The 144,179-nt window shown below is 37.3% G+C and overlaps 4 protein-coding genes and 6 long non-coding RNA genes across 21 annotated transcripts; 3 read left to right on the forward strand and 7 right to left on the reverse strand.

Moving 5' to 3' along the window:
* Positions 1-17,015: 17,015 nt before the first annotated feature.
* On the reverse strand, positions 17,016-18,749 carry LOC113336109. The gene is made up of 3 exons (XR_003353622.1): positions 18,438-18,749; positions 18,287-18,337; positions 17,016-17,409 (listed from the first exon to the last, which is right to left on the reverse strand). It is a non-coding gene; the product is annotated as an uncharacterized LOC113336109 (long non-coding RNA).
* Positions 18,750-27,966: 9,217 nt separating this feature from the next.
* LOC113359358 (zinc finger BED domain-containing protein DAYSLEEPER-like) lies at positions 27,967-39,371 on the forward strand. The gene is made up of 6 exons (XM_026603007.1): positions 27,967-28,004; positions 28,217-28,270; positions 37,045-37,101; positions 38,211-38,355; positions 38,452-38,793; positions 39,027-39,371. Exons 1-6 carry the CDS (start codon positions 27,967-27,969, stop codon positions 39,369-39,371), a joined length of 981 nt encoding a protein of 326 aa, XP_026458792.1.
* Positions 39,372-57,521: 18,150 nt separating this feature from the next.
* On the reverse strand, positions 57,522-60,143 carry LOC113314582 (putative indole-3-acetic acid-amido synthetase GH3.9). Its single transcript, XM_026563263.1, has 4 exons — positions 59,751-60,143; positions 59,519-59,620; positions 58,447-59,255; positions 57,522-58,347 (listed from the first exon to the last, which is right to left on the reverse strand). The coding sequence occupies exons 1-4, from the start codon at positions 60,062-60,064 to the stop codon at positions 57,752-57,754; spliced, it is 1,821 nt and encodes a 606-aa protein (XP_026419048.1). The 5' UTR covers positions 60,065-60,143; the 3' UTR covers positions 57,522-57,751.
* A 10,271-nt stretch (positions 60,144-70,414) lies between these two features.
* On the reverse strand, positions 70,415-74,163 carry LOC113314598. The gene is made up of 3 exons (XR_003342485.1): positions 73,856-74,163; positions 71,650-73,740; positions 70,415-71,544 (listed from the first exon to the last, which is right to left on the reverse strand). It is a non-coding gene; the product is annotated as an uncharacterized LOC113314598 (long non-coding RNA).
* Positions 74,164-74,206: 43 nt separating this feature from the next.
* Positions 74,207-82,056, reverse strand: LOC113314609. 8 transcript variants are annotated; one of them, XR_003342531.1, is made up of 10 exons: positions 81,598-82,056; positions 81,005-81,142; positions 80,445-80,639; positions 79,988-80,095; positions 78,846-79,899; positions 78,703-78,739; positions 77,138-77,329; positions 76,535-76,578; positions 75,117-76,384; positions 74,207-74,423 (listed from the first exon to the last, which is right to left on the reverse strand). It is a non-coding gene; the product is annotated as an uncharacterized LOC113314609 (long non-coding RNA). The 8 variants fall into 8 exon arrangements; XR_003342520.1 differs by adding an exon at positions 76,674-76,960 and having other exon boundaries at positions 75,117-76,578; XR_003342508.1 differs by adding an exon at positions 76,674-77,018 and having other exon boundaries at positions 75,117-76,578.
* Positions 82,057-95,795: 13,739 nt separating this feature from the next.
* Positions 95,796-96,728, forward strand: LOC113359365. The gene is made up of 2 exons (XM_026603014.1): positions 95,796-96,068; positions 96,216-96,728. Exons 1-2 carry the CDS (start codon positions 95,796-95,798, stop codon positions 96,726-96,728), a joined length of 786 nt encoding a protein of 261 aa, XP_026458799.1.
* Positions 96,729-97,906: 1,178 nt separating this feature from the next.
* LOC113314655 lies at positions 97,907-99,390 on the reverse strand. The gene is made up of 3 exons (XR_003342541.1): positions 99,016-99,390; positions 98,872-98,925; positions 97,907-98,302 (listed from the first exon to the last, which is right to left on the reverse strand). It is a non-coding gene; the product is annotated as an uncharacterized LOC113314655 (long non-coding RNA).
* Positions 99,391-99,800: 410 nt separating this feature from the next.
* LOC113314666 lies at positions 99,801-102,467 on the reverse strand. 5 transcript variants are annotated; one of them, XR_003342554.1, is made up of 7 exons: positions 102,202-102,467; positions 102,038-102,111; positions 101,491-101,668; positions 101,265-101,387; positions 101,010-101,187; positions 100,319-100,924; positions 99,801-100,060 (listed from the first exon to the last, which is right to left on the reverse strand). It is a non-coding gene; the product is annotated as an uncharacterized LOC113314666 (long non-coding RNA). The 5 variants fall into 5 exon arrangements; XR_003342566.1 differs by having other exon boundaries at positions 100,319-100,449; positions 100,530-100,924; positions 101,010-101,387; XR_003342572.1 differs by having other exon boundaries at positions 100,319-100,456; positions 100,530-100,924; positions 101,010-101,387.
* A 383-nt stretch (positions 102,468-102,850) lies between these two features.
* On the reverse strand, positions 102,851-105,301 carry LOC113314698. Its single transcript, XR_003342581.1, has 6 exons — positions 104,981-105,301; positions 104,633-104,894; positions 104,437-104,527; positions 103,918-104,160; positions 103,460-103,757; positions 102,851-103,209 (listed from the first exon to the last, which is right to left on the reverse strand). It is a non-coding gene; the product is annotated as an uncharacterized LOC113314698 (long non-coding RNA).
* A 10,423-nt stretch (positions 105,302-115,724) lies between these two features.
* LOC113359384 (protein MAINTENANCE OF MERISTEMS-like) lies at positions 115,725-116,999 on the forward strand. Its single transcript, XM_026603028.1, has 2 exons — positions 115,725-115,741; positions 116,358-116,999. Exon 2 carries the CDS (start codon positions 116,358-116,360, stop codon positions 116,997-116,999), a length of 642 nt encoding a protein of 213 aa, XP_026458813.1. The 5' UTR covers positions 115,725-115,741.
* The last annotated feature ends 27,180 nt before the right edge of the window (positions 117,000-144,179 follow it).

Consider the following 144,179-nt stretch of genomic DNA (forward strand, 5'->3'; position numbering starts at 1 on the left):
CTCGCCCCATCCCGAAGCATTTTTGAATTGGTGTTGCGCGGCTTCTTCTTGCCCAGTGGTGATGCATTTTTGATTTGGAGCGGCTCGGTTTCGCCTCGCCCCCGTTCCTTCAAGACTCTAAGTTATACTTTCCTTTATACGCTTCTTCTCCTCCTTTTTATTTTTTTCTCTCTCAATGAAAATGCGTGGTTAATTGAAGCTCAGAAGGATGGGGCAAATGCTTATTTGTTGTATATTGAAGTTGTAGGTACACAAAATAGACTCACAACGTGTCAACATGAGAAGGCCTCTCGGTCAAAGATCTCAGTCAGTGACTTGTCAAATCAAGTCAGAGAAAGTCTTAATTAATGAACCAGCGAAGATAGTGCACGAGATAATAGTGCAAACCGCGAGAAAGCTGTGGGAGTATTCGGCAAGATATCACACGAAAAAAGTATACAGGCGAAGGAAGATTGCTAGGCCCAAAAGTCATTCGGCGAAGATAATACTTATTGACAAGAAATAAGACAACTGTCCCGAAAGGATCACATGGGTATCAGCGAAAGAAGGGGAAAAACTTTATGAAAAATGGGTCGGGCGAAGGATAAAGCAAGACCACGAAGCTCCCACGAAGAAAAATGAGCTGTCCAGCACTAAGGGTGATATGCCTATAAATAGAGGTCCTTGGGCAACGAATGAAGGATGAAATTTTTGGTAGGGTAGGAACCTTAGTTTAGAGAGTAAGATTAGGGTTTTCCTTTGTGTGTAACCTTGAAATCGAGAGCTCTCATTTTATAAATAAATAAAAGTTCTTTATTCAAATTGGTATCTCATGTCTTAGATTTCGTTTACTTACTATTTGGGTGTACTACTGATTTTCGGTAGTTACATTTTGGCGTCCAGAAACAGGGAACTTAGATTGGGGATTTATCCTCATCTAAGAGTTAGAAAAGGAAAGAAGTTGTCTTAGAGATTGTAGAGATTATAGATCTAGCGAGTTGTTTGAAGTTAGGGTTGTAGATCTTGAGTTTTTACATTCGTAGACAAGGTTAGGAACATAGAATAGGAAGAGATCTTGGAATTTCGCGTGGAGAGCAGAGAAAGATCGTGGAAGTTGAAGATTGTTAGATGGACAGGGCATCAGATCGAGCAAGGCATGTGATAGCAACAAGAAGAAGCAAACATATAGAGGTGAGGATAGGAAGAATGGAAAAGGAATGAACGTCAGCTGCAGGGGAAAGGCAAGGTGAAAACCGGTGACAGAATGATCCGGACGGAGAGGACAATTACAGAGAAGGTTCGGTATACACCTCCGACACGGAGACTGCTGCAGAGGAGGAGATGACTCATGAAGGGTTAGAGGATAACATTGAAGACATATCACGTTGGAGAAGTTAAGAGAGACGCTTCGTCTTGAGAAAGAACGAGACAGGAACTTGGAGGACCAACATGCTAGGCTGACGAGACAAAACGCTAGGATAATGATGCAAAACGACAGTCTCAACGAAGAGTTAGCAGAAAACAATGTGGACTCGGGAGAAAATGAAATAATATCAGAAGATGAAGAGCCACGACGGAAAAGATTTACTCGCGAAGATGATGGAGGAGAACGGCGAAGAAGACGACAACGGGAAAATAGTGAAGAATAAGATTTGAGAAGAACGCTAGAGGCAACAAGATGGGAAGATCAAAGACAGAGATATGAGGAAGAAAGGAGAAGGGCGGATGAACTGAGGCGAGAGGAAGAGGACCGACTTGACGAAATGGAGAGATATCAGGGGGGAAATCAGGCGAGGTGAGGGAAGACTTAGCTTGCTGAGGAGTGGTCATAATGAAGGAAATGGGGGGAACCCAAATCAGGATATCATGAACGAGCTGCGAGAGATGAGATCCTTGATAAGCAACTCGAAGAAAGGAGGAAGATCTCAATTGGCAGAAGTAATAGAAGAGGCGGGCAAGTCTCCGTTCACCTATGATATAATGTATGCGGATATTCCAGAAAAATGTGTGTTACCCACGTTTACAAGCAAATTCAGCGGAACGGAAAGTGTTGTACAACACTTGAGACAATATACTCTATCATTAATGCAATGGGGAATAAACGAGGTTGTACTATGAAAGTACTTCCCGGCAAGCCTGACCGGTGAAGCATTGGCATGGTTTGACGGATTACCAGAAAGGTCGATTTCATCTTTCAAGGATCTACAAAGGATATTCTTAACAACGTATATCAGCAACAGCATGCTGAGTCCAGGAATTGAAACCTTGTTCAACTTAAGGCGAAGACTAGGAGAGAGATTGCGAGCATTAGTGACGAGATGGAGAACGGTGTGCAACAAGCTAGCAGGAAGGATGGACGAGAGGAATTTTATCTTAGCCTTCGTCAACGCCTTGTTCCCGACCGATTTACTCTACACTCAAATATTCATAATCCGGAACTCTATGACGATGAATGAATTAAGGGAGTATCAGGAGGAATATATAGCATTGGAAGAAAAGCAAAGGCAAGCTGACGAAGTAACACCCGTTACTGTGAAGGAGGGAAATTCGAGGTTGTTCCCAAGGACGGTACATGTGGTAGAAGACGGTAAAAGCTGCGAGAATAGGGAGCCATCGGCCCCCATCCCGGCGAAGCTCGTAGATGTGTCAAGTGGAGATCAAGAGTGGATTGATCAATAAAGACACGAGGAATCGAGGCGAAGGAGCTATGAACCACGAAGTTATAATCCAGGATATCATCATAGGAATAACCAGGCGCCTAGATTCAGAGAACGAAGAGCGAATGCACCACACTTTGAGGATGTAAAGCTCCCACGGCTCAATACCACTGTTGAGAAGATGTGGGAAAGCGATAGTGCTGACGGAAGAAATACCACCTCCACCAAACGTGGGAAAAGAGCCTCCTCCGGGCGCGAGGAGAAACAAATTTTGCAGATACCACAAGTTCCATGGGCACCATACAAACGACTGCAGAAACATTAGAAAGATCATACTTCGTTTGCTGGATCAAGGAAAGCTCGCTCATTTTCTGGAAGGATATGTTCAACCATTACCGCCACCACCACGAGAAAACCAGCCTGTGTACCGAATTGAAATAAATCGAGGAGCCAGCAAACTAAGTTGCAATTCGATAATACACTCAGTGAAAAGCATTCAAAACTTCCATGAAAATGTTCTCAAAAGAGTATACAAGAGGTACTTCGGAGGAAATGAAATATTCAGCGTAGCGAAAAAGGAGTCGTTAGAAGAATGACAAAAAAGAGAAATAACATTCTCGACTAAGGATGCACCCGGAGGAGGAGCTTCACATGCCGAACCACTGGTCATAACTTTGAACTTCGAGAAATATTCAAGATGGGAAAGTGCTGAAGGGCAGAAGGAAAAAATCTGGGCGATAGATGGAATCTTGGTTGATACTGGAAGTTCAGTCGACATATTGTTTTATCATGCATTCATAACTATGAGTTACAAAGATTCCGACCTTTTTCCCTCTACATATAATATATATGGGTTCAACGGCGTTGCATCAATACCAAAAGGAGAGTTGACCGTGAAGATCTTCGCAAGAGAGTTGGAAACAAAAGTTACTGTTTGTGTAATAAACATAGATTCTCCCTATAATGCTCTTATTGGAAGACCATGGATACACGGGATAAAATGAATTGCGTCGACGTATCATCAAGCAATACAGTTCCCAATGCCCAACGGAATAGGCGAAATTAAAGGGGATATAAAGGATGCGCGAGATTGTATTGAAAAAGATGTCAACAAATATGACGAAAAAATGAGGAAAATGATAGAGTGAAAGAAGGAGGCATGTGAAGCCAAAAAAGCTGAACGGATGATGGTGTTTACAATTGGAATAAGCGAAGAGCATGCCAAAATACAGACAAGTGCAGAATATACAGACAAGGCAAGAGGCGACAATGAGGTTCGCTGCGAAATGAATCCAGAATCCGAAATCCAAATGGAGGTAAAGCAAAGCGAAAAGATAAAGAAAACAAAGGCAAGCATAGGGAGTGAAAAGGAAGCTCCCATAGTCAAGGAGAAACTAACTCCACGCGGAGGAGCCAAAATGAGCACTTCTAAACAGAAGAAGGCATTCACACAAGAAACAGATGAAAGTCAAGAACCAAGTGAGCCTATTCAGAAGGGAAAAGAAGTATGTGATGAAGAAAAAGAAATGGAGCAATTAAAAGAGCAATTATATCGAGAACGGCGAAAGAAAGAGGATTGGTAAGAGAAAGGATCAGGCTTGAGAGACAAAACAAGAAGCTATTAATCAAGAACAGCCACCTAAAATGAATGCAAGCATAATATAGGGTACATAAAGGAGAAAGGACACCTGGGAAAAGGGTAATGGAGGAAGATAATCAGGATCCACTGCGAGGTACAAAGGGGCGAGGAGAAAAAAGAGAGCGGGAAAATTTGAGGAAAGTCATAGAAGAAAGCAGAAGAGAATCAAAGGACAAAGAGTATTTGTTGCAACACGCAAGAATAGCGGAAAGAAGAAGAACGACTAGCAATAGCCGGTCGGCGAGAAGGGAACCTGATGCACGAGGAAGGCAAGAAATGACAAACAAGTGCGCGAGAAGTGAGCCATGCAAGACCGAAATATCAGCTTTATTTTCATTGAAGCAAGGAGAAAACGAGAGCTCGTGAAGCATTGTGGAAAGGTGGGACACGATTTGTAAAGGACTACAAGGGAGATTATCGGAGAAAGACCTGGTGTGGTCCTTTGTCTACGCCCTGTCAACAAAGCACCCATTGTTCTCGGCGCTATTTAAGGTCGGGAACGAAGTGAAGATGAAGGACTTGAAGCGGTATCAATCTGAGCACATTCGTCTCGAAGAAGGGCATTGATTCTGAGAGAGAATCGCAAGGAAAAATATACTGATTTGGCGTTGTACCAAAATTTAAGAAATAATAACAATGATATTTTGAAATAAGAAAAAGATATTCATAAGAAAGTGTAAGGAAATTGTTAGGATTAATGCCTTAGGATTAACCTCACAAGACACTAATAGTTCTTTGGATCAACGTAGAACTAAAGAAAACATAAATAAGATGCACTAAACGAAACAAAGAAAGACACAAGATTTAACGTGGTTCGAAAATATTCCTACGTCCACAAACGGCTACGATCAACTCTTATTATAGAACGAATTACAGAGAATAAACCACAACTATGACCAGCAGGATGCTGTTCACAAACCCTAAACAATTCTCTATGAACCAAACGTTCTAAACCCTAAAATTCTCTAGTTATGAGAACTCTTCTCTGAATTGTGTTGTGTATTTTCCCTTAAGACTTGTACACCTATTTATATAGGTTACAAACTTTTCTTCCAAGTATATGAGTTATACTAGGAAACCTAAACATAGCTACAAAAGGAAACCTTGAGTTTAACTAAATTAGGAAACCTCTAGCTATACTAAATTAAGGAAACACCTAGACGATTCTAGAACACTCTAGAATCTTCCTAAAACATCGAAAACATAACAATTCTCCACCAAACCGATGTTTCAACAACGAGCAGTATTGATCAAGCCGAGACACCTCTCAAACTTGACCTTCGGAACAACTTTCATCAACATGTCTGCTGGATTATCTTCAGTATCAACCTTCAATAGTTGTACTAATCCTTTATCAACAACTTCTCGTACCTTATGATAACGAACATCAATATGCTTGGTGCGTGCATGATAAACTTGGTTCTTAGCTAAATGAATAGTACTCTGACTATCACAGTTTACAACAACCCTCCATTGTATAATCCCCAAGTCTTTAACTAAACCACGAAGCCATAATGCTTCCTTAACATTCTCCGCCACATCAATATACTCTTCCTCCGTAGTAGACAAAGCTACGATTTGTTGTAAAATAGACCTCCAACTGATAGGTCCTCTACTCAATGTAAAATAATACCCTGAAGTCGAACGACACTTATCCCTATCACCCGCATAATCAGAATCAACAAATCCACAGACCTTCAAATTCTGCTCCTTCTCAAACACTAAACCAATATCCAAGGTCCCTTGAAGATATCTCAAAATTCCCTTCACCGCATACCAATGTGCTCTTCCAGGGTTAGCCATATAACGACTAACTAAACCAACTGCCTGTGAAATATCCGGACGAGTACAAACCATAGCATATATCAAAGAACCTACCTCATTAGCATAGGGAACCTTTGACATAAACTCTTTCTCCTCAGTTGTAGTAGGACACGACGGTTTTGATAACTTAACTGTAGGAGGAATTGTAACACTAATAGCTTTGGAGTTATGCATTCCAAAGCGACGAAGAACCTTCTCAAGATAGGATTTCTGAGTAAGACATAACTTTCCCTTAGATCTGTCTCGAGTAATCTCCATACCAAAAATCTTCTTAGATGGACCCAAGTCCTTCATCTCAAAATCTAAAATCAATTGTTTCTTTAAAACATCAATTTCTGACTTGCTCTTTGCAGCTTTGAGCATGTCATCCACATAGAGTAAAATATAAACAAAACTTCCATCTGGAAACTTCTTAAAGTACACGCACTGATCGTATTTACTACGAGTATACTTTTGCTGCAACATAAATGTATCAAACCTCTTGTACCATTGTCTTGGCGATTGCTTCAAACCATACAATGATTTCTCAAGTCGACACACATAATCTTCCTTACCAGCAACTTCATAACCAATGGGTTGTGACATATAAATGTCTTCCTCCAAATTTCCGTGCAAGAATGTTGTTTTGACATCTAATTGCTCGAGCTATAAGTCAAACTGCGCCACAAATGCTAAAAGGACTCGGATAGAAGTGTGTTTAACAACCGGAGAGAAAACTTCATTATAGTCCATACCTTCCCTTTGTGCATATCCCTTAGCTACTAACCTTTCTTTGTATCGTACACCACTAACGACACCCTTGGAATCTGGAATTCCATCCTTTACCATATAGACCCACTTGCACCCAATCTTCTTTCGACCCTTAGGCAACTTAACAAGCTCCCAAGTGCGATTCTTGTGAAGTGACTTCATCTCCTCATCCATGACTGTTTTCCACTCCACGACATGAGTATTACTCATTGCCTCCTCAAAGGTAAACGGCTCACCCTCAAAAATAGAGAATGCATAAGATGCAAACTCATCAAAACCATAACGGACTGGTGCATGTCTCTCACGTTGAGACGTCAAAGACGGAATATTCTCAACTTGTTGCTGTGTAGATTCCTCACTATGAACCTCAAACTCAACTTCATCTTCTACAAGAGTTTCTTTTTCTTATTCTATAGTAAATGAACTAGGAACCCTTTGCTCCACCTGCATCGAATCATCTTCAACACCGCTACTACTCTCACTTTCAATTTGAGAGTCCCAATCAATGAACTTCTTTGAATCAAGCATCGCTTTCTCATTAAAGGTCACATCACGACTGATAATAAACTTATTCAGTTCTGGGCACCATAGCCGATACCCCTTAACACCTAATGGATAACCTAAGAAAATTGGTTTCTTAGCCCTAACACCCAACGTATCTTCTTTCACATGAAAATAGGCTGGACAACCAAACACCTTCAAATTAGTATAATTGATGGGATTACCGGTCCATACCTCCATAGGTGACTTACACTTAATAGTTGTTGATGGTGATCGATTCACTAAATAGCATGCCGTATTAACTGCTTCATCCCACCAAATCTTGTTTAAAATTGTGTTTGACAACATGCATCATGCTCTCTCAAGTAACGTTCGATTCATTCTTCCTCTACTCCATTTTGTTGTGGTGTACCCTTGACTGTGAAGTGTCTAACGATACCTTGTTCCTTAGAAAACTCCTTCAATGTGTCTTAGATGTATTCACCGCCATTATCAGAACGTATCTTCTTAATCACACGACCAAGTTGTTTCTCTACCATGGTCTTCCACTTCTTAAACACCTCGGTGACTTCATTCTTATGCTTCATGGTGTAAAGCCAAACTCTCCTCGAAAAGTCATCAATAAAGGTCACAAACCACCTAGCACCTCCCTTTGAAACTGTACGAGAGGGACCCCAAACATCCGAATGGATGTAATCTAACATACCCTGCGTTTGATGTACAGCGGTACAAAAACTGCTCCTACTTTGCTTCCCGAAGATACAATGCTCACAGAAATCAAGTTTGCAAGTCTTTTCACCTCCAAGCAAACCTTTACTACTCAACACCGACATACCTTTCTCACTCATATGCCCAAAACGCATATGCCATAAACGTGTTGAATCCACCTGTTTCTCATCAATTGATTGAGAAACCATAGTTCCACCACAAACTATATCTCCTTGTAAGAAATATAAATTACCATATCTTTCACCGGTCATCTTCAAACTACCGTCGTAGTATACCTTCAAGAATCCATATTCAGCAACATACTTGTATCCAAGTGATTCAAATACTCCTAACGAAATCAAACTCTTCCTCAAATCTAGAACATGTCTAACCTCTGAAAGTGTTGTGATAACATCATGCGAACGAACCTGTACCGTACCAACTCCAACTATTTTGCAGGCATTAGAATTTCCCATCATAAAAGTACCACCATTTACCTCTCTATAAGTAGTGAAACAATCCTTTAAAGGACACATATGATACGAAGCACCGGAATCAAGAATCCAACCATCATTGAGATAACTCTTTGATGTAACGGTTAACACTTCCTCATCAAAACCACACATTGGGTCTTCTAAAACTTCACTTCCTTCCGCAACCTAAGCAACAACATTCTTCGAATCTGATTTCTCACGTTTCTCATCTCTTGCCTTAAGCTTGAGACAATCATCCCTAATATGACCAGTTTTATGACAATAATAACACTCAATATCGTTCTTCTTGAAACGATTCTTCGACTTCTGCTTCTTATTACTATTCTTTCCTCTATCAACAAACAAACCCTCGGCTTGTGCTTCATCACTTAACTCTTGTTTCCTTAATGCCTTAGCTTGTAAAGCAGCGACCACATCATCAAAAACCAACTTATTGTCTCTTTCGGTTTTCATACTCAGCAAGTAGTCAACGAAAGCATCATACGATGGAGGCAAAGAACATAATAATATCATAGATTTGTCCGTATCAGAAATAGTCACACTGATGTTAGATAAATCAGAACAGATCTTATTAAACTTGTTAATATGATCAACCATAGGCTTACCTGAAGCCATCTGAAAGGCATGAAGCATGCGCTTCAAGTAAAGCTCCGAAGTCGGATCCTTTTGCAAGTAGAGCTTCTCTAACTTATCCAACAACACCTTTGTAGAGGTTTCACTCGAAAAATTATGAGTGATCTCCCTTGACAAACATAACCGAATAGTTGAACACGCCTCCAAAACAAGGTCATCCCAGTTCTCATCGCTCCATTCCTTTGGTAACGCTGCTGGTTTGTCCTTGATCGCTTTGATTTGTTTCACACTAACAAGAATATCCTTAACATTATTTTTCCATGATGTAAAATTATTCTTCCCGTTGAATTTGATAATATCAAATCCATGCACCTTCGAAAAACTTCCACTTGATGTAGAACTAGACATCTTCACTTCCAACTATGATCCTCTCCACGCTCACCGCACCATTTGTTAGGATTAATGCCTTAGGATTAACCTCACAAGACACTAATAGTTCTTTGGATCAACGTAGAACTAAAGAAAACATAAATAAGATGCATTAAACGAAACAAAGAAAGACACAAGATGTAACGTGGTTCGGAAATATGCCTACGTGCACAAACGACTACGAGCAACTCTTATTATAGAACGAATTACAGAGAATAAACCACAACTATGACCAGTAGGATGCTGTTCACAAACCCTAAACAATTATTTATGAACCAAACGTTCTAAACCCTAAAATTCTCTAGTTATGAGAACTCTTCTCTGAATTGTGTTGTGTATTTTCCCTTAAGACTTGTACACCTATTTATATAGGTTACAAACTTGTCTTCCAAGTATATGAGTTATACTAGGAAACCTAAACATATCTACAAAAGGAAACCTTGAGTTTAACTAAATTAGGAAACCTCTATCTATACTAAATTAAGGAAACACCTAGACGATTCTAGAATACTCTAGATTCTTCCTAAAACATCGACAACATAACAGAAATTTCAATAAGATCTCAATAATAGGAGGCAGATAAGACCCACGAAAGAAATGGTTTCTAGGGAAACTTAAAACCTTCGCCTAGGAAGGCTGGGAATCCACGAAATGCACCTTAGTTCGCACGAAAGTGTAAGAGGCAAATCCTAACGCATGTAGTGAACAACTCCCAGACAGAAATTTAGGGGAAATGATAAGACCTATCCACTGAGGGTCTCTTTTATGATGGCCTTCGGGAATGGATAAGCCTATTACATCGTCGCGAGAAAGGAATCCAATAAAATGATAAGGCGAGGTAGATGGATTACTACTTGAAAGAGTAGTAAGCGCCTGATACTTCGTCGAATTAAGATCCTTCATAAAGGATGAGGCAAAATAAGACCTTAATTAGGAGGCATACTAAGACCTTTTAAAGAAACCATGCACACAATCAAACGAATGACAAATAGTATCATGTAAACACATGGATAAATGGCACCAAGACGACGAAACAAAGGCAACATAAGACGACGAAAATAAGCCAAAGACGAAGCAAGAAACAAAGAAAAGGATACTATGAAAATAAGCGAGATGACAGCCGATGTTGCAACCTTGGAAACACTCAAAAGAACAAGAGGCAAGTATATACTTTTAAAGGTTATTATTCTTTTTCCCCGCGGTAAGTATATACTTGATAGAGACTCATCAAAGAAGGAGTAGCACTTCACAATGGGAACTATGTATTAAATAAAAGGATCACCAAAAATATTGAGTAAATATTTTCCCCCCCAAGATTGGGAGCACCCAAATGAAAAGAAAATGTACAAAGCATCCAAAGTTAGAAATTGGAGCACAACCAGAATTTAACGACTAGGATTCAAGATGAAAGCCATTATTGAAGCGGAGAACCATCAGTACCAGTACCAGCATCGCCAGAGGCACCGCCATGAGGTTGACCCTCCTCATCCAGATGATCTTCTTCCTCTGGAGGCTGCTTTTCGTCGTCAGAAAACACCTCTAAAGGAAGAGAAGGGTAAGGAATATCGCGCTCATCACATTAGTCGTTGAAGAGTGGGACTAAATAATCCTGGATATTCTTACGAGCTAGCTTCTCCACCTTTTTGGAATCTTTGATCATATCCTCAATATCATCATTGAGCCCCTTGACTTCTCCTTGAAGGTTGAAAACCTATTTGCGAGACTCATCTCTCTCGCGGGAGATCTAGATGACCTAATTCTTGTAACGGCCCTCGGAATCTGCAAAACAAAATAGAGCATTGTCAAGAACATGAAATATGACTTAGTTAATGATGTTTCTCGCTACGCCTAAAGCTATCTTCCGCCTGATGAAGGGTAATATCCAAAGTTTTTTGGACGTCATTGTACAAATGGTCCAGCTTAGAAATATTAAGATCTGACTCCTCCAATCGAACGCACAGCTCTTGATAGGCATTTTCCCAACCTTCACCATGAGGATATTTTGAGCTAACTTGGTTGGATTGGACAACGAGAGCGCCTTTGTCTTCGTGAAGAGTAGCGGACTTAACTCGTGAGGAAGATCTGGTGGAACGGGGAGGCTTATTTGGTTGAGCTTGTAGGAATTCCACTTTCCTCTTCAGACAATCTACTTCTTCGTTCAGACCATCCGCTTTGTTGCGAGACTTGCGAAGATCGACCATAAGTTGGTATTTCTTCTTTACCACCCATTTATAATCCTCCTCCAGCCGGCTGTAAGCTGACATCGCCGAAGCATGAAGGCCCCTTGATGTGGTAAGGGAATTACTAAGACGCTTCAAGTCAAGCTTGAGGCGTTCATTCTCTTCGTGAAGATGAAGGTTTAGCTCCTCATTACGAGCAGAATTAGCAGATGAATTGTCCAGTTGTAGATGAAGAGTTTCGATCTTGTCGTTCAGGATCATATTTTCAGAAATATAGCTATCATTTTGAGTCAAGAGGTTCAAGTTCTCGGCACGGATATCCTCAAGAGATGCAGACGCTTCGGAGGATCTATGTGACGTTTCATGCACTGCACTTGATAAAGCACATAAAAAGAAAATAAAGGACTGTAGAAGAAAGGCAGAAAAGGAATTTATCAGGAAAATAACTTACTCTAAAGTTCTCCACTTTTTTCTCTTGTTTATTAGAGTGTTCCTTATCTTCTTTGAGCTCCTTCGCCAACGACGCGACCTTCTCTCGCAGCAACTTAGTTTCAATCAAACTGGCCATATGGCGGTTGACCTCCTGAGAATCGACGAAGTAAGAAGCCAACCACGAATAAAATACGAAATAATACATGAAGGGATGGCGTGAGAAGCTCACCAACATCATTAAGGCAGAATGCTGTTGAAGAGACAGGCCCATGGATGCATCCAAAATGATGGAGGTATCCAGATAAAGAAAATCATCATCACTAAAAGTCTCCAAAGACTTAAGTGTGACAAACTGTAAAGCCGAGTCCTCGTTGGATTTGTGATAAATATCGTGAATAAACTTCATGTCAGGGTTGAAGAGAGGGTTGTCCATCATCGAGGAAGTTGTCCGCTTTCCTTTATCACCAGCAGGAGTCTTGGCTGGGGGTTTCTCGACACGAGGATAAGGAACAGGATGATCATTGGTTTTCACAGGAGTGGTTGCAGGAATCTGGAGGATGGGGTATGAGAAGAAGAAGGAAGAACAGAAGTAGCCGCAGTAACCTTAAAAGCAGCTAAGATTTCCAGATCTAAAACCCTACGACGCCTTTTGGGATCGCCTGAAGAAGGAGCAGCAAGAAAATCATCCTGCAAAGTAAGTAGATTCCAAACGGTCAATGGAAGATAAAGGTACAAGATATAAGAAGGTAACTCGATGAAATACCTTAGGAAGAGGGTGATCTCGTTTCTTTGATCCCTTGGCTGAATCAGAGGGGGTAATACTTTCTGAGAAGCCATGATAATAAAGAAAGATTAAGGAGGTCGAAGAAAGTTGAGGCAAAGAGGAGAGCTGTAAGGGTTTGTGCAGAAGGGAAGAGAAAAGAAAAACTTGAATAGAAGATGGGAAGAGATATTTAAAGTAAAAGGGAATGACCGGAAGAACTAGTTGGGCGGCACGATCGAAGTAGTATAACCGGTAACAGCCGGTTACTAAAAAAAACATAGGAGAGTAAAAACCGGAGAGTGGAGAACGTGGCGGTTGAAGAATTTCTAGACGTTTCTTATTACGTTCTCGCGAAATTCGAACGAAATAAGAAAAGGCAAAATGTAGGTACACAAAATAGACTCACAACGTATCAACACGAGAAGGCCTCTCGGTCAAAGATCCCAGTCAGTGACTTGTCAAATCAAGTCAGAGAAAGTCATAATTAATGAACCGACGAAGATACGTGCACGAGATAATAGTATACAGGCGAAGGAAGATTGCTTGGCCCAAAAGTCATTCGGCGAAGATAATACTTATTGAGCAAGAAATGTGACATCTGTCCCGACAGGATCACATGGGTATCAGCGAAAGAAGGGGAAAAAATTTATGAAAAATGGGCCGGGCGAAGGATAAAGCAAGACCACGAAGCTCTCACGAAGAAAAATGAGTTGTCCAGCACTAAGGGTGATATGCCTATAAATAGAGGTCCTTGGGCAACGAATGAAGGATGGAATTTTTGGTAGGGTAGGAACCTTAGCTTAGAGAGTAAGATTATGGTTTTTCTTTGAAACTAGGAATTACCAATAGGTACTAATATAGTAGTCTTAGTTAGTGGCAGGTCCACCCACTAAAGCCCAGTAACCAGAGGTCCATAATTAAAACAAAAAAAGAAAATGGACCCAATTTTTTAAGACTAGGTCCTGTACACGTGCGGAACACATGAAACGTATTATTATAATTCCCAAAACACCCTCGAGTATATAAAACACAATAATGTGATTCATCTTCATTTTTCTTTAAACCTTTTCTTTCAGAAACATCTCCTCCTCTTTTCATTTTCCTTTAAACCTTTTCTTTCAGAAACATCTCCTCCTCCTTCTCGAGGGTTTTCCTTCCCAGTTCTCAGATTTTCTCTTTAATGGCGGCCGGTTTAAACATTGTGATTCCAGATATAAGCTGTTTCTACGCTAAACAAGTCTCTCGATCTTCACTGCTGCTTTCTCTCTACTAGTGCTTCCAATTAATCGCTCTGTCTTGGTAAGTCAACACTTCAGTTTAGTAATCTTTGCTTGAATGTACAATTTTACATAATCACTTGAATTATCTTGATTTTGCATTGTTTGGTGATTTTTTAGATCTGTACATATATATGGTCCTTTTTGATGTTTTGATTTTTTGATCTCCATGCTTGATTAGTTTATTTTCGTGAAAATAGGTCAGATCTAGATGGATCCTCACATTTTTTGTTTATTTCGTTATGAGATTTGCCTATACTAGTTTCTTTTTGTTAGTTTTATATTTTTTTCACTTTGTTTTTCTTTATGAACCATCAATACATATATGATGTACTGGTAGTTTTTGATGAAAATAGTTCAGATCATGCTTGTTTGTTGTTACAAATTGTTTGGATCAGCAGTACATATATGGAATACTGATAAAAATTGCTTTAATTTTGTTGTATTTATAGTTTTTTAATTTTTTTTTGCTTGATCTAGAAGTACATATATGCAATACTGAGATTTAACTGTTTTGATTTTGTTGTATTTGTAGATTTATAAGTTTTTTTTGACATGCAGTTGATTTTTACTTATGAATCATAGGTACATATATGGAATACTGAAAAGAACTTCCTTAATTTGATTATCTTTTTGTTTTTCGCTTCAAAACCACGCTTGTTTGTAGATTCAGATGTTATTATCCACAAGTACATATGTCAGATACTGATATGAAGTGCTCTTTGTTGTGTTTGATTCATAGTTTTGTCACCTTTTTAGTCTTATCCTTCAGTAAGTATTTTAAATACGGTAATATGTCTTTCGATTCTCTTATTTTTCATATATCTGTCACCTATTCTTGTCATGCAGTTGATTTGTAATTCAAGAATCTTTAGTACATATGTCACATAGTGATAGTAGGTGCTCTTTGTTGTGTTTGATTCAGTACGTGTGTGAAATACTGAAATAGATTCTAGTTTTGTTGATGTGTTTTACGCGGTACGTATTCATATACAGGTTTGTACTCGCCATTTTCACTACTGTCGGGAGTGGTCTAGTCTAGATTATTGGTCTTGGTCAATATTTTAGGTGACAATAGTACCCTCAAACAAGATACTTATACCTTCTCAATTACTAACTAGAGTTTGCTGGAAGTACATACCAACACTTCTCATGATAATAAAATGGAAGGTTAATCATCACTAGTCGCATATAGTTTCTTATATTGTTGTTTCTGATTTCATCTTCATTGGAAATCACCCATTATAGAACAAGTAACGCATCTGTTTGAAAATTGATGGTAAACACATACCCTGCACACCCCTGAAATTTGACCACAGGTCATGATGTTAAATGTTCCCAATGTTATTACGTGGGCATAATGGAGCAGGGTATGAGGATCAAATTCAGTCTTGTACTCTGGTTAATGGTTTTATATCTTGTAGTTTGAGCTCTTCCATCATATTTGTAGGCTTGTGATACCCCATGCCTAAACTAGTAAGGTACACATTGGAATATTCCTTAGTGGATATGTTGAGCCCCTGGTAGGCTGGTACCAAATTAAGGACCGTCTTTCTGTGAGAATGTTCTGCGCATAACAATGATTATCCTTGGGGAGAATCAGCTCATTATATAATTTGTATTTCCAACATCTAATCATTGGATGATTTGGTGACTGAATATCATCTGATCATTGGAAGGGTTATTGACTTTGGAATGTGTAGAATATCTACGTGTAGAATATCTTCACCAGATAGTGGATCTTGAAATGGTTCAAGTTAAACCCACATGTTTATCAGTAAAACATCAGTAGCATGTGGCCCTTAGGTATGCAGTGGATACTACGACTTATTTGAGTTGTTGATTAAGCTGCTGACAGGGCATGAAAATTGCTTTTTCTCTGACCTTGGGATATGTTATGTCAATGGAAAAGGTGGTATAATACTTCCAAATTTTGAACTATGCAAATTTGAACTTACTCATTTTCACTATTTGTTTCAGAGAAAGATCATCAATTGCTCTGAGGGATGAGAAGATATTGGATCTGGAAGAACAGGTAATTGTTATCATTTGTAGCTTCATTCATGATTTGTCTTTCAGTTGTCATTACACTCGTAGTTGAAGTAATGTTTTTCATTGGTATTTCCAGATAAGAGATCTTACGGTGTATGTTGAAGCTCAGAAAAACTTTGGAATGATTCTTACAGATTTGTACTCTACCTGGAAGCAGTGCAACAAATATGTACTCGAATTTGTAAGCATTCAGATATATAATCGGATTTGTAAGCAGTACGACAGATATGTACTCAGATTTCTAAGCAGTGCGACAGATATGTACTCAAATTTTTAAGCAGTGTACCAGATATGTACTCAAATTTGTAAGCAGTGTAGACACACACGTTTGGTAGTAATGGGCATTATGGACATTTCCATGTTTTAATTAATTTCGGACCTCCGGATAAAAAAAAAATCCGGTTGGACCCTACTATAAATAACTATATGGGCCTAGGACCAAACAAGAAATTTTCCTTTTCCTTTGTGTAATCTTGAAATCGAGAGTTCTCATTCTATAAATCAATAAAAATTCTTTAATCAAATTGGTATCTCATGTCTTAGATTTCGTTTACTTACTATTTGGGTGTATTACTGATTTTCGGTAGTTACAGAAGTATGCGTGCATTCAGAAGAGACGTGCAGTCAGAAGAGATGGATTTGCATTTTTGGGACCTATATATACCGTTGAAAATTCATCTTCTATCTCCTGCATCAAAGCTATAACCCTGCTTAATTATTTAGATCCAAAAAACATAGAACTTCTGAAGTGCAGCAATAAGAGAATACACACAAAAAGCTTATGTTGCTCCCCAAACATAAAAATTAACAGTAAGAGTAAGCCCACATGCAACGCACCAGGTGAGGTGCAAGGATGGAGAGAATGCCGAATAAATTTTTTACACCTGTAAGTTTTATTTAAATAGTATACATAAATCTATTAAAGGTTGGTACGCTGCAAATTTCTTTTTGAAAGTAGATAAAACTTCAAGACTTGGTACACTGCAAGACTTGGGATTCACCAACTTCATGAATCTGAGTCATTCTCTTGCATAAAGTTGCAACCATTAAACACCCTTAACAAAGATGGCAACAATTTAATTCGCTTCAAAATGTAAGCATCATGTACAGAATTACTGCTTTCATCCAGTCCTTTCTAAACTGACACCCAACTGTCACATCAACAATATAAAAGTCAAATGTAGGAAAACAGGGGTAACAGGTGAATGACTATAAGTGGAAGAGAAAATAGATGGGCGTCCAGTAGCAAATGTAGGAAAACAGTTAAACAGTGAACTGGCAAGCAGCTATTAAATGAGCGGTGAACTGGTGATCGACTTGTAAAGAACCAAGATTGTCAGTTCAAATAGGAAAACCAAATTAGTAAGTAAGAATAAGGCCATAAACAATCGGAATAAAGAGACCCTCCGTATTTTTGCCACTTTTCCCATCTTTTTTTACCTTGGATATCTCGCCCATGGTCATTGAGCTTCAATCCATGTTGCTCTATGATCCCATGTATCCGTTATAAGCTTGACTTTTTTCCCATCCATAATCAGGACTGGGTCTACTTTTGCGACGCACCTGACTTCTACTTCTAGAACAATCATCACTCGTTTCTTAGGACTATCATGCGTATCACCTCGCTCACTGTTACCAAACCCTTAATTCAATTTCAGTACTTCGATTCACAGCAATAAACATATGGGAAACTATGTAGCATGTTTCAAAAGGAACCCCTATTAGCTTTGATTTACACTAAGACCCATTGAAGCAAAAGATCAAACAGATAGATACACAGTTCCACATACAACTTGAGTAGAACATAGAGAACACCAAAAACAAAATTATCATGTAGAACATAGAAGACCAAGTACACAGTTTAATCAAGATTATAAAAGCAGAATCAAACCCCCAAAGTTTCATGAAAATCTATAAAAACAAACAAAAGCATAAACTAAACTCATACATATTTATATTCAAAAAATAACAAAAAAAAACTTAGGTTGAACAAAAGATTCCTGCACTAATAAAAAGAACCCAACTTACCACAGAGTTGTAGTTCCATAAAATGAGCCGAAGAAGAAGAACTCAACTTACCTGAAAAGAAACAATCACAGACCATTAGACAGAGAAATTGTAACAACAACAACAAAGAAAAAAACCCAGAAATTATTTAGAGAAACTGATCAAAACCCACCACTGAGAAGAAGATAATGGAATTAGGGTATGGAGAAAAGAGACCGCGGAAGTGGTTTTAGGTTTTCAGCATCTCAATCCCTCTTAGCCATAACTTCAAATTAAACCTAAATGACAGACCCATAACACCATCAACAATCTTCTTTCCTTTTTGTATTCTCAGTCGAGTAAACCCTAAATCCTTTTTAGTTCATACTTCAATTCAGAAACTCCCAAATCAAACCTAACGCCAAATCAGTTCGAGCCATTATACTCAAAATTTGATCAAATGGAAAACCAGAATATGGCTCAACTGATAGAGAGAAGAACCATATTTTTGGCTCGATGATTTCTGTTGCAGAAGAAAAAGTCAAGAGAAAGAAAACAGAGAGAGGAAGAGGTGCGGCAGACGATTAGGGTTGTAAAAGAGATGACAGTGTTAGTTTGTTTCCTAAGTATTGTGCATCTACTTAACGTCCAGTTAAGTATTTGGTGTTAACTATGTGTAAGTTATTAGTTAGGTGTAAATCCACACATAAGTGTTGTATATCCACGTTTTTGCTAACGGTGTTACTAACGGGTAATTAAATATATGGTATAAACAGGGTATTAATCATGATGCTCCAACCAATAGAATCTCGCCACTTGTCTTCTCCGGAATTGCTCTAATTCAAAGCTTTTATCTCATTTAATTTGAGGAAGGTGTCACACTCACCGTGCGACGTGGGAGCTTATATGACTTAGTGTTTTAAAGGAGGGGAGATGCCGATCCTACATACCCCTCTACATTTTTCTTAAAATAGTTCGATTGGCATTATGACCTAATTTTCATCCACTCTGGTCTTATTTGGACTTTGATTATTCATTTTATGATAGTCCTATATAGAATTCTTGATCACTGAATAGATAATCATAATGTTAGTAGTTCTCTTTTGAACAATGATCCATTTTTATGATATTTGGTGGATATTCTGACATATTTGTGAGTGTTGACGGGATATTTTGATGTACCATTAATGAATTGAGTGGATTTTTTTGAGTTGAGAAGATATTTGGTTCTTGAGTGAGTTGTTTCAAGTTCTCTGGCAAATGAATGTATTGTTCGTCTAGAGCCAAGCAGTAGGAGGAGGATTTTTGGATCCATGAAGATATTGTTTCATTTATCTGATTTTTAAATGTGCAGTTAAATGAGTTTCTCTTGACCATTTGCTCTGTGGTTTCTGTTTAAGTTACTGGCTTCTGATTGGGAAAAATATGGTTTGGTCCCCTTTTTAGGTGGTCCCATGTCTATTAGGTCCTTTCAAAAATCACCTTTTTCATTTGGTTCATATTAAAATATCTAAAGTACCCTTTCTCTCTCTTATTTTCTTTCCTCCTCATGTGAATCATTTTTCTGGTTTTATCTCTCTTCTTTATTTTCTCTACTAATTTCTCTCCTCTTAACCTTAATAGATAAAAATTTAAAAATTAAATATCTCTCAAAATATAAGTCAAAAATTAATAAATTTTATATATTCGGAAAGCCGTCGACGATAGCTTTCCAACGAGTACCATTGTCGCTATGTTTCAGAGCTTTTAAAAAAAAATCGGTATAATAGTAGTTCATATTCGAGAATGAACACTATTTTATAACATGGTAATTCATTCTAGTTCTAGCAGTTCATTTCGTAGAATGAACTCGTATACACTAGCAATTTATTTTGTAGAATAAACTCATAGTAATTGTTCAATTTGAAGAATGAAGTCGCAATGATAGTTCATTATTATACTTCATATTGAAGAATGAACTCGTGATAGATGTTCTTAATTTCGAATGAACTCATAATAGTTGTCCATATTGTAGGATTGATAATTCATGTTGTAAAATGAACTCGTAATAGTAATTAAGAATGGTAGTTCATATTGTAGAATGAACTCGTAATAGTTGTTCATTATGGTAGTTCATTTTATAAAATGAACTCGTAAACGGTAGTTCATATTGTAGAATGAACCCGTGATAGGTGTTCATATTGTATAATGAACTCGTAATAATAGTTCATTATACCAGTTCATTTTGTAGAATGAAGTCGTAAGGTAGTTCATTTTGTAGAATGAAGTCGTAAGGTAGTTCATTTTGTAGAATGAACTCATATGTTATTTAATCCAAAAAGTTCACTTTTTGGAATGATCTAACTAGCATGATAGTTCATTAAAGTAGTTGATTTTGTAGAATGTACTCGTATAATAGTTCATTAAAGTAGTTCATTTTGTAAAATGAACTCGTATAATAATTCATTTTATAGCTAAAAAATAAGGCAAAAATTAAAAGCTCTGAAACATAGCGACAATAGTACTCGTTGGAAAGCTATCGTCGAGGGATTTCCGAATATATAAAATTTATCATTTTTGGACATATGGTTCAAAAGATATTTAAGTTTTAAGTTTTTATTTATTTATTTTTATTAAGAGAGAGAAAAGAGAAAAAAGAGTATTTTTGCCACTATCAAAGGACGGTGACATCATTGATGTCATCCCGCGTGGGTATTGTCCATCCTAAGACCAAACAATAATTTTTTGGACAAAATAACAATTAATATTTTTAAAAAGGACCAAACAGACAGTTGACTGGGTCAACTGGACCAAACTAACTCTAATATATTATTCTTAGGACCAATTGGTATTTCCTACCTTCTGATTTTGTTCAATTCAGTATTACCAAGATGTCCCTCAGCCAGACAGTGAGCCTGCAAATTATAAGAAAAGTATAGAATTTCCTTTTTACACGGAGTGTTTTTACGATGAGTACCTGATATGTTTCATTTCTTCGGCATTACAGGTATAAGACAAGGGGGAAGAAATTCAGGTATGTTTAATTCTGATTTCTTTTTCAGTTCATTCATTTCACAGTACATATTTTCTTGTAGTGATTTTGCAGTACATATTTTGCCTATTGTGATTTCACAGTACATATTTTCCTATATTGATTTCGTATTAAATATTTTGCTTGAAGTGGATATTTTGGTTCCTGAAAGAGTTTTTATACAAATAATTAAAAAAAACTAATTGCCGATACTAGGAATGTATGCATTTTGGTTCCTGAAGCGTTGTTCTTATTAGTTCTTGTCAATACTAGGAGTAACGTAGAAGTTGAATGAAGTTCAACTCCAATTTGATAATATTACCTTGTACTGCACAACTGTTATTTGGAAAACATTTTTACTCGATACTTATCAATATTTGCTAGATTTGACACAATGCATATCAATATCTACTAATTTTTTCCAGTATATTTTGTGTATGTACTGTGATTTCATTTTGGGTCTCAAATTTTTTTTTTGCGGTTTATGTAGTGTAGATTAAGACTTTGTCAATTAGTGTTTCCCTAATCTGTACAAGTAAAATGTCTAGTGCTTTTCTTTACAAGAATGGTGTCTTTACTTATTTATTTTCAAATGATGAGTATGACTGATGTGAGCTTTTGAACTTATACAAGAAAAGTCTGTAGCTTTTCACTCAGTACATATCGATAAGTACTGGTGTCAATGCAAAGGTATGTTTCTTTTGTGTCCTCTAAATTGTGTTGTCTGAGCTGTTATAAGTATCCATTTTGCTAAGATAAATGCACACATTCTCGATGTGACACCTTATACATCCTTCCAAGTGCTACTATGAGTATTTAGACCATTAACCTCTCAAGCTTTAAGGGTATTTTAGCATTAAGCTTGCACACCACTTGATAGTTTTGATTCCAGCACTATATGTAGTTTCTACCTTTTGCTTGGTCACCATTTGGAAACTATCTTTTGTCAGTTTTAGAATACATGTGTATATGTGCTGTTTTTCCATAGTTGAACGACATTTTGTATTTGTCGTGACTGAAGTGTGTTGATCTTCTTTTGCATTGAATTTCACTAAATACATATCAATTTCTACTATGGTTTGACTCAGTACATATCAATATGTACCATGGCTTCACTCAGTGCATGTGTATATGTACCGTGATTTTAATTTTAACCTAGGGATTGAACTTGAGGAAGGTAAGTTTCGAGTTTATTAAACTGATAAGCACTTGGACATGGGGAAGTGATAATTTTGGAAATAAGTAATGATTCTGAGCAGTTCATTGTTTGTTTATTCTGCGTTTTTTTTCCTCTTCAGATGCTGCTGAGGAAAAGTTTAAAGAGGGGACTTCATCATATGAGGAAATGAATTATAAAGGAAGAATGGGCAGTGCTAATGAAAGAATTTTTCGATAGAAATCTGAAACAATTTTGGTTATAGAAAAGTCATGCCCAGAAAAAGTGATATCAAAGATGGATCCATTCAAGATTTTTTACTGTTAGGTGCACAACTAGTTGCTGCGATATTTTGTAGTTTGATTGGAATGTTATATGCTGTACTTGTGTTGCCGAATGGGATTAAATAAAATATGTTTCTTTTATCTATTGCTATGTGTCAATCTTTTTTTCCCCCAGTACATACCAATATGTACTGTTGGACATTAATGTCAAAATCAATTTGGACGATTCTGTGCAACCAATATGTACTCCCTTTGGTACTGTCAAAATTGGTCTAGTTTTTTTTTTCTTCAATACAACACAATATGTACTGGTGGATCACTTTAATACAGGACAATATGTACTGCAAATGACACACTGACAATTAGTCTTCATACTAACTAGTATGTTCCAAAACTATAAATATAAACAAACAATATTGAACACTGCAAATAAAAGACTGAATAAAGACATTGCATTTTATTAGTGATGGGTATTCGAGCACCAAATTATTAACTAGTTTTACAGTACAGGTAAATATCCACTCTTGTCTTGTAGTATTGAAAACATGCTGGAGATATCTACTCCATGTACCAAAACATTAAGAATAAGTTCTCGTAAGACGCTTCACTTATCATTTGCAATTCTGCGCAAGTCAATTTAGGTTTTCATTCTTAATCATTCTCACAAGAATATACATCCCTTTAAAACCAAATATGTATATTCTCCTAGGGATTTTTGCAGGTGCTTCCTTATTCTTATTCGTATTATTTACGTTACCTGCACAATCAACAAGGTCATTTCTTCAGTACAAATAGATACGTACTGTAACATAAGAGTAGATATCAACTGTTAAAAACATATTGTTGGTATTCAAGCATCACAAAAACGAATTTTTCATCAGTACATATAAATATGTACTATTGGATATGTAATGTCAAAAACATATTCATCAATACTAAGTTATAACAAAGCACAAGAACATTTTCATTTTTTCCTTTTGCAAGGTAGTACATGATGATATGTCGCAGCATTTCCTTTCAGAGTAGATATCAGGGAACTGTATCCCAACAAAAAAATATGTACTGACAAGTATGTAAGAAATAAACTAGGTTTTCATGCAATACATATTGATATGTACTGTTTATTTTAACCCAGTATATACTCCTGTTTTGATACATTTTCAAGCATAACAAAATCAATATTCAACCACATTGTTGACACTCAAGCATCACAACCTACAAAAATTGTATCAAGATGTACGTATTGATATGTACTTGGGTATTAGTTTCAAACTCAAAAATATCTACTAGAAAATATGTATTGCAAGTTACATCATATTCAGAAGAGTCAATGACCTTGGGAACTTAGTACGTATCTCTTTACATATGTAATGCTAGGAAAATATGTATTGTCAGTTGATACTTTCAAAAACGAGATCAACAAAGAAACCTAACTCATACACTAGAAAATATGTATTGCATATTACATCATATTCAGAAGAGTCAATGACCTTGACGAACTTAGTACATATCTCTTTACATATGTAATGCCAGGAAAATATGTACTAGGGTTTTACAAAGTGCATATTAATACCTATTGTAGGATTATATGGTAAAAAGGGTTTTAGTAGCACATATTTTATTAGAAAGTAGAAAATTTGAAAAATAAAATGTATAATGTGGTAGGAAATTTGTGTACCTCAAAGGAAGGGAGTCCACGGAACAAAAGGGATTTTCCATTGTTTTTCTGTGACTTTGACATTGTTGAAGTATGCAGAATTCTTTCCAATCTCTTCTGTTCTTGACATCATTATCTTTTCTTCCCTGCAAATACATAACTATTCTTGCCCTTTTTTCCCCAAAGAAACCAATGTAACAAGAACATAATGATATGTACCTAATATATATATATATATATATATATATATGCAACCTATATGCATAAGTACATGTTATGTACTGGTGAATATGTGTTGTCAACAGTACGTAAGTATGCAACAGTACATATAGATATGTTTAGATGCTTATTCAAGCATAATTTAGGTTTTCACCTAGCACATATTGACATGTACTGATGGATCAAAGACACAAAAGAAATTCAAGTATCCAACAGTTCATATCAATATGTACTGTCAAAAGTGAAATTGACGTTGTTCCTTTTTGGTGTATGATTTCTAATTTGTTACCAATGTAATATAAGACCATATTTAAGCATAAACTAGGAGTTTATACAATACATATTCATCAAGTAAATGCATCAACGGATCACTTTTTCTCTAAGTATATAGATATGTATTATAGGTTTATACAATACATGTTGATATCTACCGCATCAATGAACCATTTTTTTCCTAGTATGCACTGCTTGATCATTTTCCCCTATATACATATCAATACGTATTGGAAAATTATGTTGAAGCATAAACTATGGGTTTGTGCAGTGATATGTATGTACTGCATCATTTTTTTTCTCATTTTTTTTCCTGTAATTACATGTTGATATGTATTATAGGATCATAGAAAATAAGGTAATAGTATCAAAGAAAATGGTGAAATTAAAAGTAAAATAAACATATTTGCAGTACCTTTTTTTAGTACTACTTGACGAGTAACAAAAATTTCCTCCATTTTTTTTGTTTCTCCAAGAATACTTTTTCTTCGAAGGATCCGTAGAGATGTTGGATAAAAGAAAGAGAGTCTTCTTTTTCTCACTTTTTGTTATTTTTCTTCTTCTTGACGAAATTCAAGAACCCTAAAACCTAAATTCACTAGTCACACTTGAATCAATCATGGTTTCTTCTGTATTTATTTTTCTAATCAGTGACAATATCAAACAGAAAATCAGTAAAAACCTCGACGAATACCATAATAACTCATATTAATCCATCTTCTAATCTTCGTACTTCTCTTCCCAATCATTCAGCGAATCACACAACGATAACAACGAGGACAATCGAAAATCTTCATCTCATTGTTTTTTTCAGATGTGTTTTTGTTTCTCTTAATATGGTTAACACGTGATTGTTTGAGGGCAGCGAAGTAATTTTAGCTTTTCAAAACAATTTTGGACCTCGGATTAATTGTATTTTGTCGTTGGACTAAAGGATAAGTCGGGTTGGGTTTTTTGGACAAACTAGCAAATTTCTCTAGTTTTAGTTTGGGAAGAATGACCCGATAGGATATTAGGACCATAAAATTGAAATTTTGGTTATTAGAATAGTGTCTAACTTTTACTCGTCTTTTACGCCCAAGAATTTGAATCTAAGGGCTAATAAACCAAAAAATTGATTCCTTAATTGTCTGTTTGCATCTTTCACAGGCTTTTGAAGTAGATGGATATGCTAAACAACCCCAATTGGTTCGCTTTACCTTTAAAAAATCATCTCGGAGACGATTCCAGAGCATTTCTGGGACCAACAGATGCCGATCAATCCGAATCCGAGCAGACGTTTCTGGTACAAGTCCCCCATGCGGGCACCTAAGTGAAGCTGTTGGACCCATGTCAGTTTTAGAACGAAAACTGGCTTTCTCCTTGTTTAACCATTTCTCCAACCTAGTACATAAATCAGATTTATCATCACTTCAAACACTACACCAATAACAAAATTTACCAATAAAGAAGGAATTTAAGATCACAATTTTATTGCTCAAAGTAAAATTGCGGGCGAACAAACATAATAATACAAAGGTGCATCATGATTTTCTTCCGCAGGTGAGGCCATTGGAATCTGGTTAAAACTGCTGGATGTTGTTCCCTTCGCGCAATCCATGCTGGTATTACAAACCTTCACAAAAACCCTAAAAACTAAAACTCTAAGAGCATCTCCAACAGAGGGTAGATTTTATTTATTTTTTGTAACACATAGGATTTTAGACCCCCGTTTGGCATAAATTCATCTCCAACAGTAGGGTCCTACAAGTTAGGAGGGACCAATTATTAAATATGAAGGTGTTCAAGAAAGTGTTATCTATACCTCTGGTTGCACCTCCACGTCATGTTTTTAACTAATTTTCTTTTAATTTTAAGGGTCGAAATTCTCACTGTTGGAGATGGTATTTTAGATATGAGGTCCTATATTTGCTCTATGTGTAGACCCCATAAATAAAAGGACTAAATTAAAAATCCACATATGATTTTTTGCACCTTCTCTTGGAGATGCTCTAAAGATAGTTGTAATTATTAAGGTATTAAATGAGAAAGATGAGCTTGGAGAATAAATTTTCTGTAAGGATCCTCAAGCTCGTCAACGATATTAGACTAGTCAAGAGACGTTTTAACCGATAATAACTTGATTAGTTTAACACGGACGTTAATTAATAAAAATTAATATAACAACGAACTTGATACGATACTCGTACCGTTGGATAGATCTCGAAGAGTTAGGCAGAATGGACTACTCGAACGTGTCATTCGGACATTGGACGAAGAAAATATTTGTTATTTTAGGTGAAGGGTAAAATAGTAATTTTGGTTATCAACCTTGTGGCTGCACGTGTCGAAGTGAGTGGTGACTCAGAAGTTTTGGGTCGGCCATATCTCCACATCGTGAAGATAACTCTCTTATTCTTCTCTTATTTTTCTTTCATCTTCTTTCTTCTTCTCTTTCTCTGTTCAATCTCTTCCTCTCCTGCTCTTCTTTTCTTCGTGTGCTCGAGAGATGAATTAGAGTTTTGAGATCGAAATAGGTTGGAGAAGATCACGGAATTACTGATGGTGATGGTGTTATTATCTGTTGTTGATTGAAACTCGGAAGAGAAAGTAAATTAGAAGTTAGGGTTCGGTCTGAGTTCAAGATAGGGAAGATTTGATTAATTAAAGATGGAGTTGAGTGGTTGATGACGAAGAACAGAATGGGTTAAGGTTTAATTAAAGTTTTGAAGTTGAATCGAGGATGAATCAAATAGTTAGGGTTTCTGTCTTTTGTTTTGGATCTGGATTAGAGTAAGAATTAAGAAGAGATAGATGGAATTATGAGATGGGTTTTATATTCTGAGACAAAGATGAAGAATTTGGTATTCAATTTGGTGTTTGGTTACAGAGAAGAAGTTTAACTAAGAATTAATTAGGGTTTCTGTGGGTTGATGATGAACCAAGAGAAACTGGAGGAGGTTGTTAGTTGGGTTGCTGTGAAGTGAAATAGAAGTGAAGATGGTAAAGAGTTGGTTGAATGTTAGAGTTTTGCAGAGATGTTTGAAGTGGAGTTGGTTGAGTTTGGCGAACTGGTAATGCAAGGATGTGATCTTGCAAGTGTTGTTGATGCTGTGATGGAGTTGCGGGTGGTGGTTCTCTACAATGGATGAAGTTCATGGTTTAGGTGAAGCTGAATCGAGGTAATTGCTCTTCTGATTTGATTAGTGAAGTTATTTATTGATTGGGTATTTGTGGTCGATCCAAATTGTTGCTAAGATTGAGTTTGTATGAGTATGGCGATGGTGTTAATCGTCTGTGTTGAATTGTAAGTGGTGATGGGTTGGAATGGCAGTGTGTTTGATATGCAGGGGATATGGATGAATGGGTTTGCTGTGTAGTTTTGATGTTACAGATATGTGGATATTTGTAGTGTTAAAAAATGGTTAAGTTGTCATTATCCTGAGCTGTAGGTGTTGGTAGTGGTTGTGTAAGTTACAAGATATGGAAGAGGTGATAGAGTTGATGAGGATGTTGCTGAGTTTGGTGTTAGGTGGTGTGGTCTGTGGATTGGAGGTTGAATAATTGTGGTTGACAACCGAGCTAGAGGAGTTTCAGGTTGTGTTATACTGTGTTGCACCATATGGCAGTTGAGGTAAGTAGGTTGAACTGCAAGTAATAATACTGTGATTGTTGAAGGGTGTAGGTGAAAGAATTGGTGGTGTTGTAGGTTCTGTAAGAAGATAGTTTGGGTGTATGAAATGAAATAGATAAATAAATGGGAAGAGTTGAATTGTAGTGAAGTTATAGTGGTTATAATTGATCCAGATGAATGAGATAATCTGAGTTGCAGTTAGTTTGGATGTTGAGTTGGAATGAGTAGACGTAGTGTTGAAGTGGCAGTAGCTTGTGAAAGCCTGCAATTGCAGTCAAGGTAAGCCTAGCTTACATTTGTAAATATATTTTGTAATTGTAATTGTGTTAAAGTCATTTGAGATGTTTGAGTTACGGAATTAGAGTTTTTAGTTTAAGCTTGTTAGTCATCCCAGTCTGAGTCAAATTAACCTATTAAACTGAGTTGAATCGGTTTGACTCAGTTGACTGATAGACGCATTTATGTGACTATTTTGATCACAATTCTCCATGTTGTTAGTGTTCGATTTTGTGCTTATTTTGCTATTTTATGTAATTGTGGGTGTTTTTGGAGAAATGGACTTTTGCGTCGAAATTGGCTCGAAAAGTGGTTTTTATGCTCGTGGGAGAAAATTACTAAGGGGCACCTCAATTTCTAAGGGGTACCCTATGATTAAAGACACCCATGCTTCTGGTTCAGGGCACCCCAGTGGATCTGCTAAAGGGACCCTCGGTTTGGTTAGGGGGCGCCGTTGTCTTCTCCAGATTTTGGCGGGAAATTATGGTTTGAAAATTCCAGTTACCGCGTACTTCACTGTATTGGGTTCTGGCAATTGTATCTCGGATTTCTTTGTGGATTTGGGTACATACAGGCCTAGTTGGATTAAACATGGATGGCTGGTGGTTTGGGTTTGAAGAAAATCACGAATATTTTGTTTCTCGTGAAAACAGGGTGCCAAGAATATCCCGGTGATTTTGCTGCAAATACGTGGAGAACAAGTGAGACTTTCCTTGTTTGACCTGAGTCTATATTTGGAAGAGTTTGGTTTGAATCAAAAACGTGTAAACAGGCTTGGGAGAAAAATCAGAAGCTGCATCACTTCAGAGATAAAACAGGGAGAGAAATTATTTATGGGAACTTGGTTGAATATTTGGAAAGTACTTGGAATTAGAGAAGGGATATCATCCCTTGGATTCTTTTCTGCATGTTTGGAGATATATGTGAAGGCGTAAGAGAAATAAAAAGAAAGAATAGAAGCCGTGACTTCCGGTGAAAGAGAAAAAGATATCCTCGGATTTATCTAGCCTGTGGGTATAAAAGAGCTTTGGTGAGTTTCATGCAAGTTTAGAGGGAGTTTGGGGAAGTTTTTGTGTTCGCTGCAGAGCCGAAACTCAAGCTGCAGGAGGAGTTGCAGAAGCAGCAGGAAGAAAACGAAGCTGAAGAACATACAGCTGTGCAGGACAGTCGTTCATAGGGTCTTAAATTTCAAATCCTGTAACAGTCCATTAGTAACAATTATGTTCAGTTTGCAACAATTCCTTGTAACACTCGATCTGTAACAATTATAACTGTTACGATTAAGCTACTTTCATTCTTTTCTCATATACCTTCAATAAAAACACCTTTTGAGCCATGAGATATTATTTTGAGCGTGTTTTCACCATGAAGAGCTAAACCCCAATACTGGGATGACGGAGGAAGCCTAATATCATACTTGGGTAATTATATTTAATTCTTATATGACTTTTGCACTAATTAAAATTGAATTATGATTTTGATTAATTAGTTGTCATCTTGTTTGATGGGTCATGCTTGCTTAGATGTTTTGATGTCCCATGCTTAGGATTTACAACTAAAATTTTGAGAATCTACCTTGGCAAAAATAAGAGTCCATGTCTTTATTGATCTATAATTGTTAAAAGAATTAATATTTGAACCTTATGTTGTGAGTTTGGTGGAATCCTAAGTCCCAGTTTCTCCCGATACTGCTACCATATTTTTATATATATTTATTAGAATTAGTATTTAAGTCTATAATCGAGTCTACACAAGTCTGAGTTGAACGAACTTTATTTACCACTTGAAAAACTACATCAATTTTTGGCGCCGCCGACGCAGACTTGTATTTAGATTTGTTTTAGGTTTCTTTTTATTTTTATTATTTTTTGTTCTTTTTTACGCGTTTTGGTATTTTTCGATTCTTTTCAGACTTGGAGCGAAGCTACAAGGGAAGAAAAAGTGTTATAAAATAAAAGCATCGCCAAAGAAGGAAAGAAAAGAGGAATGCGAAAGGAGTGAAGAAGAAGATTTTGTATATAGTTATTTTGTTTTATTTTTAGAAACTGTAAATAGGGTGTTTTTTTTTTAATTTTTCTTTTCTTTTTTGGACATTTTTATTTTTGGACTTTTTGGACATTCTTGGACATTATTTTTAAACCCTAAGGAAGGGTCAAAATTAAATATCAATTGTTTGCAGGGAAGGACGACAGTTACGATACTGTCTCGACCCCTCGGGTTCGTACACTAACATCGGAGTCGGTGGCATGAGTCGACTTCAACGGTTCATCGCCCGTCTGGTACGAGTGGTAAGATTCTATCCACCCACGAATCCCATGTCAGTAGGATTTATTTTGTGTGACAACTCACACCCCTGTAATAGAATGTCGAACTGGTATTACAATAGCCAATACAACGAATATCAGACTGAGTTTCAAAATGGACGTTACTACTTTGACCATAGTGTGAATAATGGTTGGGAACATCATCCTTTTGAAGGTTATGGTCCATACCATGGTGAGCCCGAATTACTATCCACACGCCAACCGGTCATACGAGCAAAATTCCTCTCTACTAGAGTCAAAATGTAAGTTAGCTGAGTCGACACGTAAGTTAGCAGAAATGAATAACTTAGTTATGGACGAAATCAGTGCAACGAGTGAACTTTCTTTCCTAGATTCAATCAGGAAGTCATGTGAGTCGACTCAAAATATTTTGTTAGAGGCCCAGAACATTACTGCTCTTAATTTCCAATATAGTGTTTCCAATAGTACCTTTGAAAATGAAGATAGTTATTCACATAATCAAGATGACGAGGATAAAATTGGTAACACTACTTGTTTAGATGAGGTTCAACCATTTTCATGTTATTATAATGATGATTATGATGAGGATAGTGTTGATGAAGAATTTGAAATAAGTAGGCATAGTGATCAGGAATTTGTTACTCCAATTGAGCTTAATAATGATAATGTTTCTAGTTCAAATCCAAATAATTTTAATAATTATTCACCTAATCAAAAGGACGAGGATTTTACTAGAGATACTCCCGTTTTAGACGATGTAGTATTTCCTTTTGATTACGAAGCTAATAATGGTCTAGAGGAACGAGTTTTTTCTGAGAATATTGTTTTAGAGTCTAGCGATTTAGAAACATTAGACAAAGAAAGTGAACTCGTAGAGATGAGTGAGGATGAACCCGACTTAGAAGAATCAATTAACCATTTTTAGGAATCATATGACCTTGAAATTAGGGAAGTTGTGACTAGTCTTTCTAGAGACACTGAAAACTCTAAGTTTGGGGGTGATTATCATTCTCCATGTGCTTTAACTATTAGAAAGGTACCTCACTTGGGACTTGACATATATGCCTCAACCATTTTACAAGATTATCTTCATACACGTTTCCCTGAACCTAGTGATGTCCATAAGGAAGTTCAGTTGTTAGAAACCCATCCTCTGGTTGATGTGGTTTACCCAGGCTATGATATCCAGATTGACTTTGTTTTCCCACCAAATATTTTTCAACCGATTGTGGGAATGTGTAAGTTTCAGATGTGTCAGTTATTAAGTTTTGAGACTAAACTTAATTACTTTAGGAGATTAGGGTCGACACATTTGTTTAAGGAAGACCACCACTCTTATTGTGGTCAGCTGTGTGAGTCAAAACTGATTGACTTTAAGGATCCACAATTATTCAGGTTATTATTATGTGCTTCTAAGTTTTTACTTGAGTTTTTCCAGACTCTAATACCTGAACCAGACCTTAGCTTTGAGGAATTCCAGCGCATGAAAATATTTTATCTAGACCCTTTCATAGAGCCTGAACCTGAACCACAACTAGATGTAGTTGTCTTAAACAGGAAACTAGACAAGGGTGCGCTTTATTTGTCAATTTTCTTGGCATGTTGCAGATTCCTTTTACTTGTGATAGATCTATTTGGTTTTGATGACCCACAGATATTTCGGCTATTACTTTATGATACGAGGTGATTAATCCTTTCTTATGTCTGGCTGAAGACGTTGAACTTAGCACTTCTTGGGAGGTAACCCAATCTCATGCAACACGGTAATATCTTTCCTTATCTCTTTTGCTTCAAACGGTAACAGTTTCTCCTTGTTCATGCTTTTAATTTTATCTTTAGAACATTGAGGACAATGTTAGATTTAAGTTTGGGGGTATGGGAGAAACATTTTAGTTGCAATAAATAAACTCCAGAGCCTAGAAATTTATGCCTATTAAGGATGGCACTAACTAATCTAAGTGGATGGAAGCATTTTGATTGTAGGAGTTGAGGAACCAATCTGATTAGATGGCAACATCTAAAGAGTCTATTCATAAAAGCACAGAGCTCAGGTGTTAGAAATAACATGGTAGTTTCGCCATATCTCGTTGAGTCCTTTTCACTTCTGTTTTTATTTTTCTTTTTAAATATGTTTCTAAATGATTTGGTGGGGCTCACGATTCAAGTTGTTACCAATGCTAGGGTGAATTAGAGTGATTGAGATACCATGAAAAAAAAAACGTTGAAAAAAAAAAAGAATTTGAGACCAGACCATTTGACCAAAAGGAATAAATTCAATAAAGTCGACCACTGGTACCCTTGTATATGCCAGTTGTGTTGACCTAGAGTTAGGTTATCGACCACTGGTACCCTTGTATATGCCAGTGAGTTGATATTAGTCAGACTAGTATCTCAATCCATTAGGATAGGTTCATTTTGGCGGAGGCCTTCAGACAGATATGGGAAACGCCGTTCACTTAGTAAACATCAAAACCATCTATGTTTTTCTCTATATCCATATTCTTGATCTATCCATGTGATTAGTTTTGACTCCGGATATTGATGTCCATAGTGCGACTATCTGAGTAGAGCTCTGTCACTTATATATGAATTTTAGTATGCTTGAGTATAAACTCGTGTACAACAATTGGAATTTCGTATCAGGGTACTTCCTCTTGTAGTCAATAAGTATGCCAACCAAGGAGATTATTTAGTGCTTTCCAAGGTTCTGCGTAGATAGTTAGGATCTGGAGTATAAAGGTTTTGTGGGTATACCTCTGGTAAGCCCTCCCGAGACTATAACTCGGCCACTAGGGCCACCTAGGGGTTTAAAGGCTTATTGCATACGCTAAATGCAATCGACGATGCCTGCGACAGTGAGTTAGGATTTTATTTTATTTGACTTGCTCGAGGACTAGCAAATAATAAGTTTGGGGGTATTTGATAGACGCATTTATGTGACTATTTTGATCTCAATTCTCCATATTGTTAGTGTTCGATTTTGTGCTTCGACTCGTTCAGATCATGAACTGGAACAAAAGAAAGGAGACTGTTATTTTATGTAATTGCAGGTGTTATTGGAAAAATGGACTTTTGCGTCGAAATTGGCTCGAAAAGTGGTTTTTATGCTCGTGTGAGAAAATTGCTAAGGGGAACCTCAATTTCTAAGGGGTACCCTATGATTAAAGACACCCATGCTTCTGGTTCGGGGCACCCCAATGGATCTGCTAAAGGGACCCTCGGTTTGGTTAGGGGGCATCGTTGTCTTCTCCAGATTTTGGCGGGAAATTATGGTTTGAAAATTCCAGTTACTGCGTACTTCACTGTATTGGGTTCTGGCAATTGTATCTCGGATTTCTTTGTGGATTTGGGTACATACAGGCCTAGTTGGATGAACCATGGATGGATGGTAATAGAGGGATTTATGTGTCTAATTTGTCCTCAATGTTTCGTATTGTTGGTACCTGTTTTCGTCCTTATTATGGTGTTTTGTGTATTTTTAGGTATTTTTGGAAAATAAATATTGTTGGAAAAATCGGCTCGAAAAATCACTTGGAACACCCCCGGAGGACACTTGCTATACGGAGCCTAGATTTGGTTAAGGGGCACCTCAATTACTAAGGGGCACCCCAAAAAGGCAACTGCTATTCGCACCCCACATCTGGTTAGGGGGACACCACCTTCTTCGTTTGAACTTAAAAATTGGCGGGAAAAAAGAGCAGCTCTCTGGTGAATTTTTCGATCGAAATTTGAAGGATTTCTGGGTAGACTAAAGGGCTGAAACTTAGTGGGTAGTTGTTATATGTCCTAACAAAACTGGTATGGGTGTTTGTTTCGATAAAAATTGGCTGGAAATTTGTGACAAGAAAACAGGGCAGCTCGTGCATGAGAAGAATAATTCACGAGTTTTTGAAGATTTATGCGTGTTCTGCTTGTGTATGATGACTCTAGCAACACTCTGGACCGTGTAGAAGGAAAATAAGGAAGGTTGGACAGCTGCAGATGCTCGGATGAAGAAAAAATATCCGGAAAATATTTTCTTTAATTGCCGAGTTTAATGAAGAATATTGAGAATTTTGGCGTAATTAAATGGGGCTAAGGAGTATAAATATGTTGAGGGGATCATAGAGAATCGAGTGGGAGAGATTGGGAGAAGTTTAGAGCACCACAGAGTCAAAAAAATCGAATTTGCAGAGAGACCACCTGCTGCTGCCATTGAAGAACACTGAAGAACACGAAGAACGGACCTGCACCAGCAGTCGTTTTCCTACAATAATAACGACTCACACCTGTGGGTCGTACATCAGGCAGACTTATTTGCTACAGTGTTTGCGACACAGATTCAGCAGTCTTATTTTGTTACTGAGGGTCGTAGTTCTCTGGTTTGTAACAAATATAATTGTTACAAACCCGGTTTTTATTGTATTTCTCATAATTTGTAAACCATTTTTGAGCATCAATGAAATTCTTTGAGAGGTTTTCCAACATGATGAGCGGCTAATTCTCTCGTAACCAAGGCAATGGATGAAGCTATTCACACATGAGCAATGGGTAACTATTTCATTTTCTCTAATATTTAATTATAATTCACTCAATCACTGCTTTTGCAGAGTTCTTAAAAGTTTACATAATTTTCTTCATTAGTTGTGATTCAATTAGATAGGTTATGCTTTGGTTAGATAATCTATGCTTAAGGGATACAATTAATTTTTGAGAATGTGTTTGATTATTTGTGGATTAAGAAATAAAGGATTAAAAGGATAACTAGAGTTATGAAATATTTGACATCATTCATGTGTAATAGTGGATTCTAGTGTCTTGGTTACCTCTCGCCCACTTTGTTAATATTTTTGTATAAAATTTTATTAAATCTTTAAATTTAATCTTCACAAGTCCGAGAGTTTGAACTTCATTACTACAACAACAATAAAAAATAAAATCATTTTGGCGCCGCCGACGTGGATTTGTTTATATATTTGTTTTTAGGTTTCATTTTTATTGTTTTTTGTTCTTTTTTACGCCTTTTGGTATTTCTTGTTTGTTTTCAGATTTGGAGCCAAGCTAAAGAAAGAGAAGAAAGTGTTGAAAACAAAAGCTAAGCCAAAGAAGAAAAGAAAATGAGAATTCAAGAGGAGTGAAGAAGAAGATTTTTGTATATAAAGATTTTATTTTATTTTATTTTTAGAAACTGTAAATAGGTTTTTATTTTTGTAATTTTTATTTTATTTTTGGACTTTTTTATTTTTGGACATTGGACATTTTTATTTTTTTAAAACCCTACGGAAGGGTAATTTTAAATAAACTGTTTGCAGAGAATGACGATGATTACGATATCACCTCGGCCCCTCGGGTTCGTACACAACATTGGAGTTGTGGCCCGAGTAGAGTTGGCAAACCAGCCAAAAACCTGCAAGTTGACCCGGCCCGGCCCGTGAAAACCCACGCCCGTCCCGGCTGGGTCCTAAACAAGCCGGGCGCGGTTTAGAGAAATAGCGGCTTGTGAGAAAATGGGCTAACCCGTCCCAGCCCGTAATACTGCGGGTTCAATCCGTTAACCCGCAATTCCCTTTACCCACAAATTATTACGTGTGTCCCCTGACTCACCTTCGTATAACCCACAATATATTAGGCGTGTCCCCCTAATTCCTCTTCGTATAAAAACGAGAAAAACCCTAGCAGCTGTCCTTCTTCTTATCTTTCTTCTTCTTCGTCCGCCTTCGCCACCACACTGCAGACTACAGTTGTTACCTTATTCTTTTATTTCTTCATTTCTTTTTGTTCTACAATCTCCACAGTCCACACTCCACAGATCTAAGGTAGTTCCATCTAATTTATATTCTCTGAATTTGTTGATTTTTAAATTATTCAGCTAATTTGTATTCTCTGATGAAGTTTTGGTGTTTCTCAATGATACAATCGTGATTATTTAAGTTCAGTTGAGTGTACTTTTTGTTGGGTTTTGGAATCTTGTTGACCGAGGGTTTCAAGTTTCAACTTCTGATCTTTGTCATAAACTTATAATCTTCATTTTATTTTTCACTTTTGCAGGTTAGTAATAATTGATATAACTTCTGCTGGAATTGACAACAATCAGATTCTCAGAAAGTAAGTAAAACCCTAAATTTACTTGAAATGATATGGAGTCTGGACTCTGGATCAGTACATGTACACAGTTTACCCTATTACGAAGTACCCCATATTTCTGCAACTTTTAATAGGTTCTTATAGCAGAACGAACTTCAATACCCAATAATATTTTCTGTAGAGCGAGTCTTTTTTGTGTTTCAATTCTGATCGAGTTATTATAGATCAATGATGAAGCTATTATTGTTTGTAATGAATGAAAAGCTCTGTGTGTGTTTGGTTGCACTAGTCGATGCGATATGTTTTTCAAATGGTGGTGATGTTGGGATGTTGTTTGAATGAAATGGTTTGAGCTGAACTGTAGAAGGTATGGCTTATGTTGTCCTTGATGAATGAAATATTTGCTCAATCTTTCCACAAAAAGAAAAAAAAAAGGTTTTTTTACTTGGATTTTTTATGTTGTTTGTTTCATATTTGTATCATTACTCATTAGTATTCTTTACAGAGATTTAGGGGATTTGTTTGTTAGATGCAACTTGCAAGAATGATACTTGTTTCTGTTTGTAATAAATGTTAAACTTGTTGAATTTTGAATCTGGCACTTAGAGTGAATTGGATACTAGCAAAACATAAATTCATGTTAACTTTTCTCCTTTCTACTACCTCAAAACAGGTGAACACCTTTCTGCTAAGTTATTTGCTATGATAGAAGATTGGGGAATTGAAGACAAGGTATCCAACATCACCTTGGATAATGCTGCAAATAACAGAGCTTGTGCTGGAATTATGAAGAGTAGACTTGTTGCAAAGAAGATCTTGTTGAACGATGGAAAATTCTTTCATGTGCGTTGTTGTGCTCATATCTTAGCTCTTATTGTAAAAGAAGGACTTAAGAAGATTGATCCAGCCGTGCTTAAGATAAGAACGTCAGTGAAGTCCCTTAAAAAGTCCAAGTAAGAAAACAAAAGTTCCTGGACATTGTTGATACTTTAGGAATGTCTGGAATAAAAAGGGGTATTCGTCAAGACGTAAAGACAAGGTGGGATTCCACTTCTATTCTGTTATAACTTATAAAGTTAGATAATTGTATAATTTTTATTATATACTCACTGAATGTTTGTTTTATACAGGTGGAATTCAACTTATCTTATGTTAGATAGTTGTATCCTGTATAAGCCATTTTTCTCTCATTTGAAGTTGGTAGATTCAGACTATGAAGACTGTCCAACTGATGAAGAATGGGAACAAATTGAAGTAGTCACAAAGTTTCTCAAGGTGTTTCATGATCTCACAAAGATATTTTCTGGTAGTAAGTATCCTACTTCCAATCTGTATTTTGAAAGAATTTGTCAAGTTCAGGTGTTACTAAAGAAAGAAAACAGAAATGATATTGAATTCATTAGGAACATGGTAAAAGAGATGCAAGAAAAATTTGATAGTTATTGGAAGGAGTTGAGTCCTATATTGGCTATGGCAGTTGTGTTAGATCCTAGATCGAAAATGAATTTTGTGAAATTTACTTACTCCAAGTTGTATCTTGAGGTGAGAGAATTAGAACGTGAAGTTAATAAAGTGCGTAGTAATATGACATCACTTTTTAATGAGTATTACACCTTGTCAAGTACAAGAGCTTCCAATAGTTGTGCAACTCAGAATTTGGGTATTCAAAATGGTGGGAATTCTGCTGCCGAAGAAGGGAGTGATTTTTTTCAGGTAATTTTAAAGCTTACTTAACTCTAATTCATGTTAGTGGTGCCCAGTTATATTGCGAAGATTTTAGTGTTTTGAATTATTGCTTTTCATCTTAAAAACCTTGTAGTAGAATACTGTTTGTCTTTTGAATTACTGTCAACTGTGGATGTAGTATGTGATGGTGTTAGCTTGTTTCTAAGACTTTTAAGACTCATATATTCATAGTTCACTCACTTCTAGGTTGTTTCATGCAGGAATATGTTGCAACACAGGAACGTGGTGGTGATGTACTTACTGACTTGTCAGAGTTAGATGAATATCTTGGCGAGTCGTACAGGGGTTGTCTAAATTCACCACTCGACATCCTAAACTATTGGAAGAACCATGAAAAACGATTTCCGGTACTTTCAAGAATGGCAGGGGATATTTTGTCAATTCCTATTTCAACTGTCGCTTCAGAATCTGCATTTAGCATTGGAGGAAGGGTAATTGATCGATTTCGCAGTTCTTTATTACCTGAAAATGATGAGGCGTTGATAACAACTCGTGATTGGGAATATGGAATTGGTAAGCAAATCAGTAATATTGTTTTTAGTTGAATTTCTAAATCTTATATATAACATTGGTTGTTTTTATCCATGTAGGAAAATAAGATATGGATGAGAAAAATGGGATTATTGAAGAAGATGTATTAGGATTTGAACCTGATGCAGTGGAGGATGGGGCAGTGGAGGATGTGGAGGAAGTAAGTTCTTATGCGTCAAATTAGTATGCGTACTTCTTCAATATAAAGCGGGGTAATTATGCAAATTCCATGTTTTTGACTCGAATCTTTTCTTTTTTTGGTTTATTTTTTCTTGAAATTACAGATTCATATTGAATAGTTGGAGCAACTCAAAGATAGACATGGAATATGAGAATGTTTTTTGGACATACAGTTATTTATCACTTACCAGTGTCTCCAAATATTGCATAGAAAAGAGATTGGAGATGTTTTTTTGGACAGTTAACACTTTTTTTGATTAACCACACAATATATATTTTGTGCAGGAAGTGGTTATTAATATCTTTATTGTCGCACTTGGTGATACAAATTACAAACAATGGTATTGCTACAGTCTCGGAGGATTTTTTTTCTTTGTTGAAAATATCATCATGAACTGATGAAGTACTGTAACTAAAGTACTAAACTACTAATGACTAGTATTTGTGTTCCTTTAATCCTTTAAATGCAAAAGTAGTTTAGTTTTGCAATTTTGAGTTTTTGAATCGAAATATCAAATGAATTAGATGAAATGATGAATGTTAAGTTAAGTACTTAGGTTGGGAAGGAGCTTTAGATGGCCTGAATGTGTCCGGAAATAGCCCAGAAATCGATTTCTGGCGAGTTGACTCAACAACAACCAGCTAACCCGTGAGCCCCCGTGAACCCGCAAGCTTTACCCGGGACGGGCGCGGGTTGGATAAATGACCACCCGTGAAGAATTTCAACCTGCAAGCTTAGGATTGTATTAACCCGTAACCCGCGGGTTGGTCACAAGCCAGCCCCGACCCCCCGTTTGCCATCTCTAGTCCCGAGTCGACTTCAACGGTTCATCCCCCGTCTGGAACGGGAGGTAAGAATTCTAAACACCCACGAATCTCCTGTCAGCGGGTTTACTGGATGATTTTGTATGCATATATGTTGAGGAATCGAATACGGCTGTTTTAATTTCCTAGTAAAGGGCAAGGCCTGTCCATACAAGATAAAGGTTCGGATTTCATCACCGTTCTCTTCTTGACCGCCTTAGGAAAACGAAACCAAACGCGAACCTAAGCTTAAAATTTTACTAGAACGAGACCTATAAGGTAACGAGCTTAGTAGGAAAGTCGTTCGAAAAATATTGGTTACTCTTTTATCATACTTCGAAGTTCATGATGGTTTCTGTGAGTTGAATGCGTGACTGCGCCGCCTTGTGATAGCGGTGAGGCCTTGGGTATCAAAGCTCCACTGAGCTTCCCTCGCCTCAATTCAACTTACTTTGACTCAGATTGATTCCAGAGGGGTTTTCTTGAATTGTAACGAATTCCCTTTCGAAGGATTAGAAGCTGGTCTAGAAACAATCTAAGTGGAGCCATCATGCTTGTTGTTTGCTAGATTTTATAGGTTTGATTTGGTCGAGTCAGCCTTGTCTGTGATTGTGTAGAATTCCCTTGCAATTAAGAATGTCGAACTGGTATGATAGAAGCCAATACAATGTTATCGACCTGAATTTGAATATGGACATCATTATTTTTATGACCATGTTGGGAATAGTGGTTGGGAACGCCATCCTTTGGAAGGATATGGGTCATACCCTGGTGAGCCCAATTACTATCCACACATGCATCAGTCTTACGAGCAAGAAGATTATAGTACTAGTTCTTCGTCTCTATAGGATACAATCAAACTATTGAAAAGTAGTCCTTTTTATGATCCCTCTGTTCCTATTCCTCCTTTAGAAGAGTCCCTCAGGGAGTTAGCTGATTCGACGCGTAAGTTAGCTGAGATGAATAGTGTAATTATAGACGAAAGAACTACAATAATGAGTGAACTTTCTATAGAGGAATCCCTCAAGCTGATGGCTGAAACGAACGAAAGACTTGCTCGAAATAATCTTACTTTCCGATATAGTGTTTCCAATAATACCCTTAAAAATGAGGATAGTTATTTTCATAATCAAGATGACGAGGTTATAATTGGTAGCACTACTTGTTTTGATGAGGTTCGATCTTTTTCATGTTATTATGATGAGGATAGTGTTGATGGAGAATCATACTTATGTAGGAATAGTGATCAGGAAATGGTTACTCCAATTGAGCTTTACAATGATAATATTATTTCTAGTTCAAATCCAAATAATTTTAATAATTATTCACCTATTCAAAAGGACGAGGATTTGACTAGAGATACCCTCGTTTTAGACGATGTAGTATTTCCTGTTTACAAAGCCGATAATGATTTAGAGGAACGAGTTTATTCTGAGAATAATGTTTAGAGTCTAGCGATTTAGAAACAATAGTCTTAGACGAAGAAGATGAACTCGTAGAGATGAGTGAGGATGAACCTGACTTAGAAGAATCAATTGACCATTTCCAGGAATCTGATGACCTAGAAATTAGGGAAGTTGTGACTAGTCTTTCTAGAGACACAGAAAACTCTAAGTTTGGGGGAGATTATCATTCTCCATGTGCTTTAACTCTTAGAAAGTTCCCTCATGTAGGACTTGACATTTGTGCCTCAACCATATTACAAGATTATCTTCATACATGTTTTCCCGAACCTAATGATGTCCATAGAGAAGCTCAGTTGTTAGAAAGCCATCCTCTGGTTGATGTGGTTAACCCAGGATATGATACCAAGATTGACTTTGTTTTCCCACCAAAAACTTTTCTTCCAATTGTTGGAACATATGATTTTCAGATGTGTCGGATATTAAGTTTTGAGACTAAACCTAATTACTTTAGGATATTAGGGTCGACACATTTTCTTAAGAATGACCATTATTATGGTCAACTTTGTGAGTCAAATCTAATTGATTTAGAGGATCCCCCAATTATTCAGGTTGTTGTTATGTGCTTCTAAGTTCTTAGTTGAGTTTTTCCAGACTCTAATACCTGAACCGCATCTTAGCTTTGAGGAAATCCAACTGATGAAAACCTTTTATTTAGACCCTTTTATAGAGCCTGAACCTGAACCACAACTAGATGTAGTTGTCTTAAGCAATGGTATGTTCGGTATCTTCTTGGTCTGTGGAAATTTCCTCTTCTTGTGGGTAACACTTTTTGATCCAGATGACCCACGGTTATTCCGGCTACTACTATATGATTCAACGTGGTGACTAATCCTTGCTTAGTCTGGCTGAAGACTTTAAACTTAGCACTTCTTGGGAGGTAACCCAATATTCATGCGACACGGTAATATCCTTCCTTATCTCTTTTGCTTCATTGGTAACAGTTTCTCCTTGTTCATGCTTTTAATTTGATCTTTAGAACATCGAGGACAATGTTAGATTTAAGTTTGGGGGTATGGGAGAAAGTTCTTAGTTGCAATAAATAAGCTCCAGAGACTAGAAATTTATGCTTATTAAGGTTGGCACTAACTAATCTAAGTGGATGGAAGCATTTTGGTTGTAGGATTTGAGGAACCAATCTGATTAGATGGAAACATCTAAAGAGTCTATTCATAAAAGCACAGAGCTCAGGTGTTAGAAAAAGAAAACATGGTAGTTTCGCCATATCCTCGTGATGGAAACATCGAAAGAATCCTGATCACTTCTTTTTATTTTTCTTTTTACCATTGCTTGGGTGAAATAAAGTGACTGAGATATAAAAACAAAAAAAAAAATTGAGACCAGACCGCCAGACCAACCGGAATAAATTCAATAAAGTCGACCACTGGTACCCTTGTATATGCCAGCTGAGTTGACCTAGAGTTAGGATTATCGACGACTGGTTCCCTTGTATTTTCCAGTGTGCTGATATTAGTCCAGACCAGTATCTCAGTCCATTAGGATAGGTTCACCTTAGTCAACATCATCCACATTTTTCTCTACATCCATCTTCTTAATCTATCCATGTGATTGGTTGACTCCGGTTTATGATGTCCAGAAACTATCTGAGTAGAGCTCTGTCACTTTATATGAATTTTAGTATGCTTGAGTTCAAACTCGTGTACAACAATTGGAATTTCGAATCAGGGTACTTCCTCCTGTAGCCAATAAGTATGCCAACCAAGGAGATTCTTTAGTGCCTTCCAAGGTTCTGCATAGATAGCTAGGGTCTGGAGTAATGGTTTTGTGGGCACACCTCTGGTAAACCCTCCCGAGATTAACTCGGTTTTATTTATTTTTTATTAGTTTTGCTCGAGGACTAGCAAATAATAAGTTTGGGGGTATTTGATAGACGGATTTATATGTCTAATTTGTCCTCAATGTTTCGTATTGTTGGTACTCGTTTTCGTCCTTATTATGGTGTTTTGTGTATTTTTAGGTATTTCTGAAAAATAAATATTGTTGCAAAAATCGGCTCGAAAAGTCACTCGGAACACCCCCGGAGGACACTTGCTATACGGAGCCCAGGTTTGGTTAAGGGGCACCTCAATTACTAAGGGGCACCCCAAAAAGGCAGCTGCTATTCGCACCCCACATCTGGTTAGGGGGACACCACCTTCTTCGTTTGAACTTAAAAATTGGCGGGAAACAAGAGCCGCTCTCTGGTGAATTTTTCGATCGAAATTTGAAGGATTTCTGGGTAGACTAAAGGGCTGAAACTTAATGGGTAGTTGTGATATGTCCTAACAAAGATGGTATGGGTGTTTGTTTCGATAAAAATTGGCTGGAAAATTTGTGACAAGAAAACAGGGCAGCCCGTGCATGAGAAGAATAATTCACGAGTTTTTGAAGATTTATGCGTGTTCTGCTTGTGTATGATGACTCTAGCAACACTCTGGACCGTGTAGAAGGAAAATAAGGAAGGTTGGACAGCTGCAGATGCTCGGATGAAGAAAAAATATCCGGAAAATATTTTCTTTAACTGCCGAGTTTAATGAAGAATATTGAGAATTTTGGCGTAATTAAATGGGGCTAAGGAGTATAAATATGTTGAGGGGATCATAGAGAATCGATGGGGGGAGATTGGGATAAGTTTAGAGCACCACAGAATCAAAATCGAATTTGCAGAGAGACCACCTGCTGCTGCTGCTGCCATTGAAGAACACTGAAGAACACGAAGAACGGACCTGTACCAGCAGTCGTTTTCCTACAGTAATAACGACTCACACCTGTGGGTCGTACATCAGGCAGACTTATTTGCTACAACGTTTGCGACACAGCTTCAGCAGTCTTATTTTGTCACTGAGGGTCGTAGTTCTCTGGTTTGTAACAAATATAATTGTTACAAACCCGGTTTTTATTGTATTTGTCATATTCTCATCATTTGTACACCATTTTTGAGCATCAATGAAATTCTTTGAGACGTTTTCCAACATGATGAGCGGCTAATTCTCTCGTAACCAAGGAAATGGATGAAGCTATTCACACATGAACAATGGGTAACTATTTCATTTTCTCTAATATTTAATTATAATTTACTCAATCACTGCTTTTTGCATAGTTCTTAAAAGTTTACATAATTTTCTTCATTAGTTGTGATTCAATTAGATAGGTTATGCTTTGGTTAGACAATCTATGCTTAAGGGATACAATTAATTTTTGAGAATATGTTTGATTATTTGTGGATTAAGAAATAAAGGATTAAAAGGATAATTAGAGTTATGAAATATTTGACATCATTCATGTGTAATAGTGGATTCTAGTGTCTTGGTTACCTCTCGCCCACTTTGTTAATATTTTTGTATATAATTTTATTAAATCTTTAAATTTAATCTTCACAAGTCCGAGAGTATGAACTTCATTACTACAACAACAATCAAAAATAAAATCAGCTGGTGGTTTGGGTTTGAAGAAAACCACGAATATTTTGTTTCTCGTGAAAACAGGGTGCCAAGAATATCCCGGTGATTTTGCTGCAAATACGTGGAGAACAAGTGAGACTTTCCTTGTTTGACCTAAGTCTATATTTGGAAGAGTTTGGTTTGAATCAAAAACGTGTAAACAGGCTTGGGAGAAAAATCAGAAGCTGCATCACTTCGGAGATAAAACAGGGAGAGAAATTATTTATGGGAACTTGGTTGAATATTTGGAAAGTACTTGGAATTAGAGAAGGGATATCATCCCTTGGATTCGTTTCTTCATGTTTGGAGATATATGTGAAGGCGTAAGAGAAATAAAAAGAAAGAATAGAAGCCGTGACTTCCGGTGAAAGAGAAAAAGATACTCTCGGATTTATCTAGCCTGTGGGTATAAAAGAGCTTTGGTGAGTTTCATGCAAGTTTAGAGGGAGTTTGGGGAAGTTTTTGTGTTCGCTGCAGAGCCAAAACTCAAGCTGCAGGAGGAGTTGCAGAAGCAGCAGGAAGAAAACGAAGCTGAAGAACATATAGCTGTGCAGGACAGTCGTTCATAGGGTCTTAAATTTCAAATCCTGTAACAGTCCATTAGTAACAATTATGTTCGGTTTGCAACAATTCCTTGTAACACTCGATCTGTAACAATTATAACTGTTACGATTAAGCTACTTTCATTCTTTTCTCACATGCCTTCAATAAAAACATCTTTTGAGCCATGAGATATTATTTTGAGCGTGTTTTCACCATGAAGAGCTAAACACCAACACTGGGATGACGGAGGAAGCCTAATATCATACTTGGGTAATTATATTTAATTCTTATATGACTTTTGCACTAATTAAAATTGAATTATGATTTTGATTAATTAGTTGTCATCTCGTTTGATGGGTCATGCTTGCTTAGATGTTTTGATGTCCCATGCTTAGGATTTACAACTAAAGTTTTGAGAATCTACCTTGGTAAAAATAAGAGTCCATGTCTTTATTGATCTATAATTGTTAAAAGAATTAATATTTGAACCTTATGTTGTGAGTTTGGTGGAATCCTAAGTCTCAGTTTCTCCCGATACTGCTACCATATTTTTATATATATTTATTAGAATTAGTATTTAAGTCTAGAATCGAGTCTACACAAGTCCGAGTTGAACGAACTTTATTTACCACTTGAAAAACTACATCATTGACCGAGTTAGAGATTAGACCTGGCACGACTTTGACCGATTTGAACGAGTTGACCTTTTGAGCTGGACTTAGACGTTGACTGTTAGTTGACTCCTTTGACCGTTAGTGACTGTCAGTTGACTCAGATGGACTAGACCTTAGGATAATGGGTTGGTAATGTGGACTTGGGCTTAGGACCAGTTATCCTATGTTGATGATTTGGACCTTTATAGTCTGAATTAGACTTTGGCTTACCCTACAAGGTTGTAGATATTCATAAGACTTAGTTACGGACTATAGAAACAACCTAATTGGGTTAATAACCTCTTAGTTATGTTAAAGATAGAGAATAAGGTACCATAATGGGCTTAGAACCATTAGATAGGGTTGTATGATTCTTGTGTGATTAACAATTAGTATGTATTAACAACGATCGATTCAAAGGATGAACCGGTGGATCGTGAATCTCGAGGTAGGCGTGGCTTGTCGTCAAAAGAGGTGGGAACACTTTAAATTTTTTGTAACCATTATTGTTTCTTTTTCAAAAGTTTATGTTTACAAACTCATGCATTGCCCGTTTGTATATTCCATACATTGTTTAGTTTGCATTATGATTGTTCTGTTGATTCTTTGAAACTTTCACGATTCGGAAAGGACTTGTATTTTTTTGTTGTAAATACGAATTATTATGGGAAATAATAATTTCCACTTGTGGCGTATAGGATTAGCTCCTTCGCATTTATACCTATTATATGTTTAATCGGTGTGGAATTGGCATCAATATTACTAATCGGTGTGGAAGCGGGCATCAATATTATACATAGCTTGAAGAAGGAGTTTTTCCATATACCTGTTTGTTCATTTCAGTGACTCAGTCACTTTTTTTAATGACCGCGGAAAACATTATTGTTTTCCAAAACTTGCCTTGATTACTTAAGAGTTAAATGTTATTCCTACTGGGCACCCATTTTAGGGATGATTTGCTCACCCATTCCCACTTTCAGTTTCAGAGACAGATCAAAGTTGTGCAGTGAAAGCTTCGAGGAGTTGACTCCGTTAATTAGTTAACTTATGCTATGTTTATTATTGTATTTTATTTGTAAACCAAATGACTATTGTATATGTATCATTTGAGAGGAGTTCTTTTATATATAATTCTGAGCGGGGCTAGTTTTGGGTTAAGTTTTGTAGCAGATTTCTTAATTAAATGTTTAAGTAAATGATTTAGATTCTTAATGCCTTTTTATTTAGTTAATCCCTTGGATTAGTCAGCTGCTAGCTTTGGGGGCGCCACAGTCTTGGTATCAGAGCTCAGTATTAGATCTTATATGGGAAACAATATGAATAGCCAGTGCCAGTTAGTAAACTAGATTAGTTTAGAACCGGGTTGAGTTGTGAGATAAATCTTAATCACTAAAAGCTATCAATAATTAAAAGATTTATTTGATTGTTTGATTGTTTGTTTGGTTGTTTGTATATTATTGAAGTAAAAATTGTAGGGTACACCAATAACCATAGCTAATATGGATTTGAAAATAATTAATCTTAAAAATATGAACACGTAAACAATCTAATACTATAATAATGGTGAGATTAGCATTATTAATAAATATTGAAAGCCACATAGAAATTTATTAAGTACCTTGACTTATACATAGAATCGAAAATTATAATTACATAAATGTTAGTAATATTTTGGGACTTAATAATATTTGTAAGTGTAGTTAGAATAATAGTTCAACCATCAATGTTAATAATAAGAACATTAAAATAGTAATCATAGATGATAATAAAAGAAATAATAATATACGGATATTTAGTGTAATATTATAATTAAAAGAGAATAAATTTTCCTATTAATAGGATACATTATATTAATACCAAAATCTAAAGACTATTAGAATATGTTATAATTTTATGCACTCAAATTTAAATCATATTAATTAAAGTACCAACGCCTATATTTAACAAGATATAATACAGATTCAATATGAATAAATAAAATGTGTTATATTAATCCTTTTCGTGAATGTAGAATAATATTTATAAGATTGAGGATTAGTGTACCAACCGGACTATCAACTTAAGAATAATGAGAATAATAGCACAATTGATAATAATATTTGAGTAATTAAACTGGTAGTAAATTTATAATAGATAATATGTGGAAAATTTATATATGGTATCACAGTAAAGTTAAAAATATCAGATGTTATAAATTGACGTGAAATCGAATTTGGATTATTTATATTGATAAAATAAACAAATAGTAATAATAATAAATAAAAAATGAAATAAAATTTTGGTGATTAAATTACTTAAAATGATGTGAACTATTTATATGTTTTACGAATTAAATTTATCAGATTTACACCTGTTAAGATAAAAGTTAAAGACTAATTAATCTTAATAAAATAATACTTAGTTAATCCAGCATTGGGGAATAGTGAAGGTTGTGTTTTTCTGTTCGTAGGAAGGCATTGTTGGGCTTGGCCAACCTTGACAGGGCAACTGCATTCATAGATGACCGATCACAGAAGTTTAGTAAAATTATTTAGGAAACCGATAACTATAAATTCACTTAGAAAGATTCGTAGGAATCTCCCTTATAATTAGAGACTTTTTTAAAAAAAAAATAGAAATTAGTGCAAGGATCTTAGAGACTAAAACTTATAGTTTTCCATTGTATAAATTAGGTTAAGGACTTGGACTTCCCTATTTGATAGAACTTGATTCAACGTAAATGAACTTAGAACAACAAATTTTAGATTTTACTTGTAGAGCCATGTAGGTCTATGCTTTGTTTCTTGTTATTTGCGCTTAGACACGAGATAAGTTTATTCTATAAGGTGGGGAGTTTTGAAGACCAGAAGGGTGGTTCGATTTTCGAGGACGCAATAAGGTGGGGAGAATGTAAGGATCCTCAAGCTCGTCAACGATATTAGACTAGTCAAGAGACGTTTTAACCGATAATAACTTGATTAATTTAACACGGACGTTAATTAGTAGAAATTAATCTAACAACGAACTTGATACGAGACTGGTATTGTTGGATAGATCTCGAAGAGTTAGGCGGAATGGACTACTCGAACGTGTCATTCAGACATCGTACGAAGAAGATATTTGTTATTTTAGGTGAAGGGTAAAATAGTAATTTTGGTTATCAGCCTTGTGGCTTCACGTGTCGAAGTGAGTGGTGACTCAGAAGATTTGGGTCGGCCTTATCCCCATTCCCCACATCGTGAAGATAACTTTCTTATTCTTCTCTTCTTTTTCTTTCATCTTCTTTCTTCTTCTCTTTCTCTGTTCAATCTCTTCCTCTCCTGCTCTTCTTTTCTGTGTGTGCTCGAGAGATGAATTAGATTTTTGAGATCGAAATAGGTTGGAGAAGATCACGGAATTACTGATGGTGATGGTGTTATTATCTGCTGTTGATTGAAACTGGAAAGAGAAAGTAAATTAGAAGTTAGGGTTCGATTTTGAGTTCAAGATAGGGAAGATTTGATTAATTAAAGATGGAGTTGAGTGGTTGATGACGAAGAACAAAATGGGTTAAGGTTTAATTAAAGTTTTGAAGTTGAATCGAGGATGAATCAAATAGTTAGGGTTTCTGTCTTTTGATTTGCATCTGGATTCGAGTAAGAATTAACAAGAGATGGATGGAATTATGAGATGGGTTTTGTATTCTGAGAACAAATATGAAGAATTTGGTATTCAATTTGGTGTTTGGTTACAGAGAAGAAGTTTACTTAAGAATTAATTAGGGTTTGTGTGGGTTGATGATGAACCAAGAGAAACTGGAGGAGGCTGTTAGTTGGGTTGCTGTGAAGTGAAATAGAAGTGAAGATGGTAAAGAGTTGGTTGAATGTTAGAGTTTTGCAGAGATGTTTGAAGTGGAGTTGGTTGAGTTTGGCGAACTGGTAATGCAAGGATGTGATGTTGCAAGTGTTGTTGATACTGTGATGGAGTTGCAGGTGGTGGTTCTCTACAATGGATGAAGTTCATGGTTTAGGTGAAGCTGAATCGAGGTAATTGCTCTTCTGATTTGATTAGTGAAGTTATTTATTGATTGGGTATTTGTGGTCGATCCAAATTGTTGCTAAGATTGAGTTCGTATGAGTATGGTGGTGGTGTTAATCGTCTGTGTTGAATTGTAAGTGGTGATGGGTTGGAATGGCAGTGTGTTTGATATGCAGGGGATATGGATGAATGGGTTTGCTGTGTAGTTTTGATGTTACAGATATGTGGAGATTTGTAGTGCTGAAAAATGGTTAAGTTGTCATTAGCCTGAGCTGTAGGTGTTGGTAGTGGTCGTGTAAGTTACAGGATATGGAAGAGGTTATAGTGTTGATGAAGATGTTGCTGAGTTTGGTGTTAGGTGGTGTGGTCTGTGGACTGGAGGTTGAATAGTAGTGGTTGACAACCGAGCTAGAGGAGTTTCAGGTTGTGTTGTACTGTGTTGCACGATATGGCAGTTGAGATGAGTAGGTTGAACTGCAAGTAACAATATTGTGATTGTTGAAGGGTGTAGGTGAAAGAATTGGTGGTGTTGCAGGTTCTGTAAGAAGATAGTTTGGGTGTATGAAATGAAATAGATAAATAAATGGGAAGAGTTGAATTGTAGTGAAGTTATAGTGGTTATAATTGATCCAGATGAATGAGATAATCTAAGTTGCAGTTAGTTTGGATGTTGAGTTGGAATGAGTAGATGTAGTGTTGAAGTGGCAGTAGCTTGTGAAAGCCTGCAATTGCAGTCAAGGTAAGCTTAGCTTACATTTGTAAATAGATTTTGTAATTGTAATTGTGTTGAAGTTATTTGAGATGTTTGAGTTACGGCATTGGAGTTTTTAGTTTAAGCTTGTTAGTAATCCCAGTCAGTGGCTGACTTAGCTGACTCAGTTAGTCTGACTGAGACAAATTAACCTATTAAACTGAGTTGAATCGGTTTGACTCAGTTGACCGAGTTAGAGATTAGACCTGCCCGACTTTGACCGATTTGAACGAGTTGACCTCAGTTGGCCTTTTGAGCTGGACTTAGACGTTGACTGTTAGTTGACTCTTTTGACCGTTAGTAACTGTTAGTTGACTCAGATGGACTAGACCTTGGGATAATGGGCTGGTCCTGTGGACTTGGGCTTAGGACCAGTTATCCTGTGTTGATGATTTGGACCCTTATAGTCTGAATTAGACTTTGGCTTACCCTACAAGGTTGTAGATATTCATAAGACTTAGTTACGGACTATAGAAACAACCTAATTGGGTTAATAACCTCTTAGTTATGTTAAAGATAGAGAATAAGATACCATAATGGGCTTAGAACCATTAGATAGGATTGTATGATTCTTGTGTGAGCCTTTTTGGATAAACTCTTAGAGTTCTTGTGTGATTAACAGTTAGTCTGTATTAACAACGATCGATTCAAAGGATGAACTGGTGGATCGTGGATCTCGAGGTAGGCGTGGCTCGTCGTCAAAAGAGGTGGGAATACTTTAACTTTTTTGTAACCATTATTGTTTCTTTTTCAAAAGTTTATGTTTACAAACTCATGCATTGCCCGTTTGTATATTCCATACATTGTTTAGTTTGCATTATGATTGTTCTGTTGATTCTTTGAAACTTTCACGATTCAGAAAGGACTTGTAATGTTTTGTTGTTAATACGAATTATTATGGGAAATAAGAATTTCCACTTGTGGCGTATATGATTAGCTCCTTCGCATTTATACCTATTATATGTTTAATCGGTGTGGAATTGGCATCAATATTACTAATCGGTGTGGAAGCGGGCATCAATATTATACATTGTTTTAAGAAGGAGTTTGTCCATATACCTGTTTGTTCATTTCAGTGACTCAGTCACTTTTTTTAATGTTCGCGGAAAACATTCATGTTTTCCAAAACTTGCCTTGATTACTTAAAAGTTAAATGTTATTCCTACTGGCCACCCCTTTTAGGGATGATGTTCTCACCCATTCCCACTTTCAGTTTCAGAGACAGATCAAAGTTGTGCAGTGAAAGCTTCGAGGAGTTGACTCCGTTAATTAGTTAACTTGTGCTATGTTTATTATTGTATTTTATTTGTAAACCAAATGACTATTGTATATGTATCATTTGAGAGGAGTTCTTGTATATATAATTATGAGCGGGGCTAGTTTTGGGTTAAGTTTTGTAGCAGATTTTTTAATTAAATGTTTAAGTAAATGATTTAGATTCTTAGTGCCTCTTTATTTAGGTAATCCCTTGAATTAATCAGCTGCTAGCTTTGGGGGTTACATTTTTCTTCCGTAAAGAGAATATGTTTCCTCATGAACCCGGAACTTTCCTTATGGGGAAATTATTTTTAGTTTTTTCCGGGCATTTGGTGGCAGGCACCCTAGTTTTTTTCAAAAATTCTTAACAGACCGTTCCAAAGACAACCCCAAAACCGTCTAAGACTCATGTGGTGGACCCAATTCACACACAAATGGCCCCCTGCTAATTCCCTTGGGACGGGTCTCACTGATCCCTCTCACCTGCGGTTTTTGGGGAGTTTTTGGGGCGGTCTGTCCACAACTACTGAGTTTTTTTATACTCCCTCCGTCCCATTATTAAGTGACCTAGTTTATTTTTATACTTCTTCTGTCCCACTATTAAGTGACCTAGTTTAAGTTTGCACAATTTTTAAGGCAAGCAAAGAAAAGAGTAGTTTTAAACATTTTTTACAATTATACCCTTATGGATAATAACTAGTGAAATTTTGAAATGATTTGTCTATCAAACTACACCACGGATGTTCGCAAACATCATACCATTGAAAAGCATTTTAAAACACCTACTAACGAATATAAACATGCCTATCAAATTACGCATATCTTTATATTTTTTATAATTAATTAAAAGAATAATTTTAGAAATATCTCTTTATTCAGTGATATAGGTCAGTTATTAGTGGGACAAAATATAAAAACAAATAAGTTACTTAATAGTGGGACGAAAGAAATATCTACCACATATCAAGTGGATAAAGTCATCCAGTGACTTGTTTTGAAGATTTGTATAGTTGGGTGAGATCTTAACAGTGCTTGGATGAATAAGTTCAAAAAACAAACAAGAGATTAATCAACAGGGCGAGTAAACAAAATCTCGAACCATTTTCCTTCTTGTATTTTTCTTTGAGTAAACAAGATGATTTTTTTTCCTGTTTTTGATAGGCTAAAGCCGGACCCAGACCCCTATCCTAATCCAACCAGTTGGAGTAGCCCCACTACTAGATCCAACCCGCCAAACCCCTCTATACAAACTAATTAAATACAAACATCTATTATGATGGGGATCGAATCTCCTGACTTCCTCCTTATTGAAGTTGATGAGATACCACTGAGTTGGAGAACTAATTTTATCTGAATTTAACGCCCTGGATTCCTAATACTCAATGCTAGTTTAGCTCATTATAAAAACAGGCCAAAATACAAATTACAGTTCTAAACCAGTTGAGAAGAGAACCCTATTTGTTTGTCTTGGACTCTTGGGTAAGTGTGTCAACTAATGGGCTAACTACAATTTTGACACTGGCTTTTCTTTTCTTTCTTTCTCGAATCTGTTTTGGGGCATACGATGTTTTTTCTTTTTGTTTTTTTAGGCATACCTAGTGGAGCCAAAATAGGGTCACTAGGGTGTAAGATTTATCATCCCTTATATATTCACCCATTTTTAATAATTGTAATTACGTCCTTAATTAATTGGTAATGTTAATGATCGATATTAGTTAAGTTATTAGTGTTAAATTAGTAGAGAAATCATATTTGTGTGAGAGAGTTGTGGTTTTTGAGAGGAAGAAGAAGAAATGAAAAAGAAAAACTTGATTTTTGAATTTTTTTATTTCAAAATGTGCGACCGAAATGATGAAAGAGAATCTTCATCTCGTAAATGTGTGATTCAAATGATTTACGGGTATATTTGTAGACGGTATTTAATCTCTTTTTCTTTTAAGGTGATTTCATCAAAAAATTGAATTTGTACAAACTCATGCGGCTGTTCAGTGTTGGGTTCGGCTATAAATTTATCCGCCGAACTTTTCGCGCGAAGAACGCTTCGGCTGGAAACTGTGCAGCCAAACCTAAGTGTTTGAAAATGTATTGATTTAGTAGAAAATGTGATTAATACACCACTCTTTCGGCTTATAACGACTAAAAAATGATACAAGTTCGGCTATAGATAGCATGGTTCGGCTAATTATTCAAAATATTTGAACAACAGTCCTCTGTTCTGCTAATACTCGGACATCTATTATAAGATGAACCCAAAATTAGCAATTTTATGAAACTAAAGTTTAAGTTCGGCTGAAAGGTAGCAAATTCGAATCAGCCGAACCTAAATCATATTCCAAACGTTATGTTAGTTGGGAGATCAATTACTAGCCGAACGTATGACTAGCAATTTTAAGCAACTCAAGTCAAAAGTTCCGCTGAAAATATAGCAAAATCGAATCAACCGAACTTTTTTTGAACTATAAACTAGGTTCGGCTCAAAATTGATATTTGTGAATCAGCCGAACCGTTCTTCTGAAACATAAAAAATTGAGAACGAAGGTAGTTCAATTAGAGACTTTGTGACAGTTTGATATCTCTAGCGCAACACTTCGTTTTACTGATTTTACAGTGGTGACTTTAATCAATGATCAAAGATTTATGAGCGAACGGTTAATCGACGACGAAAGACAATTCAAACGGTTTGAGAGGGAGAATAAAAAAAGAACAATTGAACCGATTTTGATTTTGCTTAATTTAGGTTTATGCTTTTAGTTTTGCTGAAAGGTATTTAAGTAATTTAAAATAATTATGGGTAAGTTAGTAATCTATCCATTGGTAGAACACCCATTATAAGCATACCTCTTAGATGGTATCATCATTTAGTATGCCTCAGAAGAAAAAAAAAATGTATGCTTCAAAATAGGTTTATTCTTTTTCTGACAATTACCCTAGGCGAAACAAGATTTTACACATTTTTTGGGTGCCTCCCCCACTTCTATCATTGCATGTGTTGATTAAGATTTCAATAATTCTTGATACGCCGTGAATGTTTCCCGTGAAAAATTCTAGAAGACACATCCCTAACAGGACCGCTTGGTTTTATGGTGGGTCCACAAGGCTGTGTCTCCCGTGGAATTCTTGGAGAACAACTATTTAGATTCAGAATTTTTCCAAGATGGTCTCCGTTCCAAATTTTTATATTATTCTTAACATCTTTTTCTTTTAGCTTGGAGATAAACTTAAAAGCCTGTGAGCATTCAACTTCTAAAGCCCATGCACTCTCAATTACTTCAAAACAGGGGATCTTTTTTCAGAGCAAAGGGAAAATTGTATTAAAGACAGAGCTTCATCAAAGAGATCAAACTAAGATTACAAAAGTTTGGGATTAACTAATTGTTACTAACAACTGCCTCCCAATTTGAGATTAAGGTGTTCAAAGAGTAACACTCAGATAACCTTGAATTCAAAGACCAGTTATATAGAGTACATTTATTGGAAGTGATAAGCTGATCAAAATTCCTCTGATATCCCCTTTATAGCCGACAGTTGCGCTCATTTCATACATTCTACCAAATCGCAAAAGGCAAGATACTTCTTAGTTGTCAGATGAAATTTCTGCTCCTCTTTCTTGACCACTCCCAACATTTCTCTTAACTGTTTCCGAGAATACCCATTGAACATGAGGATCTTTCATATATAATATCTAACAGCCATAGGGATACAGATTATCTACAACATTTTCTTTTTTAATAAGAACAAGTCAATCACAGAATGGCTATAAAACATACCTAGCATCAAGTCGAGTAACTAACAAATAGGGCACGACATAACATAAACCAAAACCTACTGGAACAATTTAAACATCAAAGTGTCACCCCTTGAAACTAAAAACATACCCATGAGAAGAAAAAAATATCAATCCCCCAAGCACGATATTACTGACCCCGACATTGTACATTTCAGTCTTGCTAACTGTTTGTTTGTCTTTCTGATCACTTTTATTTACAATCACAACTTTTTAAGCCTGCAATGAAATTGATTCCAATCTTTTTGAAAAGAAAAATTACATTTTCAGTAGTCAAGTCTGTCCACTTTCAGGACAAAATTTGTGCCTGAACATTAACCCCAACCAGCCACGGTTATATACTCGGACCCTACTTGATCTATTAAGAATCTAAAATGTACGTTTTGACTCTGAAAGAAAAATCTAATACAAAAAATATATCCAAACTCTTTTCTTTGTTTTAATAATGTTGTTATATATTTTTGAGATCTTCTTGTATGCGCGGACCTTTTCTGTATAATAATAACACAAGTTGATTAAATTTGGGTTTCACAATAAAAAAAAGTTGTATGCTACGACCTTTACAAGATTAGATTATTGCTTAGTAATTACAAGTTAATCATAATTCATGCAAGTTGGAAACCATACAACACCCGTAAAGTTTAGGTAATATTCAATTAGAAATGACTGATTAGATGATTCTGTTACCCACCTTTTAAAACCGCAGTATGAACAGTATTTTGCATGTAATGTACACACAAAATTATAGATTTAGTTTATTTTTTCTTCTGAATTCGAATATGGTACTTAAAAGTGGTTACATCACTACATTTTTCTTCTTCTTTAAAAGAACTAAACTTTCATTTAGCTAGCATAAGAGATTACAGACGGGATTAAGGAGTTTAAACCTCAGGTCTACTCTTCCAAAAAGGAGGAACAGCTCAGTGGAGAAAAACCCAACATCCACATATATATATATCGTTTACTTTCCCATGAGTGCAATAGTACGTACAAGGCCTAATTAATTTGTTGGCGGACACATTTAGCATTTCTGTATGAATTAAGCATGAAAGTCTTGTCTTGAAAACTGCATTTTCAATATCGAAATACTAAGATATGGAGAACAAAGTTCTCTTAATTACTTAATACCATATGGAACTGTTATGGCTTATGACTCCAAAGTGTATTTGTTTTTGAGAAGTTATCCTTATCCAACAACTGAAAACAACTTTCCACCGGCCTAGCATGATGAGCTCAAGGGATTAGACAATGGAGCTCTTATGCTAAAGCACCCAATGATTCTAAGAAAGAGTGTCAATGTAATGGTCATTTACTTTATTAATGGTTGGATAAGATGCCAAAATCAGCAGCTAATTTAGATAATACACTAGATTATTTTTTCCTCCATTTCATGAATAATCACGAAGGCAGGCTCCTGCTAAAATCATACTAGTTAATATCTGATTAAGCTAAAATTACGTTCATGCAGCAAAAACCATAATGATAAGCTCATCTTATGCATGCACGACAAGTACAGACACGAATTACAAAGGGTTCCATATTGGATCTCTAGGGCTAAAAACGCAAGACTTGACTCGGGAATTAAGCAGTTCTAGAGCGAAGCTAGTCCTGATGCACCTCGGAGTTTTGTACTGATTAATGGAAGCACCCTGACTGATGAAATGATCCATTAAAGCATCAAACGAACCAGGCTCAACCACACGTATCTCCAGTGGTCCAACGGACTTGTCATAAGTACGACAGCGTTTGTATATGTAATCAAGTCCTTCTTCAACGGCCATGCAACAATCTTCAAGAACGCTAACTTCCATTGTATCATTGGCTATTTGATCAGTGCTGAAACCGTTAACCATTGGCGGTGTATGATATACGATCTCCCAAAACAATACGTAATGTCCAGGAATAGATGAAGTATCAGCATAACTGGTGTATTCTACGAGCAGGGCACTTTCCAGGAGCTTTTTAGCTGCGGTAACACTGTTATGAAGATCTTCTTCACTAGTTTTGTCATTGTCAATGCTTAACACGACATTTCTACGGCAGATGAATCGTAGTTGCGGAGCTTTATTGTAAAATCCAGTTACCTGCACGACATCTCCGATTCGGTACCTGCATAATCCTAATATATATATGTCCCAAAAGAAAAATCAAAGGGTTATATAATTCATATGTGAAAACACTAACTAACACGAAATGAAGTCTAAAGATTTCGTCTTACCAGCAAAAGTTGTAACAACAAGTTCATAGTAAGATCCAATCCTGACATTGGCCATGTCGACTAATTTCTCCTTTTCAACCTCATCTTCATCCACTGGTCCATCATCATTCAATGGTATAAATTCGAAATAACCCATGTTTGGCAAAAGGGTAAATGCCACGTCGTCCGGTTTGCACAGTGGCTCCAAATTTACACCAAAGTAACATTCGGATGAAGCATACATTGTACAAACCAAAGGTAATTTTCCAGCAGTATAATACTCTAAGGCTGGGATATACTGCGCCATGGATCCAGTAACTACAGCTTCAATGTACTTAGTTTTGGGCCATAGATAGCCTAATATTCCGTTCCACGACTGACAACTACAAATTTCTTCGATTTCATCAGCTGCTTTTGGGTCTGGATACTTCAATACATCCAACATTGATGATCGACAACCCGCGTCTGTGATAGTTGACCCTAACTGACCAGTTCTGATGTCGTTACACAATTCAGGCCAGTTATGTTCAAGAAAGCTAATGGCTCGGAGGAAAGCTGAGGCAAACACCGCTCCGAGTCTGAGGACTTGCTTACGGTATATTAAACCAGCTAGGAGTTGACAGTACATACTTTGACGACTATCAATGCATAAGATGGTTTTATCAGGGCTCGTAAAGTCGTTGAATGAGTCACGCACTCTGCACTTAAAATGTTTGCTTTTGTAGTAGCTCGTGAGCACTGGCCGAGCTGGTAACCCAGAAGGTGTCAATGTCTCTGCTTTTACAAAGTTCAAGTACATGGCTTTTCCCTCGTCAAGGCCCGGTACATACCTACACAATTCACGTCGACATCAATGAGATAAAGGCCGTAGAACGATGAGAAGTGACTGAATATACCTTTTATGCGAAACACGCCGCAATGCACTAAACAGAGCTTACATTTCGTCATTAAATTTTTGATGCATCATATGAACGTGACATACATATTGTTCTTTACGGCACGAAAAAAAGAAGAAGTGATTCTTTGTTGCCATTAACAGAGAGAAAGTAAAACTGAAAATAGTTTATGATTAAGATTTGAAGTAAGAACTTACTGGTTCATAATCGGCATAATCAAGTTGTATAAATATGTTCGGCGATCATGGTCTTCAGCTATAGTAGGCATCAGCTTAGGTACTCCGGCCGAAGTTCCCGAACTGTAAATTAATTAATTAATAGACAAACGACTAATAATGGATGAGAATAGTTATTAATTAATTAATTAATTAAGAGTTGAGTAAGAATTTATATAAACCATAAAAGGTGGGATTTATGAACATAACGTACCTGCATAACATTTCAGTGATAGGGCGACCAGAAAGAATAGAAGAATCTTCCCCATTAGCAATTCGTTGAATATACGGCCGAATTCGAGCATAACTTACAACGGGGACACGCTTCTTAAACTCAGAGATCATTGTCTTCTTCGAACTTTTCATTGTTGAAACACCATCCATGAATTTTTTCAAATATTCAGTAGACTCATTTCTGGTTATAATCTCTTTCAAAATATTTTCTTGAACTTCATTAGCATTACTTGTTATGCGTTCAAGATCTTTTAGAGCTTCATCACCTTTATATTCCAACCTTTTACCATCCATAATGCAAAGAAAGAAAGCAAGAAGAAAACCAAGTGTTTTTGTTTGGCTCGTGAAACTTGAATAGTCTTTCTTATGTGGGGATATCAGCTCAATGAATGGTCTATTTATAATACAGTATAATTAAAGTATTTAATTAATTATGTGTTGTGTCAATTAATTAATTAAAATATTTAATTAATTAGTGAATGGAAAGTACTCTGATAATTATGTGTTGAGTTGTGTATTTGAACTTTTTCCAGCCGCTATCCAAATTCCCAATGGCCAAAATGCTTCCTATTGTCCTCAAATCAATTCCTGGTGTCACTGTAGTAGGGTGGTAAAGTCACTCAGTGATGATATCGGCGACCTGCGTTCGGTACCAAATTTTTTACCATATAAAAATAAAAAGAAGACCTCAAATCAATTTGTACTGCTAGCTCGGAGAGACTATTCCGAATCTGAAACGCGATACGTTACCACGCATCCATTTCTAACACCGTTATACTATTCTCTTCAGTGGTTTAGAGCGCGAAAGCAAATTCTTTTCAAGTCAAAAATAAATAAATATATAATAAGCCAAGAGGGGAAAAGAAAAATCACAACTTAGCAATGGTGTTTGTTCTTCTTATCTTATCTGCCCTAATAAAGAAACGATGACGTCTCAAAGGTGATCCAACAAGAAGAACCCTCTAATTTATTTCTAATTGTGATACCATCAATCTCTTCTTGGTTGAGGGAAAAAAGGAGAGGGAAATATATGGTTGGTTAGCTTGAGATTAACCGAATAAGTTTTTACTCCAATTTTACATTACATTTGTTGGGGTATTTATATTTTGTGAAAAGTGTAGACTATTATCTCTGAATTCATTTAAAACAAAACAATCATAGGTCTACTAGATTTTGATAATTCCTCATATACGTAATTGGTACCCTGTAACAGCAATGGCATTTTGCAAGTTGTAAGAAGTATAAAGGTCATTCAAAACCCATTAAAATGAAGCCTTTAAGCAATTATATTCCTCTAACTACTAGACTACTAGTTAGAAACACTGATTAGATTAGATATATCGGAATTTATCCGAGTTGGATTAGAAAGAATTCTTGTGATCGACATGGTAATCAACAGTAATATTATCTATCAACAGTAATATTATCCATCTATCAATTGATGTTTGTCCTTGTTGAGGATATCTTCATCACACATGTCCATTCTCATTGCTATATGCTTACGATCGCCGCGTCCTAATTCCTTTTTTTTTTCCTTGTCGAATACTATGCGGGTTCTTCTTGTCTATCCCCTCCTTCCCCTGCCCTCCATTATTGATTCTTGCAAAAAGAAGAATAATGTACGTACAAATTCCATTTACACTATTTAATTTACCTTGTTAGGCAATAATTTTGATAATGCATGAGAAAGTAAATATGTACTGTAGTTCTTTGTTTCTTCTCTTTGTTCTGTTTTAACATGCATGACTAGGCGCACACTCAAATGATACTACCTGCCTTCCATTACTTGAAAAATTACATGATGATCCAGGAAAGTCTATCCGAATACTTGATTGATTCCACACTGCATTCATCGATAGGATGACGTTCGCGCAACTCTTATCCACATATTTGATGGCCGCGCGCGTGTAAGATTCCCATCTCCACCTATGTCTCAAAATTGTGCTAAAGCATGGATTGCACCCTTATGGTTATGGATGACGAACAAATAATTAATCCCCTTACAATTTACATTAAGTTTTCTTTCTTTTTCATCATCACTTCCTTTTTGCTGTTTCGAATCGAAAAATCTTTTTTATGATGGTTACATCCACACAATATAGACTACTTAACAAGAAAGACGTACACGCTCAACTAAAATTTATGGGTCACTAATTGCAGGAAGCACTACAGGAGGCAGACTTTTGCAAGAAGATATAAAACACCCATTTTCATTGAAACTTAATCTTGAGTGACACTGTCTTGTGTTGTAGATTAATGGGTGTTTGATGACGCATGCAATTGTACTCGCATGAGAACTTTTTATTATTGTTTGAATTTGGTTTTGCTTTTTCAGAAAAAGGTTAAACAATGACACACCACACACTTGATGATTCGATCAGTGTTTCAGCCTTATTGAATCATGATTGAAACCAATATGGGTTTCAACTTTGAAATGAAATGTGAAAGAGAATGAAATTCTGGAATTTACATGGAAAAAGAGGTGAAATTATTGAGAGTTTAGGTATCTGTCTCCTTTTATGTATCTCAACAGTGTAAACAAACTAAGCATGCAAATGATCAATAATTTAAAACATTTCCCTTTTTACTGCATGGGTTTTCATTTCTATGACTCAGATATGAAAGGTATCGCTACTCAACTTTTTTGTTTGGTTTCCGGTGAAGAAATTTTGAGTGATGAATGGCCTAAGATAAAGTGGTTGGTATATGTCGGTTCCTATACTATTATAGATGGTTAAAGCATGGCATTTTTGTGCCAAATGTTTGGGTTGGAGAGGGAAAGAAACTTGCCAGAGCTTTGCTGAGCAAAACAGGGCATTTTTGTGACAGATGTTTGGGCGGGAGACGGGAAAAAAACTTGCTCGGAGCATTTCTGATCTAGCCAGTTGTGATCATAGTTATGAGTAAAAACTTTTCCAAGTTAACTAAATTAATAAAGTGTCTTTCATATATTTTAAATGGCCACCGTTTGAGCCATTTGACGGTCAGAATCTGCTTGCGAAAAACGGTATACAAGTGAGCTGATAAACAATCCTGTTAAAGGGGCGGGTGGTTTCATTGGAGTGGCGCCAAACCTAATAAGACAAAAAGGATCATTAGATGCTAATTCAAGTGTCCCTTATCAAAAAAATATGAAAATGACCAATTAACCCTTATTATTAATAATCTAAATTAGTGATGATAATCAAGATTAGTGTTGATAATCAAGATTAGTGTTGCAAATTAATTTTCACTTATAATAACTCTAAAATCAGATTTTTAGAGTTATAAAAAAAAAATTAGAGGAGAAGAAAAAGAAAACTTATGTGATATTTGTGAAACCCTAAATTTTGATTCACTCAACCAAAATGAGTGATTCCATTGGCAAATTTGAGATGGGTGAATCTCTATACGATAAAGAAAACAAATACTACATACATCTTGATGGAGATCCTGATATGGAGTATTTGTTAGATGGTAGAGATGTTTTAACCCATAGTGAAGGTCAATCTCAATCAATTGAAGAAATTAGCCAATAAAGTGAAGAACCAGAGCCCGAAACTGACCAAATATACTTCTAAATTAGTTCCCATTAGCTTTTTGTCGCTCAAAACTATCTAAAATACGTAAAAAAATCAAAACTTTTACATTTTCAGAATAACTTACGGTTGGAATTGTGCTCTTGACCAACTGTAACTCTGTGTTACGGTTCATAAATTATCGAATACCAACCGTAACTGGTAAAATTTGGGGAAAACCCAATCGGAATACCAGTTACGGTTGGTAAAAAAAATTCGATACGAACCGTAACCTAATTACGGTTTGAAACATGACATCATATAGCAACCGTAACAAATAACGGTTGGTAACTAATGAATCGAGACCAACCGTAACTGACTTACGGTTGGTATTTCAACTAATTTTTGAACCGAATAAATTTCTAAGACACAGTATGTTTTACGGTTGGTAAGGTTATTTGAGTTACAAGTCGTAACTCAATTACGGTTGAAACATCCAGAAAGAATTACGGTTCGTAACTTAAGTATCGAGACCAACCGTAAATCAATTACGGCTGCAAAAAAAAATCGTAACTGAACATTCTTTCTCAAAATCAAGAAATTACGGTTGGTATTTGAGTTAAATGAATCGTAACATCAACCAAATCTATAGTTACGGTTCCAATTGGCGTTATTGCCAACCGTAACTCACATGCTACACAGAAATTTCAATTTCGTTCCAAACCCTGATTTTTGATACAAAACTAACTTCAATCTTCGTTAACCTTCTTCTTCGGCATCTCTAATATAGTTTTCAATCAATGATTATCAATTTTTCAAATTTCCGATTAATCGAGGACGATGAAAATTTCAGTTTTAATGGAAGAGGAGAAGAGAAGATGAAGATGAAAAAAAAACTGTTTTGATTTTTTTGATTCATTAGGTTTAGAAATAGGGGAGGACAATTATGTATTTTCAACCAAAATAGAATGGGTAAATTAGTTAATTTACAACCTTATAGGAGATTCCCTAACCAACTAGAGGGACATTGTTATCACACTTGCCGTCCCTCTAATGGAACATGCCGCCCCTATAACAGGATTGCTGATAAATGCACATTTCATAAAACACAATTCAGTTGGCAATGAATTCATTAAGTACCGACAATGTTATAACAACAATTTTACATGGCAACTTTCAGCGCAATATTTACTTCCCAGAACAATGCTGATTCAGAACTAAGTTGACAGTGGAAACACCAGAACTCAAAGTCCATACTGCAAGATGATAAAAATTTGAACTTTAATACAAGATAACAAATTTAATTTGAACTAATAATTTAAACATATTTAAAGATGAATTTGAATTGAAGTAAATGTTATCGTGAATTGCTTACATGGTAATCATCCATGTAATCACGGCGACCACACTGAAAAGAGAAAGCCCAGGACACAAATTGAGAAAGCCCATGCACCATCTTCTTGAACGATTTTTTTGGGGACAATGGTTTTTTTTGGGGACCATGGTTTTATTTTGGGTAAAGACATTAGAAGTAATTCTAGGTCATCCCATATCTAGTTATTTATTTAATACCTAATCTACCCTCTTAATTAATTTTAGGTTATGATTAGTGAAATGATTTAGTTAAAAACAATTAGTGAGATTAAATTAAAAGATGGGTTTATTATTAGTTGAGTAGAATTATTGTGAGAGTAGAGTTAGAGAAGATGAATGAGAAAAACATGGAAAATAAAAAAAAAATCCAATTCACCCCCTTTGAGTATTCAAGTGATGAAAACTCATCTAATTCTTCATCTCCATCCTCTCCTAGAATATTTGTTAATCTTCAAAATGATCCGGATTTGGCTTATTTCTTAGATGGTGATTGTATTCTTCCCCAAAATGAAACTCAAGATGAAAATGATGGATTTTATCAACCACAACCGGAGGAAGAGTATTTGGGTGAACAGGTATGCTCCAAACTTATATAATGTATGTTGAATTGGTAAAAACTTCCCCAAAAATGTAAATTTTTGAACTGGATTTTGCACAGTTCGGTTACATTATATGAAGAACATGTAACCGAACTGTTCTGAAGGTGTAGTTCGGTTTCCTTGTGAGATGAATAAGTAACCGAACTCATTTGAAGATGTAGTTCGGTTACTTTATCCAAACACGCAGGTTACCGAACTCCATATTAATGGAAGTTATGAGATGCAGTGTTATGTTCGGTTGGTTCGCAACTAACCCAACTTTACGTAAAAATAAAGTTTAACTAAGTGTATACATTTCGGGTGGTTCGCAAACTGCATGTACCAACTATCTAACCGAACTATGTTTAATAAGTTCGGTTGTTTCGCAAACTTGAACCTAACAGCATGACCAATCGAACTTAACAAACAAAAAAAATCTGAAGTTCCAGTGTCTAGTTCGGTTATCTACATAAAATACAAAGTAACCGAACTCTGTTCCTTTTATTAGATCGATTGTTGCGATAAAATTCACATGTTACCGAACCCTGTTCCTTTTATTTGTTCGGTTGCTTTGCAACTTGCTTAACCAACCGAACAATGAGTTCGGTTTTCATGATAAAATTATTATGTGACCGAACTTATTTGTGATTGCATTGATGTTGTTACATTTCTTGTAGATGGAATCCCAACCTATACCAATTCATAATCAACCTTCTCTGATTGGTATGTTGTTCGAAGATACATCTCATCACTATGCTAATGAGTTGGTATTTGACTTACCTATTGATGCGAAGAATTGGGCTAGAGAACATGCCAAGAGAGTCAATTGCGTCTTGGTTTTTAATGGAAAAGAAAGCAACACTCGTTTTGAAATGGTTTGTGAGAGAAGTGGAGATCCCGATGTTAGTCACAAGAGGAAGGGTTATGAGTATAAAGTAAAGACGACGAGGAAGAACACAACGTGCTCAAAGAAAATCAAATGCCCGTTCAAGATAGTATTTAGCAAGAGCAAATTAACGACGAAATGGTTTCTAGCTATGAATAAGGTGGTAGGTCGTCATAACCACCCTCGTCCGGATGATCTTGAAGGGCATGCAATGGCCGCAAGGCTCACTCCTCGAGAAATGGAAAAAATAGCCGAGTATAGGAAACTGTGTATTCCACCTTCCACAATGCTTCGCTTATTAAAGCAAGATAACCCGGGTAACGTATCATCTTTGTACACCATTTACAATGCGATTGAGACGATTAAAAGGAATGAATGGAAGGATAGAAAAGTAATGCAACAATTATTTTTTTTGGCTCAAGAGAAAGGCTACGCGGTTCAAAAGAAGGTAGGTCCGGAAGAAGAAATAACTCATCTCTTCATTGCCCATCCGAAGAGTGTTCAATTGGCTCAATACTTCAATGAAGTTCTTATAATGGATTGCACTTAAAAGACAAACAAATACGAGATGCCATTGTTGAACATTGTTGGTCGTACGTTGACGAAGTCACCGTTTACCGTTGCTTTTTGTTTTCTAAAGGACGAGCAAGAACCAAGTTACACTTAGGCGTTACAACAAGTGAAGGTGATCTACCTAGATGATGAGATCCCCGGGGTTATCATGACGGACAATGACGTAGCATTGATGAACGCAATATAGAAAGTCTTCCCATTAGCACATAATATGCTTTGTACATTTCATATATGGTGCAATGTGATGAATAGGTGCAAGCCTCAACTTTGTCCACCTAAGAGGAAAGGATTGGAAGAGATTAGTAAGCTACCGGAAGATGAACAAGCGGAAGCAAAAGAGGAATTCGATAAACAATACGCCATAAATCACGCTAAATGGGTTGCCTTCTCCGGGGAATGGGAGGCATTGACTTGGTCTCTCACCGAAGAAGAGTATTATCTAAATCTTGTCGAATTTAGAGAACATTAGTCTAGCCCCGAATATCCGGACGGTATAATAACGTATGTGGTGGAGCAATGGTTGGAACCGCATAAAGAGCGCTTCGTTTATGCTTTTACCAACAACTATAAACACTTTGGGAATCAAGCGACAAGTTTGGTAGAATCGTCTCACCACCGGTTGAAGAAAAATCTCTTTGGATGTGTCGATAATTTTGTGGTTGTGTTTAACGCAATGGAGAGTTACTTCAAACGCGATATTGAGAGAATTAAAGAGAAGTTCCAAAAAAAGCCGCATCATGAAGTACACAAAGATTGTAGACAAAGATGGTAACATCAAGAAAATGGCGGACCTTCGGTTGTTTAAGGGACTCCACTATAATGTTTCACATGCTTGCATCAAGAGGTTAATGGTTGAGGTGAATTTGATTGACATATGGGGAACCAAGCCGGATGAGGTGTGTGTTTGCAACATGATGAAGTCTATGGGACTCCCTTGTCGCCACATGATATCTAAGTATGAACATGGCATAATCCCTTTAAGCGATATTGATCCACATTGGCAACACTTAAGTTTTGTCCCTCCTCCAAAGGGCGATGTCGGTGAAGAGTTTGGTGACAATGAAATGGGAAGAGCGGTTATCGAAATGTACCGGAACATGAACAACCTCTAAACGCAAATCTTTTGGGATGACATGCGACCTATCGTTTTTCCGCACACTTCGGAGAATATGCAAGAACTGAGTAAAGGCAAGGGAAGAGGTAGGCCAAAAACCAAAGAAACAAAAAAACAAGTTAGAGAATATGCAAAGGTGTTGGATAAGAAGGAAAGTTAAATGACCCCTTTTACTAGAGATCCTTGTGGGCATGAGCATACCGAGGTGAAGTACCAAGAAGATTCGAAGAAAAGGGGAAGGAATATTATTCAAAAGGGCGAGTCAAGTGAAAGGAATATGAAGAAAAAAGGACCAATGTTACGCTCTCAACCTACTCCGTCGGAACCAAGTCAAGTGAAGCTAAAGGCTCCAATTGATAATACACCACCTCCTGTTGATAAAAGGTACTTGGAAGAGCTACCTCCTTATATTATAGATTACGTCATATCCATCAATGATGTCCATCCGGATGGTAATTGCGGTTTCCACGTTGTCAAGGAACAACTAGGGCCTTTCACTCAAGGTGCCAAACTATATGGTGACAATGAAATCACTTATATTCGTCAAAGGATGAAGATGAAGCTAAAGGAAAAACCGGAATTTTACAAGAGAATGTTGTCCGATGGGGATGATAGCCTCAACATGCAATTCCTTAGGTATCAAATCCGTCTCCACGGGGGCAATCCAATCACAAGGGACCATTGGATGGGCATGCCGATATGTGGGCACTTAATCGCCGACGCATTCAATTGTGTGGTTCACTATTTCTCAAAAGGTGCTGGTTTCACATACACTCCCAAAACAACCATATGTGTCGAGAAACTTAGACGTATGAGAGTGGTGATTGCGTTGGTTAACAACAACCATTTTGTAGGCCTCCGGTTAGAAGACAATTGTCCATTGCCTCTGATATGCGCATACTCTTATTGGAATGGATTTAACCCCGACACGATGTTGGGTTGGTGCATTATGTATGAACATAACATGGAGATGTGGAAAGCTTTGGAGGAATCGAACAAAATTATACATTGACATGCAATTTCCCTTGGGGATGATTAGATGTACCCTTGGCTAGAATATATGTATGCTTTTGAACATCATCATATGAATGTAAGATTGTGTTTTTTGGTATTTGGTCTTATTTTTGTGTTATTTGCTCATATTTTGTTGTTTTTCGCATTGCATTTTATAGAAGTTCTCCACTCTTGATCTTTTCCATCAGTTTCTTCAACATTTTAGCACTAGCTAGACTTTTTCTATTTAGAGAACAAGAGCATAAATAAACGACTATTTATTCTCTTTTCAATCAAAAGCATAAATAAATGACTAGAAATAAAAGACGAGAGAAAGTTACATGAGCGAACATAACACTTAATATCCAAAACGCGTTATGAAAAAGGTTTTGAAGATGCGGAAATGATCCTCATATTTGAAATCCTTTCTTTTCCATCGTCTCCATTCATTTTTTGATGTTAAAACGATTTCCTCATATGTTTCACCCCTAAGTCGATACATCCTTACAGTACGAAATAAAGCCATAAATTCCACAACTCTATCTTTAATCTTTCCAAATCGAATGAACAAAGCTATATGATCACGGTTATGAGAGTTTGTTGTGTCGGAGCAGAATTTCTCATGAATTTTCCCCCAATAACTTTGACTCATAATACCATTCATTCGTCGTTCTTCACCCTCTTTGGATAGTATAGTATGTAGTTTCTGAAAAGAGAAAGATCTTCATCTAGAGTAAATGTAGGAGTAGTAGCTGCCATTTGTGAATATTTTGAGACAAAATATTAACTATGAGACACTTATTTATACTACTAAGGTGTATAACGGCTATAAAAATAGTTGTTACTTGAAATTTGTGTCATTCAAATTTCAAAATATATAGTTCGGTTACATAAGAAACAAATAGACAAAACCGAACTCAAGGGTTCGGTTACCTGGAAACTTTACACGTATAACCGAACTGAAGGGTTCGGTTGGTTCTGTAAAACCAAGGTAACCGAACAGTCCAAAACACCAAATTCATAAGTTACAGAGTAATGTTCGGTTACCTGGTAAATCGTAGCAGGTAACCGAACATAGGAAACTATTTTCACTGAATTTTGAACTCCACAGTTCGGTTACCTGCAAAATAATACCAGGTAACCGAACATTACTCTGTATGTTTTGAAAATTTTTTTGTTGCTGAGTTCGGTTAAATTGTAAAATCTTCAAATCTACCGAACATGTGGACCATCAAGTTCGGTTACCTGGTAAATCATAGCAGGTAACCGAACATTACTCTGTATGTTTTGAAATTTTTTTGTTGCTGAGTTCGGTTAGATTGTAAAATCTTCGAACCAACCGAACATGTGGACCATCAAGTTCGGTTGTTTCGCAGATTTACAATCTAACCGAACTGCCTAATTATTTCTTAAAGTTTTGAATTTAATGAAACAAATATGAGTCAAATTTCCGAACTAATCCTTTAAAACACAAATTAAAAACCAAATTATGAAATTCATTTACTAATCCACATAACTAAATGTTGGAAGCAAACATAAGAAAACAAACTACCAAATCCGCAAAACAAATGTCTTCCAAACAAATAGGAAACAAACTACCAAATCCGCAAGAAAACATAGTACCAAATCCACAATAAGTTTTCTAAACATAAGAAACCAAAGTACTAATTGTTGCAATCACTCATTTACCACGACCACTACGAGAAACTTTTCTATTCTTGCGTTTAGGAGCTTTAGGTTGTCCTTCGTCACTAGGAGTGCCATCTCCACTGCTTTGTTGTTGAACCATCCGACTTGAACCTTCCCCTTGTTGGCGACTCCTTTTCAACGGCATGGTCTGGCTTGGATCAACCTGACTTGTATCGACAAGGTCGGGATTAAAAACATTAGTTATTTGGTTGTAGAGGTCTGTTTGTTCTCGAGTGTCCATCGGCTCTCCACTCCGGATTTTTGCTATCAATTTCTTCAACAATTTAGCACTTGCCTTCACCTTTTCTCATCAAAAACATAAGTCACTATTATTTTTCAATACTTTATAACATTTTGAAAAACAAAAACTAGAGTAAATATCTTATCTCCGAATTCCACAAGATCAAGGACTTATCACCACACATAGGGGTAGGCTTCGTAATCTTCTGAGCCTCTTTCTCCATTGTCGTCGCTTTTGCTTTATCAACACGGGCTTGTTGGACACTGTTTATTACACGAGGATGAGAAAAATGTTCATACCATTCCATATATCCATCATCAGCGGCATTTTGCTCATCAAACGAATCTTGTAACTCTTCGACTGGAACAAGATAATTCCCAAAGTTCTTCCAGTGGTCCACTGATGGAGCAGGATCGTATTTGGGGATGGAATTCTTCTCGATGTTCTTCGTTCCGACCTTCTTTACCTTGAAGTTGAAGTTTTCCACTTGTGGGACACTTTGGACACAAGAAAGTTGTCTAAGTACTCTTCGAGGATTATACATTGTACAACCCCCGGGATGAAACAACGGTCCATTATAACCCGTAACAGGTGAGAAATTAATAACTACATCCTCCTCATCTTCATCTGATGCAATGTTGTAAGGATGGAAAACCACATCTTCCACTGTTAACTTATCCAATGTCTCCCTCAACTCCAACACATTTTTTTCCTTATTCTTTTCCTGTGAGTTCTAAAATTCATATTTACCAGCTGTAGGCTTCCCATAAGGCCAAGGAGTGTGAGCATGAGACAATCGCAGTTTAGGGAAGTGGTTGTACACCCAAACCTATTAGAAGAAGCAAAAAAATAATACATTCGCAATATGATTAGTAACAATACACATTCATTCACTTATATATTCAAACGCACAAACGATAATTTAATGGGGTACCTGAACAAGGGTGTATAAGCCTCCAAAATATAGACTCTTACGCCTCGAAGCTTTTCTGAGTTCCGCTTGAACGAATGAAAGACCCGCAATGCCCCAAGAGTACTTGTTCACCTCATTCAAGGGGTCCAATAGCTCGAGGTAATGAGCATTTACCACGTGGCCTGAAGTGTCAGGGAAGAAGATGGTTCCAAGTTGATATAACAAATAAGCAGTCACATGGTGCTTAGTCTTCTCCTCTGTCATCACCAATTTTCCTTGAGCAACCAAATCTTTCGTCCCTGAAAACTCATCAAACAAGGTTTTGAGCTTGATCTTTTTCAACTTCTTCTTGTAAATGCGGTCTTCCTCAAATTCATTATACTCATGACCTTCCTTAGGCTCTTTGTTAGCTCGCCCAAACTCACATTGTTCCTTTTTATCGCTCCATCCTAGACACATTTCGACTAGTTTTCAAGAAGTTCATAACACATCGAGGGATCGTAGTCATCTCGAACACTTGTTCCCATAATTGGTAGGGCTGTGATTCTAAAACAATCATCCGGAGTTATTGCCATCTCACCAAAAGGTAGATGAAAGGTATCCGTTTCCGGATAAGCCCTCTCGGCAAATGCAGTAACAGTGACAACATCAAATTTTTAGTGCGCATGTCGTATCCCGTTCCAGAGTACACAATCAAATACCGCGAAGCGGACCTCATCACGCTCATTTTCTATATTCCATACCTTGTTCTTTTGACGTTTCAAAACACGAACATCATTTTTATGATCCTAAAAAAACAACATCATATCTTATATACTAATACTAGGTATCACCCCGGCCTACGGCCGGGGCTCAACCTTTTTAGAAATTTATTTATTGTTTGGTCGGCCGGTCAGTATCTTTTCATATTTTAGTCTGTCTATAATAATTGGGAGCATATTTAGCTAATCCGATCATATCAGAATGGTCCCGATATTTAGTTGCTCGTGTCATATTATAGCGTGTTAGTTAGTCGGATCACAATAACATGTTTAATTAAACGGCTCATAGTAGCCGGATGGGGCTGGGGCCTCCGTGAATTAGAAAATTTAAAGGAAAATATAATATCTGCATTAAAATTGACGGTGATTAGATAAAATACATAGAGTCTTCAGATTAATATTTGATTTTATTAAGATAATATATTTATTTATTTTTTGGAAACTCGAATTTCAAAATCTTATTGACCTTTATTTTCTCGTGACTACCTGGTTTAACAATAATCAGTTTGGTAAATTAAGGATATGTAACGTATATATTCATATAATAATCTCCGAAAAAGGGCAAGAAAATCAAGAAAAGAAATCCCACACGGAAAATATGCCAGTGCATTACCAGACAAATTAAGTTGGCGCAAGAATCTATTTTTTTCTCGAAAACTTTAGAACATGTACCTTCCTTGATGAAATATTTGTCAACCGGACCCTGTATCCAAGTGTCGCTTCTTCTTTTGCTCCTCATCCTGTAGTTCTTCTTCACTTTTCTTATCATAATAAATAGACTGATTTTAGGCTGAACAACATTGTTCAATTTTATCACCTTTTTCGAATTTTATTTTTTTTAAATAGGCTGAACAACAGCTATTCTTTATTAGAAAATCTAGGATTTTCATTAGCTGGAGAAAAACAAACGTATAGGGGAAGCAAATTCTTGTGTGTACAACTTCCCACGGACTCTCTGTTATTACTGTTATATGAAAAACAAACTTGTGCTTCAAGTTGTTTTTATGCCTCGTGCAACAACCATCTTAGGAATTGGGAAGATTAGGAAATCCAGTTACAGGAGGAAAGGTAGACTCTGCGTAAAGTTTAGTCGTGTTTAGGTAAGTGGTCAGGTTAGGGTAATCTTGGTCGAGTCGTTGCATAATCTATGCCGTTCAAAACTATATTTATTAAAACGGACGGACGGATGGAGATCTATATAAATTAGCGGTCAAGTTAGCTTGGGCCGCGGCATAATCCACACCATCCAAAATCATATGTTAAAAACGGGATCGGACGGACGTCTATATAGAACTTATTACCGATCGATCCGAGCCGCAGAATGACGAAATCAATGGTCGGATTTGTAAGCCTACACACACAACACTTCTTTTTATAATATAGATATATAGAAAAGAACAATATATGTCAAAATATAATAAAATGACAAAGAAATCAAAATCTTGATGGTTAAGATTGAACCATACCTTTGTCGCAAAGATCTTGGCAGCCCATGAGTTTTTGTAGCCCATTAATATCTGCCCGCCATCTCTTGGAGTACCATATGTTGGATTCTTTGGAGGAAAACACAAATCCTTATGAGGAATGTATGAATATCTAGCACAAGGCTTTTTAGGCGTCTTTCTAGGTCTTTTTACCACTACGTCTGCTTGTTCCTCTTCTTCTTCCTCTTCATCTGAGTCCTCCTCTGATTCATCATCATCCATATCTCCATCCTTGTCTCCGTCTTCCTCATCTTTTTCACCCTCATCATCGCCACCCTCATTTCCTCCTCCTTGAGCTAGTTCATCTTCTCCACCTTGATTATGTTCTTGACTGCTCATCTCTTCCACGATCTCTTCATTAACTTGTTGGATTACGTTATCAACATTATCTCTATTGACACCATCTTGGATGACAACACCAGGTAATGACCCACCTCCATACTTAGCATTTTTGGTTCCACACTTATCGGCACCTTAGTGTTTTGGGCCTCTAGACGTGGGAGTTCTCAAATCTTCCGGTAATGGTTGGTTGGATTTCTTACCTTTGCCACTAAACAAAAAAACAAAAGAAATAAGGAATAATTCACGAAAAAAGAACCAACTCAAGAAAAAAAATCGTGTTCCAGGGTAGACTTCGGTTACTCAATTATTTTTTCGAGAAAACCGAACTCCACATATATATGTAAGTAGCCAAGAGTTCGGTTTGTCAAAGTTTTTTGCGAACAAACCGAACATATTGAAACAAGTTCGGTTATATGGGTACTAAACATATAGGGAAAAAAAGAACAGTTCGGTTACATGGCCAATTATTATTTTTTTTGTAATAAGGGTACAGTTCGATTACATGGCAGTTTTAAACATTTATGCGAAACAACCGAACAAAGGTGCTAGAGTTCGGTAGTGTGGGTGCTAGAAATTTTGGGAAAAATCAAACAGTTCGGTTACATGGAATTTTTTCCTATTTTTGGTAATATGGCTATAGTTCGGTTACATGGCAGTTCAACAATTTTTTTGCGAAACAACCGAACTCACGAGTTCGGTAACCTAGTTTTCAATCCTATAGAACCAAACTGTTCTTCGTGTTCTTCGTTTCATGGAGTTCGGTTAAGAAACTAGGGAAACAATAAAAGACGCTCTGACCGAACTAAACACTGTAACTTCAATTTGAACCCTATTTTGATGATTTCTAATCAATTGAATCGATGAAAATCAAATTAAAAGAAATGGGTTTCTCGGGAAATACCTGCGAATCGGTCCCATGGAAGAATCAGGGTTCGAACTGCGTCTATTATACTGGATTATGGATTCACTTGGCTCTTCCACTTCTCTTGGCTGCTCCACTTCTTTATGAATCTCAAAATCACTTGGCTGATTTGCTAGATGTCCTAATGGGGGACCTGTTCCTGCGAGTCTTTTGGTTTTCTTTCGAAGAACCATTCTTATAGTCGATTGATTAATCGACGATGAAAATTTTATGAATCGACGATTAATCGATGAAGATGATGTTGAAATGGGGAAGAAGAGAAGAAGAGAACTGTTTTTCTTTTCGAGCGGCTAGGTTTAGGTTTAGAGTATTTTGTTTTTGTTTTACATTAAGTTAGGGTTAATTTTAATCAGGGATAGTTATTAATATGGCTGCACATAACCGACTCGACCCGCCGACCCGACCCACACCCGTCGAAAAATACCCGTACCTGAACCGACCCACCTAAGTATGGGTCGACTATGGGTGAGGCACGTGAAAACCCACCGTATGTTGGGTCGGTTGCGGGTAGGAACTTCCTTCACCCGACCCGACCCACCAACCCGCCCAATATTCCCTAGCATGCTACCCCTTAGATTTTCTATTCTAGAATGAATCTCAGCCATTGGATTGAAAAAATAAAATACCTAACCCTAACTAAGCATCGCACTCGCAGCCCACACCTATCACTTCGGCCTCTTCTTCTCTCCTTCTCAGAGACAGAGTCACGGAGACTCTTCTTCCTTCGTCAATTCGTTGTTCTTGAATCTTGATTAGTGAACTGAAGGTATGAATCAACTTAAAACTTGTTCCCAACTAGTTGAACTCTATGTATTGTTGATTGTTCTTGACTTTCTAAATAAATCTAGGGATTCATTTGAAATTGATTTCAATTTCCCGCAAGATATAAAATATGACGGGTAACCCACCACCCGACCCAACCCAACCCGCCTTATTGTGGGTCGGGTGAAAAGCGACCCATTGTTATGGTGGGTCGGTTGCGGGTGAAAAGTTCAATTACCCACCAGCAGTGGGTCGGGTGGTGGGTGAGGCCAAACCCGACCCAACCCGACCCATGTGCAGCCCTAGTTATTAGATTAGGGGTGGTTATTAGATTAGGGTTAATTTTAATTAGGGTAAGGGTAAATTAGTAATTCCATGGACATCCCTTAAAATTGTAGGGTAGGTGGTCTAATAGGACCATGGTCCCCAAAAAAAACCATGGTCCCTAAAAAATCGTTCATCTTCTTCGTCATCCCAGAGTCAGGCTGATCAAAGCCCACGACACAAATTGATATAGTGAGACGTATGTTTGGAAAAGAGCGAATTACAATGAAAGACTAGCTTGAGCAAAAAATGAGAGCAATCATCAAAGACAAAATTAAGTATAATATGCGATTTATGAGCAATGAACGGACCTCTTAGGCTTTCGGATCAGGAACGGCAGGATGGAGTCATTGCCCTGCATATTTCAGCAGAGATTAATATTAGCCTACTTGACACTACAAAAATGTGTAACACGCAAAAATAATAACAACAGTTGTTCATTAACAATACCGGCATCGCATCACATCACAGTATTACACATATTTGTGAGAATAAGACATCGCAGGTATAGAAAACCACTTCCAGACAAGTTTGATGACAGAAACAGGTCAACTGCTATTCAATTGTGAAAATCAAACAATTTAGATTTTCTTAATTTCTTGTGCAACATGCATCAGTAAAATCTGGAGACATTCTTGCTGCAGACCTTAGCATACGATTTTGTTTACCCTCATTTCAGTGAGCGAACAGGACATTGGCTGCCAGACCTTAACTAATCAACTCCACTATCCCACATGCTGTTTAAGATCACGCGAGTCTTTCATCAATTCATGATGATCCAGTTGATAGGGTCAGCTAGACCCGCGTCACAACGCAACAAAATGAGTTATCCATGTCACCCACGGATACTCTAAAGAAAGTACGACATTTTAGGCATAACAGAAAATGCAACAGCTGAGAAATTGTATACAGACCTGTAAGGAGTATCACCACCAAATTTCTTAAGTCTGACATAACTGGAAAGAAGCATAATATAACCAGCACCACATTTCATTCTTGCTCTAACTTTATATAAAACTGGACCCCCAAATTTCTGTTTTTGTTCGAAACTCCAGGTATCTTTGCAGATACAGTGAAATGCCTGGCATCGGTAGACGTCTGAAAACCTGCAAAATTTGCGTCTCAATAAGAAACTTGTAAGTTCAACTCATTATATATAGCATCAGTTACTCGCCCATCATATGAAGATTCAGTATGTAGCATTTGCATGTCTATAATTTAACAAAAATCTGGCTTGTTTTCAACCAAATATACAGCCCATATCTCTATCGTCAGGATCACCAGAACATTTTCCTGCTCATACAATCTGATTTGACCAAACGACTTTCCCAACCATCTATTGGACAGATCAAAGGCAGTAAGCATATCAATAAAAGATAGGCGTTCTATCCAAAGAGCAATACCGTAACTCATAAGTTCAAAATGGTTAACTGATGACTTCACAAACGGGGTTGGGCACATATGCGAGGTTGATCCAAGGAAGCCAAGTCTACAGTGATCAGACAACATCTACCATTTCAAATGTCAAGTGCTGAAGACAATTGGAGTTTCATGGTTTGGTAACAGAAAATATTCCCCCACAAGAGAGCTAATCCTTACACGTTAACCTACTCAACATCATAGGTATTCACACACTTTACATATCTTAACATACTTTTTGAGGTATACAAGTTGTATCATATTCTCAGATTACACAAGCAAACTACTAGATATGGCAACTGATTTGGCCTGGTATGTGACGTTGGGTTGATCTGCAAAATGCTTTTCATTCGTATCGTGGGGTGTATAGTGATGTTTTTTCCATTTAGCTTTCTTGTTTAATAGACAAGGTAGTTTTTCTATAACGTTCATCTAATGCGAACAAATCCTGAAATAGATAACCCAATAACTTTGTCCTTCAGTGTTCAATCACAGATGTCATATTCAGAAATACTGAATCAAATGATTGTGTGCCAACCGTGGCCAGCTTCAGAGCACATATAATCAAATCAAAATAAGATCCTCCACTGGTAACCCCTCAGAGATAAGATATCAACTTCAAAATGATATAAATATAAAAACAAAAAAAAATGCAAGAATTAAACAAAGAGCAAACATGTAATACCCAGATATCTCAATTCTCAACCAAGCAAATTGAAGTATCGTTTAAAACAACCAGGGGCGGTCCAAATCAATATCTAAGCACCATCCAGAATAGACTTATCTCTCACACAAAAAAGGATTTTATATACAGTGCAGCAATAAATATGAGGATTTCACCACAGACCTATTATAAGTAACACTATTTCGAAAAAGTAACTCATTTCTAATATTCTTTCCAATCATATAGCTATAAACCATCTTCCTACTCCATTCCCTGTGGAACTCATTTAGAGTAGAGTTCAAGCATCAAGTAAAAGCTAATTGATCATAAGTACTGACACATATTTGATATTTACTAAAGAACTTAGTTTGAATGAACAATGATCAGTGATTTTACCTGTTCTTGACTGAGATGCCTTCTTTTAGAAGTGTACCTAACCACATGGTATACTCTAGATTAGTTTGGATTCGTTTAATCTGTCAAAAAAAATAAAAAAATGCATAATTGTATCCTTATTAGCCAATGGAAGGAGTACGAACCTTGTTCCTGTTGGTTTTCCAATAACATCAGTAACAATGAGAAGTCCTCCATGTGGATGTGGAGTATTATAATGAACTGTCAAATCTCTAAGTGACCAATCAGTTTTTCTTCCAAATTTGTATTTTCCGCTCATACCAATGATCCAACGTAACTCATGCAGTTTGATCTTCTACTTCCTTTTCTTCTTCTTCTTGATCTTCTTCTGTGTCTTTAGTAACAACAACCCAAACAACTCGGATTCATTACCAACTTTTCTTCCCACACCTTTCATATCTTTTTGTTTGTTGATCAACTAATAACTGCTTCGATCTATCTACTCATTTTTCATTCTCTGCGTGTTTGATGTAGTAAGTTAGAGGGTTTAGGGATTCCAGATCTCAGATTGATATATGGCTCCCAGTTGCAATTTCCCTTTCCCTTTCTAAATAGCTACACCGACACTATTGTTATTTTTACCAATATAACCTTTGGATAAAGACAGCCTACCCATTAGATAAGGGCAGCTTCTTTCCACAGCCTTGAATCTTGATTGTTCAATTGTTTCACAACATAAAAAAGAATTTTACAAACACTTGGCAAACCAAAAAAATGTGTTGCACTTTGCAACCAGTGGAAATGTTGCTATGTGAGATTTTCCTTCCGCGTTATTTCGAAACAATCATTACGGGCTACTTCTATTATCCCTCTGTGTGTCTGTCAAAATATTGTTTATGAACAAAAAGCATCCGCTGGTTTTTTGTTTGATCTATTGTTTCATTCACAAAAGAATTAAGCTAAATTTACAGATGCACTTGCAAGTCAATGTGGAAGTTTCTGATAATTACACCACAGTTATTGGGAGAGCAACAAAACCTACCAAGTTTAAACACAAAAGTTTGAACTTTATTTCTACAACCTCTTAACTCAGGCCTGGCGCAACATGGATAAGGAAAAATGCCATCGTGTTGATCTCAGACACCTATCATAGTCAGGTGGCGATTCTTTCTAGTGACCCTAAATGCAGACACACCGTACAAAAAACAGACTCGAGAGTCCACACTCTAATCACATACCCTGCACAAAGAATTAACATGTTTGCATCAGATTAAGGGCGCTACTGTGCAGTACTAAAAGCTCAATATTCATTATCTGTGGCATTTACCTTTAAATTACAGTTTTTTGAACAACTCCAAGGCCAACAAGCTTACGACAAACATCCATTTTCAGGACGATGAACTTCATTACGAATATCCCACAATCAGAGCTGCAACTGAAGCAAATGAAGCATGTGTTAGAATACACGATAATGAGAACAGTTGAATTTGCCAGCATTTTCGTAAGATTGTGGACAGGCACAAGCACAGAGATGGATCAAGGATTCAAGATACACAGATAAGAATGATAGCACAAAAGATTTCAATGCTTATGATCTGGACACTTTATTTGTCTAGTTTAGAATGTGCAAATTATACCTAAATACTTGAAAACGTTTGATACATATGCTGAGAGAATGTTTCATAAAACCCAACAACGAAGGCATTGATTAGACCACGTGAATAATATGAATGAAGCAAAAAAGAGTATAATGGTTAGATATGAGGATCTATTAGTGAACTTACCTGTATTTGTAAGTAGAATAGAAGATATGTGTCACCAAGCAACACTTTGTTCTCACTCACATCAGTTACAGACTCATCGAGGCACCTCCACCATTTGCCATCTGAACCGCGCTTGTTGGTGGTGTAATGGCCTCAAGTAGACTCATTCCCAACATGAATGATTGCTGCAACGAGTTGATACTTATATGAAGGACCCTGTGAGCACAAGGAAACTAAAGTGAGTGACTAGACAGATTCACCAAAATATTATGGATAAGTATTTGGCGCAGCAATACAGGGGAAGCTTACAAAGGCGTGACATAAATGCAAACCAAAACCAGAGCAATTGAACCATCAAAATTTCACCTCCCATAAATTCTCAAACAGGAGCATCAATGTCATTACCTTGAGAAGTGCTCAACATATACAAGTAGCTAACATGGCACTTAAGAATATAAATAAACACGGTAAATAAAAATTGTTGATGCCTAAATCTGAAAGAAACTTATGGATACAGATTTAATTAGACATTAACGTAAAGAAGAAATTACTAGGAGAACATGAAAGAGTTGTGAATGTACCTGATGATCTTTAGTAGTCCAAAATTTTAGAAAATCCTTCCAATCCACGTCGTGGGGTGTATAGTGATGTCTTTTCCATTTAGCTTTCTTGTTCCTAAAGGGTAGCTTTCCATAACATTCATCTAGTACGAACAAATCCTGAAGTAAATACAACAATGAACTTGTCATTCAATGCACAAGTCACACAATTAAATCATATGGTACACAAAACAAACAAACATAATTTAAAGAGATGGTTTTGATAACTTATCCAATAATTTTATGGTTAATCAAAATCTAATCTTACCGCCTTCTTAAAAGGCGGGGGAGTCTCAAGGGATCAAAACAAACATCAATACTAGCAGGAATAGAGTGGACATATACCACCAAACATTCTACCTGGCACCTAAAACATAAGCCAATACCTGTCATTAAATCTGAAACTAATCTAATATGTGCATATAGTGATCCAAATTGTCATGTCCAATACACTTGCCAATCTATTTGTAACAAAATTATTAGATGCCATGTAATTTTCAACATAAATGACTTGCTACGAAACATTAGAATATAAAGATAACCAAGTTAAATGGCAGTTGAAATTACAGACTTACCTTAAACCATTACACTTCTTCTGGTAAGTGTCCTAACGACGTGTTTGGAAATGGCCAGGAAGTTGACTTCAATGAACATTTGAAAAAATCAACTACGAGAAGATTATGACGCCTAAGCAGGTTACAGAATTGCCGACACACGATTGCTTATCGGCTCTGCTTGCAACTCGCTGGTCTACCACAGCAGCTCTTCCTCTAAGATTGTTAAACTTTTCGATTCCGCTCATACTGACTATCAAGATCAACAAATAAACCATTTTGTTTTTCTTCCTTTTCTTCTTTCTCTTCTGTATCACCTGATTCTTTAACAACAATTTCGATTTTCTGGTAATTCTTCTTCCTAACACCTCCATATCTTTGACAGAAAATAGAGAATACGTCTGATGATCTTGTTTTAGTATTTGGATCAACCAATAACTTAGATCTATCAACTCATTTCATACTCTCTCTGCATCTGTGAATTTTGGAATCTTCAACTCTCGCTCAATCTTTTCCATTTTATACTTAGGGTTAGGGCTGTAGGGCTACTTACCATGTACCCGATGGATTTGGGCCGGATGGGTGATGACCCATTATATTTGATAAGGAGGAAATGAAATGTTGATGCAGAAGTTTTTCTTTTTTTTTAAGAAAGATATGAATTTTATTGATGATTAAATCGAGATACTTAGTTCTTCTCTGCCGAGAGTTTTAAACCAATAATAATACTTAGTTTTACAATCACTTCCAATTCTGGAATGATCCTAATAGAATTCTACAATCACGAATAACATTATTATTTGTCCATCTCACAGTACCCTCACCCTCAGCTCCATTAATCGCTTTCACAATGTTTAAACAATCTCCCTCCAAGTGCAGAAATTGAATATTAGCTCTTTGCCCCATCTTTATTTCCTTCCAGTGTCGCAAAAGCCTTTGCCTGCTCATCATCTTGGGCTATCCCAGCTTTTAATATTACACCTCCACATATTCCTGTTACAGAGAACATAGTTAGTCATATACCCATATGTTTACTTTCTTTAACAAAGGAACCATCAAAATTAACTTTTTCAAACCCTTCCTCTCGAAGCTGCCATGAAACTCTATTCCTAACTGTGATTGTATTAACAGTTCTAGTTCCTTGTTTTTAAAGAATATTCACCCAATCAGTAATGTCATGATAACTATTCTCACAAAACTCACAGTGTTAACATTAGCCTTATCAAATACCACAGCACATCGTAGTTTCCAGATGTGCTCAGTTTAGGAAAGCTGTTTTGAGGCATACGAAATCATTACATTATTTATTTACATACCCTTCATCTAAAATTAAAATATAAACGTAAACTAACCAAAATCCAAAATCATTTTCATTCCTAACATAATTTAATCAACAATCAAACTGTTTGGAATTTATTTTCGTCAGTGATTAATTGTTGATTCATTAATATTTAATCATTGATTAAAACAAATATAAATGAGTCGTGTGAAGCGTTGCACAAAGAGATTTAGCTTCAGATCCGCATATTGGAACCGATATATATCTTTGTTCTTCTTTTTATGTTTCAGAAGAACAGTTCGGCTGATAAATAAACATGAAAATGATAGTCGAACTTCATTTTGTCTAAAAACACACTTAGTTCGGCTGTTAAGTTTTTCATTCGAATCAGCCGAACCTAAATTCGTCAGTTGCAGAGTGAAGTTCGACTGATAACTTGTCAGCCGAACCTATGATTTTATGAAAGTTTGCCTAGGTTCGGCTGGTAATTCAGAGGTTCGGCTGATAACTTTTCAGCTGAACTTAGGCATGTTTTCGGAAAAAATAGGTTCCGTTGACAAGTTATCAGCCGAACCGTTCATCTGATCAGTAGATCTAGGTTGTAAAAATTCAATTTCTTGACAAATTCAACTTATAAAAAGGGCATTAAACCTTGTTTAGAAGTTTGCCTTTGTATTAGAAAACTTTAATTATCCATTAGTTCAGCAAATATCAAAAGCCTAATTTCTTATTCTTCTTCTTTAACAAACCCTAACCTAATTATCTCTCAAAGAAAAAAAAATCTTTTAAACTAAGACTATATAGTCATTGACATTAAGCACTAATCATCATTAATATTAGATTCTAATTATTATCATTAACACTAATGAAGTAGGGGCATTATTGTCGTGATAAAAATATGATGGATAATGGGTTATTGATTTTGAGTATCCCTCAAAACCGGTTTCCAGTTTAGAAAACAAGAAATGATTTTTTTTTTTTTTTTTTTTTTTGAAGCAAAGAAATGAGTTGTTTTTGAGAAATTAAAAACAGTGGATTTAGAAGGTAAGAGTGTCCATTAACGGGCAATTAAACATTATATCCAACCATTTTTTCCAACTTGTTTCGTATATTCCTACTACAGAAATAGCCCACTGCCAGTTTAGCTTGCTAGCAACTGTAGTTTCATAAAATGGATGCATGAAACATAACTTGCAATTGTTTGACAACATCAACCAGGAGTTTTCAATAATTTACACACATAAAAAATGTGTGACATTACATAAGCACTGCAATGCTGCACAAGGAGAGCTTTTCCTTCTGCAAGAGCACAAAAGTTTAGATGGTGTGCCCGTGTGAGGGAGAAGAATAATCGAAGAACTTGGAAATGTAAATTGCATGAATAAAACCCCGAGAACGAATAGCCTTTGCTATATTTTTACCCCACTGGGTTTTGAGTCTTTATGTGAAGTTTTGCTTCTTTTGCATAAACAGATTGAGTAAGCAATGGGAAATGCTAATTAAATTTTGTAGCCTGCTTATCTCTCACTTGTGAAACACAACCCTGAAAATCACAAATGAGTAACATAGTATGCTCTTTGTCCAAGCCAGGTACCCAATTATTTCAGCCGCTAATCACGTTCCTTCGCTGTATCCAAGGTTAAACTCGTTCGCAGCACCACCAAATATTACTGTTAGGTTAATGTGTCCTCCTGCACATTATAGCTAAACACATTACTAACATGGGCAGAAATTAACGGCCTGAGTAAAATAAAATAGAAAGTGAAAGGAATTCTAAATAAAATCTCAAATCAGGGCAAGAAAGTGGTCGATTCACGAGAACCGATGGACAATCAACCACAAAGGGACTTGAACGGACTAATTGAAGAGAGCAAAAACTTTGTTCACAACTGTTGCTCCTATTTAAGTTGGACGCGGACTATGTCCTTGTAGTTATAAGATTTCTTACGACTACATTCCACTATAACTGATTCAATCTCTAGGTGATCATCATGAATTCTTGTTTTACTGACTAAAGATTAAGAATGTTTACAAGAACGATTCAAGTATTACAATAATTCTACTTGAAACTTAAGCTCACTTTCTCCCTCTTTCTATTTCCTTTCAAGATTTGTCCTAGAATCCTCCTAGAAACAATGACCTCTCCCCTTTATATAGAATTTGAACTTTCTCACAAAATGACCAACTTTTTGCCATATAATTAAGAAAATGACCATTTTTTCAAATGTTTATATAAAGTGGCCGTGTTTGACCTTTTCCGGGTAGCATTAGTTAACACTTGCGTGCCAGTTATCTGGTCCATCAAAAAGACAATTAAGTCCCTAAAATAGCTGACTGAGTCCGAGTTAGATTAGTGAAGGAGACAGACATTCATTGCTACTTCACTTCTATAGCACAAATCTCGCTGCAGATTTGAAATCACAACCCATGTCAACATCACTTTCTTTTCTAGTTTCTTTGCTTTCGAACTCTACCCGTATATATCCAACTTAGAATTTGATCCCGACCTTGCCTTTTATTCTCGCCTAAAAATGATTCAGTTCTTTTAGTTACAATGATTCTATTTATCAAACACCGAAGTTCTCAAAGCACCTGAGATTGAATCATCGCCAACAAGTTACAAAGAGAAAGAAGACCAACATGCAGTAATGAACAATCTCTGTCAATTTATTAAAGAGAACCCAGTTTTACTCAATTTGTCAATTTAGGTCTAGTTCTTTCAAGAACCCTAATTTTTTGATCCAAACAGAAAAAACATCAATACATGCAATTGAACTTGATTGCTTCCTACCCATACCTTAAATTATCGCCAACAAATGATTGAACACAGTAATCCGGGAAAATATCCAATTTTTTGTGATAGCCTCTTATGTTTTCCATCACCTGTTTTATTAGTCCCGGAGAAGATGGAGTATCATAAGAGAAATAAACTCCTACCGGCAAAAGAACAAGTTGTGGATGGTGGTGTCGGTAATCTGATGGATCTGAGCCTGGGAATGACAACAACATATGGAGGAGGTTATTTTTTGAAAACTAGTCAAGCAGCAGAACAACCATCATGATTTGGGCGGCCACTTTTTCTTCTCTCATACATACTACTGTGTTAGAGCTTGCGAGGGAGAAAGAAGGGTAGCTAGGTAATGGTTCACACATTTTTGACTCTTTCAATAACGTGCGACCAGTTTGGTGGGTCCTAACACAAAAACTAACGGTATGGCCAATTTATATAAGAGCTTAGAAAAACTGGCCGGTTTATTAATTTGGGGTCAGAAAGTTGGTCACTTTCTTAATTTGCCCATACAATTTTACATAGTGGATGACAGCTAAGAAACTCATTATTCTCGGGATCACTATGCGACACATTCGCTCATATTCGCATATCGTACCTTCTCGCACAGTTCTTCACACTTTACTCGTGACTTTGCTGACATCATCTGGTGCGTCATCTCAACTTTGTTGTGTGCGATCTTGTTCGCTTAAGTTATATTCTTTACTTCGCTTGATTACCAACGTGTGCGATATTTAACTCCTACATTTGCCTCTTCTCATATTGCTTATTATTCAGAGTGAGCGATGAGAAATTCTCCTCTTGAAAATCGCACATGCCTATCTTTTTCCATTATACTTTGTCGTCAGTTATCCGGGTTTCAAGTTCCTCTCTACACGTGTCGATTTTCTTCCCTTTTACCGGCTTGAACCGTCTTCAATCGGTTACTTATTTTCATCTATTTAAGGGTTTTTCACAATAATCTCTTCCTTCTTCATCATTTATCTTCTCTCTCTTGTTGCTATTCATCTTCATCTGTTATTACCCATTTCCGCTGATGTCACTGATTTCTTCTGCTATTGTTCTTCCACCATGAACTCTGAACCAAAGTTTGTCTCCTTTCTTCATGATGACTATTGATTTTAACCATTCTTAAATTTTTTTTTTTTCTGATCTAATTCCCATACTGTCGCAGGAAAAGCTCTTCCATTAGCGCTCTTCGAATCATGAAACCCAAGTCTTCTTCAAGTGAAAATAAGGAATCGCAGAAGAAGAAACCGAGCATTGATAATGAATCTCAAAATAAGGAATCTCACAAGAGGAAGGCTTCGCATAATAAAGAAGTAAGGAATACCCAATTATCTTAAAACAATATTGTTGCCTCTATTACTTATCTACTTTATTTTCGCAGGCTTCCGACGCTGAGATGGTTGATGGTAAGAAGCAGAAAGTTAAAAAGTCTCGCAAACCCATACCACTCTCTTCAAATCTTTCTATTCTAGATTTTAGCGCTACAGATGTTGTTCCTGTATTCACAGTTCAGCCTTCACATACTAGTCCTCCTATCACTCTGATAATAAGTCAAACTCTTGAAAAAGATGTTTCTGTCACCCATATATCTCCCCTGGTTTCTGAGAAGAATGTTCCTGCTACTCCTTCACCAACAAATCCTCTTATGGATGAGAATGCCTATGTTACTTATGACGAAATTTTTAAAGAGTCTCCTGTGAATAAGGAGCTTTCTCTTAGCCAAGTAATAAAAAGCACTCCCCTGTTGCCTCTGCGACTCCATTGCATGCAAATCAAGTTTTTTCTTCACCCATTAACTCTAGCTCTCAACCGAACCTTTTTCAAAAGAAATCCCCCATCCCAACAGATTTTACTACTCCTTCTTCTGTTTCCTTACTAAATTCTTTTCCTTTGAATAAGAAAGCTTTGGATAGTGTAAAACTTACTGCTCAAACTCTATCCGATGTCATCAACTCTGCCCAATCTTTAACTGATGATCCTTGCAAGCTTTGCTCAGGTTCTGCCTTAAGCAAGCTTTTATGTGAATTTCCCGTTGATAAAGCTTCAAGGGATGAGGTCCTTTCCCAAATTGACCCGAGTTTCCATGTTGCTCTAGATGTTCTGGTAATTATCCTTCGCACCTTAACTTTATCTTCTTTAATGATACTTCCAAGTCATACTAACCTCATTTTTTCCTTTTTAGGATTCTCATTGTCGTGTGATGCTTGCTGAAAAGCATTTTGAATCTAGTTGTTCTCAGTTGGAACTTTCGCATAAAAATGTTTCTTTGGAGAAGGAAATACAAAGGCTGAGAGGAGAACTCCAAATTCCAAATTTTGAGAATGAAAATCTTCGCAGCGAAAATCAAAAACTTAGAGGTATTTATTATTATATTTGACTCACTTATCGTATTATGTATTCCTTCGCGTACATTCATTTTTGTAAATTTATTCGTGCATTTGTTAAGATTTAAACCAGAAGCGAAAGAATGAGAGATATGACTTTCAATTCCTTGCTGAAGATACCCAAGCGAATAACGCGAAGTTGCAGTCTCAACTAAATCAATTAAATAATCAATATTCATATTCACTTGATCAGATTGACAACCTTTCCCATGAAAATGACCATCTCACTCAAAAAATTGACTTTCTTAGTGATCAAATATCTTATTTTTTTTAAATTGTCACGCGATGCTGATTTACTTCATCAATCTTTATCAGAAGAAAACCATATTCTTTCTAGGGAGAAACTATCTTTCTCGAAGAAAGAAACAATGTTTTCACATTAGTATTCAATTCTTCATGAAATTAATGAAAACCAAGCGCGAACTCTTCGCGTACTGAAGGAGCAGTACGATACTTCGCTTAAAGATTTAAGCTCCCGGAATGAGAAACTAATTCAGAATAATATAAATCTTTCTGTGAAGAAGAATCAGTTTCAAGAACAATACAGTCAATTGAAGAATTCCTATGACATTCTTATGAAAAAGAATAAATCTCTTTCTTCTGAAGAAAATAATAAATCTCTTTCTTCTGAAGAAAAGAAAATTCGCTCCCGTCTCAGTGGTTCAGTTGGTGATGGATTTGATAAGGCTATGGAAAGTATGAAGGACAATACCCTTGCTTTTTCCAAATTCTTCCAAGGTAGTTAGCTAAGGTTGACTGCCTTATTATGATTTCTTAGCACTTTTTCGCACAATATTAATTCTTTATTTCTATTTATGGTTATTTATTATTCTTTGTAGATTCTGAAATATCGCACCAGTCTGCTGTTGCTCAATTGAATTCTGAATTATCCAAGGTTCGCAAAGACTATGCAAATCTGGAATTATTTCGTGGGAACCTTGAGCTCTCTCTCTCTGTGTCTCGAAGCAGAGCACGAAGAAGATTTGCATTTCAGAAGAATTTTCTAGAGATAAATGCTAGAAATCTTGAAAGAGGAGCTATTCGCAAAGGCCACTCTAGTGCCCAATATGTTATTGATGGAATTCTCTCAAGCAACTCTCTTCCACCAGTAAAACTCCCCGTATGCAATGTGGGTGCGGATGAAGAATATCCTGAGCCAGATAGTGATTTTGACTTTTTAAGCGATGATGAAAAAGATCAAGATGATGAAGAAATTCAGCAAGAAGAAGAGAAATTTGTTAATGAAGCCAGTACTGAGATTGAAAATCTTGGATCCAGTGCTAAAGTATGAAGAGTATTTTGAATAAGATGCTACTGTTAAGCATTCTTGATTTCCTTTCTTTATTTCAACATATTTTGAGCCTTCGCATATTTGTTTGTTTCAAGGAAGATAATACATTGTTGTTTTAATTTCCATACTTGCCTCTTATTATGTTCCTTGTAAGAAACAATCGTGCGAATTTATCAGTGGTTTGTTTAATTTACTTAGGAGGTCTTATTTTTCCTTCCTATGTAAAGGTCTTATCTTGCCTCATTTTTTGCGGCGAAATCTCAGGAAGTCTTTGTATTTTAGTACATCGACCCATTGATGTCGTCTTATCTTTTTCGCTCGTATTATTTCCTCTTCAGGTTTGTCGCATAAATATCACAAGTCTTAATACTCGTTTGAGTTATAAGTATTGTGACATTTACGAGTTTTGACACAATTCATCTCCCTAATGGAGGGTGTCGTCCTTATCTTCCCCTCCGATTTCCCCTTCAAGGAAGCTTACCTCTATCGGGTTAAGATTATGGCTCTTCTCATCCGGTTTTTAAACAACCAGTTGATTTCACAATCTCGCATACACTACCTATAGGGTTTATGGCAGCAAGATCGCACCCTAAGTGGGGTATCTTCGGACCGAGTGCATCATAGTCAGGACTTTTCAAGAGTGAAGAGGTACACTCCAGACGTCCCGGGCACTCTTGACTCAACCGTGTACCTCGGCGCCCTGATCGAGTTTCTGCACTCCTTGGGAGAGCCTTTCTCACCTTAGGCTCTTAATCTAAGATTTATATCTTAGACTGAAATATTAAGGTATCTCTCCCGGATGGGCATTATCGTTTAATTATTACCCCAAATCTCCACAACTCAAGTTCCGGGGTCGGTGTAGCCTTCCCTTGAGTCATGCCTTCTAGGTATTTCTGATTATGACGTGCGATAGGTCTTACTATATTGCCTCTTGCATATGAGCGAACTTGGGTGCACGCCACATTCGGATTCCTAGCCAATATGATAATAAATATCATTTTTTGCAGCCTTTATCAAAGTCTTACTTTTCTTTTTATAGAATTTCTTAACTTTCGAGCGAAATATTCGCATTACAAACTTGTTCCAAAATATGAACTTTCAGGCTATTAATTGTTTATTCATGCGAATTGACTCGCAGGTGGCTATGGATAATATTTTTTCAAGAATTGCCTATTCCAAGGGCGATCTAGTTTACGACCTGTATTTCGTCCTTCAGGATCCATTAATTCATAGGCTCCCTCTCCAACTATTCTTTTTATTATATAAGGTCCATCCCAGCTTTTCTCCAATTTTCCATCTTTTCCTCTTTGATATACTGGAACTTCGCGCATAACTAATTCGCATGGTTCAAATGCTCTTATTTTAACCCGCTTGTTTTATTCTCGAGCTAGTCTTTTTTGATAGTTTTCCATGTGCTGGAAAGCGACTTCTCTTACTTCCTCCAAATCATCCAACTTTGTTAAAATCAAGTCCGCACTTAAATTCTTTTCCCAAACTTCTCTCTTTGTCGTAGGGATGATCACTTCTGCTGGTAGCACTTCCTCTACTCCATATGTCAGACAGAAGGGAGACATTCCGGTTGCTTCTCTTCTTGTAGTTCTGTAAGCCCATACTACATTATGTACTTGTTCGCACCATCCTTTATTGTCCCCTTCTAACTTTTTCTTCAGGTTGTCTACGATTTTTTTTTGTAGCTTCTACTTGTCCATTACTCTGAGGATATAAAGGAGTAGATTTTCCACTTTAAATTTTGAACGCATTGAGAAGCATTGTTATATTCTCGCCTTCAAACTGCTTCCCATTATCAGACACCAATTATGCAGGAATGCCAAATCGGCATATAATATTTTTAAAAATGAATGTGAAGATGTCTTTATCGCGGATATATTGAACTGCTTTTACTTCTGCCCATTTAGTGAAATAATCTGTTGCGACAATTAGGAACCTTTTTTGTCCCGTTCCTGGTATAAATGGTCCAACAATATCTATTCCCCATTTTCCAAAGGGCCACACATTTGTTGATGTATTAAGCATAGCCCCAGGTGCATGTATCTTCTTACCATGACGTTGACATTCTTCGCATCTTATCGAAACTTGTTTTGCATCTTCATGCATATATGGCCAGTAATAGCCCTGTATTTTTGCTCTGTATCCGAGTGATCTTCCTCCACTATGGTTGCCAGCATCGCCATAGTGTAATGCTTTTAGAATTTCGATTCCTTCCTTTCGCGTAAGACATCTGAGCGAAGGTCCAAGGAATGACCTTCTATAAAAAACACCATCCCTTAATTCATAATTTGTCGCACGACTTTTTAATTTGTGTGCTTCTAATCTTTTCTTCGGCAATTCCCATTTCTCTAAATAAGAGTGTATCTCAGTTCTCCAATATTTCTCGTCGCTCACATTTTTTGCTTGTGTATCGTCTATGATCATCACATCTGTTTGCACTTCTACACCCTTTTCTATAGATGGTAATAATAGTGTTTGTATTTTTATATCCCTTGCGACCGGATCTACTAACATTGATGGTATGAACGCCAATGCATCTGCGAGTCTATTATCTTTTCTCCCTATATGTCTCCAACTTATTTTTGGAATTTGCATTGCTAAATCCATAACCAATCTCTTATATTTTTGCAAAAATGGTTCATTAGTACTATATGTGCCTTCTATCTGACGAATTACCAGCTGAGAATCACTAGTTATTCGCGCATCTTCAATCTTCATTTCAATTGCTAATCTTAGTGCGTGAACGACTGCTTCATTTTCAGTTTCATTATTTGTGGATGCGAAGTCCAATCTGAATGAGTAAGCTATTCTCGCTCCCGTTGGTGAAATGAATACAATACCAATCCCATTACCTTCTCCATTGGAGGATCCATCCACCAAAATCTCCCATCTGTTTGGATTTCGCTCAGTCAATAAATCATTAGGATTTCCATGTTCTTCATCCACCTCCATCATTTCTTCTACATATTCATCTTCTTCTATTGGAAATTCTGCAAAAAACTCTGCGATAACTTGAGATTTTGGTGAAGATAAAATTTCATAACCAATCTCATAGTTTCCTAATTGTGCATTCCACCTCTCTATTCTTCTGACCTCTTTGAATTCTTCATTGTATTTTCAATTGGTACTCTTGTTAATACTTTAATTTTGTGAGCTTGAAAATAGATGCAAAGCTTGAATGATGCATATACCAGTGCGAGAATCATCTTTTCGATTTTTGAATAATTTTTTTTTCTGCGGAGTTATATGTTTTGCTTATGTAATATATCGGTTTTTCTACACCTTCCTCTGATCGTAACAGTACTGCACTTAATGCATGAGATGTTGATGCTAGATACAATAACAATGCTTCTCCCTGCTTCGCCTTTTGCATAATGGATAAATTTACCAAAGAATCTTTTATGCTCTGTCATGCTTCGTTGCACTCCTTTGTCCATTCAAATTTGGTTCCCTTCTTTAGCATATTGAAAAAGTGTTTGCATTTTTCCGAAGATCTTGCAATGAATCTTCCTAATGATGCTATCAATCCATTTAAATTTTGAACATCTTTGACTGTCGCAGGTGGTGGCATGTCTCTAATCGCCTGTACCTTCTCCGGATCAACTTGTATTCCGTCCTTGGATATAATATAGCCTAAGAATTTTCCTGATGATACACCAATTATACATTTTTATGGGTTTACTTTAATATTGAATGTTCGCATCTGTTCAAATATTGCTCGCAAATCATCAACGTGATCTTTCGCCTATTTTATTTTAATTAGCATATCATCTACATAGACCTCCAATGTTTTATGTATCCATTTTTCGAACACTTTCTGCACCATTCTTTGATAAGTCGCACCAGCATTCTTCAATCCAAACGGCATTTTCGTGTAACAATATAAACCTCCTAGTGCGAAGAAAGCGGTGTGTTTTTTATCTTCTTCTGCCAAAGGAATTTGATTATAGCCTTTATACCCATCTAACATTGTGACTCTATCACTCCTTGATGCGGATTCCACCATTTGAGGTATATCGGGTAAAGGGAAGCTGTCTTTAGGGCATACTTTGTTTAAATCTGTAAAATCTATGCAAATCCTAATTCCTTTGTTCTTTTTAGGTACCACCACCATATTTGCTATCCATTCTGGATATTTTGCCTCCCTTATAATTCCCGCATCTAACATCTTTTGTAGTTCTGCTTCTATTTTAGGATGATAATCAGTCGCAATTTTCCTTATCCTTTGCTTGAACGGCTTTACATTCTTCTTAATGTCTAATTTATGACATGCAACGGACAGATCTAATCCAGGCATTTCTTCCATACTCCATGCGAAAGTATCATTATATTCTCGCAGAATGCTTATTGTTTTTTCCTCTTCTTCTTTATCCATTTTAGCTCCAATTCTTAATATTTTCGGTTCTTCTTCAATTCCTATATTTATCTCTTTTGTTGGTTCTGCTGCGGTAAAATTCACTTTTGGCTCTCTTATAGGTGTTTGTTCCTTAATTTCTTTACTTCATCCACCTTCCTCCGCTGGTTCTTCGCCTGGTATTCCTTTTCCTTCTGTCTCTCTTATCATGTATATTCGAAATTCCTCCTCTTTCCTTTGTTCTTTGGATTTTCTTCGATCCTTTCGTTTTTTGGATCGTCCTTCATAATTTCGCACATCTATTTGATTACAAGTATTCACAACCTTAATGTCTCCTCTGATTTCACCTATATCGCTTGGAATTGGAAACCTGATGCATTGATGGAACGTTGACGCTACCGCCTTTAATCCATGTACCCATGGTCTTCCCAACAACATGTTGTATGGTGACTCAATGTAAATCACACATAGTGTTATCTTTGTTTCAACCTCTCCCAGTAATATTCGCGTCACGATTTCTCCCTTTGTCTTTGTAACTGCTCTATTGAATCCATGAACATTATAGGCTGTAGGTTTCATTTCTGGATCTTTATATCCCATTGCTTTGAATGTGCGATAAAATAATATATCAACTGCACTTCATGTATCTATCAATGTATTATCAATCGCCCACCCTTCAAATGTCCTCTGGTTTGCAATAATGTTTTGTCGCTCGACTGTGACCGTAATTACCAATGGATCTGCTCGCTGTAAGTTTTCCTCTGGAATTTCATTTGCCGAAAATGAAATCTTTACCTTTTCCCAATCTTGTAATGGTAATTCTTTCTCTACCGCTTTCACCTTCTTGCCTTCGTAATTTCTTTTATGAATTCTCCCGGTTATCGTCGCTTGAAAATCTGCCTCAGAAATTGATACTTTAGTTATGTTATTATACTGTATATCTCTGCCTCTTTCTTGAATTAATTCGACTCTTGTTGTCTTCATGAATCCCTTATGAATTTCAGATCTATTAACAGGAATTAACATCTAGAGCTGTTTGTAGCGCCAAAAATGTAGTTGTAAGATTTCTTACAACTATATTTCACTATAACTGATTCAATCTCTAGGTGATCATCATGAATTCTTGTTTTATTAACTAAAGATTAAGAATGTTTACAAGAATGATTCAAGTATTACAACAATTCTACTTGAAACCTAAGCTCACTTTCTCTCTCTTCCTATTTCCTTTTCAAGAGTTGTCCTAGAATCCTCCTAGAAACAATGACCTCTCCCCTTTATATAGAATGTTACATAGTGGATGACAGCTAAGAAACCCATTATTTTCGGGATCACTATGCGACACATTCGCTCATATACAATCGCTCATATTCGCATAGTGTACCTTCTCGCACAGTTCTTCACACTTTACTCGTGACTTTGTTGACATCATCTGGTGCGTCATCTCAACTTTGTTGTGTGCGATGTTGTTCGCTTAAGTTATATTCTTTATTTCGCTTGATTACCAATGTGTGTGATATTTAACTCATATAGTCCTGACATACGATTTGGGGAGAATCATTATGTATCTTCAAAAGTGAAAGTCGCAAAAAAACGAAGCAATAACTATATAGAATGTCCAAAAATCTAAAATTAAGAAATATTAATATTTTCATTGTATTATTTATGGTTTTCACTGTTTTCAATTTATGGTTTTCATTGTTTTCAAAAGAGAAGGAAAAAAAAACTAAGTATGGATTTTCAAAAGAGATGAAAAAACAACTAAGTATGGAACTTGAGGAATTGGCTTAGGTTCTGGATGTTTTTCAAGAAAAGCGCAAATAAGAATAGCGTTTAGCGCTATTAAGAATAGCGCCAAACGCTATTAAGAATTGCGTTTCATTCCTAACTATTAGATCTGTAACGGCTCCTTCTAATCAACGACTCACAAAAAAACGCCATTAACAATAGCGTTTCAACGGCTATTTTTTTGAATTCGAAATTTTCCCTATAAGTTGATCACTTCTCAGCTCAGACCAAAACCTTTCAATCTCTAGATTTTTCTCCATCTTCTCTAGATTTTTCTCCATCTTCTTAAAATTCATTGCAATTCAGACTTTTTTTTAACCATGGCAAAATATCTTACACCCGAAGATGTTGCAATCACCAAAGCTTGGATAAGCATTACACTTGATGGTGTTGCCGGAGTTGATCAAAAATTAAACCAGTTTTGGGAGCGGGTATTCGATACCTATGTAAGCATCTTTGGGAATAAAAATGACAGAACTGTTCCTAAGTTGCAAAATAGATTTGGTACCTTGAAAAAAGATGTCAAAAAATGGGTTGGAATCTTAAGAAATTTGCATCGAAACAATGCAAACGGATGCGGAATTGATGATCTTGTAAGTTTTATTAAGATTTCTTAATGTATATCATTTTATTTTATTGAAGGATTTCTAACTTGGGGTTTTGTTTGTTTTTTATAGGAGAGAAAAGCTAGATTGGAATATAGTAAGGTTAGCAAGTGAAAACCTTTTCAAAATGAAGAGGTGTACCGACTTTTCAAATCCCATGTTCTCGGATTCAATCCCGAAGAAATTGGTCCTACTCAAAATGTGGAAGATGAATCAGATGCTCCTAGTGTTAATGCTTCAACAAGTAGTGCTCCCGCAAGAAGCGACCCAAGATGGCATGAAGAGGATGGCCCTCGTCGACCAACGGGAAATATGGCTCAACAAAGGGAAGCTTCAGAGCTATCGTCCATCAACGACGGAACCGAGCGTATTTTGAAACATTTTAGTGAAGAGAATGCAAAGAAGATGGCAAGATTGGATGGACAAGAAGAATATTTATTAACTATTGCGGAGACAAAAAAGAAATCTGTGGATTTGGCTTTGGAGAAACATGAACTCGAAGTGTTGGATGTGGTGGTTGAGACCTTGCCGGAATGGAAGCAGCAATTTATGTTGGATAAACAAAATAAGATTTTGAAAAAACATGGTTATCCTCCTAGAACACTTGGTTATCCTAGCACTAGCAATGATCGTCATTTCAATATATGAAACCATGTAGCTTATGGAACTATGTAGCTTCAATTATGTTTTTTTTTTCAATTTGATGTAGTTGAAGTATATTTAGTTTCAATCAATTTTATCTTCTTTTTGATTTGATTTGATTCAATATATGAAACCAAAAAACGAGTTTGTTCAAGAGGAAAAAATGAGAGACTAAAAAAAAAAAAACTAAGTATAGGATTGGAGAAGTCGAGTGGCTCCTGGATGTTTTTTGTGGTTAGCGCAATTAAGATTGGCGTTTGGCGCAAATAATAATGGCGCTGAAAAACGCTGTTGTTAACAGCGCTGAACGCCATTCTTTTTAGCGCTTGACTTACGCTATTTTGATTAGCGTTCAACGCCATTCATATTGGAGTTTCTTGTCCTTTACTGCGTCAATCTTATTGGCGTTCAGCGCTATTCTTATTGGCGTTTAGATGGATTCCACGGACCCTTCCACCAAACCATGGAACGTTGCTTGGATTTTCTGTGGAAAACCCCAACTTGGACCATCTGGAGAGATAGGTGTTTCAAATCTTCCAAGGAAAAGTGTTGAATGCTGTCTCTACAACAACTTATGCGCTGAAGCTTGCAGAAGAGACAATCCAGTCTAGGACTAGTGAAATGCTTCCTCCTACAGCACAAGCTTCATTTACTCAGCAAACATATATGAATCTGCCAGATAATTGTATGATGTTATATTGTGATGCTTCATACAGGAAAAACTTTACTGATATTGGCATTGGCATTTATCTTATTGCACAGGGAACTATAGAGGCTGCAAAACAATTGTAGGGATAGCTAGAGATCCAGAAGAAGCTGAGTGTTGTGCAATTCTTGAAGCGACTAAGTGGGAAAGAAGCCTGGATTTCGATAAAATCTGCATCTATAGTGATGCCAAAAATCATGTTTCTTATTTACGAAATAAAGCTAACCAGGTTAGCTGGTTTAGTAGTTCTATCTTAGATGATAGCCTTTTTATTCTGAACAATTTCTCTTTTCATGAAGTTAGACATATCAGTAGAAATTCTGTCTTTTTATCATTAGGTTCAGAAGTTCTGAAGAATGGAAGGATACTCTGTGCCTCCATTCCTAGTTCAGTTGTAAACTTCTTTTTTGCTTAATCTACTTAATTTTTCTAGCAAGAAAAAAAAAAACCCTGTGAATTTTAAAGTTAAGAGTGTCGATTAACAGGTACTTAAACAAAATATCCAACCATTTTCTCCAACTTGTTCTGTATATAAACTTGACACTCAGAATTCCTATTACAGAAGTAGCCCACTGCCAATTTAGCTTGCTAGCAACTGTAATTTCATAAAATGGATACACGAAACATAACTTGCAAGTGTTTCACAACATCAACCAGAATTTTTCAATAACTTACAAACAAAAAAATGTGACATTTTGTAAACACTGTCAATGCTGCAGGGAGAGCTTTTTCTTCCGTATCAAAGAGCACAAAAATTTCCGGTGTTCGTGAACCATTCACCCCTGATAGAAATAACATGGGTTTGCATCCTTCAACGTGTGTCAACATATGCACACAAGAACAGGTTCGCATACAGAGGAGTTTCTTCTGGATCCTGCAAAGGAAACTGTGACGTAGCTTAACGAAGAAAAGTATGAATGGAATGCTCACGGGATAGATCATAAAGAACAGTAAATGCATCAAATACAGCTTATATCATAGATCCTCCATGTGTAAGGTAGCAACTGTAGGAGCTGAATTTATTTGGAATCAAAGTAATGGAAGACAAAATCTTATAAATCCCTCATACTTGTTTGTCAGAGTGGCATCTTATAAATGCATCACAACTCCATGAAGTTCAGTTCAACAGCATGTGACAGAAATCCAAAATCTTATCTTAAAAAATCTAATTTAGCTTTCAGTTCAACAGCATTTGATCAATACAACAAAATCTAAACTAGGCAATATGCATATAGTAATTCAATAGTCATGTATTGTTCAATACACTTGCCCATCTATTTGTAACCAGACGGTAGCAAATTTATTGTTTCTTAAGGTAATATTTTACAAAAATGGCTTGTATGGTTGGATGAAAGCAGCTCAAGCATTCTTACAGGACCTTAGAAGATTTTTTTTTAGAGAAATAGGTAGTGAGTTAAATGGCAATTGAAATTACACCTATACCTTTCATTGGATCAGACGCACTAACAGATGGCTTCAATGAAAAGGAGATTTTCACTGAAACGCAGTTATAAACTTATTAGCTATAAACCCGAACACATAAACAATAAATAAATAGTGAATCGTAAAAATTCAAAATACACATACCACATGAATCAATCAATGGCTGCTAAGCTTCATCGATTGAATCTTACAAATCGCTCAACAATAGCTTTCCCATTAATACAATTAACTTTACCGATTCCGCTCATACCAATAATACAGATCAGTGCATACATCATTTTGTTTCTTCCTTCTCTTCTTTCTGGTCTTCTGATTCTTCAGCAACAACCCAAACAGCTTTGATTCATTACTGATTTTTCTTCCAACACCAATTCTTCCATATTGGTATGTTAGTTGATCCTGTTTTAGTATTTGGACCAACCAATAGCTTTGATCTTTGCTCTATCTACTCATCGATTTGAACTTTGGATCACAAATCTGTCTCAAGATTTGTGTTTCCAAAGGAACTCTCCCTCAATACTTTTCTTTTTATAGGTAGGGTTAGGGTATTAGGGCTTAATGTGGGTTTATATTTAACATTTATCATGTGGATAAGGGCTGGATAGAGTCATGACTCACTGTTTGACAAGGTGACAAATGGATCTGTGATACAGAACTGCCTCAGTTTTGAAAACTAAAACTTGCATGTCTCAAATTGAGTTTGTGAAATCAAAAACTGTGAATTGTAGTTTGTGGAAATGTCAATGCCATTGCCCTCAGATGAAAAAGTTGACCCATTGGCAACCGTAAATCTGTAAAACTTACTGACAAGGCTAGACAAGCTAATATACCACGCGTTGATTTTGTACATTGGCAATACAAAATCATTTCCCACAGCATGTCTTAATTGTTCGATTGTTTCGCAAGATAAACTAGAATTTTAAGATCACTTGGCAAACAAAAAACGTGTTTCATTTTGTAACTAACTAGTAAAAGTGTGCAGAACCCAATAAGATTCTTTTGATTTTTCTTAAGTGTTCTTGTAGTACAAAGACAGCAACCCCCAGGGTATAAATTGTATCTAACTAGGAAATTTTTGTAGAAGCTGCCATCTAAAGTCACCAATGAAATTCATAAAGACATCTTTCTTTTGCTTCAAATCGTCAACTCGTAAGCTTTACTCATCAGATGCCCCAGTTACTCCCAATTCCTGCAAAAATAGAGAATGACAGAGGTCAGGTTAATAAAAAAAAACAGCAATAATATAAAGAACACAGGGCCGTAAGAAAAAAATTCCGTGCATTTCTAGTCAGCCCTGAAATTTGACAGGAGTCTGAAGAGGAAAATTTTATTTTCGAGGACAGTATCCTCAAATTGGCAATGAGGTGTGGGACTATCAAGTGTGGGACAAAAGTAGTCTTATATCATTCTAACAGAATGTTTGAGAAATAAAAGTAGAGTTGCTTACCAATGTGCAATTCTCGAGAGCACAAAACATCTTAAGAGGACAGTGAGTTTCCCTATGTTCATGGTTTAAGGTGTACTTCCAGAATCCATAAACCCCAGACCATGTCATGAGCCTTTCTGAGTGTATCTACCCTGTATACTATGAACAGAACATGTAATAGAAATGATAAGACAGACCTCTTTAACGACAGGAAGCTCAGCGGACTTTTCACCTTGGTTGGGATCAATATGGAAGGCAGATGTTCATGAATAATGATCTCTGCGGGACAACCATGAAGAGCTGCAAATGTCGGTGGGCCACGAGTTATTGCTCCAACAACTGTGCGTCTAAAAGCTTCATAAAAGGCAACAGTAGAGTTCACCATTTCAAACCCTGTTCCTCTGTGAGAAAATTCAGCAGAAATCTCCATCTAATTTGGAGGTCTCATATGAGGCAAACATGTTCTTCATTTCCTCGGCTCTTCCAAGTCCTTTTGACTCATTTCTTCAGTCTCCAGACACCACAACAAGGTACACTAAGTAATACAGTTATGTGCCCCGCACAATCAAGTCTTGCCATTGAGAATAGTATTGACTTGGAACGGTCTTTTGACGCACCACTGTGCCACTAAAAATCAGGGTCAGAGTTTATCAGTAATTGTATAGTACTAGTATAGTGCAAATACGAAATGGTGTGAATGAAAAAGTCATACATGTGTTCTTTGTTCTGAGTATCACTATAAAGAAGCTCCTCAATCTCTGGGTGAAAAGCAGTGAATCTCTTATTCTCCTCAGTAGTACATGTCCATATCAGCTCCAGATGAGCCAATGTTCAACTTGGGGTCAGACTATCCCGTGTACTGCTCGAGTACTTCAAGCCTAGAGATCCACCTACAACAAATTCCCTTTTCATTCTTGAAGGGAGCTCGAAGAAGGATAAAATTGCAGCTCCTGCTGAGTATGTTCACCTGATGTTTGGCTCACATCCATTCCTTATCCTCCCGAGCTTGTTTATCCCACTGGTCTATCCAGTTGAACGACTAAGATTGTTTTAGCAACACCCCGATGGCATCAAAGCAGTGATGTTTCCTCTACAAGATAATAACACCATAGTTCATACAAGTAAGGTTATTGTCTTACTGACCAACAAATCCATACAAGAAAATCTAATCTTACTGGTCAAAATATACATACCACAATCGAATGGCTGCTGAAACTTTATTGATACATTTTCCAAAGACTGCAACAGCAGCCTTTTCCTGTGAAATAGTTAACTTTTTCTAGTCCCTCATACCAATTATACAGATCAGTGCTTTCTGGTCTTTAAAGTTGCAAAGACATGGACTTGCATTACTTTCAGAATCAGGTTCAGCTGAAAACAAAGCACATCCTCGAAGTTCAGTTCAACAGCATGTGACAGAAGTCCAAAGTCTAATCTTAAAAAATCCAAGATTTCCCTTGCAGTTCAACAGCATATGATCAATACAACAAAATCTATACTTATGAGGTGAAGAAGTCTAGAGGGGTCTAAACAAACTTCAATACTTGTAGGAACTGAGTTGATATATATTACCAAACATTCTACATGCACCAATCGCTGTCATTAAATCTAAACTAGTCATCTGCATATGGTAATCCAAATAGTCATGTAGCAAATTTATTGTTTCTTAGGCTTAGGACCTCAACATTAAAAGATTTTTTTTAAGCAGCGAGTTAAATGGCAATTGAATTACATCTATACCTTAAACCATTGCATTTATCGGTACACCGGATCAGACACACCAATCGATGGATTACCAGAAAGGGAGATTTTAACTGAAACACAGTTATAAACTTATTAGCAATAAACCCAAACACATAAACAAAAAATAAATAGTGAATCGTAACAATTCAAAATATACATACCACTGGAATCAATGGCTGCTTAAATGTTAACTCGTCTAACAGCAACCTCTTCCCGTTAGCTGCTTTTCCGAGTCCGCGCATACCAATTATACAAATCAGTGACATGATTTCTTTTTTCTTCCGAGTCTTCAGCAGCAACCCAAACAGCTTTGATTTATTACTAACTTTGCTTCCTTCCATATCGTTGTGTTAGTTGATTTTGTTTTAGTATCTGGATCTACTGATTTCTCACATCTGTGAACTTTGGATCATCAACTCTCTCTCAAGGGTTATGCTTCAAAGTGAACTCTCCCTCGATCCTTTTCTTTTTATAGGTAGGGTTAGGGTATTAGGGCTAAATGTGGATTTATATTTACCATCTATCATGTGGATAAGGGCAGGATAGAGTCATGACTCACTGTTTGACAGGTTGGATATTGGATCTGTAAGTGCCTCAGTTTTGAAAACTAGGACTTACATGTCTCAAAATGAGTTTGAGAAATCAAAACTGTGAATTTGAAGTTGGTGGAATGCCATTGCCCTCAGATGAATAAGTTGGCTAAAATTTACATTCTGATATCCAAATTCAAATTAAACAGAAACTTGAACCCTTTTTTTTCCTACTTGTATGGTGTGCATAAACTTGACAAACTGGATTCGGAATGACCCATTGCTGCCAGTTTAGCTCATTGGCAACAGTAAATTTGTAATTTCATTCAAGACTTGAAAACTGACTGACAAGAATCTTAAGACAATCGTTTTCCACAGTATGTCGAATTGTTTCGCCACATTAACTAGAATTTTAAGATCACTTGGCAAACAAAAATTTGTTCTATTTTGTAACCACCGCAAAGTACAAAAAATTACAGCAACCCCAAATTGTATCTAACTAGTAAATTTTTGTAGAAGCTGCCATCTAAAGTCTAAACCAATGAAAACCACAAAGACATCTTTCTTTTGCTTCAAAACTTCAACTCAGCATTCATATTGTAATCTTTACTTGTCAGACGCCCGAGTTACTCCCACTGCCTGCAAAAATACAGAATTCCAGAGGTCAAGTAGTTAGTAAAAAAAAAGGGTAATACTATAAAGAACACGGGGCGTAAGAAAAAAAAACTGTGGATTTCTAGTCAACCCTGAAGTTTGATAGAAGTCTGAAGACAAAAAAAATTAGTTTTTGAGGACAGTGTCCTCAAATTGGCTATGAGGTGTGGGACAAAAGTAGTCTTATATCATTCTAACAGACTGTTTGAGAAATAAAAGTATAGGTGTTGCTTACCAATGTGCAATTCTTGAGAGCACAAAACTTCGTAAGATGATAGTGAGTTTCACGATGTTCAAGGTTTAAGGGGTACTTCCAGAATCCATAAACCCGACAATGTCATGAGCCTTTCTTTGTAAGATGACAGTGAGTTTCACGATGTTCAAGTTTTAAGCTTATGTCCATATCAGCTCCAGATGAGCCAATGTTCAACTTGGGGTCAAAGACATCAATTCCATAGACAACTCGGTAGAGTCCAAGTAGAGCAAAAAATGTGTGATTTTCATGATCCACGGCAATGATATCAGCTGTGAATCTGCATGACAAATGATACTTATCGTCAAACTTTTTTCAATATAGATCAGAATCAAGGTAATTGGTTTTCTCAAAAGGGGAAGTGTACTCCATAAGAAGAAGGAACAAAGAAGAAAGCAATATATCAGTTTAATTGAACTTGGCTGATAATGAATGTCTACCTTGTGTATTGCTCGAGTAAGGCCAGACTTCAAGACTAGAGATCCAGATACAACGAATTCCCTTTTCATTCTTGAAGGGAGCTCGAAGAAGGATAAAATTGCAGGTTCTGCTTAGTATGTTCACCTGATGTTTGGCTCACAGCTTATCTTTCCCCGAGCTTGCTTATCCCAATGGTCTGCCCAGTTGAACCGCTAAGATTGTTTTAGCAAGACCCCAATGGCATCAAAGAAGTGATGTTTTCTCTACAAGATAACAACATCGTTCACATAAGAAACCTTACTGAACAAAATCTGATCTTACAACTTTTTAAGGGGTGAGGGATCCAAACAAACTTCATTTGTTGGGTGTACTTGTTCAACTTCATTTTGATAAATAAAATAGCTCATCAAAGTATGCGCCACAATCTTTCAAATTGAAATTAGCAAAAGCAAATAAATAAATGCACAAATTGAATCAGAATCAAACAGTTGGTGACATGCATTAAAACTCAATACTGACAACAACTCAGGACTAAGTACCTTTACTGGAGTTTTCAGTCATTTTGCCATCAGACTCCCCTCGGCATCCTAATGTTCATTCTGAGCTTGCAACTTCGCCGCATTTGTTGAACTACATACCATTATCATTATTGCATCAGAAGGGTTAGCAGAATTTCAAAAAAAGGGTGTTCAGAATTAACCAAATCGACAAATACATTTCATGGTTACTGATTACCCTATTGACTTGTCTGTGGGAATGACTATATTTTCCAGCCCAAGACTGAAACTTATCCAATTTCTCCTTCACTTCATGAAAAGACTTTCAATATTCTTCATCCCGTTGTCGAAGTCTTTGAGAATGCCTCGAATATCTTGAAAAACTCACCAATGACTACGCTTCAATAAGTGCTTCTGTAGTGACTTCGCAGACACAGACCCCCAATAATGCAATATCACTGGCCAATTGAACAACACTTTCTGTAGAAGATGATATTAACCTAAAAAATAAAAAAATTAAACAACAAGAAATACAATACATGATAATCTTGATATGCTGCAGTTATACATAGAAAATCAATGTTACCTCAGCAGTGCAAGAGAGGGCTGGAGTCAAAAACCTAACTGCTACTCCAACACCACATACGATGAAAATGTCGTCATATGGAGTCAAACCGAAAACAAATAACCGCACACCATAGTAGGGTACCTACACGAATCCTCCCAAAGAAGACAACAAGCAGGTGCTTTGAGAGATGGTGAAGTAAAAATGTGAATAGCTTTTCCGCTCAAACCAAGTATCAAGATCTGTGAATAAACCGATCTTTCTTCCTTTTTTTTTGGTCTTCTGAATCTTCATTGACAACCCCAACTCCTATTTACTGGTAATTTTGCCTCCAACACCTTCTTCCACTCTCTCAACTCAATACACTCACTCTCTCTCTCTTTCAAGCTTTTCTTTATATAGTGTTAGCTAGGGTTTGGAGGCTGAAATATCATACCGGCTCTGTTGGTTTACATTTACTATCTAGGAAGTGGATAAGGGCAACTCATAAGTGGATATGAATGATTGAGTTATGAAAACAGGAACCTATGTTTCAAAAAGAACAGAACTTGTCTCAAATTGAGTTTGAGAAGTCAAAAACGGAGAATTTTGTAATTAGCGGAAATCGCAATATCACTGTACTCAAATGAATAAGTTAAGATTTAAGAGGTAATTAAACAAAATTTCCTGGCTTTTTTAACTGTTTTGCACGTAAACCGAATTCCAATGTTGCATTCTGGTGCCAATGGAAGGCTTCAAGATCCTGTTTTTTTTTTCCTTTTCTTTTTTCCTACTTACAGAACCTGTGAGAAAATTATTAGATTCCTATTCTAGTCATCTTCTTTGAGAAAATAAAGTCGCGGGTGCATGCTATCTCTGTCATCGAACATTTTCTCAGGAAAGGCTTCGGTGAAGAAACTCCACTGGTGGTCACGTATTGCATCAAAGATGCCCAAGCTCGACTTTAACAAAAATTTAAGATGGTGAATGTTCCTTTGAAGGTGGAAATGGTGGAACATGTGTATCTGGAGGGAACGGTGTAGGCAGTGCCATTGCGCAGTTTGGAAGCCAAAAATACTATGCTTCCCAGTGTAGATGCTAATCCACAATCCAACCTTCACAGGCTCTGTTTCACATAAGTCTTCAGTGGGGCTGACTGCACTCAGTGCACTTGCACCATACTTCCCGTTGCTGGATCTCTTCGTTCTCCAGCGCACCTTTGGAAATTGTGTTCTGCAGCATCTGATGCTTAATAGCCATACCATAATTATGCAACTGGTGCAGCATTTGGTTTTCGCCAGTTCTATGTGCGTGAATCTGTGTTCAGTTTAAGGTATATCAGGATGCTGCTAAAAAAATTAGTCCTGCGGAAACTAAAGTTGCCATATCAGTTCCGTAGATTATCAAAGAAATGAGTACTACAACCAAAATTAGTTTCACAACATGACCAGGTTTTTTTCAAAACACTCATCATAGTAAAACAACCCAATTTGGTTTTCATATCAAAAACAGAATACAATATTTTGGTGAATTGATCCACACTTCAACTGGTGGAAAGGTAGACAAATATATAGAGATTACATGCCTTTCTTACAAGGGTTACAGAGATGTTTTTGGCGTAACATAAGCTAGCAATTATAGAGAATATATTTGCAATAAATCCATATCAATCTGTAGCGTAACACAAGCTAGTGATTGATACGTGATTTTCTCTTGGCAGTTGTTACCAGAAGAGCTTTGACTGAGTCTTGATGAGATGTATTCCTAACATCCCCCCACAAGTTGTGCATGAGTGGCTCTGAGAAACTCAAATCTTACAGAAGCAAGACCCTTTGTAAAAATGTCAGCTAGCTGATCTTTTGAGGAAATAAACTTTACCAGTAGTGTTTTGTTTGCAACTCTTTCTCGTACAAAATGGTAATCAATTTCAATGTGTTTCATTCGTGCATGAAAGACTGGATTTGCTGTCAGATAAGTCGCACCCAGATTGTCACACCACAATGTTGGAACTTGTACTGCAATGCCCAGTTTATGCAATAGTGACTGAATCCATATCAATTCTGATGTATCTATGGCTATGCCTCTGTATTCAGCCTCAGTACTGGATTTAGAGACCGTTTTTTGCTTGCGTGCACTCCACGAAATAAGATTACTTCCAAAGTAAATACCGTAGCCACTTGTTGATCTTCTATCATCTAAACTGCCAGCCCAATCAGAGTCTGAGTAGGCATGAAGTGTTGTATCCGCTGAAGGATGGAAAACTAAACCATAATGCACTGTATGTTTGAGATATCGTAGGATTCTCTTAACTAGATCCAAATGCTTAACAAAAGGATTATGCATATACTGACAGACTTTGTTGACTTCTACCGCAATGTCTGGTTTGGTGAGATGAAGATATTGTAAAGCTCCACAGACACTACGATACAGAGTATGGTCCTCAAATTTCATACTTCCGTGTTTACTGATATTGGCATTTACTGGAAGAGGTGTAGAGACTGGTTTAGCAACATCCATTTTTGTTCGTTTGAGTAGATCAACTATATACTTCTGCTGACTGAGTATCACTGAAGTGTCTTGGTGGATTACTTCTATGCCTAAGAAGTAACTTAGGTTTACCATATCCTTTACTTCAAAGGCAGAGCTCATATTAGTAATAAGATTGGTGATAAGAGCAGTTTTTGAACCTGTGATGATGATGTCATCAACGTAGATGAGGACATATGTAACTCCTTCCAATGCTTGTTGTATAAAGAGAGAACTGTCAGAAATAGAACCCTTGAATCCCAGTGCAATGAGAAAATTACTTAATTTGGAAAACCAAGTTCTCGGAGCTTGTTTCAACCCATAAATCGATTTGTTGAGCTTACAGACATGATTAGGATAGTCAGGATTGACATACCCTGGTGGTTGCTTCATATATACGGCTTCAGTTAACTCACCATGCAGAAATGCATTTAGGACATCTAATTGCTTCATCGTCCAATTTTGAGACACAACAATTGAGAGAACAAGCCTTATCGTGCTAGGCTTTATCACTGGGCTAAATGTTTCATAGTAATCAAGTCCCTCACGCCGATTATATCCTTGTGCTACCAATCTGGCTTTGCGTCTGTCAATTGACCCATCAGCTTTTTCTTTGACAAGAAACACCCATTTTGAGCCAATTAGATTCATTCATTCCTCATATGGAACATAACTCCAAGTTCCATTGCGAATGTGAGCATTAATTTCATCATCCATGGGTGGTCTCCATGTTGGATCTTTTGATGCTTCGGTATAAGATGTTGGAGCAGTAATATGTGTTGTCTCTAGTGGATATTTAGTTGCTTGCAGACACAACTTGTTTACATGCTTTCTAATGCCATCTCGAGCTCATGTGACCATATGATGCTGCTGAATTTGTGGTTGAGCTTGAGAAACAGTGCTATCAGCTTCTACTGATGAAGTACCAACTGTAGTATTGTCTGTGGGTTGATCAATGACTGGAGATGATACTTCTGGCAGACCAGAGGACAACGGTTGATCAATTAAAGCTTCAGCTTCAATGGATGGTGATGCTGGTTGGACAGGTTCAAGTGATGCACTAGAAGATGGAACTGATAAAACAGATGAGCTTAAGAGCTTTGTAGTGAGTGATTTCTGTGTGAAGTTAGGAGAATTTACCTGTTGCCTGGCAGCAAATGGGAAGATTGTTTCCACAAATTTGACATGTCGAGAGATATATAGCCTGTTGGTTGAAACATGTAAGCATAAATAACCTTTGTGAGCACTACTGTACCCTATAAAAACACATGGTAAAGATCTTGGTTCGAGTTTGTTTGAGACATATGGTCTAAGACATGGATAGCATAAACATCCAAAAACTCTAAGAGAGGAGCAGTCAGGAGTCTTGTTGAACAATAACTCTAAAGGAGATTTAGACTCAGTTTTTGAAGCTGGGAGTCTATTGATGAGGTAACATGCAGTTGTGAAAGCCTCAAACCAGTAGGATTTTGGCATTGAGGCATGAAAAAGAAGTGCTAAGCCTGACTCTGTTATGTGTCTAATTCTACGTTCTGCAAGACCGTTTTGAGCTGATGTATGAGGACATGAAAATCTATGTATAACTCCTGAGCTATTTAGAAAGGCAGTGAACTTTTTAAACTCTCCCCCATTGTCTGACTGAAAAACTTTAATCTTGAGATCAGTTTGATTTTCAATGAGTTTTTTGAATTGAATGAACACAGGAAATGCATCTGATTTACGAACTAGTGGATAGATCCATGCGTAATGTGAGAAAACATCCATAAGCAGAAGATAATATCGATATCCATTTTTAGATAAGTAAGGAGATGTCCATAATTCAGACACAAGTAACCTCAATGGTTTATCGATTACAATACTACTATTTGGAAAGGGAAGTTTATGACTCTTGCTCACATGACAAGAATGACAGAACTCAAACTTCTTATTGGAAACTGGAAGGGAAAAATGTTTAATGACTCGGAAAACAGTACGGAGCATTGGGTGTCCTAGACGCTGATGCCACAGTGGAATAGTTACTAGAGCAGCTGGAGTTGTATTGGTAATCTCTCTAACATCATCAAACATGTAGAGCCCATTCTTACTCCTGCCTTGCAACAGTGTTTTCCTGGTTTTGATATCCTTTACATCAAAGAAATTGGAGTGAAATTCAAAATATACATTATTATCTTTGCAGAACTTTGAAACAGAAAGAAGATTTGCTTTTATGTCAGGCACATGAAGTATATTTTTGAGATGAAAGGATCGATTATTATGGGTAAAAGAAGCATTACCAATATTTTCAATGTGTAGAGCATTGCCATTTCCTACACGAACTTGTTCAGTTCCATCATATTCATGCCTGATGTTCAGATTGTTGAGATTTGCAGTTAAGTGATGAGTTGCTCCTGTGTCAGTCACCCAATTGTTATCAGCAAGACCACCAGGTAAAGCAAGATATGCAGCTGGTTCTCCTCTTTGTGGTGGATTGTTATCTTTGCGAAACCAGTAGAAACTTGCATTATGGTTTTTGCGATTTCAAATCCGACAAGGACCTTGTCCTTGATCTCTTTTAGGCTGTCGATTGTGTTGATTTTGCTGACGAAAACCTTGATTTTGTTGAGATCGATTCTGGGGAAACCTTCCTTGCTCTTGTTTTTGATATGGTGGTGCAGTAGATGAAGAGGCAATATTTGTCATTGGTTGCTGAATAGAAGCTAGTTGTTGCTCAAGTCTCATATCATATGCGATCAGATGTGCATAAAATGTATCCATATTTATCTTTTCGACAATGCTCAGCGAAGTGACAATTGAATCATATGCTTGATCCAACCCACTCAAGATTGATTGATGCATATCATCTTCAGAAAGTGCATTCCCTGATGTTGTAAGGGCATCAAATAATTGTTCAGACTTTGCAAAATAATCATACATGGAGCTGTTACCTTTGCGCAAACTCATTAGTTGCCTTCTTAGGTTCATCTGATGTGCCCTTGTCTTGGGTGCATATATTTTTTCAAGTGCATCCCAGACTTGTTTTGAAGTTGTTAAACCAGATACACGACCTAATACTCCTTCTGTGAGGGATGAAAGAAGCCAGCCTAGTAGGATCTGATCCTGTTGTTCATACTTTTCATATGCAGTATTTGATAATGGTGGTAAGTCAGCTTGTGTGTTTGGTATGGTTGGTGATGGTCTTGCATAAGTACCATCTACGTATTCTTCTAAACGATAGCCCTTCAGTAGTGGCTTGAATTGTGTCTTCCATAAAAGATAGTTGGTATCATTGAGTTTGATGTTGATGAGATGGTTAATATGAATTGCTTGAAGAGTGGATGTTTCTGGTGCTGCCATTGATGCGGAAAAATGAAGAAAGCGTGGTTTACGATCTTTCTAGCTGATACCAAAACAGAATACAATATTTTGGTGAATTGATCCACACTTCAACTGGTGGAAAGGTAGACAAATATATAGAGATTACATGCCTTTCTTACAAGGGTTACAAAGATATTTTTGGCGTAACATAGCTAGCAATTATAGAGAATATATTTGCAATAAATCCATATCAATCTGTAGCGCAACACAAGCTAGTGATTGATACTTGATTTTCTCTTGGCAGCTGTTACCAGAAGAGCTTTGACTGAGTCTTGATGAGATGTATTCCTAACAATCAATTCCATAGAAGCATAGATTATATATGAAACCAGTAACACAACCAATTTTGCTGGAGAGGGCATACTTCCAAGAAAATCTAACACAAACCTAAAACCCTCAACCAATCGACAACCCTATAGGCTATAGTCCGTAGGAATGACATTGCTTTTTCAGCCAAAGTTTTAACAAGAAGCTCTCAGAGGTAAGATATCAACATCAAAACAATTTGAACATAACTACTACCCTTAATTTGCTCTTAGAGGCTATAGTCTCTCTCTCTCTCTCTCTCTCTCTCTCTCTCTCTCTCTCTCTCTCTCTTAGCTGCTTTAATCTATCTACTTACTGATTTCATACTCTGCATATCTGTGAAACTTTGGTCATCTCTCAAGATTTGTGCTCCAAAAGAGAACATCTCTCAATCCTTTTCTTTTTATAGGTAGGGTTAGGATATTAGGGTAAATGTGGATTTATATTTAACATTTATCATGTGGATAAGGGCGGGATAGAGTCATGAGTCACTGTTTGACAAGGCGACAAATGGATCTGTGATACAGAAGTGCCTCAGTTTTGACTAGGACTTGCATGTCTCAAAATGAGTTTGAGAAATCTGAAGTTGGTGGATATGTCAATGCCATTGCCCTCCTCAAATGAATATGTTAGCTAAAATTCACATTCTCATAGCCAAGCTCAAATTAAACAGAAACTTGAACCCTTTTTTTTCTTACTTGTATGGTGTACATAAACTTGCCAAACTGGATTCAAAATAACCCATTGCCAGTTTAGCTCATTACCGTTGCAGACATGAAAACTGACTGACAAGGCTAGACAAGCAAATATACCATGCGTTGATTTTGTACATTGGCAAGACAGAGAATTTTAAGATCACTTGGCAAACAAAAATTGTGTTCCATTTTGTAACCACTGCAATGCTGCAAGGAGAGAATTTCCTCCTGCATTAAAGTGTGCAGAACCCAGCAACATTCTATTTGGATTTCTCTTAGTGTTCTTTTTTGTAGTACAAAGAATGACAGGAACCCCCAAGGTATAAATTCTATCTAACTAGTAAATTCTTGTAGAAGTTGCCATCTAACTCTAAACCAATGAAACTTTAAATTCATAAAGACATCTTTCTTTTGCTTTACTTGTCAGATGCCTGAGTTACTCCCAATGCCTGCAAAAATAGAGAACGACAGAGGTCAGGTTAGTAGAAAAAGGGTAATACTATAAGGAACACGAGGCGTAAGGAAAAAAAATTGTGCATTTCTAGTCAACCCTGAAGTTTTACGGGAATCTGAAGGGGAAAAATTTACTTTTTGAGGATAGTATCTCGAATTGGCTATGAGGTGTGGGACAAAAGTAGTCTTATATCATTCTAACAGACTGTTTGAGAAATGAAAGTAGAGTTGTTGCTTACCAATGTGCAATTCTCGAGAGCACAAAACATCTTAAGATGACAGTGAGTTTCACGATGTTCAAGGTTTAAGGCGTACTTCCAGAATCCGGAAACCCCAGACAATGTCATGACTAATGAGCCTTTCTAAATGTATCTACCCTGTATACCTATGAACAGAACGTGTGATAGAAATGATAATACAAGACTATTTAACGATCAATCTCAAATCAATATGAAGTCTATAACTCAGTGTTACACTTCTCAAAGAAACTGACAGGAAGCTCAGCGGACTTTTCACCTTGGTTGGGATCAATATGGAAGCCAGATTGTTCATGAATAATGATCTCTGCTGGACAACCATGAAGAGTTGCAAATGTTGGTAGACCACAAGTCATTGCTCCAACAGCAGTGCGCCCAAAAGCTTCATAAAAGGCAACCGTAGAGTTCACCATTTCAAACCCTGTTCCTCTGTGAGAAATCCAGCGGAAATCTCCATCTAATTTGTAGGTCTCATATAAGGCCAGCATGTTCTTCGTTTCCTCAGCTCTTCCAAGTCCTTTGGACTCATTTCTTCAGTCTCCAGCCACCGCAACAAGGTACACTAAGCAATACAGTTATGTGCCTCACACAATCAAGTCTTGCCATTGAGAATAGTATCGACTTGGAACAGTCTTTCAACACACCTCAAATCACTCAGACCAGTAACTACTCCACTACAGACCTGTATGTGTGCAACCAAAGATGCCACAAGCTTTCCATCACTGTAGTTACCAACTATCAGATCTGGCTTTCCGTTCGATTCGGCGGCAAGTTCTTTTGCAACATCCTGTCAGAGATGCTATAAACTATATGTTTCCAGAATATTGAAATCGTTAACAAATGGTAATTGAACTTGGCTGATAATGAATGTCTACCACGTGTATTGCTCGAGCAAGGCCAGAATTCAAACGTAGAGATCCACCTACAAACATTTCCCTTTTCATTCCTGAAGGGAGCTCGAAGAAGGATGAAATTGCAGGTTCTGCTGAGCATCTTCGCCTGATGTTTGGCTCACAGCCATTCCTTATCCTCCCGAGCTTGCTTATCCCACTGGTCTATCCAGTTGAGCCGCTGAGATTGTTTTAGCAAAACCCCGATGGCATTAAAGCAGTGATGTTTCCTCTACAAGATAACAACATAGTTCATATAAGTAAGGTTACTGACCACCAGATCCATACAACAAAATCTAATCTTATGTCTTTTTAAAAGGTGAGAGAGTCTCAATGGATCTAAACAAACTTCAATACTAGCAGGAATTGAGTGGACATATACTACCGAACATTCTACCTGACACCTAAATAGTAAACCAATACCTGTGATTGAATCCATAACTAAGAAAAAGAAAATATGTGCATATATAGTGATCCAAATTGTAATGTCCAATCCCATCTACTTGTAACCAGACAGTAGTGAAGTTATTTCTTAAGTTCGAACTTTCTAGATGAATGACTTGTATGGCTAGATTAAATTAGCTTATTTCAACCCATTCTTACAGGACTTTAGAATATAAGAGGAGTTGGACAACTAAATAGTGAGTAAAATGGCAGTTGAAAATTGAAATTACAAACTTACCTTAGACCATTGCATTTCCAAAGATACACACCACGTGAATCAGTTGCTGTACCTTTCCTCCCTGTTGGGTTTCTATAAAGTCCTGATCTTGTCTAAGATCGCTGATCTCGCTCACAGTCCGCGCTTGAGTACATCAGCCTGGACTATTACCGCACACACTGGTTTGATGAAATATCAGACTGTGTTGTTAATTACCTGCATACACTAATTTGATGGAAGAATATTCATCTCAACATCCGTTTAACAATTCAACCTTACGAGAAGAAATTTTTAACTCTCCCGAGTCCGTTCATACCGATCCTCAATATCAGCAAATCCTTTTCTTCCTTTTCTTCTTGATCTTCTGAGTCTTTAGCAACAACATCAACCCAAACAACTTTGATTTATTCATATCGTTTATGTGGGTACAAAATACCGCACACCTATCAGTTATGCGAAATAACATCCATAATGAATGAGCGAAGATAGCCGCGTTCTACTTATCCAGAATGACGAATCATATGACATCACCTGAATCACGAGTAAAGTGTGAAGAGTCGTGCGGTTGTAAAGAAACCGTGCGTCAATGATAAAGTCTGCGCGACATTGACGCACGTCAGATCCGAAATTAGGGCTTTATTAGCTGTCATCCACTATGAAAACTCATATATAAGGAGCCGAGCGACCTTGTATTCAGCAGAGATCTTTTTGAGAGTTTAGACAAGATATTTAGGAGAGAGAAAGATTGTTTGCTTCCCAAGTTAGGGTTTTCTTCATAACTTTATATTTGTTCTTGAATTCTAATAAAGATTCTTAAAGATTTCACCATGGTTTCTTAGATTGTTTGTTAGAATATCATAAGAGCAACCACAGTCATGAAACGGACCAAATACCAAAAGCCATACTAAAAACCAAAAATTTTTGGTATTTTGGGTGACCCAAGCGCAGTGGGATAACACCAAATTTGGTGAAGCATAACTTACACTAACGCCCGATGCCAGACGTAACTTATACTCACGTCTGTTGATGAAGCGGATTTTTATTATGCGTTTGAATGAAACGGAGGTATAATGCCCGCTTGATTGAGGCGCAAGTATAACTAACGCCGGATATGGGACGGCGATGGAAAGTGCGTCTACTGGGACGGAGATGAAAAGTGCGTATCACTCGTACGGAGATATAAAGTGCGTATGTTTCGGGCGTTAATGGATTATGCGTATGTTTCGGGCGTTAATGGATTATGCGTCTGGGTGAGACGTTTATAGAAGAAGCGTCTGAGTGGAACGTTTGTAATACCTGCGTCTATGTGGGACGTTTGTAATACGTTCGTGTGAGAGGGACGGTTGTAATACGAGCGTCTGAGTGGGACGTCTGTAATACATGCGTCTGAATCAAGCGTTTGTAATACGTGCGTCTGAGTGAGGCGTGCACGGAAAATCCGTCTGGATATAGATGTGATTATCTCTTCTTCTCCTCCTCCTTTTACATAAACAGTTTTTACAGAAGAAAAAAAAAAGACGAAAACAGACGAAAAATCTAGGGCAAAACCTAAATCGAATGTGACGGAAATTTGATTGGGTGCGGGGAAACGAGTTCTTGCGAAAGAAACGAGTAATCTTATTCGTTAATTGGGTGCGGGGAAATTTGATTGAAGATTAAAGGTATGATTTGTTTTTGGGTAATTTGTTTTTGGTTGGATTGAAGATTAAAGGTATGATTAATTAGGCTGTTTTTGGGTGGAATGAGTGGATTGCATGTTGATTTCATTAAGCATAACCGTGTTTGTTTGATTTCATTAACCATATAACATGAGGTTACTGTTACTGTTCTTTGTTTGATTATGTTTGATTATGTATAGAATGATTTGAGTGATAGAATATGAATAATTTGTTTGTTTGATTATGTATGAATAATTTTACTGATAGAATACAAAGGGGAGATACAAAATGTTGTTGTTGATCTTCACTGATAGAATAATTTTACTGATATACTAAGTTCACTGAAATCCATTAAACATGAATTGTTGTTGCTCACAAAGGGGAGATACAAAATGTTAAACAGTTGTATTATAAAGACGGTGTCTAGATTTTTTCTGTAAATTTTTTTGATCTTCTATACTGTAAGTAAATAAAATATAATCTTGGGGTTTATTTACTGTAAATTTTTTGGATTTTCTATACTGTAAATTTTGATCTTCTATAATATAGAATAGAACTTTTTATGGATGCTGTAAACTCAGAAAAAACAATTACTAACTTGTATTTATATCGTGCTCAGATGTTGAGCAGAATAACGTCGAGATTTGCACAAGGAAAAAAGATGAATAATAAGAAACGCAAAGGTAAAGGTCCAATGGAGCCTGAAATAGACCCTAATGTTGGAGATTTGGAAGTTCCAGATACCGGGTTCGATGAAGATAGCGAAGATGAAACAACACCGTCCGTGGTATCCCTAGATAACTACAATTGCCTGGAAGATAGTGACAAACACGCTTCTACAGATATTACATATTCAAGCGATCCAAAATTCAGGTACCAACATCGTGGTTCACTCTTTTCGGTCATTGTTTATTATAAGGAGATAACAAAACATAGTCCAAAAATTAAATACATTATCGACAAGGCAGGATGGGGACGTTTATTAGCCATGGAAATAGGAGAAGCATCACACCCAGTGATTGATTATCTTGTTGAACGTTGGTGGGATACAACGCATACTTTTCACTTCCCTTTTGGTGAAATGGGATTCACGCCGCTTGATTGGGTAGTGTTGACAGGATTGAGTATTGGAATTGGGGATGATGTTCCGTATAACCCAGTCAAGTACAAATTTGATTATGTCCGTGAGCATGTTTTTCCAGAAATAGAAGAACCCTTAGATTATGAAGATCCCCCAATCTCTGGAAAAAAAGACGGTTAGGGTATGGTTGTAGGATTTCCTGCAACTACATTTTGGCGCTAGAAACAGCTCGGAATGATATACCCTGTTGGTGATAGAAAATATTCATAGTTTTTCATCGCTTTATTCACAGTTTTTGAAAGTTTTAGAAGTTCAGATCTAATAAATTCAAACAAAAGTTTCAATCTCAGAAAAACAATTTCTCATTGTTATAGTTTTCAGGTCATTAAAGAATACTTTTTCAGTTGTTGTCAAGAGAAGATTTTATTCTTAAAACAAGAAAAAGGAAAAGTTGAAATTATCAAATCTGTACAAATGGGCGAAAGAAGAAACAACTTCCACCAAATTCAAGAGCAGATCCAACAGAAGAACAGATGCAGAAACAAAGCAGATGCTGAAACACAAGACAAACAGGCGGAAGAAATAAAGACGGTTAGAGCAAAAGAAGGAGGCAAAAATATACAATGTAATTCAATAACTAAAACGAATATCTCCGATGCAGATTTCCACGCAGGAATAACAGGAAGATTACACAAGCGAGATTATGAAGGAAGGAAAATCATGCCAGTGAATAAAGTGTCTCCCTTAAAAGAATGGGAAAAGAAAAAGATAACATTTGCAACGGAGGAGATCCCGGAGGAAAACTTAAGGCGAATAGATCCATTGGTGGTTACAGTAACAGCAGAGCAAAAAGAAAGAAGTGAAAAAACGAAAATATCAGATGAATGGGCGATAGATAGAACCTTGGTAGATACGAGAAGCTCAGTAGATATTTTACTCTATCGTGCGTTTAAAGGTATGGGATACAAGGATGAAGATATGACACTCTCTACATACCACATTTATGGCTTTAACAAAACGATAGCAAAACCGAAAGGTGAGATAACCATGCGAATACTATTGAGAGAAATAGAAACACATGTAACATTGTGCATAGTCGATGTAGAATCACCGTACAACATGCTATTGGGACGACCGTGGGTGCATGCGATAAAAGGAGTAGCATCAACTCTCCACAAGTGTATGCGATTCCCAATACCAAGCGGGATAGGTGAAATCAGAGGAGATACTAAGAGTGAGAAAATATGAAGTCAAATAGATGTAAAAAATTATGAAGGAAGCGCAAAGAAGCGAAAAGATAGGTGGAGAAAAGCAATAGAACTAAAGAATGAAGAAGAACTAAGAATATATATGATAAGAGCACAAGAAGGGAAGGGAATACCACCGATACACAAAATAAAAGAACCCACACCATTAGGAGAGCCAAAGGCGAATTTTACTGCATCGGAACCAACGAAACACATCAACGTGGGAACAAAAGAAGAGCCAAAGACATTAAAGATTGGAACAAAGATGGACAAAGAAGAAGAAGAAAGAACAATCAATCTCCTGGGAGAATATAAAGATGTCTTCGCATGGAGCATGGATGAAATGCCAGGAATAGATCCCAATGTTGCATGTCACAAGTTAGACATCAAAAATAACACAAGGCCATTCAAGCAAAGGATAAGAAAGATAACCACAACGTATCATCCTCAAATAGATGCGGAGTAGCAGAAAATGTTGGGTGCGGGAATGATCAGACCAGCAAAGTACCCAGAATGGATAACAAACATGGTGGTAGTGCCAAAGAAAAATAAAGGAAAACGCATCTGCATTGACTTCAGTGACCTGAATAAAGTGTGTCCAAAAGACAGCTTCCCACTCCCAGATATACCACAAATGGTGGAAGCAACATCAGGAAATGAAAGATTATCATTAATGGATGGATATTCAGGGTACAATCAAATACCATTGGCGGAAGAGGATCAAGAACATACAACTTTCTTCCCACCAAGAGGGTTATATTGTTATACTCAAATGCCCTTTGGTTTAAAAAATGCAGGTGCGACATATCAAAAAATGGTAGAAAAGTTGTTCGCGAAATGGATACATACGACATTAGAAGAATATGTAGATGACATGCTTGTGAAAAGAAAAAAGTCGAAAGATCATGTTGAAAACTTGAGAGAGATATTTGAACAGATGCAGCAATATAAGATGAAGATAAATCCAGCGAAATTTGTTTTTGGAGTAGCATCAAGAAAATTCTTAGGTTATATCGTATCAAAGCAAGGAATAGAAGTGGATCCAGAAAAGATGCAAGCGGTTCGTGATATGCCATCTCCTACAACTGTAAAAGATGTACAAAAGTTAAACGGGTTACTAGCCTCATTAGGTCGGTTCATTTCGCGCTCATCTGATAAGTGCAAACATATTTTCAACATCCTAAAGAAGGGAACCAAATTTAAATGGAGAGAGGAGTGTGAGAAAGCACTGCAAAGTATCAAGAACTATTTCATGAATTTATCTATCTTGCTGAAAGCAGAAACAGGAGAAGAGCTATTAATATACCTAGCGTCAACATCGTACGCATTAAGTGTTGTATTACTTCGCTTGGACTAGGGAGTTGAAAAGCCAATATATTACACAAGCAAAACATACAATGCCGCAGAGAAGAATTAATCAAAGATTGAAAAGCTTATCCTTGCATTAGTTTATGCGACTCAAAAGCTCAGAATTTACTTTCAAGCTCACAAGATTAAAGTCTTGACAAAAGTGCCAATCGAATCAGTAATGAAGAATTCAAAAAGATCAGGAAGAATAGAAAGATGGAATGCACAAGTAGGCCACTTTATAATGATGTATGAAACATTATCTTCACCAAAATCACAAGTTATCGCAGATTTCTTGGCAGAATTTCCATTAAAAGAAGATGAACACGTAGAAGAGATGATGGACATAGAGGAAGAACAAGGAAATCCTAAAGACTTGCTCAAAGATCATAACTCAAATAAATGGGAGATACTAGTGGATGGATCATCAAATGGAGAAGGAAACGGAATTAGAATAGTATTCATTTCGCCAAAAGGAGCAAGAATGTCCTACTCATTTAGGTTGGAGTTCGCGTCCACTAATAATGAAACCAAATATGAAGCAGTGGTACATGCATTACAGCTAGCAATTCAAATAAAGATAAGAGATGCTAGAATAACAAGTGATTCACAATTGGTACTACGTCAAATAGAAGGAGTGTATAATACAAATGAACCATCTCTACAGAAGTACAAGAAACTTGTCGAGGAGTTGTCAACAAAAATTCCAAGCATGAGTTGGAGAGACATAGACAGGATAGATAACTGATTCGCAGATGCCCTGCCGTTCATTTCTTCTATGTTAACAGATCCAACTGCAAGGTATATAAGGATACATACGCTCTTTTCACCATCAATCAAAAAAGAAGGAGAAAATGACGCAGACATAATGATGGTAGATGAAGCGGTGGAAGAACATGCGAATAAAGACGCAGACTGGAGAACACAACTTCATCTATATTTAGAAAAAGTAGAAGTACTAAGGAATAGATTGGAGATGCATAAGTTAAAAATTCGAGCAACAAATTATGAGCTGAGAGAAGGTGTGCTCTATCGAAAATCCTTCCTGGGACCATCACTTAGATGTTTAACGCGAAAAGAAGGAATGGAAATCCTAAATGCATTACATTATGGAGATGCATGGAACCATAATGGAGGAAGGTCTTTAGCGTACAGAGCGAAGATACAAGGGTATTAATGGACCTACATGCATGAGGATGCGAAAGAAGTATCAAGGCGATGCGAAGAATGCCAACGATATGGAAAAAATATACATGCACCTGGAGCGGCGTTAAACTCAACAACAAGTGTATGGCTACTCGCGAAATGGGGACTCGACACTCTAGGTTCATTCATACCAGGAACGGGATAGAGGAGATACCTAATAGTTGCAACAGATTACTTTACAAAGTGGGCAGAGGTGAAAGCAGTACAACATATTCGAGATCGAGATGTCTTCACCTTCATATTTGAAAACATCATTTGCAGATTTGGGAACCCCGTACAATTATTCTCTGATAATGGAAAGCAATTCGAGGGCGAAAACATAGAAATGTTGATTAACGCATTCAAGATACAAAGCGGAAAATCAACTCCTTTCTATCCGCAGAGTAATGGGCAGGCTGAGGCAACTAACAAAACAATTGCAGATATACTGAAGAAAAAGCTTGAAGGGCACAATAAAGGATGGTGCGAACAAGTTCATAACGTAATGTGGGCATACAGAAAAACGCAGAGAGAAGCGACAGGAATGTATCCCTTCTATTTAACTTATGGAATAGAAGCGGTGTTACCAACTGAAGTCATCATACCTAAAATGAAAAAAGAGGCATGGGAAAAGAATTTAAACACAGATCTGATCTTAACAAATCTTGATGATTTAGAAGAAAGTAGAGAAATTTCTTTATAACACATGGAGAATTACCATAAGAGACTAGCTAGAGAATATAACAAGCGCGTCAAAGAACGAGAATTCCAACCAGAAGAGCTAGTATTGAGAGAAATATCGTCGTATCAGAAAGGAGGGGACGTAAAACTGGAGAAGAGATGGGATGGACCATACATAATAAAAAGGATAGTCGGAAATGGAGCGTATGAGCTAATGGATCCTGAAGGGAAGAATACAGGTCGCAAGCTTGAACGTCCATGGAACAGGTTATATTTGAAGAAATACTATCCGTAGGTCATGCGGTGGTAACCGCACATATGAAAAAGACAATTACATGCGACTCAAACGCAACACATGCAGTGGAAGATACGAAATTTTTCTTTTTCACAACTCAGCGAAGATGTTCTGATAATGCACATAAATAAAATTAAAGTCTCTTCTTTATACATGATGAATACTTCCAGAAAAAGGCAAAAATAAGACCTTAATAGAAGGCAACAGAAGTAACGACTCCAATTAGGGAGGCTAGGCATCCAATTGTGGCGTGCACCCTACTTCGCATATACAACAAGTGGCAATAATAAGACCTAACACACGTCATAATTGGGGAAAACCTAGTTAGCATGACTCGGGGGAAAGCTACACCAACCCTGAAACCTGAATCATGGAGATTTGGGGTGAAACGAAAGATCATCTAGAAGAGGCGCCTTAGTTAAAAGACTAAGGTGACAAGGTCTCTTCTAAGGAGTGCAGAAACTCGATCAGGGCGCCGAGGTACACGGTTGAGTCAGGAGTGCCTAGGGCGTCTGGAACGTACCTGGTCGTTCTTGACAAGTCTTAACTATGATGCACTCGGTCCAAAGAAACCCCACTTGGGGTGCGGTCTCGTAACCGCAAGCCATATCAGTGGAGGGATAAGAGGCCTCCAAAAAAACTGATCGTTGCATCACTGGATGGGAAGAGCCCATCCTAACCCGTTAGGGGTAAGCTTCCTTGAAGAGGCAGTCAGCGGGAATATAAGGACGACACCCTCCATTAGGGAGTTGAATTGTATCAAAAGACGCAAATATCATGAGGCTTTTTACTCACGGGGGTATTAAGACTTGTCGTATTTGCGCGTCAATAAAACCTGCAGAGGCAATAATACGAGAAGATGATAAGGCGAGATCAATGGGTCATTACATGAAAATGTAAAGACCTCCTGCGATTTCTCCGCACAGAAGCAAAAATCATATCTTAGGCAAAATAAGACCTTTAATTAGGAAGGCCACATAAGACCTCATGAGAAAAACAAAATTGAAACAAATATTGTTTTGCAGGAGATAAAACAACCGATGCACGGGTATAACAACAAAACGAAAAGACAAAGGGTATCTCTCACAAGGAGAATAATAAGAGGCAAGTATGGGAATAACAAAAAGAAGGTACTATTCTCATTGTTCAATACAATCTTGTTTTGAAGTAACAGATGCATCTACATAGTCAAGAGTAAATATGCAGAGTTAAAATACATCCAGACGCAGAAGCAAGTGAAGAAAGAAAAACGCTAAGCATCATTTGGAGATACATTCGCTTCAGCAACAACCTCGGAATTGGGATCAACATCAAAACTTGGACCTTTAGGGAGATCAACACCAGACCCATCCTCTTCAAAATGACTTTTCTTAAGAAGAGTTTCCTCGCCTTTACTCTCTTCATCTTCATCATCATCACTCACATAATAGTAATCACTATCAGGCTCAGGAAATTCCTCATAGGAATCCACGTCAAGAGGTTTCACTTCTACTGGGGAATTGAATTATCGAGGCAAACTCGATTTACAAGGATCTGGGACTTAATATGAGCTTCTCATGTAGCAACCTTCTAGGTATTCTCTAAGGCAACTGCCATGAAATTTTCAAGATACGAAAATCTCATATTCGCTCTATCTCGGGAAGAGGCAAGTAAAAATGAAAGTTTCCCGCGCTCTTTGTTGGCCTTAGTCAGATCAGACCTCAATTTGGAGATGGTAGACTGGTGCGTTCTTTCAGATTCTGCAAAAAGGAGACATCTTATTATTATCGAAGCGAAAATTTTGCACACACAAGATGGGAATAAGTAGAAAGTGCAAGTAAACTGAGGCATTCAGCTTAATGTGACTACCTTCCCTTTGAGATATGAGGTATTCAGAAACGGCGAGACTACTACTTTTCATATTTTCCATAACCGTGTCAAAGTCATCACCAATTAAACCTTGAAGACGAAAGCGAATTTTCTTTTCACCTTGAGAAAGAGAAGAATTTTCCTTTACAAGTGTGAGGGTAAATCACACAATGACCACGTGTCAACATCTCAAGAGATGGTATCATGATGAGATGATAGGGTAGAAGAACCGAATCATCTGGTGAAAAGGTGATTTCGTCTGAATCGAGACACCTGCTACAAACGTCACATGAATGACGCGTGTAAAGAGTAGTCTAATCTGCTCATACGGTCAAGTCTAAAAAGGAGGACCGCATTTAATGAAGAGATAAGAGCGGATCTAAATCGTGAGGGAAGGCTCGGGCGATCTACAACCCAAAGGTGATGCAACACGAGGTTCTCCAAGGAAGAGCTACACGATGGCGAGCAGAGCGAGATAATTCGGGAGGAGAACCCACCAAGCCATCACGAGGGATAGTATAGAACTCGCTCGAAGCAACGAAGACGATGTATGATGACTCCACCAGCTCGATGAGACCAGACCTTCACGAGTTTAGTTTCCTTATAAATACCAGACCATGTAGAAGGAGATGGACAACTTATGTATTACTATATGGTCTTTCTATAAAGAATTCCTGAGAGATATCTAGATAGAGAAAGAGTAAGAAAGCTGAGTGATATTTGTATCTCTTTTAAGGGTAAGACCTTATAATCAATAAAGAATACATCTTCTTCCCGTGGACGTAGGTCTTCATGGCCGAACCACATTACATGCTTGTGTTAATCTTTATTTTCCATGTTCTTTACATCTTGTTTATCTTGAATCTTGAATGTTTAGATAGTTTATATCCTTTAGATTTACTTGGGTGTAGCCATCAGAAAAGATGCAACTACATTTTGGCGTTAGAAACATGGAGGTATGAAGATTTAATCTACCTCCCTAATTACAGCTCTATATCATTTTCATAATCTCCATGAGAAAAATGGTTTTCATACCACTAAGTAGATCTCTATTAAGATTTATGAGTAGAGCTGACTCAAATATGGTCTACATGATCTGAGAAGTCCAGAAGACCCTCAAAATCAACAGATCTACGTGTTTTTACTAGTTTTCCATAAGATTTTTCGTTCCTTTGCGATTTTCTTTATCCTCCTCAAGATACTCAGGAGAGTTGAAGATCAGAGTGAAAATGGAGTTTAAACACTTCGGCGCTCAAACGATCTCCTCCATGAAAGAGCTGGGAAGAGATATAGTCAGTAGACTTCATAGGGGGAAATATCTTCATATGAAAGTTGAAAAGACGAACTATTCATAATGTTCTTCATCTTCAAAAGAACTCAAGATAATCCACAAACTTCTTCTTAGAAATATAACTCTAAGTCAAGAGGAAGGGTTAATGAGTACATAATCATTCATCAAACTCAACATTTGTTCAAAATCAAAAGTTTAAAGACAATGATAAATATTTCCTAAAATGGAAAGATATGCTCAATCGTCGTTATTTGATTTTTTCCTAGCGAAGGTATGACGTGTAGAAGGTGTTTTTCTCGAAAAGGGAGACAAAAAAACGCCTTTTTTCCATCACTAAAGCCTCATGCAAATAGGAAATGTTTTGACATTTTCACATGTCTCCAAAATTTACTGCAAAGTCTTCCTGTACTAAACTGTCCAGTCTGAATTATGACTTAGTAATTGCACGTGACCTGCAAATCTAGGGTCCCACTTTTCTGATAGAAGAGACAAATTAAGTATTATTGCATATATCGCAGGTAAGGCGATGGTGACGCGGCGATCTTCTCGCATGAACCAAGGTGAAAATGGTGGAGCCCAGCCAGAGGGATTAGATGACATGGAGCCAGGCGAAGCCATGAACAATGACGTGATCCCATGAGAGGGACAACCCGATGAGCAGTATCATGAAGGATTATTTGACAATTATAGCTCCGAAGAAGAGGGAAACCTCTTCGAGAGACATGATGATGTCCATCTAACTCAACCAGGAGGGTTGAACTGTTTGCCAAGGAAAACAGCGAACAATGGGGCTAAGAAGGACGATCCTTCTACCCTCGGCGATGCCAATGCTACCATCGCAGCCATCCTAAAAGCACAAGATGCTCAGGATGAGAGAATGAAGAAATTAGAGAGACGTAACAGGAGGCTAGAACGGAGAAACCGCAGGCTGAAATGTAAAGTGAAGAAAAAGGTGTCACTCGCTACCATTGAGGAGACCCTCGAAGTGGAGAATCCATTTGAAAATTTGCAGGACGACGAGCGAGTCCTTATCCCTGATACCTCGAATGAGAAAATATCAGATCTCTTTCCCAAGGGAAGCCGAGGCGTTCTAAACCAGGAGAACAACCCATATGAGGGATCATCAGACGTTGACCCCAAGCACATGCTAGAGAAGAATAGAAACGATGAAATACAAACCAAGTGTGAGGCCGAGAACCTCGCATCTGCAAATACTAGACAAGGGGAGACCTCGAAGTCGACTCGTTCCAAGATTGTATCGTACGCCGAAAAATCGGACGAGGACTCTGGGTGGTCGAGATATCGCCGACCAGAAGCTTATTTCTCACCCGAGAGAGCACTGGAAGGAAGAAGAAGTCCGAAACAAGACACAACGAGGATCAATTACAAGCCCGACTCTGTCTTCTCGAATCAATGTGCAGAGAGGCCACAAGGAAGCAAGAAAGTAAAAAATTGGCAGAGGTAGTACAAGAGGCAGAAGAATCCCCCTTGTCCAAGAGTCTGTTGGTTCAGCCATTTCCAAGGAAATGTTCGCTTCCAACGTTCACTACCCCATTTACAGTTACCGGTGACGTAATTGAGCACCTCCGATCGTACCGAATGATACTGACCCAATGGAACCAGTAAGACGTAGTGATGTGCAGGTTCTTTCCCGCTAGTATAAAAGATGAAGCTCTAATGTGGTTCAAAAATTTACCAAAGGTGTCAGTTAGGTCATTTGACCACCTATCCGAGTGGCTTCTAGAAACATACATACATAACGTCCGAGTCAAACCAGAAGTCGATATGCTGTTCCAAATGAGCCGAGGACCAAACGAGTCCCTCCGATCATTGGTGGCTCGCTGGAGGAAATTATGCGCTGAGATCGGACGATTCACAGAGGCCTACGCGATCTTGGGGTTCAAAAACAGTCTAAGAAAGACATATCCCATTTTTGTTCGCATGTACGAAACCATGCCTCGCAACTTGGGGAAATTGAGAGAAATACAAGATGACTACATATCCTTCGAAGAACTCCAAGATGGTACTTATGACAAACTGGTGAAAGGAACCAGTAGAGGATAAAACGTGGTAGAGCCACGGGACCCTCAGGCACCAGTCCGAGGAGCAGGACGATCCAACAACGGATCAACCAAGTTCGATAAACATCGGAGTGGAGGATGGAAAGGGAGATACCCATCCCAGTCGAAGAAAGGAAAGTTTGTAGACCCAGTCTACAAAAAGTTAAACACTTCCATATCTGAGATCTTCAAAAAGATCGAGGGAAAATATAAAATCACCTATCCATGGAATAGGAGACAGCAGCCCGAGCGGGCCAAAAACATAACCGAATTTTGTGAGTTCCACCAATTCCACAGTCACACGAAAGACTCGTGCAGAGACCTGAAGAAAATGGTGCAGGATATGATCGAAGAAGACAAGCTCTAGGAGTACATCGCGCAACCAGCGATTCAACCAACTGAAGGTGCACCCATACATCGTGTGAAAATTCCTCGTGAAGCGCAATACTTGGGATGCAATACAATTTCCCACTCAGCTGTCACAGCTCCCATGCATGAAGAAAATATCACAGGAAGAATTCATAAACGCAACTTCGAAGGCGATGAGGTTTTCAGCGTAGCAATTGAACCTCCCATGCAGGAGTGGATGAAAATACCTATCAACTTCTCAGCATCTGAAGCACCTGATGGAGGACGAAACCACAACGATCCGCCAGTGGTCACGATGGTTATAACACTCCCCGAACACGAGGAACAGGAGGAGAAACCCAAGGCACTGCCATGGGCCCTGCCCAAAATTCTAATTGACGGCGGAAGCTCCGTCGAAATTTTATTTTATGAAATATTCAAGCAAATGGGTCTTAGAGACGAGTGCCTAATACCGTCAACCTATGGCATATTTGACTTTAACGGCTCATCAACCCTCCCAAGGGGCGAGGTCACTCTAGAAATTCGGGTAGGCAAGATCCTCACCCTAACCACTTCATGTGTAGTGGATGTAATTTCCCCCTACACGGCCATTGTCGGGAGATCCTGGGTCCATGGTATCAAGGGAGTCTCCTCGACCTACCATCAAAGGATAAGATTCCCAACGCCAGATGGGATCTTCGAGATCAAAGGTGACTTAGGCGAGGCCAAGTACTGTTACAACATAAACGTACAGAACGGCGAAAAGAGGGTGAATTCCTCCAAAGCCAAGAAAAACAGGGCCAAGAATGCTAGGAGCCAGGACGAGATCGACGCTTACATAACAAGTACAAACGAAGCAAGGCGTTCGAACGAAGCGCCAGCCTCGGAAAGAATCCCAACCTCGGATGAGCCGATGGGACCCATACAAAACCTTTCCGATGTGGGAGAACTTAAGTCGAATTTCTCGGCCTCAGAACCCAATAAGGAAGTAAACATCAGAACACCCGAGAACCCGGGTATGGTAAAGATAGGGACCCTCCTCGGACAAGAGGAAGAAGAAAAGTTAGTCCAAGTACTAAAAGAATATTCTGATGTCTTTGCATGGCGCATGAAAGACATGCCTGGAATAAACCCGGAAATCTGTTGTCACCACCTGAAAATCAACCCAAAACATAAACCTATGAGGCAAAAATGCGAAAGGTGGCACCAGAATATCATGAGGAAATTCAAAAAGAATTAAAGAAAATGGAAGCCTCAGGAGTTATCGGAGAGGTGCAATACCCGATATGGATCTCCAACATGGTGATCGTGCCCAAGAAAAATGGAGGAGTGTGAATCTGCATTGACTTCAGCGATCTCAATAAGTGTTGTCCCAAGGACAGCTTCCCACTGCCCAACATCTACCAGCTCGTAGAAGCAGCCTCTAGGTATGGATTACTATCCCTCATGGACGGATACTCAGGTTATAACCAGACCACCCTCGCCGAGGAAGATCAGGAGCACACCGCCTTCTTTACTCCCCTAGGCCTATACCGTTTTACTAAGATTCCATTCGGATTGAAAAACACAGGGGCGACTTATCAAAGAATGGTAGAAAAAATGTTCGACAATTGGATACATAAAACCCTAGAGGTATATGTGGACGACATGCTTTTCAAGAGAAAGCTCCCACAAGATCACGCTAACGATCTCAAGGAAATTTTGAACAAATGAGAAAGTTTAATATGAAGATTAATCCCGCAAAATGTGCTTTTGGGGTAACCTCAGGAAAATTCTTGGGATACTTGGTCACCAAACGAGGAATCGAGGTGGACCCGAAAAATTACAAGACATACTAGATATTCCTTCACCCGCTACATTCAAAGACGTGCAGAGGCTAAGAGGCCGACTAGCATCCCTTGGAAGGTTCATAGCTACGTCGTCCGATAAATGGATGGACTTCTTCAATACCTTAAAGAAGGGTGAAAAATTCTCATGGAGCGCTGAGTGAGAGGAAGTTTTTCAAAATATCAAAGAACATCTGGAAGCCTTGCATATTCTTCAGAAACCCGATCCGGGTGAGAACCTCTGCATCTACCTATCAGCCACTAACACTTCAATCAGCACGGTGTTAACTCGTATATACAAGGAGGTGGAGCAACCCATTTACTTCATAAGTAAGACTCTGACATAAACTGAGAAGAATTATTCCAAGATTGAGAAAATAGTGTTGTCTCTTGTCTATGCAACGCAAAAATTGGGAACGTATTTTCATGCACACACAATGACAGTCATAACCAAGGATCCAATAGAGTCTGTGCTAGACCGTGCTGACAGGGAAGGTAGAATCTTCAAATGGGGGGCACAAATTAAACAATTTGGGGTGGAATATCAGCCCCAGACAGCAATTAAAACCCAAGTGGTTGCGGACTTCTTAGCTGATTTTCCGTTAGATAATCTCGAAGAGATCGAGGAAATCCCAGGAATAGAGGACGATCTCGAAGATCCTCCCGAGCTACTTCGCTCGGAAAACCCAAGGCGATGGGAAGTCTTCGTGGACGGGTCATGCAATTCGGAAGGGTCCGGCATCGGGATGGTCTTCACGACCCCGACAGGTCGTAGGATCATTTACAGTCTAAGGCTAGAATTCTCCGCCACTAATAATGTAACTGAATACGAGGCAGTCATACATGCCCTCAGAATAATCATTGCACTCGGCATTACCGAGGTGAGACTCACAACTTATTGTCCGAAAATAAACGGGACATATCAAGCCTCCAATGCATGTTTGCAGCGATATCTTCATCTCGCGAAGCATTACATCGAACAAATACCAAACATTACATTCCGACACCTAAACAGGAATAAAAATAGGCACGCGGACGCATTGGCATTCATAGCCTCCATGACAAAAGATCCGGAGTTTACCCATTTCCGAATCGAGAGAGTAATGCTCCCTTCCATACCCATAGAAGGATACATGGAAATCCTTAATATGAGCACAATAGACCAAAACGAGGCACTACCCGGAGACGATTGGAGAACCCCGATCATAAAGTATTTAAACAATGGTGATCTCCCAAGCGACCAACAGCTGGCACACAAAATAATATCTCGATCGGGAAACTACTAGCTTAGGGATGGTGTGTTGTACAAACAATCGTACCTCGGACCACTGTTTAGATGCCTTTCCTTCGCCGAGGGGCATGACATACTCAAAGAAATACACTATGGTTACGCCGGAAACCATAGCGGAGGCAGATCTCTAGCTCACAAATCAAGGCTACAAGGTTACTTTTGGCCTCGCATGAACGAGGACTCGAAGCGGATGGAAAAATCATGTCTAAAATGCCAAAAATTTGGCAAAAGAAGGCACGCCCCATCAATTGATCTAAATCCGTACTCAGCCCTTGGCTATTTTCCAAATGGGGGGTTGACATTGTCGGGCTTATCCGAGCTGGCACAGGATAGGAAATACTTAATCGTGGACACTGACTACTTCACCAAATGGGTTGAAGCTTCTTCCCTTAGACATATTAGAGACCACGATGTCTTTAAGTTCCTTTTCGAGCACATCATATGCCACTTTGGTATTCCAGCTGTTATTGTGTCCGATAACGGGGCACAACTCAGAGGAAAGAACATTGATCTCCTCTTTAATTGCTTCAAAATTAGGAAAAATAAATACACACCAATCTACCTCGAGATGAATGGCTAGGCAGAAGCCACTAACAAAACCATTGTTGATATGCTTAAAAAGAAGCTAGATGGACATGGGGCCAGCTGGTGTGAGCAATTACACAATGTCTTGTGGGCCTACCAGACCACACGAAGAGAAGCAACAGGGATGACTCCTTTCGCTCTCACTTATGGCACGGAAGCGATTATACCAACTGAAGCAATGATCCCAACAACAAAGACCGAGGCTTGGGAAAATAATATCACCTCGTACATGATACTCGCCAAACTAGATGATTTCGAGGAAAACCGAGAAATAACCCTACAAAAAATAGAAAACTACCACCGGAGGTTTGCCCGAGAGTATAAAAAACGTGTTCTCCAGAGGCAATTCAGCCCGGGCGACAAGGTCTGGCACGAGATCCCGCCATACCAGCGCGAGTCTGGAAAATTTGCTCCCATCTAGGAAGGACCACTAACTGTTGTCGCCAAGGCATATGATGGAGCTTACAGATTTCTCAAACCCAATGGGGAAGAACTAGAACGCCCCTGGAATATCAAATACCTCAAGCAATACAATGCTTAAACAACTCATCGCGTAGAAAGATATATCATGAAAATGGGGCAAGACCTCCTACTTGTAAAAGGTCACAGTACCTTACTTGAATGTACTAAGGGCTCATAAGCCCTCTTTTGAGAATAATAAAACTAATCCTTTTGTGTACTCATCTTATTTACTTCTTTATTTTACCTTTTTTATTTACGATTTTCGTTTAATTTTTTGCGTTTACTTTTCTTTTTACTCTTTCCATATAGCATCATCCACTACAGGAAAAATATACATCTACAACTGGAAAAATACAACGCTTTTTTAAATGTCGTAGTACATCCCATGTTTTACAACCTTTCTCAACGGAAGTGTCATATAATGGCATCACTACCCACCCCTAAAACCCAAGGGTTGAGACAAGAAAACAAACGACAACCCATTAAGAAAAAGAGTTGGCATCAACCATCCTTGCACTTCACAAGTTTGGGGTTTTTATGTTATTTTTGTATGGAAATGTACAACAACATTTATAAGTGTGTTGAAGACAACCAAAATATGAAAATAAAAAATAGTGTTGAGGGGATTCGAACGTGAACCAACTATGCGTTAGTCTAACCTAGCTATCAACCATCCTTACACTTCATAAGATTTGGTTTATCGTGCCTTTTTTAAATGAAATTGTATAACAATCTTTATAAGAGTTTTTGAAGTAAAAATATAGGATGTTGGAAAAAAATGAGGTTGCGGGGATTTGATCCTAAGCTTACTGCGTGCAAGTCCACGCCAGCAATCATTCCTACATCATCAGAACTCCGTCATGTTTGTGGTTCTTTTTTATACAAACTTTATGACATGCTTTGGCAACCTTTATAAGAGTTGCGAAAACAAAACCTGTTGTACAAAAATATGGCTCAGTCATCTGAGCCGCAAACAACGCCTTCCCTGTAAACAATCACATACATTCTGCAAGCCTTCTCTGTAAGCAATCACATACATTCTAAAATGATAATGCATCTCATTTCATATCTATTAGTTCCCTGGCAGTTCATTTCACATTTCAAGTACCTAATTTATTCCAATCCACCATAAAACATTAACAAAAAGGGAATTTTTTTCAGAAACAATGACAATCCATAGCACGAAATGGTAACTAAAAACAAAAAAGAAGATAAATTACTCTGCATATCTAGTCCTCTGACTGTAAATGACTATACCATCACAAATTTCCTTCTTCTCTCCTCCTTTTTCCGGGCTTGAGACCGACAATGAAATGATAAATCAATTTCACTGGCGGAGTTAAAAAAGGGTGTTCACTAGGAACTAAGATCAAACATCACAATCACAATCACATTTACAATAACAGTAATAAGATCAAACATCACAATCACAAGAAAAATACTAGTTTCAGAAAAGGAAATGCATAAGAACTGTGACAACAAGATCCACAATGATGGCAACGAGAACGACGAAGACAATAAAAAAATATACAGTAAACACAATACATTATATATTTACCTAACTTGTGAACTTATTTTTCTTCTTCCTCTTGTTCTTCTTCTTTGTCGGAACCACTACGATAAGTTCAACATCCTCTCTTGCGTAACTCTCGCTCTCACCATCATCCATTTGTAAGGCAAGAGTTGAAGTATCCACAGGTTGGCAACTGGTGTCATCCTTTTTATTGAATTCCTCTAATTCATGGAAATCCCTAGGTGGTGGTTTTATCATCACATACCAGTTAGATGTATCTTACTCTCGAGAATAGAAAACTTGTCGCGCTTGTGATGCTAAAATGAACGAGTCGTTACAAAATTGGTTCTTATGCTGCTTTAAGTTGACTAATGTGAAGCCTTTCTATACCTTCACACCAAAGTAGGTGTGAGCCCAGTCACATTTGAATATGGGAACTTGAAGAGTAATGTAATCCAACACTAGAATTTCTTCTAAAACACCATAGAAACCAGTGGTTTCTGATCGTCCTGCAACTAAAGTTTTTGATTCAATTGAGACACCACTGTTTTGTGTGACTCTTTGAACATCCCTCCTAAGAAACCTATACCCATTAATTAGCAAGCCTTTATATGACACACAGTTTTCCAAAGGCCCTTTTGCCAACCACTCTACCGTGTTTGATACTGACATGCCTTGTTCAATTTGCATATAAACCTACAAATGCATACTCAGAACATAAATACATAACTAAAATGGTTATCTGAGCATGAGAAGAAATTTTTATATAGCCTGTGTCTAGACCTCCAAATAAAATATCTTGAACCCATACATGAAAACAGAATCAAACAATCTACATATCACATCCATGGACGATGGTTCTATTTGAGTTTTCTGAAGTCTCAAAAGCCATAAGTGATTAAACTAGCTACTAAGGTGCGCAATCTTACTAAAAGTGGGAAAAATATACCTTTTTTTTAAACCAATCTGCGAATGTGTCTGACTGTATGGAAATGAGCTGGTCTTCATTGGTAACAGACCTCCCAACGGAAGATTTTAACTCATCCATATGCATTCTAAGATAAAAGTAAAATCAAAACATGACGTATTAACTGAAAAACCATTTCTAATGAACAACAACGTGATACTTACATCAGATATGGATCAATTTTTGCTGTGTTAAAAAGCATATATCTGTGAGCAATTTTTAGCTTTTCACTATCCATATGCAGTTGTTCACCTTTAGAAAGAGGACGTGCTGCTGCTGTGGTACCATAATTTTTATCAAGCCTTGGGTTTTCTCTTATTTCAGCTGCTTGATCCATGAGAATAGAATACCTAACACACTCCATTCCAAGATAACAATCTGTTATACAAGCTTCAGGTAGTGCGTAATTTTTAACATATTCTTTGAATGTCTTCATATACCTATACAAAAGTAGCATATGAAACAGTTATAACACATAAATATTAGGTAGTAACTCTAATATACAAGGGAGAGCTTGCATAACACACCTTGCAAATGGATACATCCAACGATATTGTACAAGTCCACATAAACACACTTCTCGAGCTAGGTGAATTGTCAAGTGCACCATCACATCAAAAAAGAATGGAGGGAAGTACATCTCCAACATACACAAAGTCCCAGCAACTTCTACTTCAAGTTCTACTAATCTTTCGAGATGAACTACCCTTTCGCATATTTCGTGAAAATAAGAACACAACCTGAATATCGCCTTACTTGGCCCCCCAGGTAAAAGTCCCCTCAAAGCTATAGGTAATATTTGTTGCATAAGAACATGGTAATCATGAGCCTTAAGGACACCTAAGCAGCCATCTTTCGAGAAATGCATCCTAATATCCGAACCCATATGGAACCTTCAAATTTCTCATCCTATTATAAAGTATAGCCTTATTCTTGTTGCTTAAGCTGTATGGTGCTGGTCGAAGAATTGTTTCGCCATATCCCTTTTCCGCTTCCCATTACGCGAATTAACATCCTTTGCACCTTTTGCCGCACTACTCTGACCCTTCTCCTTTGTCATCTTCTTCTTCATCTTCTTCTTATTATTATTATTCTTATTTTCCTCCTTTTCTTTCCTTTTATCCTCCTCATTTTTCTCCGCTTTCCCAAAATCATTTATAATACTACTCTGACATTCAAATACCGCAGCACTAGACATAACAGGTGGTTTTTCCCTCTTCTCAATTTCCCCATTAAACAAGTCTTTTTCCTGTCGAAAAGGATGATTATGACGAAGGAATCTCCTATGATTCATGTATACATTTTTACGACTAAAAGGCAACCAGTTGCTAAGTGTATTATCACCACAAAGAGGGCAGGCTGCCTTCCCTTTATACGTACATCCAGATAGATTTCCATATGCAGGGAAATCATTAACTGTCCACATCAATAAAGCCTTCAAGTTAAATTCTGGTTTACTAAACTAATCATATACCTTCACGCCTTTCTCCCACAACTCAATCAGATCATCAATCAATGGCTGCAAGTATACATCGATGTCCTTACCCGGTTGCTTTTTTCTTGGAATCAGCATGCTCAGAATAATGTTATCGGCTTGCATACACATCTGAGGGGACAAATTATAAACCACGATCATCACCGGCCAACAACTGTGGGAAGGGGAAAGATCGCCAAACGGATTGAATCCATCAGCAGCAAGCCCAAGACGCAGATTACGCGAATCTGAAGCAAATTCGTGAAATCTTCTGTCTATGTGCTTCCAAACCAAAGAATCTGAAGGATGACGTATCTTCCCATCTTTACTCTGGTTCGTCGCGTGCCATATCAACTGCTCATCCAGCTTAGTTGATTCATACATTCTCTTCAATATCGGTACAATGGGGAAGTATCTAAGAACCTTCACCGGTATCTTCTTTTTGGTCTTGTCTATCATGTCCTTATCGTCCTCCATGTTCGATTTGTCTTGATTCCACCTAGAATAATAACATTTAGGACATTCATCTGCATCTTTCAAATCTTTTCTAAACAAGCAACAATCATTCTCACAGTCATGTATTTTCTCATAAGTCAGTTGATAAGATTTCAGCAGCTTCTTCACTTCATATGTGCTTTTAGGAAGACAATGACCTGGCGGCAACAGCGAACCAATTGTCTTGAGAAGATCGTGAAAAGCCTTCCTAGATATACCACTAACTGTCTTGTGCCTATACAACTCAACCGTGATAGATAACTTTGTGTGTGTTTTACAATTAGGGTATAATGGAGTGTCAGCCGCCTCATCCACCTGGTTGTCCAACCCCTCTTCCTGCCTGATTTCATGGCCCTGATCTTGATGTGCATAAATTTCAACATTATCCTCTACATACATCTGTTATGAACCATGTGTCGCTCCCTCTTGGCGAACATCATTAGAGATGATAGCCGACTCCCCGTGCAAAACCCACTCGGTGTATGTAGGATCCATACCTCGTCTCAGCAAGTGAAGATGCACTTCTGTCGGAGGAAGTGGCAAAGCAAGATTCTTACAATCAACACAAGGACAACTGAATTTAGAAGGATTTCCAAGTTTCTGACAAACAGTCTTTATGAAATTCTTCAATGCATCCTGGTATGGAAGACCACCCCTACATAAAAGATAGATAAAATCAGAACACCGTAATAATGTAAATTAACAATATCTAGCAAACCAAAGTAAAGAATTTAATATATCCTTAAGTTAAACATATTAACCTTGGCCAATGAATCCAATCTTTATTCATCATTTAGAACGAATTCAGTCAATCTATATACATGTTAAAATGAAACTTGAATCTCCGCGCAACAGAAAAAAGCAAGAGTTAAAATATGGCTCACACATTTAAATATTTCCACAATCCATTATTGCAAGGACCTATATATATATCCTTTAACTTCACCATGGTCATTTAGGAAAACACACACACACACATTAAACAAAGAGCTTTAGAGTCTGTATAGAACAATGACAATGCTCAAAATATGTTTTTAATTAGATGGTGAAGTACAACATATTTTTTTTAAATAAGGTCTTACACACATAATTGAAAATTATTACATATGAAGACTTTTCCCTAGCTTTGTAACTAGTTCAGCTATTTGATTAGTAGAAACTCTAACTTTCTCTTTTGCAACAACGAAGATAGCATCTGAAGCCCATGTAAAAGGTCCACATTGTTCACATACAAGGTAAGCTATGTGCTTATTGTGTTGATTGTTGCATATTTTTAGGGTGAGTTTGCAATTGCAGGTTGAAGACAAGCACAACTGATTGTGCAGTGGACAATGTTTAAAAGAGTGATCATCTTCTCCACAAGCATTACAGCTTGTCTCTGATGGTAACAACAACAACTTGGCTTTGCAATGGTCAGAAGCATCATTAAACCATTCAAAGTAGGTGCAGGTCGGTATGGTGCACTTGAAGAACATTTTCCCATAGGTTTCAGTTGTTTTAGATCGTATAAATGCTCTCACACCATTACAAGGAACATGCTTGCACCTAAAATAGAGCCAAGGACACACTTTTGTCCCATGGTTCCCTTGTTCACACATAGAACACTCAGTTAGGATTTTTTTCATTCTCATCTTACTGTTGATGTTGTTGCAGCTACTACTGCTACTTGGAGAGTCTTTCACACCTCCACCCATGACTGATTCAATGTTTTTAAAGCTAATTATAAGCTAATTTCAGTCTTTAGCTAGTAACGCAATCCTGCCAAATTTAACTACTTCTTTTAACAACACGTAAACACACACACAGGTACATGCATTAAACAAAGAGCTCCAAAGTCTGTCTAGAATGCTCTAAATATCTAAATCAAGCATACCTTTGAACTCTTTTCTCAAATTAAGCAAACACACAGATCAAAGTCTGTCTAGAATGCTCTTTTCACTTCGGTAAACACATACACACATTACCCCTCCCAGTTCATCCAAGTATGTGTAAATCCTAAACTGATTTCAAGAAAAAATTGAAGCAAATCCTTCAAAAAAATAATCAAATTTTAATTAATATAATACAACTTACCTGAACTTAATGCAAAAAAATCCAATCATTTGAATTAAATGCAACTTAATTCAATGCAAAACCTAATTCAAAATATTAATGCAACTGATTTTATTGCAACCACCTTAATTTAATACAGACGAATTAAATGAACCCAATCATCAAACGAATTAAATGAACCAAACATCAAACGAATTAAATGAAATGATTGAAAAACAATTAAAAATCAAATTCAAAAAAAAATCGAGAATCAAAATCAAAAATCAAATTAAAACCCTAAACAGATCGAGAAACCCGATTTGCAGACCTGTGTAAGTCTTCAGCTATGTTGATGTGTTGATTGTTGTAAGTCTTCAACTCGATCTGTTTGTGAAGAAAACTTCAGCTCCCTCGATCTGTTAGGTTCATGATGGTGGGTTTAATTTGATGATGGTGAGATGTTGGTGATGAGCTATTGATGATGGTGAGCTGTTGATGATGGTTGTTTTGATGGTTAGAAAAATCAATCGGTTGGGGAAGATGGTTATTTTATAGAGAAGTGATGAAGGAAGAGAGGCTAAGGAAGTGCTGCAGAAGATAAGGTTATAATGAAAAGAAAAAGAAGTGGAGGAGAAAAGGTTAAGGAAAAAGAAAAAAATGGACGGTTAGAGATTAAATGGATGGTTAGGATTAAAGATTTTTTACAAGCCCTTTCGCAACCTTTATTATAAGTCGTCATAGGGGTTTTTTACTTCTACTAATTTTTTTCACTTCTGCTAATTTCACTTCTTCTAATTTTTTCACTTCTGATAAAAAAAATTCACTTCTGCTAAATCTTATCTATATTGGTCCAGTTTTAGATCTTGGAGCCACTTTCTTTCTCAAAGTTGATGAAATTTAGGGTTTGGTTAAGGTCTCGGCAAATATCTACATGGAATCTTACCCGCAGACTGTTGGATTCATTGTTCATACGAAGGAATCTTATCTATATTGGTCCAGTTTTCTATCTCGGAGCCACTTTCTTTCTCGAAGTTGATGAAATTTAGGGTTTGGTTAAGGTCTCGGCGAATATCTACATGGAATATTACCCGCAGACGGTTGGATTCAACGTTCATACGAAGGAATCTTATCTATATTGGTCCAGTTTTTGATCTCGGAGCCACTTTCTTTCTCGAAGTTGATGAAATTTAGAGTTTGGTTAAGGTCTCGGCGAATATCTACATGGAATCTTACCCGCAGACGGTTGGATTCATCGTTCATACGAAGGAATCTTATCTCTATTGGTCCAGTTTTCAATCTCGGAGCCACTTTCTTTCTCGAAGTTGATGAAATTTAGGGTTTGGTTAAGGTCTCGGCAAATATCTACATTGAATCTTACCCGCAGACTTTTGGATTCATCGTTCATACGAAGGAATCTTATCTATATTTATCCAGTTTTCGATCTCGGAGCCACTTTCTTTCTCGAAGTTGAAGAAATTTGGGGTTTGGTTAAGGTCTCGGAGAATATCTACATCGAATCTTACCCGCAAACGGTTTGATTCAACGTTCATACGAAGGAATCTTATCTATATAGGTCCAGTTTTCGATCTCGGAGCCACTTTCTTTCTCGAATTTGATGAAATTTAGGGTTTGGTTAAGGTCTCGGCAAATATCTACATGGAATCTTACCCGCAGACGGTTGGATTCATCGTTCATACGAAGGAATCTTATCTATATTGGTCTAGTTTTCGATCTCGGAGCCACTTTCTTTCTCGATGTTGATGAAATTTAGGGTTTGGTTAAGGTCTCGGTGAATATCTACATGGAATCTTACCCACAGAATATTGGATTCATCGTTCATACGAAGGAATCTTATCTATATTGGTCCAATTTGCGATCTCGGAGCCACTTTCTTTCTCGAAGTTGATGAAATATAGGGTTTGGTTAAGGTCTCGGCGAATATCTACATGGAATCTTACCCGCAGACAGTTGGATTCATTGTTCATACGAAGGAATCTTATCTATATTGGTCCAGTTTTCTATCTCGGAGCCACTTTCTTTCTCGAAGTTGATGAAATTTAGGGTTTGGTTAAGGTCTCGGCGAATATCTACATGGAATATTACCCGCAGACGGTTGGATTCAACGTTCATACGAAGGAATCTTATCTATATTGGTCCAGTTTTTGATCTCGGAGCCACTTTCTTTCTCGAAGTTGATGAAATTTAGAGTTTGGTTAAGGTCTCGGCGAATATCTACATGGAATCTTACCCGCAGACGGTTGGATTCATCGTTCATACGAAGGAATCTTATCTCTATTGGTCCAGTTTTCAATCTCGGAGCCACTTTCTTTCTCGAAGTTGATGAAATTTAGGGTTTGGTTAAGGTCTCGGCAAATATCTACATTGAATCTTACCCGCAGACTTTTGGATTCATCGTTCATACGAAGGAATCTTATCTATATTTATCCAGTTTTCGATCTCGGAGCCACTTTCTTTCTCGAAGTTGAAGAAATTTGGGGTTTGGTTAAGGTCTCGGAGAATATCTACATCGAATCTTACCCGCAAACGGTTTGATTCAACGTTCATACGAAGGAATCTTATCTATATAGGTCCAGTTTTCGATCTCGGAGCCACTTTCTTTCTCGAATTTGATGAAATTTAGGGTTTGGTTAAGGTCTCGGCAAATATCTACATGGAATCTTACCCGCAGACGGTTGGATTCATCGTTCATACGAAGGAATCTTATCTATATTGGTCTAGTTTTCGATCTCGGAGCCACTTTCTTTCTCGATGTTGATGAAATTTAGGGTTTGGTTAAGGTCTCGGTGAATATCTACATGGAATCTTACCCACAGAATATTGGATTCATCGTTCATACGAAGGAATCTTATCTATATTGGTCCAATTTGCGATCTCGGAGCCACTTTCTTTCTCGAAGTTGATGAAATATAGGGTTTGGTTAAGGTCTCGGCGAATATCTACATGGAATCTTACCCGCAGACAGTTGGATTCATTGTTCATACGAAGGAATCTTATCTATATTGGTCCAGTTTTCTATCTCGGAGCCACTTTCTTTCTCGAAGTTGATGAAATTTAGGGTTTGGTTAAGGTCTCGGCGAATATCTACATGGAATATTACCCGCAGACGGTTGGATTCAACGTTCATACGAAGGAATCTTATCTATATTGGTCCAGTTTTTGATCTCGGAGCCACTTTCTTTCTCGAAGTTGATGAAATTTAGAGTTTGGTTAAGGTCTCGGCGAATATCTACATGGAATCTTACCCGCAGACGGTTGGATTCATCGTTCATACGAAGGAATCTTATCTCTATTGGTCCAGTTTTCAATCTCGGAGCCACTTTCTTTCTCGAAGTTGATGAAATTTAGGGTTTGGTTAAGGTCTCGGCAAATATCTACATGGAATCTTACCCGCAGACTTTTGGATTCATCGTTCATACGAAGGAATCTTATCTATATTTATCCAGTTTTCGATCTCGGAGCCACTTTCTTTCTCGAATTTGATCAAATTTAGGGTTTGGTTAAGGTCTCGGCGAATATCTACATGGAATCTTACCCGCACACGGTTGGATTCAACGTTAATACGAAGGAATATTATCTATATTTGTCCAGTTTTCGATCTCGCAGCCACTTTTTTCTCGAATTTGATGAAATTTAGGGTTTGGTTAAGTTCTCGGCAAATATCTACATGGAATCTTACCCGCAGACGGTTGGATTCATCGTTCATATGAAAGAATCTTATCTATATTGGTCTAGTTTTCGATCTCGGAACCACTTTCTTTCTCGAAGTTGATGAAATTTAGGGTTTGGTTAAGGTCTCGGGGAATCTCTACGTGGAATCTTACCCGCAGACTATTGGATTCATCGTTCATACGAAGGAATCTTATCTATATTGGTCCAGTTTGCGATCTCGGAGCCACTTTCTTTCTCGAAATTGATGAAATTCAGGGTCTGGTTAAGGTCTCGGCGGTTATCTACATGGAATCTTACCCATAGACTGTTGGATTCATCGTTCATACGAAGGAATCTTATCTATATTGTTCCAGTTTTCGATCTCGGAGCCCCTTTCTTTCTCGAAGTTGATGAAATTTAGGGTTTGGTTAAGGTCTCGGTGAATACCTACATGGAATCTTACCCGCATACTGTTGGATTCATCGTTCATACGAAGGAATCTTATCTATATTGGTCCAGTTTTCGATCTCGGAGCCACTTTTTTTCTCGAAGTTGATGAAATTTTGGGTTTGGTTAAGGTCTCGGCGAACATCTACATAAAATCTTACCCGCAGAATGTTGGATTCATCGTTCATACGAAGGAATCTTATCTGTATTAGTCTAGTTTTCGATCTCGGAGCCACTTTCTTTCTCGAAGTTGATGAAATTTAGGGTTTGGTTAAGGTCTCGGGGAATATCTACGTGGAATCTTACCCGCAGACTATTGGATTCATCGTTCATACGAAGGAATCTTATCTATATTGGTCCAGTTTGCGATCTCGGAGCCACTTTCTTTCTCGAAGTTGATGAAATTTAGGGTTTGGTTAAGGTCTCGGCGGTTATCTACATGGAATCTTACCCACAGACTGTTGGATTCATCGTTCATACGAAGGAATCTTATCTATATTGTTCCAGTTTTCGATCTCGGAGCCCCTTTCTTTCTCGAAGTTGATGAAATTTAGGGTTTGGTTAAGGTCTCGGCGAATATCTACGTGGCATCTTACCCGCAGATGGTAGGATTCAACGTTCATATGAAGGAATGTTATCTATATTGGTCCAGTTTTCGATCTCGGGGCCGCTTTCTTTCTCGAAGTTGATGAAATTTAGAATTGGTTAAGGTCTCGGCGAATATTTACATGGAATATTACCCGTAGACTGTTGGATTCATCATTCACACGAAGGAATCTTTTCTATATTGGTCCAGTTTTTGATCTCGGAGCCACTTTCTCGAAGTTGATGAAATTTTGGGTTTGGTTAAGGTCTCGGCGAACATCTACATAAAATCTTACCCGCAGAATGTTGGATTCATCATTCATATGAAGGAATCTTATCTTTATTGGTCAAGTTTTCGATCTCGGAGCCACTTTCTTTCTCGAATTTGATCAAATTTAGGGTTTGGTTAAGGTCTCGGCGAATATCTACATGGAATCTTACCCGCACACGGTTGGATTCAACGTTAATACGAAGGAATATTATCTATATTGGACCAGTTTTCGATCTCGGAGCCACTTTGTTTCTCGAAGTTGATGAAATTTAGGGTTTGGTTAAGGTCTCGGTGAATATCTACATGGAATCTTACCCGCAGACTATTGGATTCATCGTTCATACGAAGGAATCTTATCTATATTGGTCCAGTTTGTGATCTCGGAGCCACTTTCTTTCTCGAAGTTGATGAAATTTAGGGTTTGGTTAAGGTCTCGGCGAATATCTACATGGAATCTTACCCACAGACTATTGGATTCATCGTTCATACGAAGGAATCTTATCTATATTGGTCCAGTTTTCGATCTCGGAGCCACTTTCTTTCTCGAAGTTGATGAAATTTAGGGTTTGGTTAAGGTCTCGGCGAATATCTACATGGAATCTTACCCGCAGACTGTTGGATTCATCGTTCATACGAAGGAATCTTATCTATATTGGTCCAGTTTTCGATCTCGGAGCCACTTTCTTTCTCGAAGTTGATGAAATTTAGGGTTTGGTTAAGGTCTCGGCGAATATCTACGTGGAATCTTACCCGCAGACGGTAGGATTCAACGTTCATATGAAGGAATATTATCTATATTGGTCCAGTTTTCGATCTCGGGGCCACTTTCTTTCTCGAAGTTTATGAAATTTAGAATTGGTTAAGGTCTCGGTGAATATTTACATGGAATATTACCCGCAGACTGTTGGATTCATCATTCACACGAAGGAATCTTATCTATATTGGTCCAGTTTTCGATCTCAAAGCCACTTTCTTTCTCGAAGTTTATGAAATATAGGGTTTGGTTAAGGTCTCGGCGAATATCTACATGGAATCTTACCCGCAGACTGTTGGATTCATCGTTCATACGAAGGAATCTTATCTATATTGGTCCAGTTTTCGATCTCGGAGCCCCTTTCATTCTCGAAGTTGATCAAATTTTGGGTTTGGTTAAGGTCTCGGCGAATATCTACATGGAATCTTACCCGCATACTTTGGGATTCATCGTTCATACGAATGAATCTTATCTATATTGGTCCAGTTTTCGATCTCGCAGCCACTTTCTTTCTCGAATTTGATGAAATTTAGGGTTTGGTTAAGGTCTCGGCAAATATCTACATGGAATCTTACCCGCAGACGGTTGGATTCATTGTTCATATGAAGGAATCTTATCTGTATTAGTCTAGTTTTCGATCTCGGAGCCACTTTCTTTCTCGAAGTTGATGAAATTTAGGGTTTGGTTA

The sequence above is a fragment of the Papaver somniferum genome, chromosome 1 (assembly GCF_003573695.1).
Source record: "Papaver somniferum cultivar HN1 chromosome 1, ASM357369v1, whole genome shotgun sequence".
NCBI lineage: Eukaryota > Viridiplantae > Streptophyta > Magnoliopsida > Ranunculales > Papaveraceae > Papaver > Papaver somniferum.

What these genes read in the sequence shown, in the direction of transcription:
- LOC113359384 (XM_026603028.1), top strand. Translation starts at nt 116,358, where the DNA reads ATGTTGAGCAGAATAACGTCGAGATTTGCACAAGGAAAAAAGATGAAT.
- LOC113314582 (XM_026563263.1), bottom strand. Translation starts at nt 60,064, where the DNA reads ATGGATGGTAAAAGGTTGGAATATAAAGGTGATGAAGCTCTAAAAGAT. An exon ending in ATTATGCCGATTATGAACCA is followed by an intron (nt 59,256 to 59,518) that starts GTAAGTTCTTAC and finishes TGAATTGTGTAG; the next exon opens with GTATGTACCGGGCCTTGACG. An exon ending in TGTTGTTACAACTTTTGCTG is followed by an intron (nt 58,348 to 58,446) that starts GTAAGACGAAAT and finishes TATATATATTAG; the next exon opens with GATTATGCAGGTACCGAATC.
- LOC113359365 (XM_026603014.1), top strand. Translation starts at nt 95,796, where the DNA reads ATGGCAAAATATCTTACACCCGAAGATGTTGCAATCACCAAAGCTTGG. An exon ending in GATGCGGAATTGATGATCTT is followed by an intron (nt 96,069 to 96,215) that starts GTAAGTTTTATT and finishes CAAAATGAAGAG; the next exon opens with GTGTACCGACTTTTCAAATC.
- LOC113359358 (XM_026603007.1), top strand. Translation starts at nt 27,967, where the DNA reads ATGGATGAAGTTCATGGTTTAGGTGAAGCTGAATCGAG. An exon ending in AACAATCAGATTCTCAGAAA is followed by an intron (nt 37,102 to 38,210) that starts GTAAGTAAAACC and finishes TGTTTTATACAG; the next exon opens with GTGGAATTCAACTTATCTTA. An exon ending in TAGTCACAAAGTTTCTCAAG is followed by an intron (nt 38,356 to 38,451) that starts GTGTTTCATGAT and finishes GTGTTACTAAAG; the next exon opens with AAAGAAAACAGAAATGATAT.